Genomic DNA, 144,179 nt, shown 5'->3' on the forward strand with positions numbered 1-144,179 from the left:
GTCACAGATTTCAAAATACAAGTACCAAGTTAACCGAAAAGTTCTCAATATTCTTTCATGAAACAATAGATAAAATTCGTTCCTAATTTCCCGATTCTATATCTACTGACTTGTCAGAAGAAAACCCTTTCGCTGGTTCATCACTCACAAACTTTTCTCCTGCTTCTAATCCGGAACTGAATGATTCGATAAGTAAATCTTCATCTTCTTTATGCAGCCTTGATCCAATACCGGAGGTTGGATGGCCGAATGGTTAGCACGCGTGCACTGTATAATACGGTCTGTCATTGAGTCAACTGGCGGGGTTTCGATTCCCCGGTTGTACGTGACAAGGAGTAGGGTCGCCTATCCAATCTCGTGGGTTTTCTCCGGGTCCTCGGGTTTCTTCCCACTGCTAAAGACCCTTACGCGCAAGCGAATTGTTGAAATAAAATGGAACCATGTGTTAGTCCCGAAATGACCGGAAAACACCATGTTATACTGAATACCAGAAAACACCGGAAAAACACTAAATACAAGAAAACACACTAAATACAGGAAAACACCCTAAATAGGTAACTCGGAGCCTGGTCCTCTGGAAAACACAGGGAAAACCTAATCCTAACCCTAACCCACTGCTGGTCCTCTGGAAAACACGGGAAAAACCTAACCCTAACTCCCCGCAAACAGAGGACCAGACTCTGAGTTATCTATTTAGGGTGTTTTCCGGTATTTAGGGTGTTTTCCGGTATTTAGTGTGTTTTCCGGTATTTAGTGTTGTCCGGTGTTTTGCCACTCTGCCCATTAATGTCAGATTTCGATGGACGTTTTTTTAGATGACGTTTTCATAGTCTGGACGTACACACTAGACGAATTTTGGACGTTTTTCAACATTCTGAACAATCATCATCCATCTGTCAAATTAACCGCAAATGTAAGTCATAACAGCATAGATTTTCTTGACACCACCGTTTTTAAAAGTAACAACACCAATAACACTGGCCAACTGGAAACTAAATACCACGCTTTGGAATTCCGCAAGGGTCGGTTCTTGGTCGTCTTCTATATTCATTGTCTACACAACACGAATTGGCGATATCATATCATCCGAAAACATGGAATTAACTTTTTATCATTATGCCGACGACACACAACTATATCTTGCTTTGAAACCATCGGGTGACTCCACCGGAATCTGTAAACCTGAGGCTTGTATAGATGACATTAAAAATTGGATGAATCGTAATTTCCTAAAATTAAATGATGATAAGACAGAGGTCATCTTGATCAGCAAAAAAATTTTCTCAATCCGTTAAAAAGTCAACAATAACATCTTCTCAATCAGTTAACAATCTTGGAGTTTACTTTGATCAAGATCTTGAAATGCAAAGTTACATCTCGACTATTTGCAAGTCATTAAATTTCCATCTATACAATATTGGTAGACGTCGACCATCTATAACGTCAGATATCACTAAAGTGTTAACTAACGCTTTTGTTCTCTCCAAATTAGATTACTGCAATTCACTTCTATACCAATTACTAGCATCAGATATAAACAGACTCCAGAAAATTCAGAACAAAGCTGCGCGTATCGTCTCTCTAACTAAACAATCTGAACACATTACTCCAATTCTTCAAAACATTCCTTGGCTACCAGTTTATCAACGAATACATTTTAAGATGGCGTTTAACTTTTAATTGTTTAAATTTAATAATATCTGCTCCCCACAGTATAAACCATGTAGAACTGCGCTCTGCTGATAAAAAGGTACTTCATGTTCCTACAGTAAAATCAAAAACTGGTGAACGGGCCTTTGTTTACGCCTCTGCTAACGTGGGAATGAATTACCTAGTCATGTAAAAAAAACTCTACTCATGTTGCTGTTTTTAAAAATAATCTTAAAACTGAACTTTTTAAATGTGCTTTTAAACTAGGAGCATGTTAACATTTTAATGCTTTAGAACTATTGTTTTACATTGTATGTATTGTGATTGTGAAGAGCGCTCTGGAGCAGCTTGTTTACTGGAGCACTCAGCGCTATATAAATTGATTATTATTATTATAAGCGCTATACAGAATTACTTCATTTAGCTTATGAATATGAGCACTACATGTTTCAGTTTTTGAATTATTATATCTACAGGCAATCTATTAGCAGATTGACCGAAAGTGATCTTTCATTGCATTGTGAATTGACGGCGCCTGCAGATAAACATAAACAGACTGATCATGTTGCTAGAATGAGCTACTTGAAGTTAGCTTGTCGTTCGTAATTCGTTGTTCGTTATGCGTTGTTGTTCCCAAGACTTTGAAGAGTTACAAAAAAATTAGGCTCATAAAAACCCAACCCCTGGCGTATTCCCTATAAAAACGCCTTTATTTTATTACTAATTCCTACTTGTCTGCGATATCACTTCGGTGGAAGCTTGTTAGAATCTCTTCTTTGATTGGCATTTAGTAATTGAACATATTAACACAAGGTACAATTTTATGGATACACAATTACTGAGTTCGATACTAAGCTACGTTTGCTTAATAAAGACAAGAGTATCCTCGTCGAAACGTCGCTTAGTATCAAACTCAGTAGTTGGGTATCCATAAAATTGTACCCTGTGTTGTTAGAATCTATTTCCCAAGACTCTAATTTGAAGTGTTATAAACCAACTATCGATGACTGATAGGTAGTGGCGCGGGACCTATAGTTTGGGAGGGTTGGCCGACTTGAAATTCTAGATGGGGAAAACCCTTACCACCTATCTCGCTTGGAAATTGCTGTGTCCTAGGGTCATTTTAAAGTATTTCTGCGGGAATATACCTACTGGATACCTTTTGAATAGTGAGGCAGTAGGTTGACGATTATCCCGGAAAGTAATTGCCGCCGATTGCAAACTTTCAACTGTGAGCTGGTGAATCTAAAGGTGTCATTTGACCAGTGATGAATGAGTACATACGTCAATATCATCGCACATAAAGTTTGGGCTAGCTGAATATATCTTTTGCCTACCAAAAGGGGTCTAAGAACGCAAACTAGCCCATCGGCTTCCCGCACCACTGAAGGTAAATTCTGCGCGTGACATATTGTTTTCAATATTTGTCCCTTGACCACTAACATTGGGAGCCTATATTTTATATAATAAATAATTAATTGTGAGACGGTCTTGTATTTAGTTTCGTCTCGTATCTTGTGCTAATATTTCATAGAAAAAACACATATTAGATACAAGGAAATACTAAATTTTCAAATGTGAAACAGTCTCTAAACATTTGTACTCAATTTCCCCTAGCAGCTGATAGTGCTAATATTTTATATAATAAGCACATATTAGATACCAACAAATATTCAATATCCAAATGTGAAATAGTCTCTTAATATCGTTGGTTTGTACTCAATATCTCCTAAAAGGGATTTAAATGATGAAAGCATGGGCACTGGAATTCTAAATGGTGTGAGATAAACAGATGTCAGACAACAAATTATTGTGTTATAAAGTAAGCCATGATCATGAAGTTTTGAATATTCTGAATATTCCCTAGTAAGCTGTGTAGATTTATAGCTGTGTAATGGAAACGATTATTGTCAGACGTGATTAACTTACAATACACTAATTAATGACGTACTTCACTTTTTTATAAACATTGTAAAAACAAATCAATTAACAATAACTCTTAAGATGACACAGAATTCAAAGTTAAAACATGTCAACTGACCATATATAACGAGAAGAAATATTGAATTGTATCACTGTGTAGATATCACTATTGGAAGCAGAACCGAAACAACCCTGTTATCCTTCCGCCTAAAAATCATGAATATTTACCAAAACCTAGCAGAAAATGTTAATTCAAACCCTCTTCGTCCATTCTAGACCAAAAAATCAACACAAATGGGCATGCAAAAGGGGAGAAAAGAGAGAGAGAGAGAGAGAGAGAGAGAGAGAATTGCTAAAAATAGACGATGGTGAAATTTAATGGTGGTCTGCCTCCATACACAGATTTTTGCGGTCCACCATAAAATTTATACATCTGGTTTCCTTCAATAAGATCCCACAGCATAGCTTGAGAATCTTATAAAATATAAGAATAAACAGAAACAGTTTGAAACAGGATTTAGCTAACCCAGAAGATTAACTAGTAATAATCGGGTGTCGCGATATGTTGAGTTTTACCCAACATTATAGAGCTAATATTTTATAATAAACACATATTAGATACAAGCAAATACTGATTGTTTAATCGTGACACTAAATACTGGTTATCTTGTCTTCAGTTTCGCAAGTCACATTACAACGCTAACATTTTATAAAATAAACACATATTAGATACAGGCAAATACTGAATATTTAATAGTTACACCAAATCTAGTTATTGGTGATGTAATCAGTCTCCCATAGCAACTTATAGTGCTAATATTTATATAATAAGCACATATTAGCTACCAGCAAATACTGAACATTTAATAGTGATACCAAATGTAGTTATTGATGATCTTGTAATCAGCCTCCCATAGCATCTTATTGTGTTAATATTTTACATATAAAAAACAGATTACATACCAGCAAATATTGAATATTTAATCGTGACACCCAATCCAAATATTAGGGATCTTTATTCAGTTACACCTAGTATCTTATAGTGCTAATATTGTACATGTATATAATACTTAATACTTAAACTTAATATTTAAGGGTGAAACCAAATCTGATATTGCTGATCTTGTAATCAGTTTCCCCTAGCATCTTATAGTGAATACTTAATTATGAAACTTATAGTGCTAATATTTTTTATAATAAGCACAAATTAGATAAAAGCAAATACTGAATATTTAATCGTGACGCCAAATCTAGATATCCACGATCTCGTAATCCCCTAGCATCTTATAGTGCTAATATTTTATATAATAAGCGCATATTAGATACCAGCAAATATTGAATACTTAATCTTGACACCCAATCTAAATACTGATGATTTTGTGTTCAGTTTCTCCGAGCATCTTATAGTGCTAATATTTTATATAAAAAGCGCACATTAGATACCAGAAAATACAGAATATTTAATCTTGACACCAAATCTAGATACTGATGATATTTTGTTCAGTTTCTCCTAGCATCTTATAGTGCTAATATTTTATATAATGTGCACAAATTAGATGTCAGCAAGTACTGAATATTTAACCATCGCAGCCAAATCTAGATATTGATGAACTTGTAATCAGTTTCCCCTAGCATCTTATAGTGCTAATACTTTATATAATAAGCACATAGTAGATACCAGCAAATATTGAATATTCAATCGTGACGCCAAATATAGGTATTGACGGTCTTGTATTCAGTTTCTCCTAGCATCTTAGAATGCTATAATTTTATATATTAAATACCAGCAAATACTGAATATTTAATCGTGACACCAAATATAGATACTGATGATCTTGTAATCAGTTTCCCCTAGCATCTTATAGTGCTAATTCTTTATTATATACTATTCAAAAAAAGTAGGGGATATTTGATTTTGGGGGCATAATACTAAAATATGCAAATGACTACGAAAAAAGTCACTATAGAACCTAACAGAAGAAACATTTCCAGTTACATGTGACGCCCAAACGCACCAATAGCTACCGCATAGAATGCAGGTGATGCTTGGGATCATCATGGGGGTCCAACCCAAGATTTGCACGACTCTGACTTTGAATGTTACAGTCATTGTGGCATTGAATTCCAGGGTGGAAACATCAGTTTAATTGTTTTAGTGACCAGAAAACAAATTTTGATATGCGTCGGCTTACCCAAAATGAAAGGTTACGTGCCCTTGGCATGCTACAGATCGGCACAACACAGGCGGTTGTGGCGCGGACGATGAATGTTTCTCAGTCTGTCATAAGCAGGCTATGGTCCAGATACCGTGATACACAATCTGTACAGGACAGACCACGCTCAGGTCGACCAAGGGCGACAACTGAAGCCCAGGATCGATTTATCCGTACCTTGGCCTTGAGAAATCGTGTCATCACAGCAAATCAGATCAGCGCTCGTCTTCAAACAGACACTGGTGTGAGAGTGAGTGGCCAGACGATTCGGAATCGACTGCATAGGGGTCACCTTCGCGCCCGACGTCCTCGCGTGATCCCTTGTTTGAGAGATCGTCACATTCAGGCAAGACGTCGTTGGTGTAGGGATCGTCAACACTGGGATAATCGACGCTGGAGCAATGTGATGTTTTCAGATGAGTCAAGGTTCACTGTTGATTTTTTGGACAGACGTAGGAGGGTGTGGCGTCGTCGAAACGAGCGCTTCCAAGACGTTAACGTCATCAGACATGATCGATTTGGGGGTGGTTCTGTTATGGTGTGGGGAGGCATCACTGTTGCTGGAAGAACGGCTTTACATGTTGTTGCAGGGCGTGTTACAGGCCAGTACTACCGGGACAACATCTTGGCAGTCCATGTTGTGCCGTTCGCACGACGTCATGGCCGCCGTTTCATCTTCCAGGATGACAACGCAAGATGTCACAGGGCCAGGATCGTTACAGGTTACCTCCAACAACAGAACATCACCACATTACCTTGGCCAGCACTGAGTCCCGACCTCTCCCCCATCGAGCATGTCTGGGACATGCTTGGACAGAGGTTACGTCAACGTCAACAACGTCCTGCCAATGTCCAAGAACTTGCTGCTGCGTTGCAACAGGAATGGGACAATCTGGACCAAAATGACCTTAGACGTCTCATTAGGAGTATGCCACGTCGGATCAATGCTTGTTTGGCAAACAGAGGAGGATTTACCCGTTACTGACTTGGTTGTGATGCTGTGGTAACTTTGCTGTTTGACCCCGGGTATCATTTTACCCTTATAATGGTCAGTCTGTGCCTTACTTAGTCTAACGATCATTTGGAATAAATCGATGAATGTGAACTTCATTTCATTTTGTCATTTGTTTCTTCGTCAGTTTCATTAGGTGACTTTAATAACACTTAAAAATCAAATATCCCCTACTTTTTTTGAATAGTATATAATAAGCACGTATTAGATATCAGAAAATATTGAATAATTAATCTTGACACCCAATCTAGATACTGATGATCTTTTGTTCAGTTTTTCCTAGCATCTTATAGTGCTAATATTTTATATAATATGCACAAATTAGATGCCAACAAGTACTGAATATTTAACAATGACAGCTAAATCTAGATATTGGTGAAATTGTATTCATTTTCCACCGAACATCTTCAAGAAATATTATAGAAGATTAGATAAAGAACTGACAGTTCTCACTATAATGGTTACAAACTAGATAATGTAAAGAGATTGTGCTGAAAATTTCAGTCAAATTGCTTGACTCTAACCCGAAAAAAACTTATTTTCAAATCGTTGTAGTCTCGATTGTCATACCAGCAAATACTGAATACTTAATCTCAGACACCAACTCTAAAATCTAAATACTGGTGAATTTGTGTTCTGTTTCTTCGATAATCTTATAGTGCTGTTTTATACAAAAAGCACATATTAGATACCAGAAGATGCAGAATATTTAATCGGGACACCGAATCTAGTTATTGATGATCTTGTTATCAGTTTCCCCTAGCATCTTTTAGTGCTAATAGTTTATATGCTTAACTCATGTTAAATACCAACAAATACTAAATATTTAATCGTGACACCAAATATGTGATATTAGCGGTCTTGTATTCAGTTTCTCCTAGCATCTTATAATACTATAATTTTATATATTAAATACCAGCAAATATTGAATATTTAATCGTGACACCAAATATAGATATTGATGATCTTGTAATCAGTTTCCCCTAGCATCTTATAGTGCTAACGCTTTATAGAATAAGCACGTATTAGATACCAGAAAATATTGAATACTTAATCTTGACACACAATCTAAATACTGACGATCTTGTGTTTAGTTTCTACTGGCATCTTATAGTGCTAATATTTTATATAATAAGCGCATATTAGATACCAGCAAATACTGAATACTTAATCTTGACAGCCAAATCTATATACTGATGATCTTGTAATCAGTTTCCCCTAGCATCTTATAGTGCTAATATTTTATATAATGAGCACATCTTAGATACCAGTAAATATTGAAAACTTAATCTTGACACCAAATCTAGATACTGATGATATTTTGTTCAGTTTCTCCTAGCATCTTATAGTGCTAATATTTTATATAATGTGCACAAATTGGATATCAGCAAGTACTGAATATTTAACCATCGCAGCCAAATCTAGATATTGATGATCTTGTGTTCAGTTTCTCCTAGAATCTTATAGTGCTAATACTTTATATAATAAGCACGTATTAGATACCAGAAAATATTGAATACTTAATCTTGACACCCAATCTAAATACTGACGATCTTGTGTTCAGTTTCTCCTAGCATCTTATAGTGCTAATATTTTATATAATAAGCACTTATTAGATACCAACAAATATTGAATATTTATAATCTTGACACCAAATCTAGATATTGATGATGTTGTAATCAGTTTCCCGTAGCATCTTAAAGTGCTAATAGTTTATGTAAAAAGAACATTTTAGATACCGGCAATTCTTAACATTCAAATACTCACCACTTATATATTAGTCATCTCATTGTTTATATTTCTTTTAAGGATACATACAGTGTTTATAGTAGTGAAGTATGTCATTAATGAGTGCATTGTAAGTCAACCACGTCTGTCATTTTATTTATTTATTTATTTTTTAAAATTCCTAATCAATACAACACTTTATGTGGAAAATATCCAAATGTTTATTATCATATCTGAAATCCAATCCTTGATGAATATAATGTAAAATACCAAAACATGGACGAAAGTATTAGTCCTTCTTCAAACTGTTATAAACCCAAATTCAATGTGCAGTATTGGGGCGTGTTCGATTTACGTGTACGTGAGCGCCACGAGTACGGATATCTAGATATCCACTTTTATTATACCTCGTAGAGCTATCTTAAAGGCCAGCTTTTTATGTACACGAATATCGCGGGCATAAGGTTGCTGTTTTTGTTTATTGCACATTTAACGTCCAATATATTCCGCAATAGCCTTTAAGTAGCCATCGCACGAGATATTGTCTACACATAAAATACCCGCATAGCCTATTCTGCTGGCCATTTGCTTTCGCGCCTATCTCCAAGTCAAATTGGGATCCTGTCGAAGATTACTAATTAGAGTCGTCTTCAACATAAAAAAAGTAGCAATGGTTAATAATTTGCTAATCCAAATCCATGCAACCATTGCTTCATGAATAGTCTACACTTGCTCTTCTGACTCCCGCTCTGCAAATTAGTTAGTTACAGGATAAAAAGACCACTACATACTTTTCCAATAATGTTTTCTTTTTTGCAAGATTTTTCTCTCATTTTGATCGTTAATTAAAAGAATGCCATGCATGGATTACTTTATCAGAGTAACCATCAGGGGCGCCGGTTAATGATAGACATTGGAGAACACCACCATGACCAAATATTAATTCTGGTTTCAGTTCATCAACTATGATCTAACCTTCGAGATCCTGCAAGTTTCAATATTTTAACAATTTTAATACAAATGAATAAAACATAGGTACTAATACAAGCAAACGTATAGCAGTCATGTTGTTAATCCATTTTTAGTATTAGGTTTAAAGCAGAATAATGACAAAGCAACTGAAAAACAGTTAGGGCCAGACAATTCAAGGGAGATAACTACAATGAACATACACAGATTTTGACGCTTGCACTTGTATCCTTTTGGACTCACGGTCCATTATAAAATTTATACATATGGATTCCTTCAATAAGATCCCACAACATAGTTTGAGAATCCTATAAAATATAAGAATAAACAGAAACAGTTTGAAACAGGATTTAGCTAACCCAGAAGATTAACTAGTAATAATCGGGTGTCGCGATTAAATGTTGAGGTATTGGTGATGTGATCAGTCTCCCATAGCATCTTATTGTGCTAATATTTTATATAAAAAAACACATTACATACCAGCAAATATTGAATATTTAATCGTGACACCCAATCCAAATATTATGGATATTTATTCAGTTCCCCCTAGCATTTTATAATAACCTCATATTAGATACCAGCAAATATTGAATATTTAATCGTGACACACAATCCAAATATTAGGGACCTTTATTCAGTTACCCTTAGAATCTTATAGTGCTAATATTTTACATAATAAGCTCATATTAGATATCAGCAAATAATGAATATTTAATCGTGACACCCAATCAGAATATTAGTGATCCTGTATTCAGTTTCCCTTGGCATCTTATAGTGCTAATATTGTATATAATACTTAATACTTTATATTTAAGCGTGAAACCAAATCTGATATTGATGATCTTTGTAATAAGTTTCCCAAATCTAGATATTGATTTATATTTTATATAATAAACGCATAATATTAGATACCAGCAAATACAAAAAATTTAATCGTGACACCAAATATCAATATTGATGATCTTGTAATCGGTTTCCCCTAGCATCTTATAGTGAATACTTAATTATGAAACTTATAGTGCTAATAAAGCACTCATTAGCACACATTAGATACCAGCAAATACTGAATATTTAATCGTGACGCCAAATCTAGATACTGTTGAACTTCCATTCAGTTCCCCCTAGAATCTTATAGTGCTAATATTTTATATAATAAGCACATACCAGATACCAGCAAATACTGAATATTTATTCGTGATGATCTTGTATTCAGTTTTCCCTAGCATCTTATAGTGCTAATATTTTATATAATAAGTGCATATTAGATACCAGCAAATATTGAATGCTTAATCTTGACACCCAAACTAAATACTGATGATTTTGTGTTCAGTTTCTCCGAGCATCTTATAGTGCTAATATTTGATATAATCAGCACATATTAGATACCAGAAAATACAGAATATTTAATCGTGACACCGAATCTAGATATTGATGATCTTGTACTGATTTTCCCCTAGCATCTTATAGTGCTAATATTTTATATAATAAGCACGTATTAGATACCAGCAAATATTGAATACTTAGTCTTGATACCCAATCTAAATACTAATGATTTTGTGTTCAGTTTATCCTAGCATCTTATAGAGCTAATACTTTATGTAATAAGCACATAGTAGATACCAGCAAATACTGAATATCCAATTGTGACACCAAATATTGAATGCTTAATCTTGACACCCAAACTAAATACTAATGATTTTGTGTTCAATTTCTCCGAGCATCTTATAGTACTAATATTTGATATAATCAGCACATGTTAGATACCAGAAAATACAGAATATTTAATCGTGACACCGAATCTAGATATTGATGATCTTGTAATCAGTTTCCCCTAGCATCTTATGGTGCTAATATTTTATATAATAAGCACGTATTGGATACCAGCAAATATTGAATACTTAATCTTGATACCCAATCTAAATACTGATGATTGTGTGTTCAGTTTCTCCTAGCATCTTATAGTGCTAATACTTTATGTAATAAGCACATAGTAGATACCAGCAAATACTAAATATCCAATCGTGACACCAAATATAGATATTGACTGTCTTGTATTAAGTTTCTCCAAACATTTTATAATGCTATAACTTTATATATTAAATACCAGCAAATACTGACTGTTTAATCACCAAATATAGATACTGATGATCTTGTAATCAGTTTCCTCTAGCATCTTATAGTGCTATATTTTATATAATAAGCACGTATTAGATACAAGCAAATATTGAATACTTAATCTTGACACCCAATCTAGATACTGGTGATCTTTTGTTCAGTTTCTCCTAGCATCTGATAGTGCTAATACTTTATATAATAAGCACATAGTAGATACCAGCAAATACTGAATATTCGCAAATATCGAATATTTAATCTTGACACCAAATCTAGATATTTATGATGTAATCAGTTTCCCATAGCATCTTATAGTGCTAATAGTTAATGTAATAAGCACATATTAGATACCAACAATTCTTAACAATAAAATACTTACCACTTATATCACATTGTTGATATTTCTGTTAAGGATACACAGATAGTTATATCTGGTAACACGATATGGAATGGAAGTTGTCAATATATGTTCTCCTTATATATGGTAACCTGATGTTTTAACGTCGAATTCTATGGCATCTTAAGAGTTATTGTTAATTGATTTGTTTTTACAGTGTTTATAGTAGTGAAGTATGTCATTAATTAGTGGATTGTAAGTTAAACACGTCTGTCATTTTATTTATTTATTTTTTTTTATCAAAATTCCCAATTAATACACTGTTTTGTGGCAAATATCCAAATGTTTATTATCATATTTTACTTTATTATTTTTGATGGTTTGCATAAATCATGCTATTAACAACTTGAAACACCATGTTATCAGTAAACACGCCGATTCATAATAATGATTAAACAAGGAGATTTTCACCAATCAGTTAACTAGCTAATTTAATTACAAGAGTGTAGAGAGATGTAGAGTGATTAAGAGTGATTTACTTGACTGACTAATTGTAAGACCAATTACGCAAGCGTCAACGCCAGAAGTCTTATAAAACAGCATAATTTCTATCTGGGATATCTGTTCATAATATCATATTGGATGCTAAATTTGTAATAAACAACATCTGCGATACCACCTAACAGCAAAAGTTTAGCACATTTCTTGTAAGAAATTATATGGAAGAGACTAAACTTCAATATAGCCTCCAAAACGTGCACTCGCCTCTTCTTAAAGAATATATCATATAACATTTATGAAGCCGTTTCCAAATAATATCAGAATAAATGGATAACAATGCAGGGAACTATTAGCACTATAAGATGCTATGGGAAACTGATTACAAGATCACCAATATCTAGATTAAATATTCAATATTTGCTGGTATCTAATATGTGCTTATTATATACAATATTAGCACTATAAGATGCTAGGGGAAACCTGATTACAAGATCATCAATATCTATTTTGTTGTCACGATTAAATATTCAGTATTTGGTGCTATCATCTAATACGCGCTTTTTATATAAAATATTAGCCCTATAAGATGCTAGGAGAAACTGAACACAAGATCGTCAGTATTTAGATTAGGTGTCAAGATTAAGTTTTCAATATTTTCTGGTATCTAATACATGCTTATTATATACGTTATAGCACTGACAGATGCTAGGGGAAACCGATAATAGGCCCATCAATATCAATATTTGATGTCGCGATTAAATATTCAGTAGCGGTAACAATGACAATCGAGACTACTGCGATTTTAAAATAAAATTTTCTCGGCTTAAGAGTAAGTCAATTTGACTGAAACTTTCAGCATATTCCCATATTCCCTTCTCCCCATGGTGAGAACTGGCAGTTCTTTATCAATCTTCTATAATGTATTTTTAAGATGTTAGGCAAAACCGAATACAATATCATCAATATTTAGATTTTCCTGTCATGGTCAAATATTCGGTACTTGCTGGCTCCTATTATGTGCATATTATATAAAATATGAGCACTATAAGATGCTAGGGGAAACTGGTTACAAAAGCTTCAATATCTAGATTTGGTGTCACGATTAAATATTCAGTATTTGCTGGTATCTAATATGCGCTTATTTCTTAAAATATTAGCACTAAAAGATGCCAGGGGAAACTGGTAACAAAAGCTTAAATATCTAGATTTGGTGCATCACGATTAAACATGCAGTATTTGCTGGTATCTAATATGCGCTTATTATATAAACTATTAGCACTATAAGATGCCAGGGGAAACTGGTAACAAAAGCTTCAATATCTAGATTTGGTGTCAAGATTAAATATGCAGTATTTGCTGGTATCTAATATGCGCTTATTACATAAAATATTAGCATTATATAAAATATTAGCACTATAAGATGCCAGGGGAAACTGGTAACAAAAGCTTCAATATCTACATTTGGTGTCACGATTAAATTTTCAGTATTTGCTGGTATCTAATATGCGCTTATTATATAAAATATTAGCACTATAAGATGCCAGGGGAAACTGGTAACAAAAGCTTCAATATCTAGATTTGGTGTCACGATTAAATATGCAGTATTTGCTGGTATCTAATATGCGCTTATTACATAAAATATTAGCACTATAAGATGCTAGGGGAAACTGGTTACACAAGCTTCAATATCTAGATTTGATGTCACGATTAAATTTTCAGTATTTGCTGGTATTTAATATGCGCTTATTATATAAAATATTAGCACTATAAGATGCTAGGGAAACTGATTACAAAAGCTTCAATATCTAGATTTGGTGTGACGATTAAATTTTCAGTATTTGCTGGTATCTAATATGCGCTTATTATATAAAATATTAGCATTATATAAAATATTAGCACTATAAGATGTCAGGGGAAACTGGTAACAAAAGCTTCAATATCTAGATTTGGTGTCACGATTAAATTATCAGTATTTACTGGTATCTAATATGCGCTTATTATATAAAATATTAGCACTATAAGATGCCAGGGGAAACTGGTTACAAAAGCTTCAATATCTAGATTTAGTGTCACGATTAAATATGCAGTATTTGCTGGTATCTAATATGCGCTTATTACATAAAATATTAGCACTATAAGATGCCAGGGGAAACTGGTTACAAAAGCTTCAATATCTAGATTTAATGTCACGATTAAATTTTCAGTATTTGCTGGTATCTAATATGCGCTTATTATATAAAATAGTAGCACTATAAGATGCAAGGGGAAACTGATTACAAAAGCTTCAATATCTAGATTTGGTGTGACGATTAAATTTTCAGTATTTGCTGGTATCTAATATGCGCTTATTATATAAAATATTAGCATTATATAAAATATTAGCACTATAAGATGCCAGGGGAAACTGGTAACAAAAGCTTCAATATCTAGATTTGGTGTCACAATTAAATTATCAGTATTTGCTGGTATCTAATATGCGCTTATCATATAAAATATTAGCACTATAAGATGCCAGGGGGAACTGGAAACAAAAGCTTCAATATCTAGATTTGGTGTCACGATTAAATATGCAGTATTTTCTGGTATCTAATATGCGCTTATTACATAAAATATTAGCACTATAAGATGCCAGGGGAAACTGGTTACAAAAGCTTCAATATCTAGATTTAATGTCACGATTAAATTTTCAGTATTTGCTGGTATCTAATATGCGCTTATTATATAAAATATTAGCACTATAAGATGCTAGGGGAAACTGGTTACAAAAGCTTCAATATCTAGATTTGGTGTGACGATTAAATTTTCAGTATTTGCTGGTATCTAATATGCGCTTATTGTATAAAATATTAGCACTATAAGATGCCAGGGGAAACTGGTTACAAAAGCTTCAATATCTAGATTTGGTGTCACGATTAAATTTTCAGTATTTGCTGGTATCTAATATGCGCTTATTATATAAACTATTAGCACTATAAGATGCCAGGGGAAACTGGTAACAAAAGCTTCAATATCTAGATTTGGTGTCAAGATTAAATATGCAGTATTTGCTGGTATCTAATATGCGCTTATTACATAAAATATTAGCATTATATAAAATATTAGCACTATAAGATGCCAGGGGAAACTGGTAACAAAAGCTTCAATATCTAGATTTGGTGTCACGATTAAATTTTCAGTATTTGCTGGTATCTAATATGCGCTTATTCTATAAAATATTAGCACTATAAGATGCCAGGGGAAACTGGTAACAAAAGCTTCAATATCTAGATTTAGTGTCACGATTAAATATGCAGTATTTGCTGGTATCTAATATGCGCTTATTACATAAAATATTAGCACTATAAGATGCCAGGGGAAACTGGTTACAAAAGCTTCAATATCTAGATTTAATGTCACGATTAAATTTTCAGTATTTGCTGGTATCTAATATGCGCTTATTATATAAAATATTAGCACTATAAGATGCTAGGGGAAACTGATTACAAAAGCTTCAATATCTAGATTTGGTGTGACGATTAAATTTTCAGTATTTGCTGGTATCTAATATGCGCATATTATATAAAATATTAGCATTATATAAAATATTAGCATTATATAAAATATTAGCATTATATAAAATATTAGCACTATAAGATGCCAGGGGAAACTGGTAACAAAAGCTTCAATATCTAGATTTGGTGTCACGATTAAATTATCAGTATTTGCTGGTATCTAATATGCGCTTATCATATAAAATATTAGCACTATAAGATGCCAGGGGGAACTGGAAACAAAAGCTTCAATATCTAGATTTGGTGTCACAATTAAATATGCAGTATTTTCTGGTATCTAATATGCGCTTATTACATAAAATATTAGCACTATAAGATGCTAGTGGAAACTGGTTACAAAAGCTTCAATATCTAGATTTGGTGTGACGATTAAATTTTCAGTATTTGCTGGTATCTAATATGTGCTAATTATATAAAATATTAGCACTATAAGATGCCAGGGGAAACTGGTTACAAAAGCTTCAATATCTAGATTTGGTGTCACGATTAAATTTTCAATATTTGCTGGTATCTAATATGCGCTTATTATATAAACTATTAGCACTATAAGATGCCAGGGGAAACTGGTAACAAAAGCTTCAATATCTAGATTTGGTGTCAAGATTAAATATGCAGTATTTGCTGGTATCTAATATGCGCTTATTACATAAAATATTAGCATTATATAAAATATTAGCACTATAAGATGCCAGGGGAAACTGGTAACAAAAGCTTCAATATCTAGATTTGGTGTCACGATTAAATTTTCAGTATTTGCTGGTATCTAATATGCGCTTATTATATAAAATATTAGCACTATAAGATGCCAGGGGAAACTGGTAACAAAAGCTTCAATATCTAGATTTAGTGTCACGATTAAATATGCAGTATTTGCTGGTATCTAATATGCGCTTATTACATAAAATATTAGCACTATAAGATGCCAGGGAAAACTGGTTACAAAAGCTTCAATATCTAGATTTAATGTCACGATTAAATTTTCAGTATTTGCTGGTATCTAATATGCGCTTATTATATAAAATATTAGCACTATAAGATGCTAGGGGAAACTGATTACAAAAGCTTCAATATCTAGATTTGGTGTGACGATTAAATTTTCAGTATTTGCTGGTATCTAATATGCGCTTATTATATAAAATATTAGCATTATATAAAATATTAGCACTATAAGATGCCAGGGGAAACTGGTAACAAAAGCTTCAATATCTAGATTTGGTGTCACGATTAAATTATCAGTATTTGCTGGTATCTAATATGCGCTTATCATATAAAATATTAGCACTATAAGATGCCAGGGGGAACTGGAAACAAAAGCTTCAATATCTAGATTTGGTGTCACGATTAAATATGCAGTATTTTCTGGTATCTAATATGCGCTTATTACATAAAATATTAGCACTATAAGATGCCAGGGAAAACTGGTTACAAAAGCTTCAATATCTAGATTTAATGTCACGATTAAATTTTCAGTATTTGCTGGTATCTAATATGCGCTGATTATATAAACTATTAGCACTATAAGATGCCAGGGGAAACTGGTAACAAAAGCTTCAATATCTAGATTTGGTGTCAAGATTAAATATGCAGTATTTGCTGGTATCTAATATGCGCTTATTACATAAAATATTAGCATTATATAAAATATTAGCACTATAAGATGCCAGGGGAAACTGGTAACAAACGCTTCAATATCTAGATTTGGTGTCACGATTAAATTTTCAGTATTTGCTGGTATCTAATATGCGCTTATTCTATAAAATATTAGCACTATAAGATGCCAGGGGAAACTGGTAACAAAAGCTTCAATATCTAGATTTAGTGTCACGATTAAATATGCAGTATTTGCTGGTATCTAATATGCGCTTATTACATAAAATATTAGCACTATAAGATGCCAGGGGAAACTGGTTACAAAAGCTTCAATATCTAGATTTAATGTCACGATTAAATTTTCAGTATTTGCTGGTATCTAATATGCGCTTATTATATAAAATATTAGCACTATAAGATGCTAGGGGAAACTGATTACAAAAGCTTCAATATCTAGATTTGGTGTGACGATTAAATTTTCAGTATTTGCTGGTATCTAATATGCGCTTATTATATAAAATATTAGCATTATATAAAATATTAGCATTATATAAAATATTAGCACTATAAGATGCCAGGGGAAACTGGTAACAAAAGCTTCAATATCTAGATTTGGTGTCACGATTAAATTATCAGTATTTGCTGGTATCTAATATGCGCTTATCATATAAAATATTAGCACTATAAGATGCCAGGGGGAACTGGAAACAAAAGCTTCAATATCTAGATTTGGTGTCACAATTAAATATGCAGTATTTTCTGGTATCTAATATGCGCCTATTACATAAAATATTAGCACTATAAGATGCTAGTGGAAACTGGTTACAAAAGCTTCAATATCTAGATTTGGTGTGACGATTAAATTTTCAGTATTTGCTGGTATATAATATGCGCTTATTATATAAAATATTAGCACTATAAGCACTGATTACAAAAGCTTCAATATCTAGATTTGGTGGGACGATTAAATTTTCAGTATTTGCTGGTATCTAATATGCGCTTATTATATAAAATATTAGCACTATAAGATGCCAAGGGAAACTGATTACAAAAGCTTCAATATCTAGATTTGGTGTGAATATTAAATATTCGGTATTTGCTGGTATCTAATATGTGCTTATTATATAAAATATTAGCACTATAAGATGCTAGGAGAAACTGATCACAAGATCATCAGTATTAATATTGGGTGCCAAGATGCTAAGAGAAATGAAACACAAGATCATCAGTATTTAGATTCGTTAAGATTAAGTATTCAATATCTAATGGTAACTAAATACGCTTATTTTATAAATATTAGCAGTTTAAGATGCTGGGGAAAACTGATTAGAAGATCATCAATATCTATATTTGCTGTCATGATTAAATATTCAGTATTTGCTGGTATCTAATACGCGCTTATTATATAAAACATTAGCACTATAAGATGTTTGTAGAAACTGAACACGAGATCGTCAGTATTTAGATCGGGTGTCAAGATTAAGTATTCCAGATTTCCTGGTATCTAATACGTGCTTATTAAATTGTAGTTTAGTCTCTTTCATATAATTTCTTACAGGAAGTGTGCTAAACTTTTGCTATTGGGTGTTGTCGCAGATGTTGCTTGTTACAAATTTAGCGTCCAATATGATATTATGAACAGATATCCCAGATAGAAATTATGCTGTTTTACAAGACTTCTGGCGTTGACGCTTGTGCAATTGGTCTTACAATTAATCGGTCAAGCTAATCACTTTAAAACGTATGATTTACACTCTTGTAATTAAATTAGCTGGTTAACTGATTAGTGACAATCTCCTTGTTTAATCATATTATGAATGGGCGTGTTTACTGATAACATGGTGTTTCAAATTGTAAATAACATGATTTATGCAAACCATCAAAAATAATGAAGTAAAATATGATAATAAACATTTGGATATTTACTACAAAACAGTGTATTAATTGGGAATTTAAAAAAAAAAAATAAATAAAACGACAGACGTGGTTGACTTACAATCCACTAATTAATGACACACTTCACTACTATAAACACTGTAAAAACAAATCAATTAACAATAACTCTTAAGATGCCATAGAATTCGACGTTAAAACATCAGGTTACCATATATAAGGAGAACATCTATTGACAACGGCCATTCCATATCGTGTTACTAGATATAACTACGTAAAAGAAATATCTACAATGAAATGACTAATATAAAAGTGGTAAGTATTTGAATGTTAAGAATTGCCGGTATCTAATATGTGCTTATTACATAAACTATTAGCACTATAAGATGCTATGGGAAACTGATTACAAGATCACCAATATCAAGATTAAATATTCAATATTTGCTGGTATCTAATATGTGCTTATTATATACAATATTAGCACTATAAGATGCTAGGGGAAACCTGATTATAAGATCATCAATATCTAGATTTTTTGTCAAGATTAAATATTCAGTATTTGGCGCTATCTTCTAATACGCGCTTTTTATATAAAATATAAGCCCTATAAGATGCTAGGAGAAACTGAACACAAGATCGTCAGTATTTAGATTGGGTGTCAAGATTAAGTTTTCAATATTTTCTGGTATCTAATACATGCTTATTATATACGTTATAGCACTGACAGATGCTATAGGGGAAACTGATTACAAGCCCATCAATATCAATATTTGATGTCGCGATTAAATATTCAGTAGCGGTAACAATGACAATCGAGACTACTGCGATTTTAAAATAAGATTTTCTCGGCTTAAGAGTAAGGCAATTTGACTGAAACTTTGCATATTATATAAAATATTAGCACTATAAGATGCCAGGGGAAACTGATTTGGTGTCACGATTAAACATGCAGTACTTGCTGGTATCTAATGTGCGCTTATTATATAAAATATTAGCACTATAAGATGCTAGGGGAAACTGGTTACAAAAGCTTCAATATCTAGATTTGGTGTCACGATTAAATATTCAGTATTTGCTGGTATCTAATATGCGCTTATTTCTTAAAATATTAGCACTGTAAGATGCCAGGGGAAACTGGTAACAAAAGCTTCAATATCTAGATTTGGTGTCACGATTAAACATGCAGTATTTGCTGGTATCTAATATGAGCTTATTATATAAAATATTAGCACTATAAGATGCCAGGAGAAACTGGTTACAAAAGCTTCAATATCTAGATTTGGTGTCACGATTAAATTTTCAGTATTTGCTGGTATCTAATATGCGCTTATTATATAAACTATTAGCACTATAAGATGCCAGGGGAAACTGGTAACAAAAGCTTCAATATCTAGATTTGGTGTCAAGATTAAATATGCAGTATTTGTTGGTATCTAATATGCGCTTATTACATAAAATATTAGCACTATAAGATGCCAGGGGAAACTGATAACAAAAGCTTCAATATCTACATTTGGTGTCACGATTAAATTTTCAGTATTTGCTTGTATCTAATATGGGCTTATTATATAAAATATTAGCACTATAAGATGCCAGGGGAAACTGGTTACAAAAGCTTCAATATCTAGATTTGGTGTCACGATTAAATTTTCAGTATTTGCTGGTATCTAATATGCGCTTATTATATAAACTATTAGCACTATAAGATGCCAGGGGAAACTGGTAACAAAAGCTTCAATATCTAGATTTGGTGTCAAGATTAAATATGCAGTATTTGTTGGTATCTAATATGCGCTTATTACATAAAATATTAGCACTATAAGATGCCAGGGGAAACTGATAACAAAAGCTTCAATATCTACATTTGGTGTCACGATTAAATTTTCAGTATTTGCTGGTATCTAATATGGGCTTATTATATAAAATATTAGCACTATAAGATGCCAGGGGAAACTGGTAACAAAAGCTTCAATATCTAGATTTGGTGTCACGATTAAATATGCAGTATTTGCTAGTATCTAATATGCGCTTATTATATAAAATATTAGCACTATAAGATGCCAGGGGAAACTGGTAACAAAAGCTTCAATATCTAGATTTGGTGTCACGATTAAATATGCAGTATTTGCTAGTATCTAATATGCGCTTATTACATAAAATATTAGCACTATAAGATGCTAGGGGAAACTAGTTACAAAAGCTTCAATATCTAGATTTGGTGTCACGATTAAATTTTCAGTATTTGCTGGTATCTAATACGCGCTTATTATATAAAATATTAGCACTTTAAGATGCTAGGAGAAACTGAACACAAGATCATCAGTATTAATATTGGGTGCCAAGAAATAAAACACAAGATCATCAGTATTTAATTCGTTGTTAAGATTAATTTTTGTATTCAATATCTAATGGTAACTATTTGGTGTCACGATTAAATATTCAGTATTTGCTGGTATCTAATACGCGCTTATTATATAAAATATTAGCACTATAAGATGCTAGGGGAAACTGAACACAAGATAATCAGTATTTAGATCGGGTGTCAAGATTAAGTGTTCCACATTTCCTGGTATCTAATACGTGCTTATTATATATAATATGAGCACTATAAGATGCTAGGGGAAACTGATTACAAGATCATCAATATATAGATTTGGTGTCACGATTAGATATTCAGTATTTGCTGGTTTCTAATATGTGCTGATTATATAAAATATTAGCGCTAAAAGATGCTAGTGGAGACAGAATATTTTTTGTATTTGCTGGTATCTAATATGTGATTTTATATAAAACATTAACCATATTATGCAAGAGGTAAATCTGCCTATTGCAGGTCTTTTTTAGGGCTGAAATGTTCTATAAATTATTAATTAGACATTTATCAACATGAAAAGACTATAATCAACTCTCGATGCCATGTTATGTGTCCGATTTCATTGGATTTGAATCTGATCTGCTGTTCAACGCCCGTTGAAGATTAAATGCAAAAATGGATAATCGAGACTTTGTAAATTATCGTGAGACAGGTAAAAATGACATTCGAATCTAGAGTGATTTTAAAATAAGATATTCTCGGCTTATAGTAAAGCAATTTGACTGAAATTTTCAGCAAATTCCCTTTACATTATCTAGTTTTTAACTATTATAGTGAGAATTGCCAGCACTTTTTCTAATCGTCCATAATATATCTTTAAGATATCAATATCTATATTTGGGTGCCATGGTTAAGTATTTGCTGGCATCTAATTTGTGCATATTATATAAAATATTAGCACTATAAGATGCTAAGAGATACTGAACAAAAGACCATCACTATCTAAATTGGGTGTCAAGATTAAGTATTCAGTATTTGCTGGTATTTGATGCGTGGTATTATATCAAATATTAGCACTATAAGATGCTAGGGGGAAACTCAACGCAAGATCATCACATTGTGTGTCTGATTAAATATTTAGTATCTACAGGTATCTATATAATATGTCCTTATTATATAACATATTAGCACTATATGATGCTGGGTGAAACTATATATAAGATCATCACTATTTAAATTTTGTGTCATAATTAATTATTCATTATTTGCATGTATCTAATATGTGCTTATTATAGAAATATTACCACTATAAGAAAATCTGTATTTGGTGGTATCTAGTACCTGTTTATCATAAGACTGAATACTTGTTTATTACTATTTAGGGTCTTGTGTTATCAAAGAAAATATTAGCACAATATATAAGACCTGTATTTGTTGGTATCTTATAGTGATTATTATAGAAAGAATTATTACTATAAGTTGAGATCAGTTATCATCATTATTCATCGTGCTTTTCTGGTATTTTAGAAAAATAATTGTTATAATATAAAGACAAATTGTGTGTGTGAGTGGTATGTGACCAAACCCACCCATTAAAAGAGTGTAGGATGACTAGTAAAAACCTGAATACTAGATCACTAATACTTAAAAGAATTAAATTTCAGTATTATATTTTCTGCTAAGTAATACTAGCAAAGTATGTCAGTAGGTACTGATTTCTAAAGGTAACACAATTTCAAGTTTGTGATATTAAAATTTGTAGTTTTAAAGCTAGTGTAAAGAGAAATACTTCTCATGCTTTTTGGCAATGCTGGTTAGCCTTCAGTTACAACGACCATGATGGTAAGCCCCTTTTCAAACTTGTATGTTACAAAAGTATATTATTGTCTTTGTATATCGAGGTAAACAGCACATAACATGGAAGAGAATCAAAATAATTAATAGTACGGTTTTAAAAAAAAACTAACATCTTTATTTAAAATAAACAAATAAATAATAAATTCATACATTAATAACTGGATTTAATCTCCCCTTACCCCCTCTCTCTCTGAGCAATAATCAAAATTCTTTATAGTAAAAAAATTTCAATGTATTGCATAGTAAATAGTTTGTATTCTATAAAAATATCTATTAGCTGAATAATCCTTTGTAAAGTATACATACAAGTGAGAGTTACCATATAAACAATGTCTATGAAAATAAATCATGGCAGGAAGATATAATTCACTTTAATATTTTCTCTCTACCATCTGATTTCATCTCATTCATTTCTTATCAATATATTTGTATAAAATATATATAAATTACATCAAGTTTAAAACACCAACTTCTATTCACAGTGCACACTCATTCTCACTAATCGGTTAAAGTCCCTCTTAACCTTGTATGGATTTAAAATACCATGGATTTAAAAGACCGGGATTGTTGTAGTTCAGTACATCTATTATCACAAGTTCAAAAGAAATTTTTAATCACTGAAGTGACTAGTTTCACCCAAGTAGGGACATGACGATCTCTTCTTTTCCACAAATCTTCTTTTACAGGGTTGGATGATTGGTAAAGTCGAACATGCTCCTGAAAAATATTGTGTGTGGATCAACAAAAGAAAATACAAATAATCTTTATTAAAAATAACCTATGTTAAATGACTACTATTCACTCAACATCTCCGAACAATTTGTGTTTTATAAAAGCTGATCAATAAATAGGTCAGAAATGTTCAGACCAATCGATTAGGGAGTAAAGTATACCATACAATAAATAAAATATGAATTTAATTTGCAAAGTTTCTGTGAATTATCAAACTGTACCACAGTCCAGAGGGTGATATCGCAGACAAGTTGTCTTATTTTCATTATTATTATCTTAGTGCACGCGCAGGGGTCTTTCCTGTGGGAGGAAACCGGAGTAACTAGAGATCTAGACCACTAGGCCATCCCAATCCCCCAAATTTTGAAGTGCAAGTCCTGGCTTTAACATAATGTGGTTGTGATATAATTTACCTGTCGTAACTGTTCTTGAAGTCTTGTATTATCTGTAACAATAGCTGTTTGACATTCTAAATCTCTATAAACTGATCGATAACCTGTAAAATTATACAGAAATAATACAACAGTTAATTAAGTTCTATAAAAACAGATGTTTTTGGCTAATTTTAAGGTTCTCTTGAACCTCTTCAGGCCATATTAATATAATATATAAATATAAATATATATTACATTTACCAGAAAAAGGATGAATTCGGGCTTAAATTCCTAGTTTTAATGGTGTCTGAATGCATAGTTTAATTGTGCCTGCTTGCTGCCAGTCCTCCCAAAGAGTTTAATTCAATCCTCTGATTTGACTTCATTTTGGTTTGGCTTAAAACCTATTGAACACAGTTCAACACACTTATTTCACCACCCTCTATTTCTATGGAAAATTGTGACTTCCTGTAGAATATTTCAACAGTAATTGATGCTCATGTGTCAGAGATCAAAACACTTATTATTGTCTTTCGGGTGCTAAACAGATTTTCATCAAAATCTGAGATAGTTGGGTTAAATTTGTTCATTTTATTGGGTGATTCTCAGAATGACCCTTATATACATATATATCCTCGTCTTAATATATGAATGGACACCAACATTTTCTTCAACTTACCAAAATTAGGTGAGCCAACAAGGGTTAAAGATGGCAGTGCCTGGTTAGGTAAATAATACCATAAACCTTTGACATGGAATGTCCAGTCCTGACGATAATATTCACACATCTGTATTCGTTGTGTTTGACCATATTTCATTAACTGATTATAAAACTGTTTAGCTATATGTATATAGGCTGCTGGTATAGATCCTGCTATACCCTTTGCTCCATAAAAACCATTTACCTAAAATTATAATTATAGACATTCAGTCAAATAGTACACCATTCGGAAATAATCGTGTTTGACACCTAAAGTGGAAGACAACTCGAAAGGGCCTTAACTTTTCCTTCTTGCATACAAGAGATGAAGATTTTAAAAATGACAAAAACAGTATTTTATCACAGTTATCAGAAGGTACTTATATTTTAAAATTCTCTTCCGCTAACACTGATATTTCTTTTATTACAAAAGATTTAATACATCAACAACATAAAGATGAGATAGTAATTTTTATAAACCAACACATAGTTTGGGTGTATATAGTCCTCCCCCCCTGTGCGGCCATCAACAATGTCTTGTTAACGCTACAAGAGATTTTGACAGATTTTTTCTCTCCAAACTTGGTATGATGATTGCAAACCTTGAGTGAAAGATCACTATCGATTTTCAGCATTCTACGACATTTTGAATTACTGCCCTTGTTGTTTTGACATTGCATTTTCTCTTTAGCACGATTGAGGATAGAGTTTGGGAAGGATTTTTTTCAAATTTGGTGACATGGTTGCAAAACAACCTGAAGAGGATGATTCCTTTAGATTTTCCGTGGACTATAATATTTTGTTCCTGAGTTATTCCCCCTGTCATTTCGACAGTAAAATTTATTGTTTACCCGATAGAGGCTTGAGTTTTTGAAGAAATTTCCTCATACTTGGTATGAAGCATAGGCACCATAAGAAGATGATCACTATCAATTTTTCAGTGTTCCCCCATTTTCTGTTTTGGAGTAACTGCACTTGTCATTTTGACATCGCAATTCCTCGTTAAAGCGATAAGGGCTAGAGTTTTTTACAAACGTTTTTTCAGATTTGGTGAGAAGCATTGGGATCGTGAGAAGACGAACCTGTATCAATTTTCAGCGCTCTACAAGATTTTGTTCCAGATTGATTCCCCCTGTGGTTTCCAACAGGAAACTTTCTTGTTAACATGATAGAGGCTAAAATATGTGAAGGGTTTTCTTGAAACTTGGTATGAAGCATAGGCACCATAAGGTGATCCCTATCAATTTTCAGCGTTCCCCTATTTTCCGTTTTGGAGTTACTGCCCTTCTCGTTATGACATCGCAATATCTTGTTAATGCGATAAGGTCTAGAGTTTTTGACAAATTTTTTTCAAATTTGGTGTGAAGCATTGGTCTTTCCTGAGTTATCCACCCTTTTACGAAAACCTTGTTAATATGATAGAGCTTACAGTTTATAACAGATCTTTTTTCAAATTTGATTTGAAGAGTTCGGGTAATGAGATGACAAACCCTATCGATTCTCAGCAATCTGCAGTCTTCTGTTCCAGGATATATATACGCTACAGTTTTTAGGGGCTTTTTTTTAAAATTTTGTATTTAGCATTGGGATCATGAGAGGACGAATAAATTTGATATTCACCATGCATAACCTCTCTCCGAAATCTTGTTAACACGATAGAGTCTACAGTTTATAAAGAGCTGGGTTCATAAGAAGATGAACCCTATTGATATTCATCACTCTGTGAACCACTGGAATCAGAAAGGTTGAACTCTGTTCATTTCTAACAATCTAGGACTTTTGGTTCTAGATATAAGCAGTTGAGACATAGCTTCTGCTTTCTTGCTTTAAGTAGCTATCCTTATTAAAAATATTTCTCTTTACTCACCTCAGGAGATGCCATAAGTATTTTATATCTGGCAAAAGATTGTTGAAGTATAACCCGGAGATAATGATCAGTTAAATTAAAATACCCTGATGCCAGTAATATCTCATCACCTACAGCTGCTTCTCTTAACAACGATAATGTTGCATATTCATCAAATATAATACCAAAAGGTCCCATTTGTATTAAAGGATATACCCAAGTATCATGGGGTTTATCTTGAGTTCTATTAGTATTAATACTGTTTCCATTTTTAGTGTAACTGGAATGTCTTGGTAAACTTATATATTTCCTTTGTTTAGTGTGTCTTTTGAATATCCGAGCTGGACTGAATGACACATCCTCTGCTGGAAGTTTTTGATTTTCTAAGATTTTTAAAATTTGTTCTTTGGCTTCACTTTTGAACATCACTTCATTGTCTGAAATACATATCAATCTAATCAGACATATTCATAAATTATGCAGGAATATATCTATCCAACTTTTCAAAACATCAAAGAATTTTGATTTTATCTAAATTACATATACATGTACTATATAAATATTTAGAAAATAAAACATTCAATAACAATACCTGAAGCCCCTCAATTACCCCACAATAGCTCTATGTTACAAAAACCACCAAAAAATATTCAATTATAAAAAAATAAATATATATAAATAATGGATTATGCCCACACCAAGCAACAACTAACTAGATCCACACAAGACAAACAAGTGGACATGACAAAAAATGAGGACACTGTAAGAATATTATCAAATCATTGGAATGGATCCCAAGGTCAGTTATAAGTGTCCACGTCACTGTCCTGATTTGTAATGATACAGACTTTACTTAATGTAACAATGCACCATTAATGTTTGTCACTAAAATATCATGGCTCAATCCATGCTAATATGTACTCAAGATTGATTATTTAATATTTAAGTAAGAAAACAACTATCAAAATACAAACACTAGATACTGTCCCAGCAAGTTGGATTCAATTGGATTTAAAACAGGCCTATCAATCATTAAATTTTCTTGGAAAACAAAATGGCGCCAGGCTTATTGTATATAGATTTATGAAATTTCAATTCGACACATCTTTGTAAATACTAAATGGAAATGAACAATTATTGGACTGATATTCCTATTAGAGATCCATCCATAACAGTATTATAATTAGCTTAAAATGATGCATCAGGACTTTAATTTGCAAGCAATTTTTAATAAAACAATATGAAGCAAATAATAAAACTATAATAAATAAAAGTGTATACCTTTAAACGGATGTAGAGACCAGTTTGGATGAAGTGTGACCGAGTTGTCTGGTTTTAACTGGAAAGAAAACTTGGATACTGTCTGTATCATTTTATCAAAAAAATCGGCTAAGTCTCCACATTCATTAAATAATATATATCTATCTTGTCTATTAACAAAATAATTATCACTTAAATTAGCTCTGGAAAAAAAAGAAAAATTCTTCATCAAACTAATAATAATTGGGTCAATTTGTCAACTGTGACACATAGAAAAGAAGAGAAATCAATGTGGAACACTTGCACATATTTAATACAATCTAAATTGCAAAAAAAAAATTGGCAATTGGGTCCATATAAGACTTGAGTAAATGTCAATCAAACATTTTACTATAGTACTCTATTGAACTTTGAAAAAAATTTGTAAAATGGACCCTTGCACATTTGAATATGAACATTAGAAAACACAGTATTGCACATAGACCTTAAAATGTAGCTTGTGATTGCCATGATTACTTAGGGGATACTCGAAGTAATGGTCCGGAAATATATTCTCTCCATCCAAAAAATATTGAAAAAGCGAATTTCGGGCTACAAATGGACCCTTGCACATTTGAATATGAACATCAGAAAACACAGTATTGCACATAGACCTTAAAATGTAGCTTGTGATTGCCATGATTACTTAGGGGATACTCGAAGGAATGGTCTGGAAATATTATCTCTTCATCCAAAAAATATTGAAAAAGCAAATTTCAGCTACAACGCATGCGTCGAGGGAATTAAAAAATACCATGACAATTGAAAGATATATTTATTGTGTTCAATTTTGTCACTATTCTACTCCCACTACCTAGCTCTTTTGTTGGGACTGAGTGAACTGTGACAAGACTGAATTCTGTCACTCGATTGCAAGTTTGTCAATTCTGAACATTCCAGACTGACAATCCAGCATCCTCATAGAGTAATTTCACTGTTATAATCAAAAGTGTATTAACTTAATTGTCAAAGTGGTGATAATTTCCTAGTTCAACCTAGTTACCTCCCTTCAATACGTTGGAACAAAGCTATTTTCAAACATACCCACTAATCATAACACTATCATCACAGATATAAGCTTTAATATGTGTTAAACCAATAGTTTCATTAAATCTTTCTGGGACTATCTTCTTTAATAAACCTCTCAAGTCTGGTGTGTGATATAAAGCAATCTGAACATTTCCACCATATTCACATAACAATGGTTGTAACATAGTTCTTGAACTTTTATCTTTTCCTCTTGATCCTCTGGTATAGTCTATCAAAACACGAACTTTGAAGTTACCATTACCTTCTTTGGCAGCATTGGCACATGCTTCCTGTAAACAATCAACCTGAAAAGAGAACAATTTAAAATAAAGGGTCAAGTCATCCTAAATAAGTTCATCAATCCTAAAAATAAATATGTGATCAAGGTTAGAAATATTTTCTAGCAATTTTAATAGAGAGAGAGAGAGAGAGAGAAATGGGGTTTACATTCACTCAACACAAACTAGGTCATTTCGGGACTAAGGTATGGTTCAATTTTATTTCAATAATTCGCTTGTGCATAGGGGTCTTTAGCAGTGGGAGGAAACCGGAGTACCCAGAGAAAACCCACAGGGTTGTACAGGCGACCCTACTCCTTGTCACTTGCAAGCGGTGAATCGCAACCATGCTACTTGACTCAATGACAGGTCTTCTGATTCAACGTGCACACGTTAACCATTCGGCCACCCTGTGACACTACAGTTTTATTAAATATATGAATTAACTCTTGACTTCCATGTTGTACTCTGAAATATTTCGCTGGTATAACTATATTTATACATGATTATAATATCCATAATACAAAGGTTAAATACAGGAAACAACAACATCTATGATAGTACATTAGGAGTTGTTATAATATCAACAGTTTGAGTTTAACAAGCCTAGAACTCGGCCCTATCGGCTGAAACACTACATTGTTTCTATCTCAGCCTCGAACCAGAGGCTGAGAGTACGTTCTTTTAAGAATACTAATTGATGTCTATTTCCCAGCCTCTCAGCCGAGGAGGCTGTGGGAAGATCCTTCCGAGAATACTAAATGATGTCTGAAGGTAAATTTAACCTCACTCTTTCTTATATAGAAAGTATAGATGTGTCAGTTATTAGGGTGGTAGAATTACCATTTTGGGTAAGTGTTTCGTATGGGCACCATTTTACGTCAACATTATTCTATTTGATTGCACTAATCTGTGCACGAGATGACTGGATGATAATAGTCTACTTTCAGCAATTGATGGTGGCAGGAACTGTCTGTGAGTTAGTCTAAGAAAGTTGAATCTTGCAAAATACCTACTTAGCCCATTTCTCGTTGTCACCCATTTGTATAACCACTTCAATAAACATAGCACCTTTCATAGAACTAAAATAACCCTGTAGTATTAGTATTACAACCAAAAACCCCAATTTTAATAGACTCAGTTAAATTTTAACTACAAGGGTTGTCTTCATATTGCATAGTTTATTTGTATGACAAATTAGGTGAAGGGTTGGATAGATGAGCAGTTAGAATTTGATCCTCACTCTAGTGGTCTGTCAAAGCTATGGCCTTGAATAAGACATTATATCCCTGTCTATCCAAATGTAATTTGGTATCAGTAATAAAAGTTTATAAAAGATAAGAATCTCGTTAGTATGACATTGCTCTGTGTTGTTTGACCATGATTATAAAATGAAACTTGCAGAAGAACTAAAAAGCCAATTACCCTAATTGTTCACAGAGCTTCACAAAGAAGGCCAACCAAAAGTTGAGATTTTGACGGAGTGTGTCTATTTTCATCGTCCAGTTAAATCTGTTGGAAGCCAAAGGTGAATTCTATTCAGTTTGTTAAAACAAAGGATACACATAACATGACAGTTCATGTTTTGATCTCTAAAATTTTGGATAGTTGATTTAAATGTATTAAAGGATGATAAAACTATTTTAATATGGCAATCTTTATGGATAGCCTCATTAATCACACAGTTAGTTTTTTTCTGCAATATTCTGCTATTCTCTAGTAATGTCATAAATGTAGCAGCGATGGTCACTTTTACGTTTTATTCAAGAGAAGATTAGTATCTACAATTTATCATTTTCAAAAGCATAAGTGAATAGGATGCAGTAATAAGCAAAAATGCTTATATAAAACTGTTTCCGTATTTTACTGATTAATTTGTTACACTGTAGCCTAATGAATTGGTTGTTAATTTTTCATAATTTGTGACCGGAATCATTAGTCTGTCCAGCAGTATTGAGTGGGATCGGGTCTAATCAAATGAAACACTGATAGGAGTATGCTGAACTAGCACAGATACTTGCATTACTATTTTATTTATTTATATTTGCAAATAACTTCAGTCACTTTTTATCATCATCATGTATGGTGTGCTTGTTTTTTTTATAAAAATATAGAAATTTACCAATTCATCTTCTAAACTTCCTGTTCCTAAATAAAGCGAGGCTAGTATTACTCTCTTTTTAGCCTTTTTGATCTTCAACTGAAAAAATAAAAGACAAGAAAATTTAACTGTTGAATAATTAAACATACATTATACAAGAGCTAAATCTGCCTATTTATTTATTAATAAATTAGACATTAACTTATCAAGACCACAATCAACTTTCGATGCCATCGTTAGCCTGTGATATTTAGTGGATTTGAATACGTTTTGTTGTGGATGAAATAACCGTAAAAATGGACAATCATGACTTTGTTTATCATAGTAACAACGGTAGCGAGTAATAATGATTGAGACTACCCTAAAATTTAATTGCTAATATCTAGGTTCAAAGTGCTGCAATTTGACTGAAATTTTCAGCATATTCTATTTTCACTATCTATATTTTAAAGGGACAATAACACTCTTGCTGGCTTGAAAGCTCCAGAAAATAAATAATATCTCTATCTAAGTACTAGATGTTTAAGTGTCCTACCTGTTGTGTAAATTATCCATTACATCCTATTTTACTTGTCCAGAGGGTTCGAAAATATTTTTAAATCAAAGTTTCATTTGAAAAGGTTTACGTTAGACGTTTCAAACCATTATGTTCAATTTTTCAAAATTTTTAAATAAGGTATGTTAAGATGAAATTTGTATCATCAATTAATTGAAATATTCTAAATAGTACAATTTGTTGACCAGAATAAAGATTGGGACATATCATTCAGTTACAACAAGAGTGGTATTGAGCCTTTAACTATTTTAGCGAGAACAGTCAGCTCTTTATCTAATCTTACCTAATGCCCCTTTAATATGAAATGAGTATAAATAATTGAAATAATTGACATAATTTGATAAAATTTGATAATTCATACCCAGATATCATGCGAAAGGACGGTTAAGCCAGAAAGAAGGATATGTTATTTTCAATTAAAAATGCATTATGTAAGAGATAAATTTGCCTATGGCAGGTCTTTTTATTCAAGCTTCGAATGAATACAATATGATGGTGGAATAGTGAAATGAAATTTCTTTAAAATTAAAATGACATTCACCCGTGAGTGAAACTGGTGGAACAAAATCAATCAAAGAAGCATGAAACTAAAAATATTTTTGTTAATTAGAGATAACCTTCATGATTTTTCAAATATTGCATAGATTTCAATTTAAAAATGATATTCACCCTATGACATAAGTGAAATAAGGGCATGAATAAAAGAAGCATGAAATTGAAACATAATTATGTTAAGTCCATAAAATTGACACGGCACATATATTTCTAATTAAGTCACATTACTTTGAATAAAATTATGTACATTTTAACAATGATTCAATAGATAATTAGAACTAGCAATTTAGATAAAATTGACACAGCACATATATTTCTAATTAAAAGACATTACTTTACATGAAATTATGTATATTTCAATAATGAATTCAATAGATAATCAGAACTAGCAATCTTCCCAAAATACCATAAGTAAGACATCATTCAGATATTTATACTACGAATTAAAAGATATTAAATGTGAAAAGCAAATACATATAAAGTAAGCTAACATCCTCTCTGATTAAAATTAAAGCAATCTGATTAAGATACAGTCGCCTATTTTGTTTTGTTTTTTACTCCAGTAATTATCACAAATAATTGAAATAAGTTTCTTTGTCTCACAAACTTAAAATTAAATACTATGCATATTAATTTTAAGTCCGACGAGATGGAAGGGGCTCATGAGTGTGGGATGAAACCACCACAAGCACTGATAACAGATCTTCTACAGGACCTGCTACCACAGTTTTTTAACTTTTTTTTAAAACATCTTTCTTAATATTACCTTGAGAACTTCAAAATATTGTGTGGGTTCTGTTAATACTAACACTTTGTCGCCATGAACCGGATAACATGGTCCAAATTTATTTAACCAACTAAAATGGTCATAATTAGTATGTGTTGCTGTTATCTCTGAGATCTTCCTTCCTTGGAGTGGTGCCTTGTTCACTGTCTTTTTAGGGCCTGATGACCTGTAAATTAAAAAGATTAAATGTTTAATTCAGTTTTCAATGCATAAGGCAATTTTGGACTACAAGCCTTAACTGTCCTACGGGTGTAAGTAACACATATTATCAACCATAATAATATTATTGATTAGTACAGAACTATGCATGGAATGATTTAAATTACCAGGTTTACTCATTAAGTTTGGTGGTCCGAAATGGGAGAGAGTCGCTGATCTCTCCTATAGAGGGGGTCAGGGGAGGTCGGTTTCGGGGATCTCTCACTAAAAAATTCTGTGCAATTTCATGCATTCCAAGTTGTTCTTAACTTCTTAGGCTCTAAGGTGGGTGGCCCGGGGTGGGGATGGCCGAATGGTTAGCATGTGCGCGCTGTATCATAAGCGTAAGGTCTCTCATTGAGTCAACTGGTGTGGTTTCGATTCCCCGGTTGTTCGTGACAAGGAGTAGGGTCACATGGCCAACCTTGTGGGTTTTTCTCTGGGTCCTCCTGTTTCCTCCCACTGCTAAACCTATATAACCATGCTTCATTTTACATTATTCACTGTCAGCTTGAGACAGCACTCGGTCTCGGCAAACTGAGATTTGTAAATTGTAAACATGATGGTATAACTGTCTACTACTGAATATATTTTATCAGACTTCGACATGGTAAGGTCAATGATATAAGCAAGCCAGTCAAAGATAAATAAATAAAAGCTGAAGAATGTTTACCAAAATGCAACCCTTGTTTGCCTTGGAAAAGTTTTCCCAAGCAGACGAATCCTCAACATGTCCACCATCTTCCACCTTCCGGTACGGTAAATTATAAATCCAATAGATAAAGCCACGACGATTATAGGGGCAGGAACATATGTCAGTCAATTTGATTGACAGTTCTATGCACGGCCCTGACATTACGTATATCAGAGGCTATACTCAGATATTTGACTAAATAGGCCTATTACCATGGATCACCTTATATATAGACCCAGAGCTTCGATATAAATCAATGTAGGCCTACAGGATCAAAATTTCTTTAAATAGTTAACTAATTGAAAGTTGATTAGCAATAGTATCCGATGAATAAACCTTAAACCATGCATGGACCTATGTATTATAATTAAGGTCCATGCTTAAACCTCTTTTTATTCGTTTAAAAGAATTCAGGGACAACATAGGTCTTAATAATCATTCGGATGGTACTGAAACCCTAGGTGTAAAAGATCCCTTGGCAGTTCGAATTTGAAAAGATTAAGAGTAGGCCGTAGCGCCGCTGTCCAAAATTTCCCTCATGGCACACTGTATGGCGTTTGCCCCGCACCGTCTTCATTAGCCCAGTAGGCTAATCTATTTTCTAAGTACTTAAATGGTACGCCTATTCCTTATGATTCAAAGATTTTGTAGTATATTTTTAAATTAATTTCCATAAAAAAGGCATTTGAGTTTGAGAGATAAGACAAGGACGTATCTATCGGTCTCGTTTTAAAACTTGTGTCTTTTTCTTATGATTCAAGTATTTTGGAGTATTTTTTTTTTTTTTTTTTTTTTGAGTGATTTAGAATATGGTCTTATATATCAAGAAATATAGTGACCTAATCATTGCCTATTACCACCACATATTGAACTCTATCGGCTTTGTTTGATAGTAAGCCTTGTTCCTTATGATTCAAAGATCTTCTAGAATTTCTTCAATTAATTTCCTAAAGATAATGATATTCGAGTGATTTTATTATATAAATTAAGAATACAATCCTATAAACAGGGGAAACTCATCATAGGCTTTCCACATATAGAACCCAATGGGTACCAATTCAAAAAGCTTCAACACATTCAAAATGCGGCAGTGCGTTTAAGATCTCTTTCACGACGTCATTGCAATCCTACAGGAACTCCACTGGTTACCATTGAGGCTCGGGTATATAGTGAAACGAAATGAAATGGGCTTTAACGGACAGCGGCACTACGGCCTACTCTTAAATCGAATTCCAACTGCCAATCAATCTTTTACATCCACCTCGGTTTTTCGTCCTATCAGAACGTCTAGTTATACTTGCCGGGTTCTCCGTCCTGACAAAGAGAAGCCACACCGGAAAATTCTGTTGAACTTTCTCGGTCAACACCGGGACGAACCCGCGACCTCCAGACTATAACTAGTTTCTTTAGGAACGGCCTCTGATCGGACGCTGTCCGCTAGGCGAATCTACTCCTTGTCACGTACAACCGGGGATTCGAAACCACGCCAGTTGACTCAATGACAGACTTTATGATACAGCACGCACGTGCTAACCATTCAGCCATCCAACCCCCCGATTCGAGTTTGAAGTGGTGATGTCATAAAACTTGTCCGACCTCAACCGTCGCGAACAGAAATGAAATGAAATGAAATGAAATGGGGTTTAACGTCCTACTGTTTTGCTCCGAACTGGGCTAATGAAGACGGGCATACGCCATACAGTGTGCTATGAGGGTAATTTTGCCCGGACAGCGGCACTACGGCCTACTCTTATATCGAATTCCAACTGTCAAGGGATCTTTTACGTGCACGCCAATGTGTACACTGGACCTCGGTTTTTCGTCTCATCCGAATGACTAGACAGCTGTCCTTGTCAGGCCCTCCGTCCTGCATCACTGACAAGGGGGAACCACGCCGGAAAATCTGGATGAACTTTCTCGGCCAATGCAGGGATCGAACACCCGACCTCCAGGCTAGCGAGCCAGCGCCTTACCCACTTAGCCACCGTGATCCCCCGTCGCGAACAGCATACCATCTTCATTGAGAATAATTGACAATTTGAACCCTTTGGATTTGTAGGCGTAAGTTTTAGTTGTTAGTTTCATTTACAATTTTTAATAATTTTAAAAATATACAACGGTTTTAGCTATAGTTGCTTTAAAAATGTTTTAATATTTTTATGGTAAATTTGTAAAGTTTAAAATTGAACTATATATGTTTGTATGTACTGGTTAGAGAATTTGTTTTAATGTGAATCGCTTTATCAAAAATAAATCATTATTATTATTATTAATCTTTTCATAATGACATTATTAGAGTGATTTTACTACATGACTGTATATTATTATAAATTAAGAATTTCATCATAGAAATACGGAAATCTGCTTGACCTCAAAAAGTGGGAATGGCCAAGACAATAAAAGGGTGGGGCTTAAATCTTGTACGCCTCTTAGAATTTTCGGGCACGATCGTAAATTTCCGTAATTGTACGTACACTTCCGGAACTAAAACGGAAGTCGCGTTGAATTACGATGATCAGATTATCCAGTCATAATTTTTCTATTTATTTTTTTCATTGAGTGAAGTGTCTGGATAATAAAATTCTCGCGCGTACATGACAACCCGTCATGGCAACAAACATAATCGACTTACAGCCATACTATAAAACTTTCGGCAGAAGACGGCCTTCCAAAAACCTTGGCCTGAAGGCGTAAAAATGTATCTGTAGCAATCGAAGGTGTAAAATCTTCCATTCGATGCTGCAGAACACGTTTGTATATATAATATAGTATTGTATTCACTACTACTGAAGACTTATTTGTGATTAGTTTGGCTAGCAAACGAAGTCAACATGGCAAGCGATTTGGAAATATCCGACACCCGTGTGTTATTTGTAGCAGACTATGTCTTAAAGACATTAAAAATCAAACCAGATAAATGGTCAAAGATGTATAGTGTTGATGAAACAAAGCAAATGTTTTTGGACTACTTTGAGAAACCAGACCTCATTTCTCTGGTTGTTATTTTAACTCCTGCTGGAGGTTTGACAGTTCAATTTGAATGGCCAAATAATCCAAAAGGAAAGGCATGTTATTTTGTGAAAAGATCCAGGGATCCAATTCAAAAAGACACTAATTTAAGGGTTGCTTTATTGTATGGTGATCTAGCATATTCACCGTTAGACCAGTTATCTGCATTTGTGGATGAGGTAGGTATTCATTCTTTTGTCATTTTACTCAGGAGTGGCTGTAATTAGCCTAGTGACAGTGTTACTAGTGTAATCATATAATATAAACTTTGAATGTTAACATAAAAACTGTCCCAAAAACCAATGAAGAAGTTAAAACTAAAAGCTAATCTTCACAAATCTAGCAACTATAAGCTATTGCCTTGGGTTTTTTTTAACAAATATCTTTCTTTTTTTTTGACCAGCTACATACTAGCTTGTCATTAGCAATATTATTAACATTGACTGAATGGTTATATTATAATTATGTGTGGTGTATTCATTAATTAATGAAGTCAGATAATGTTTTCAGCTCAACTTGTTTTAGAATTGATTAGATTGTTAAAGAGATTTACCAGCTGATTAAGAAAAGAATTGATCATAATGAGATAAAAAGATTACTAGATTAATCAACATTTTATTCTTTATTATTAATACAGCACGTACAAACCATGTTAGCCAACAGACAATTTAGTCATGGATAATTGATTTATAAACAAATTTAATTAATTCTGTAAGCTTATGTGCACACTTAACTTGAGCTTTGATATATTGTAAGTAAAGATGTATTTTGATTTTTTTCTTTTAGGTATTGGTACCACTCTTGTCCAATGACCGAAATCATGATCACTGGCCAAAGGTTGTGTCAACTGATGTCACAAAACATGTACATAGTCTAAAGAGCAATGTCTTTGTAGTGTCTGGTCAAGCTAAGGGTAAAACTCTACTGCCATTACCGGTTGGTGCTGAAAGAGTTGAAAGCATAGCTCCTCAAGATGACAAGTAAGTATGCTTTATGAGGTAAAGATAGATTTTAGTACTGTAGTGATGGAAAAGAAACCTGAAAGAATGTGTGAAAGTTTAAACATCAATCAAGTAATAATACATCTACTACTGGTCATTGTAAATTTTATATATTTTTTTATTGCAGGGGAGAATCATTTGATAGAACTTTAATTCATGCTATTGAGTCAGTAATCATTGAATGGACCCATCAGATCCGTGATGTCTTAAAGAGAGATTCAGCTCAACCTCTCCTCGAGGGCCTCAATCCTACACCCTTTGTAGAAATTAAGTTTTGGGAAAATAAAGCCCAAAATCTTGAATGCATTTACGAACAGGTAAACCATGAAAGTTTTGAATCAAACACATTTATTTCTATGAAAATGAAATCTTGCCTTATCTTATGTTTTGAGACTACCAATTTAGAAAACTAAGATCACAGGAATTATTTTCCTTCAGTGAAACAAATTCTCACCGAAAAAGATTTTAATAAATTTATTTTATTTTTTCAGCTGAGAGATCCAAAGGTTAGGAAAATGGCTGAGCTTTTAGAAAGAACAAACAGCAGTTATTTCCCATCATTTAAAAATATTTTTAGAGATGTAGTAGCTGGTAGGTTGAAATTATTTGCTTTTGTACAGCTTGCACCAAAATGATCCTAACACAACTTCCTTAGTTAAGGGGTTTCATAAAGTGTGCCTGTTTTTTAAACTTTTTGCTGTCACATTCCTGAATACAAATATTGCTTTTAGTTTTAAAAAACCTTTCAACCAAAATGTGGAAGATATTTCTTATCAAGTTTAACTTTCATATAAGTTTAAATTTCCATCATTGACAAAATGATACCATAATTTTGTTGTTTGAGATTGATCAACATACTTTACTTTTGTTTCCTGAATATTAATTTTTTTAATTTTCTTTGTTTTAATTATTACAGCCTTGACTGAGGCCCAAGACATCAATATGTATCTTAAGCCCTTACGACATTATCTTGAAGATTTAGAACAGGCTGAATTTGATGAATGTATACCTCTGTTATCGCCTACTATCTACACTGTTTGTCAAGTCTGGACCCACTCTAATTATTACAGTACTCCAGGCAGAGTCATTGTCTTATTACAAGAAATCTGTAATATGATTATTAATATGGTACGCTAAATCTAATTTACCTTTACACCAACATAATTATGTTTCCCCTGTTTAACTGGGGAAATGACACATGTTGCTTTAAGCAGTTGACTAGTCAATTAGTGAACATAGGTTTTGTATTTCTTAATCTTAATTATGTTTTTACCCCTCAAAACATTGATAATAAATTTCATTATTTCTTTGTAGGCTGTAGCTTTCTTGGATCCAACTGAAATATTCAAAGGAGAAGTAGAAGAAACAATAGATAAAGTACAGAAAGCCTGTGAAGTGTTGAAAGCTTTTAAAGATACCTATGAGGACCACAAGGGAAAACTCAAATCTTACTATGATGAAGGTGTTGAACCAAAGGAATGGGAATTCGATCCACAACTTGTTTTTGCTAGATACGATAAATTCAAACAGCGTGTTGAAACAGTCAGGGTAAGTAAAAGACCTCATGCACTTTTCTTCTGAAGATTAGATTTGACGATTATTAGATTTCAAGGCAACTGTCTTTAATTTTTTCAAGAGGGAGATAATCAAGTAGGAGTATTTACATCATTTTGCACATTTACTAATAGCTATGTATTGGTGGCTATTCTTCGATTTTGAAAATGGTTAAAGTTAAAGGTGTCATTTTGTATTATTATTAGTAATTTGACATCACACCTGTTAAATATAATGCAGCATTTTATGTAAAATTTGACAAAAATGATGTGTCAGGGGAGATAATTCATTTGAAATAAAATGTGCCCCAACTTTAAATTAAATTTTAAGTCTTTATTTTTCAGGAATTGATGGAAACTGCATTGGAATTTATAAAGTTGGAAAAAGTTGAACTTGGAGGAATTAAAGGAAAATGTTTGAGTGGCCAAGTCATGTCCATTTTTGAAGAATTTAATGAAATCTTCCGAGTTTTCTCAGAGAGAGGTTATGATTGTTTGGATCCAAGTAGTGATGTAAGTTTTGATTAATCAAATTGATTTTTTTTTTTTTATATATATGTAATATTAAACAAAGTTGTGGATTAGTAAGCTTATACTTTTCGGGCTTTTTTTTTCACAGGAATTTTTAGACGATTATCAGAACTTTTTAGAGAAGATAGGTGATATTGATAGAAGACTTGCTACAATTATATGCCAGGGTTTTGATGACTGCTCAGGGTTGGAATCTATTTTTAAGGTAAAACTTTTAAACAAAATAACTTTGATAAATTGTCTTGAGATCAAACATGCAACAATATCTTCGCAGATTTAATCTTTTGACGACCTTCATTAAACAGGGAAATATTTTGTTTACTTTAGTTAAAATTATTTAAAGTTGAAGAATAAATGAAATGGGGTTTAACATCCTACTTTTTTTGCTCCATCCGGGATAATGAAAACAGAATTTGAATCCGATGAAATTTGAAATTAAACCGAAGCTTGTATTTTACTTGCAGCTGATTGACATAATGAATACACTGTTAGACAGACCACTAATCAAACAAGACTTTGAAGCCAAATATCCAGTAGTAGTAGTGAATATGAACCATGAACTAGATGAAGCCAAGAATATTTATGATTTACAATTGGCTAAAAAGAAAGAAACTGGAAAAGCGCCTATTCACAAGAACATGCCAAGTGTTACTGGAAGTTTAAGATGGTCGAAAGAATTAAATGAGAGAATTACAATACACATGGGAAACTTTAAACATATAGAACATCCGTTAGTATAATTTAGTTATATCGTAATCTACAAGGATTTCATATTGTATAAATATCAAATGTAGACATTTCAAGAAAGTTTTTGCAGTTAAAAAATTTCATTCTGAAAATGGGGGAAGCAATTGTTATCTTTTCTTGCTTGATCATTCATAGCTTGATCCTTCTTTTTTTAAAGAAAAGTTACAAAGAGGGAGAGGTTAGATAGCAGCCCTACTCTGTGTCATCGGCCATCTTGGTAACATAAAAACCCAAAATGGATTTCTATAACCCACTGCTGAACACAATGATCCATTTATATACTGGACGAATATTTGAATTGATGTCAACTAAATGTTATATATTTTGTAGTTGTATGGAAACTGAAGAAGCACATCTTGTATTTACCAAATATGAACAAATGATGAAACTATTAGCACTGTGGGATCAACAAGAGTATAAAGAATGGACAGCGGGTGTTGATGATGCATGTTCGTTTAATTTATCACAACCATTGGTTACGCGAAATGGAGAAACCAAACTTATTTCTGTTAACTTTGATAGACAGGTATAGTGAAACTGTTTTATGCAAGCTAGATTCCGAGGCAGTGTTTAATGCAAGTCTTAATGGAAGAAATTCTTGAGTTTCAACTTTCCTGTGTGGATCATATAATGCTTTTATTGGATTTGTGTAGTCTATGTATGTTCCTTTCATTTCATATTTTGATAAAGAATTCGTTTTCTTTTCTAGTTGGTGGCTGTGTTACGTGAAGTGAAATATTTAGAAATCCGTTCTGAAGAAGAAGTGCCAGGAAGTGCCAATGCTGTGTATGCTAGAAATGATGAATTTAGAAAATATTTAGCTAATTTAGACTTAACTGTACAGTGGTACAATAAAGTACGAAATACAATATTAGAAGTCGAATATCCGTTAATAGAAAGTCAATTACAAGATATAGATGTACAGTTAGAAAAAGCAGAAACATCATTAAATTGGAACAGTCAAGGTTGGTTGAAAAGTTACATTATTGTTATAGTTAAATGACAATAATTCCATATTTTTTAGTAACAGTGTCAAAATTAAATGTTGCTCGATCTTGAAAGTTGAGAAACGTAAATTTCTCCTTATGACAAATTGAGTATAAAAAAACCCAAGGATTTGCTCTGTGATAATTGACAAAAATCTGGGGTTTTTTTTATGTATCGGTTCTTTTGTAGAGAATGTATTAATGAATTATTGTTTGTTTATACAGGCGTGTGGGAATACATTGATGAAACAAGAGAGAGGGTACATAATCTGGAAACGCGCGTACAGAAAGCTAAGAATAACGTAGAAGAAATACAAAAGATTATGACAACGTGGTCTAAGGTTTCACTATTTGAAAGAAAAGAAGATAAACACGATAGTTTATTACATTTAGATGACCGTCAAGATCGTCTTAATAAACGATACAATGAGATTAAACAAGCTGGTGAAAAGATCCACACACTACTCAAGGTATTCAATTAGTTTTACTTACTATATTCATTCATGTTTTTATTTGTCCAATTTCAATATTCTCCTGTTAGTTATTTTAAATACAGTTTTATAATGACATTGAAATTTAACAATTGTGCTACCCTGAAATGTACACTATGGTTTAATAAGTTTTTATATATTCTTGAATGCCCAAGTGAGACAAAGTCACACAAATTAAAAAATTTTATAATTGTTAAAAGATTATTTCACAAAATGGATTAAATATCAATGTAAAACCAGCAAAACTTAGGCTTGTTTATTCAAAAATCAATTTTGATATGATTGATATTAAAAGATTTTTTTCTGTATTTTTAGGAAAATCTGGAATATTTTAAAGCAGATGCCAACTCTGATATTTGGAAAGCATATGTTGATTATGTTGATGAAATGATTGTTGATGGTTACTTTAATACGATTCACTGTAGTTTACAGTTTCTCTTGGACAATACGTCTTCTAATAAAAATTCTGATCCCTTGTTCGAAGCACGATTAGAACTGCAGGTACCAGACATGGTGTTCTTACCATCTCTAGAATACGGAGTGGCAGATGGATTCTATGATTTAGTTGATGGTTTAGTCGGTGATATTTATAAACAGTCATCTTTAATACCTCGACTAGCAGCTCACAGTGGTCAGGAACATTATCAGGTAATGATGCTTCTGCAGATATTCTGTCTTTACTTGAATGATTGGTCATTACAAATTTAGTCCTATCAATATCTGATAAGATAATTTGATACAGTTTAATGCCGATATCCTTCATGTTAGGCTCAAAATGCCCCATATAAAGTTCTAACGTGACTTTCCATCAATCAGTTCAATTTTTTTGTTAGCTTTGAAGAAGTTATATCCTAAATTAAAAAGATAGAAATTGTGTACTAATAGTTCAATTATTAATTCCAATCAAATCAATCAGTTTTGTTTCAATTTTTAATTGTCTTTCAGCCTGATTTAGAAGATATGGAAGAATTATCCGAGATGAGACAGGAGATAATGGACAGGGTACAGACCATCATGAACAAGGCGTGCGAATATCGTAATTCATTTGATAACTACGCATATCTCTGGGTTGATGATCGTAATGAGTTTATGAGACAATTCTTGTTATATAATCACGTTTTGACAACAGAAGAGATTGAAGCACATGCTGATGAAGGAGTTCCTGAAAGCCCCCCAACTCTTGCTCAGTTCAAAGAACAGGTATGGTGGTACTCTATGACTAGCTTTAATTTGCTTTAAAAGTTGACCAGTATTGCAGTCAGTCTTGCTGTAGAAATTCAAAAAAAAAAAAATTAAAATTGATGTCTGAATGAAATTAGACAGAAAAAAAGCATTTTTGACCTGTGAAAATTTTAAAAAGCATTAAAGTTATTTGAATGTTTTCTGTTTTAGATTGATACATATGAAAAGATATACGAAGAAGCATTTTTGACATGTGAAAATTTTAAAAAGCATTAAAGTTATTTGAATGTTTTCTGTTTTAGATTGATGCATATGAAAAGATATACGAAGAAGCAGAACATGTTGAAGCCACAAGTTTATTTGATCACTGGTTCCGTGTAGATGCTAAGCCATTTAAACAAGCTCTATTAAACATTATTAAACGATGGAGTTTTATGTTTAAACAACATCTTATTGATCATGTCACCAACAGGTTAGTTAAATCCACTCAGTGGTCATAGGTAGCCATTTTATCCCTGATTTTATTTGCCATTCTAGATGTAATGATTCCATTAATACTTTTGTAACATAGTCTGAACACTTCAGTAGAGTCGGTTAAAGCATTCCCAGCTAAAACATGTCATCCCATAATTGCCAGGAACTTCATGCTCCTGTTCAAATTTTTTGGTCGGCTAAAAAAGTTATGAAGGTTGTTCTTATGATATCAAAGAAATTACAAAATCAAAGTTTGGTCTAGAAAAAGTAGTTCAACGAAAGTAAATTTGTTTCCTTTCTCAGTTTAAATGTGAGATATTTTTTTTCCTAGTTTGAAAGAGTTGGCCGAGTTTATTAAGGTAACAGACGCAGGTGTGACTAGACCACTAGAAGAAGGTGATTATGATGGTCTTGTCGCCATCATGGGTAGTCTTTTCGCTGTTAAAGAACGCCAAGCAACCACTGATGAAATGTTCGAACCATTAAAACAGACGATTGAATTGCTGAAAACTTACGATCAAGAGATGCCTGACGAGGTTCATCTACAACTACAAGAACTGCCAGAACAATGGAACAATACCAAGAAGATTGCTATCACAGTCAAACAGCAGATGGCACCATTACAAGCTAACGAGGTTGCTAATATTAGGAGAAAGAGCGCTTCATTTGATGTGGAACAACACAAATTCCGAGAGAAGTTCAGGTCTATTAAACCTTTCCGATTCGATTGCGAGCAACCTTATGAATATCTTGATAGAGTAAGTTTAAAGATATTCTATTTTATTTTTAGCCTGTTCTGTTATGAATGGAATTAAATTCAAGGTATGTTTATTGATGAAGAGCAGATTTAGAATATTTCTGACAATCACATCTCTCTTTTGGAAATATAACTTTCATATAAACTTTCCTCCAGGTAATTATTATTTTATAAACTAATTGTTTTTCTTTGAATTTTTCAGAATCATGAAGAAATCAGTAAAATGGAGAGAAATATGGCTACTTTAATGGAATCAGCTGGTCTGTTCGAAGTGAATGTACCTGACTTTAAACAATTGAAACAATGTAGAAAGGAGATCAAACTTTTGAAGACATTGTGGGATTATATTATTATTGTTAAAAGTAGTATTGATGATTGGAAAACAACGCCATGGAAAGAGATTAACGTGGAACAGATGGACATGGACTGTAAAAAATTTGCAAAAGATATCCGAATGTTAGACAAGGAAATGCGAGCCTGGGACTCCTACATGGGTGTTGAAAATATGGTGAAAAATATGTTGACATCATTAAGAGCTGTCGGTGAATTGCAAAATCCTGCCATTAGAGAAAGACATTGGCAACAACTTATGGCTGCCACCAAGGTACGTTATGGGAAAATATTTTGTAATAGGAGGAAATAACCTGAAACTTATTGCAAAGTGACAACAGATTTATAGTCGTTGGTACTTAGTTTTTGATAGACTCAAATTATTTTCAAACATAAAAATACAAACAATATAAGGTTAATACCATAACTGCCAATTTTTTTTTTTTCCAAAATAGATTTTAAATTTTTGTTTGCTCTTTCAGGTACGCTTCATGATGGATGATAGTACAACATTATCAGATCTTCTGTCTCTCAATCTACATAACTATGAAGAAGAAGTACGTACTATAGTAGATAAGGCTGTTAAAGAAATGAGTATGGAGAAGGTCCTGAAAGAATTGGACGTCACCTGGTCTACCATGGAATTCGAACATGATAAACATCCTAGAACAGAAATTACAATTCTCAAAACAAGTGAAGAACTTATTGAAACTCTGGAAGACAACCAGGTCAGACATTTTATTAATTCATCTAATGACCTCATATATAGAACTTTATTATGACATCATAGATGATTGGATATTTTCAACTAGGTCTATATGATTAATGATGCAATTTGATAATGAAGCATATTAGTCTCTAAACCAAAATTAGAATTCAAATTCGAGTTTAATTATGTTCCACATATTTTGTGATTTAGGATGTTAAGATTTTTAGTTTATTTTAAATTTCTGTTCCCTTTACTTGCTGAATTTTAAGAATTCAAAATTGCAATTGAATTACTCAAACTGTAATATTTGTATTTTAGGTACAACTGCAAAACATGATGACCTCCAAATACATTGCCCATTTCTTGTCTGAAGTATCAAACTGGCAGAAGAAGCTCTCTACTGCTGATCAAGTTATATCTATCTATATGGAAGTACAGAGAACATGGACCCATTTGGAAAGTATCTTTATCGGTTCCGAAGATATCAGGAATCAGCTACCAGAAGATTCCAAGAGATTTGATAATATCGATAATGATTTTAAGGTGGGTAACATTTAGACAATTTAGAATAGGAATGCATTTTTTTGTCACACAAAATTAATGAAACATCATCCAAAAGCGAAATGTTCTTGGAATACAACAGACATCCTATATTTCTGATTATCGACTGTCCACAATTTGAAAGAAAAATACTATATAGATTTTCTATTTTTTTGTAGGAACTTGTCAAGGAAGTAGAAGTAACCAAAAACTGTGTAGATGCTACAAATAAACCTAATTTATATGAAAGATTAGACACATTACAAGGACAGCTTAGTCTTTGTGAAAAAGCTTTAGCAGAATACCTAGAAACTAAACGTTTAGCCTTCCCCAGATTTTACTTCGTTTCGTCAGCAGATTTGTTAGATATTTTATCTAATGGTAATAATCCACCAGTGGTAAGTCCAGCTGTTATTTTTTATAAATTTTTCTAAATGTCTGACGTATGTTGTTAAGCTTTTATCTGTTTCAAGATTTTTAAAAAAAATATAAACCGGTATACTATATATATTCTTTTACTAATGAATTCTACTTTTTCTTATTGTACAGTGTCAGAGGTCAGAACAGTTGGACTTTTAATCTCATTTCATTTCTGATTTTACTGAATAGTATAAGCTTTTACTTTAATATGCTTCCACATTGTTAATTTATTATTCATGTATTTTAGGTGGCTCGTCATTTAACAAAACTATTTGACAGTTTGGCATCTCTAGAGTTTGAGAAAGATTCAAGTGAAAACCTTTTGAAGTCGGCAACTTGCATGCACAGTAAAGATGGCGAAATGGTGACATTAAATAAACCATGTGATCTAAATGGACAGGTTTGTAAATTAATTTGAAAATATTTGTTTTAATTTTGGGACCAGAAGCTGGGCCTCAGTTGCCAATTTTCTGGTTCTTGGTGGGGCAACACACTTTCAAAAAACATACTTGTTCCTTGGACAATTGTGCATCAATTGAGGCACTTCAATTTTTGGTATGACTTAAGTTTTACATGAATTGCTTGTTCTCAGTTATATCCTTTGTAAACAGCCAAAGCAGTCAAACTGACTGAATGTTCAATGCTCGAGAAAGTGATTATTATTATTAAATGAAAATGTTTTATTTTTTTAAATCAGGTTGAAGCATGGTTGAATCGGTTATTAGAGGCTATGAAGGCTACAGTTTTACATGAATTAAATGAAGCTGTACAAGGTTATGAAGAGAAACCCAGAGATCAATGGTTGTTTGATTATCCAGCTCAAGTTGCTCTGTGTGGTACTCAGATCTGGTGGACAACAGAAGTCAATATTGCGTTTGGTAGATTAGAAGAAGGTTATGAAAATGCCCTAAAAGATTACAATAAAAAACAAGTAAGTGTAGTTTATGATATTGAAGGCAAAAAACAGATTCCAAAAAATAAATATATCTATTGATGTCTATTGTAATGTATTGGGCTGAACAACTAATATTCAAAAGGCAGTATCACTCTTTTCCAATAATTAATGACATTGAAATAAAAATATAGAATTGTTATTTTAATGGAGATTTCTTTGGAATATATTTTTTACCAATTTCTTTTATTTCAGATTACTCAGTTGAATGCTTTGATTACCATGTTAATCGGTAAACTGTCATCTGGCGATCGACAAAAAATCATGACAATATGTACTATTGATGTACATGCTCGTGATGTCGTAGCCAAAATGATTACACAAAAAATAGACAGTTCACAGGCTTTCTTGTGGTTGTCACAGCTTCGACATCGCTGGGATGATAATCAGGTGGATTGCTTCGCCAACATCTGTGACGCTCAATTCAGATACTCACACGAGTATTTGGGTAACACTCCACGATTGGTCATCACACCCCTTACTGACAGGTATGTTCAATATTCATTTGACCATTTCTGTTAAATTATTAATTATGAGCTTAAATGTAAACATTAAGTTTGATTTCGAATTGGAACAAATGAACTGCAAGTACAGTATTTTTTGGTTTACTTATGTATTTCATTCATTTATATGACATTACCTTTTTGTTGGTTTTTCATTCCATCTCTCACTAATTGTTAATTTCTCTTCATCTTTTAATTCCAGATGTTATATTACATTGACCCAGTCTCTACATTTAGTTATGAGTGGAGCTCCTGCTGGCCCGGCTGGTACTGGTAAAACAGAGACTACCAAAGATTTGGGCCGAGCTCTTGGTATTATGGTCTATGTATTCAACTGCTCAGAACAGATGGACTACAAGGTAATGATTCAACATTGAATTTAACATTAAAGGCAATGTATATTGGTGAATACCACAAAGAAATGAAAATAACTATACATTAGTCTTAAAATAACCTAGTTAAATTTTAAGGGGTCATTACATTCAATTCAATTTATTATAAAAAGAATTGAAACCTGGTTGATAAACTGACATTTAAAATATTTAGATAGTGAATCCCTTTAAATTATATAGTGATTCCCTTTAAAGTATTTACTGATTCCCTTTAAAATATTTAGTGATCCCTTTAAAGTATTTAAATAGTGATTCCCTTTAAAGTATTTAAATAGTGATTCCCTTTAAAGTATTTAAATAGTGATCACCTACAAAATAATTAGATAGTAATTCCCTTTAAAATATTTAGGTAGTGATGATTCTCTTTGAAATATTTATTTAGTGATTCCCTTTTACTATATTTAGATGGTGATTCCCTTTAACATATTTATTCATTGATTCCTTTTAAAATATTTAGATGGTGATTCCTCTTAAAGTATTTAGGTAGTGAATGTTAAAAATATTTAGATTTTAAAGTATTTAGGTAGTGATTCTGTTAAAAATATTTAGATTTTAAAGTATTTAGGTAGTGATTCTGTTAAAAATATTTAGATTTTAAAGTATTTAGTGATTATCTCTATTTACCACAAATAAATTTTTCATTTGTTTTATTTTTCAGTCCATTGGTAACATCTATAAAGGTTTAGCTCAGTCTGGATCTTGGGGTTGTTTTGATGAATTTAATCGTATTTCTGTGGAAGTGTTATCTGTAGTTGCTGTACAGGTGAAATGTATCCAAGATGCTATCAGAGATAAAAAAGACATCTTTAATTTCCTTGGTGAGGTGATCCGCATGGTACCTAGCGTTGGCATCTTCATCACTATGAATCCGGGTTATGCTGGTAGAACTGAATTGCCAGAAAATTTGAAAGCACTATTTAGGTAATTATCTTTAAATATTATTTGTTAATTTATAGCTGAAAATACTTTAGCAGGTAATTCAAAAGTATATGTTTGTTTCTCATATTTCAGTAGGAAATGAGTTAAATACATGTATCTGAAAAGTTAAAAGATGTATGTTTCTGTGGAAAATGTAACTACTAATTTTTTTTCCTCTCTGAAATAATATTTCAAAATATATATTTTTCTGTTTTATTTCAGACCATGTGCTATGGTTGTTCCTGATTTTGAACTGATTTGTGAAATTATGTTGGTAGCTGAAGGTTTCTTAGAAGCCAGACTATTAGCTCGTAAATTTATTACACTTTATAGTTTGTGTAAAGAATTACTGTCAAAACAGGTAAAGCTTCTTGTCAAGTATTTGTCATCATTTAGAAATATTTTGGCTATAAAATGTCTTTTAATTGACATACAATATTCTCAACTTATTGTCTATAAATATAAAGTCTATATTTGTATTTTGTGTTGTTTTATAGGATCATTATGATTGGGGTTTAAGAGCTATTAAATCCGTATTGGTAGTAGCTGGTTCGTTAAAGAGAAGTGACCCAGGAAGACCAGAAGATCAGGTAGGTTCTTGATTCATGGAATGTAATGCAACCAATAATTATAGATCAAAGGGTTATATTCTTGTGATAAATTAACATTTACACCTGAATGCAACTACAAATATCCATTAACTGTCTGATATAGAAAGAATGAAATTTACATCATAGTTAGATATAAAATCGTAGAAAGACTGAACATATAATCTATGGCACCATAATAGTATATTTAGTACCGTATTAAGAATTTTTATGGAATGTGTAAGATTATAAATTCTAAAAATATTCCTTAACTGTCTATGATATAGAAAGAATGAAATTTAAAAGGTATGATATGAATGTATTAAATGCATATGTAGTTAGATATAAAAATTTAGAAAAGAGTGAACATATAATCTGTGATACAGTAATAGTATTAAGAATTTTTGTAGAATGTGTAAGATTATAAACTCTAGCTCTGTCTCTGCTCTAGAGAAAAGATGAGTTTGATTGTAAAACTAGATATTAGTATTGAATGTATAACTATTTATAATCGTTATTAAGGAACGCATCAATCAGGTAAGATAGTTGTAACACAAAATACAACGCATGGTCAGATGTACGAGATCTTCACGATTACTATATGATTTTACAAAAAATAGAAGTTAGCAATAAGCAATCACGTTTATGATGTAAAATATTTGTAGCATGTCTGTTTCACAATGATGCATTAAAATAGGAATCTGTTTCATAAATAAGAATATATAAATGTCTGTTTTTCTTGCATGATTAATTTTTCTCATTTTTTTAAAATCCTGAAGAAACAATGCTAAATTGTATAAATTTATGTACCATTAGTTTTAAAGTTTTTGTTGGTATCAAGGGTTTTACAATTCACCAGTGAATTACTCCAATATTAAAGTTCTCATAATTTGATTCTACTACCTTTGATTCAGCTGCAAAATGTGTGCAATTCAATAAATCTTTTTATTTAAATATAAATTTTTGTTTTTAACAGGTATTGATGAGAGCCTTGAGAGATTTCAACATCCCCAAAATTGTAGCAGATGACATGCCCATTTTTATGGGTCTGATCTGTGATCTGTTCCCTGCATTAGATGTACCCCGTAAACGTAATCTAGAATTTGAAGCCCTGATTAAACAAGCCACATTGGATCAGAAACTACAACCAGAAGATAACTTTATCCTAAAGGTTTGTACTCATTAAAAAACTTCAGTAGTTTTCAATAGTGGCTCTTTGATTTAATTTTATTTTCCCAGTCAGAAGACCTCATCCTTCCATATCCAATAAAATTTCTATCTAAATAGATTATGGAACCTACCTGAACCTCTTGCTTATTCGTTTCTTGCTAGATTCACAGTGGGCTTTGATTTTTGACATTCATTTAAAAATTTTAATTTAAAATTGTATTTTAAATTAATATCGATATTTGATTTTACAGGTCGTGCAGCTTCAGGAATTGTTTGAAGTACGACATTCTGTGTTTTTATTGGGTAACACAGGTACCGGCAAAAGTGGAGTATGGAACACACTTATTAAAACTTATCGTAACCAAGGCAAGAAACCTATGGCTGTCGACCTTGACCCTAAAGCTGTCACCAATGATGAATTGTTTGGAGTTATTAATCCTGCAACTAGAGAATGGAAAGATGGTAAGCTTTTTAAGAATATTTGAAAAAGTATATTTAATTAAATTTCTAGAGTATATATTTCCCTGCTTTATATATACATGGTTTTCTATTTAAATGATTAACTTCAATCGAATCAAGTTCTGATCATATAAACCAACCACTTCAATCCTTATAATAATTGCAAATAAACTTCTATATATTATATTTTAAAAATGAATCCGCAATTTCTTAATTGTTTTTATTTTTTGCAGGATTATTCTCAGTTGTAATGAGAGATTTGGCTAATATGACAGGTGATGCACCAAAATGGATTGTACTGGATGGAGATATTGATCCCATGTGGATTGAATCTCTAAATACTGTCATGGATGATAATAAAGTTTTAACATTAGCCAGTAATGAACGTATCCCCCTCACACCATCCATGAGACTTCTGTTTGAAATCAGCCATCTGAAAACTGCTACACCTGCCACTGTATCCAGAGCTGGTATTCTCTTTGTGAATCCTCAAGATTTGGGATGGAATCCGTATGTATTGTCTATAGATATTGATGATTAATTGTATGGAAATTGATATATCTATGCAAAGTTTAAAAAGTTATCTTTTAATGTCTATATTATGTTTCACCCTTGGTAAAGACTCTACCTCATAATAAACTTACACTGTCTGTTGTCAATTGTCTTCACTTGAGAACTCACATGATGTTAGTTGATCAGCATTTTATTCCAACATTGACGATGTTTATGGTATTTCTGCAACTTGCAATCGATTCATTTAGTTGAAAATAATGTGTCAAGGGAGATAACCTCTAAGCGGATGTATCACCCTCTCAGACCTTTCTTGGCTCCTTTTTAATTTGAACTTGTTCTTCATTCTGTTGATTTTCCTAATTGTTACTTGAATATAATTTAATACATTCTTATTATTTCAGATATGTTCAGAGTTGGATTGATACTCGTGAAGTACAATCAGAACGAGCCAATCTTCTTATTCTATTTGATAAATATGTACCAACGTGCCTGGATGTTTTACGTCATCGATTTAAAAAGATTACACCTATTGCCGAGATCTGCCACATACAGATGTTATGTCATCTATTAGAATGTTTGTTAACACCAGAGAATACACCACCAGACTGTGCTAAAGAACTATACGAATTATACTTTGTCTTTGCCTCTGTGTGGGCTTTTGGTGGTGTCATGTTCCAAGATCAGGTAATTGGGATTTGTAGATCAGAAGTTTTGAGATATTGCTGGTTCGATTTATGATTATTGACAAATAAACTTCCTGCTTGCTGTTTGGATTTTGCTGCAAGAGATTATTTAATATTTTAGTCTCTTAATTTACATCTCATCACAATTTTATTTGAAGAGAATCTGAGAATGATGTCTTGGAATTACAGTTTACCCAATTTGAAAAATTCATTTAAACTATATGAATTTGATACGATCTCTTGAAGTAATACACATATTATTTTTTGATTGTTGCCTCAATTTCCATATTTTTGTATAAACCTATTTCAGTTGGCTGATCACAGAGTAGAATTTACAAAATGGTGGACAACAGATTTTAAAACTATTAAATTCCCACATCAAGGAACAGTATTTGATTATTATATAGATTCAGAAACAAAGAAATTTGAATTGTGGACGAAACGAGTTCAACCTTTTGAATTAGATCCCGATATTCCATTACAGGTTGGTTTACGCTTAGTTTTTATCTTTGAATACAGTAAACTATTCATTTTTACAAGATGTATATTATTTTATATGTGGCTCAAAATTAGAATAGTTTTTATCTTTTGAATACAGTAAACTATTACTTTTATTCAATATTAAATTATGTGATGTATGGCTCAAAATCAGAATAGATTTTTGATGTGGATTTCTTATTTATTAAATAAACATTAATTTTTTTTAGGCTGCTATGGTCCACACAGCAGAAACAACTCGTGTTAAATATTTCTTGGACATGCTGGTTGAGAAACGACGACCTGTTATGTTGGTTGGTAATGCTGGTACAGGTAAAACAGTACTGATGGCAGATAAACTGCTCAACTTATCCGAAGATTATATGGTAGCTAATGTACCTTTCAACTTCTATACAACATCTGAAATGTTACAAAGAATTCTGGAGAAACCATTAGAGAAAAAAGCTGGTCGTAACTATGGTCCACCCGGTACAAGACGCCTTATCTACTTTGTTGATGATATGAACATGCCAGAGGTAAATAAAATTTGAATTACTGATATTTTTGTCAAAAGGATGAAAACATCTTTTAGTACAGTACAATGTAAATTTATGATTGGTAGGGTCTTGAATTTATCCAATTTGAATACATTCTTGGTGTAGATAATTTGAAACTAGTTAAATGCTTTAAGTTTTACAAAAGTTTTGGCAGTGAGATAGAAATTTAATTTTAAAATCTATAAATTCTTAAATGCTTTAAAGCGATAATGTATCTATGCAAGCCAGAATAAGTTTTGATCATTTATCCGCCTTTAATGAGAGAAACTGTTGAATTGTAACAGGAGGTTAAGATCTGGTCCTTGGAATAATCTTTCTTAATGTCCATTTATCTCTCTATAACATCATTAGAATTTTCAAACATTGTACTTAAGAAATATGGAGTTTTGTAAGATTCTATAAGTTTGTAGATTGACCATAATTAATAACAAATTGTTACTTTTACTAATTCACTTGGAAAATATATCTTTTTTTGATAATGTTGATTATTTTGTGGTATGATTATTTCAGGTTGATAAATATTTCACAGTACAACCTCACACAATGATTCGTCAACATATAGATCATGGTCATTGGTATGATAGAACTAAACTCACACTTAAAGAAATACATAATACACAGTATGTGGCTTGTATGAACCCCACTGCTGGTAGTTTTACCATCGATCCACGTCTGCAAGTAAGTAATAAAATTAACTCAGCACCAAGTCTATATCAGTAAGTTATCCACATAAAAAATTTATTATTTAAATGTTTAAGGAAAAAAAAGTTTAAGGAAAAACAAGTAAAAGCTTACAATGGATAGATAGTAACCGAGCTTGACGTCATCACCTCCATCTGTGATGTCATATCAAAGTCTGTCAATCGATGCATAATTATCCAAGGATAATCGTATTTAAATTGGGGAAGCCTTTTTTTTTTGAAGAGCATCGCTCCCAAAAACAACAAAATCAGTGGCAGTTGAGGCCCAGTTCCTGTTTCGAAAATAGTGAATCACTAATAATATCACAGAAAACTAATTGCATGTAACTAGTCAGTAAGGTATTTCAAAAACAATTGAATCATTTCAAAATGAAGTGTAATTAGATTTTGTAATTATTTTTTTCAGCGTCACTTCTGTGTTTTTGCTATGAGTTTCCCTAACCACGATGCTCTGAAGACCATTTATACTAGTATCTTGTCTCAGCATCTGGCCTTAAATAATTTTGTTCCTGCTGTCCAGAAATTTACAGAACCAATAGTTAACGGTGCTCTAACTCTACATAGTAAAGTTACAACAACTTTCTTACCAACTGCCATCAAATTCCATTATATTTTCAACTTAAGAGATTTATCCAACATTTTCCAGGTATCGTATATATAGTTTATCAATAGATCTTTATTAATTACATCAAATCTGCTGCAAAAATACATCAGATGAGCTGAAAGATGCATTATGTAAGAGCTGAATCTGCCTAATGCAGATCTTTCTTTCTGCCTCATGCCAAGCTCATAATCAATGCTCTAGAACATCTGATGCTTTTGATTTTCAACAGATTTAAACATGATTGTTAGTTAATGATTTAATTAAAAATGGATAATCGAGACTTTGTTAATTATTGCAACAACGGTAGCAATTACAGTCGAGACTACACTGTTTTTCTAACGGCATTAAATCTGCTCAGAATGAAGTAATTTGACTGAAATATTGAAATATTCAACATTCCCTTTTCTATATCTATTTTTATATAACTATTATGACGAAAACTGTCAGCACATTATCTAAATCTTACATAATGGATTAATGCATCTTTAATTGAGCCAAAGTCTGGCGTGCCATTGAAATATTTTAGACCAATTTAATTTGTTGGCTGCTTCAGAAAAGATTAATTGTTTTGAGAGCATGCATTTCATTCACAATTTTTTAAATTTGTTTTTCAGGGTATATTGTTTTCTCTCAGTGATTGTGCTAAGACACCTGTAGATCTTGTTCGACTTTGGGCTCATGAAGCAACAAGAGTTTATCATGACAAACTAACAGATTTAAAAGATATTGAATTGTTTGAAAAAGTACAAAAGGATGTTGTGAAAAAAGTCTTTGAGGTAAGATCATAATTTTTGGTTGTCATATGCTATATATGATTATATAATTTTTGGATGTTATGCTATGGGATTGAAAATTTGAAAGATACTCTATTCAGACTATTGGTTAAGAATAGATATTGTCAAACAAATAAATGTTTTTGACTACCATTCTAACGATTTCTATTTTTATATGTGATTATATAATACTTGGTTGTCATGCTATGGGATGATATAATTTATATTTGAAAATTTTAAAGATATTCTATTCAGACTATTCATTAAGAATGTTGTTTTTTTTTTTGACTACCATTCTAACGATTTTTATTTTTCAATGTTTTGTAGGATATTGATGATACCGTCGTCTTCCAGCAACCCAATTTGTTTTGTCATTTTGCTCTTGGTATTGGAGAACCCAAGTATTTACCAGTTCCAGGCTGGACTGAACTCAATAAAATTTTAGTAGAAGCTCTAGACAATTACAATGAGTTGAATGCTGCTATGAATCTTGTGCTGTTTGAAGATGCTATGATGCATGTTTGTCGTATCAATCGTATTTTAGAATCTCCACGGGGTAATGCCTTATTAATTGGTGTTGGTGGTAGCGGTAAACAGAGTTTATCGCGTCTCTCTGCCTTTATCAGTAGTTTAGATGTATTCCAGATAACTCTCCGTAAAGGATACAGTATTGCTGATCTCAAAACAGATATCGCCACACTTTATAAAAAAACGGGAATCAAGGGTGTTGGTACCATGTTCTTAATGACTGATGCTCAAGTTCCAGATGAACGTTTCCTTGTATTAATCAATGATTTACTGGCCTCCGGTGAAATTCCAGATCTTTTTGCTGATGATGAAATAGAAGAGGTCATCAGCGGTGTGCGTAATGAAGTAAAAGGTCAAGGGTTAGAAGACACAAGAGAAAATTGTTGGAGATATTTTATTGATAAAGTGCGAAAAACATTAAAAGTCGTGCTGTGTTTCTCCCCAGTTGGTGCCACATTACGTGTTAGAAGTAGAAAATTCCCTGCTATAACAAACTGTACAGCCATTGATTGGTTCCATGAATGGCCTGAAGAAGCCTTGTGTTCTGTCAGTGCCAGATTCTTAGAAGATATAGAATTATTACAAGTAAGTCTTGCTGTATATATGCGTATTCTGTAAAGTGTTTTCTTCACGATTTTTGTTGTCACATGCTGGAAAGGTGTGGGTTTTAATCGTAGAATACTTTGATGAACTTTGGATTGCAATGAGTCAATGACAGTCACTAACAAAACGCTACATTCTTACAACTGAATATTGGGAAGAATTCTGGTATGCTTTCATACAAGTTTGGTCTGTAGTGATGATCAACATGAATATTAAACTGAAAACAATTAATTTTCTGTAGACATATTTTTGTTCTGTATATTCTAAGTCATTAGTGTGTAGGTTTTGCTTTTATAATCTAGCTACGCTCAATTATATTATGCTACAATCTACACAATCAGTTTATAAACTAAGAATTTGTTTACTAATTTTACCCATACCTAATGGCTAAATGAATTAACCTCCTGCTATGTTGAATTACACATGAAATCAACAACAAAATCTAAACTTTGGTACCCTATATGTATTTTGCTTTCTTATACTGATTTTATATAACCTTTTTTTTTATTATTTAAAGACTAATACCAAAGCTGCTATTGCCAAGTTCATGGCTTATGTTCAGAAATCTGTCAATGATATAAGTCAACTTTACTTAACTAATGAAAGGCGTTATAACTACACAACACCAAAAAGTTTTCTGGAACTCATCAATCTTTACCAGAATTTACTGAATATAAAAAACAAAGAACTACAAGCAAAAATTATACGATTGGAGAATGGTTTAGAAAAGTTGAGAAGTACAGCCTCTCAGGTATGTTATTTACATAAATGAACAAAAAAATGTTAACTTTTTTTGAGAATGAGAAAATAAAAATCAGACTTGAACCCTGTCATTATTCAAGCAATGGAGTTTGATAAAATAGATAAGCTTACAAAATTTATCTATTTGAAATTAAAAGTTTCACATTCGGTTTCCCTTTGTAAAGAAAATTAGTTTGAATTTCAACAGATAAATTTATGTGTCGAATCGAATGTTTCAGAAACATTAATTAGAAGTTTAAATTTATTTGGTATTCACATACATGAAGACATACTATACAATGTTGCTGCGTTCCATTATTAACTCTAAGTGAGAAAGACTTCAATTGCTTTAATTGTATGGATAGCCTATTTAGCTTCAATTGTATGGATAAACCATATCTACTAAACTATTACATTCAACTGAAAAATGTTCATAAAAATATTTAAAATATGACAGCCATATAAAATAGATTGTATTTGATTCATTTCTCATATTTCAATGCAAAATGGATACCTGTTAAGTATTACATACAATTCTATAGGTTGATGACTTGAAATCCAAATTGGCTTCTCAAGAAGTAGAATTAGCCCAGAAAAATGAAGATGCCAACAAATTGATTCAAGTTGTGGGTGCAGAAACTGAAAAAGTAACAAAGGAAAAAGCCATTGCTGATGAAGAGGAACAGAAAGTTTCTAAGATTACAGTTGAGGTCGAGAAGAAAGCTGCTGATTGTGAGAGGGATTTGGCGAAGGCTGAGCCAGCTTTATTAGCTGCTAAAGAGGCTTTGAATACATTGAACAAGGTTTGTTTTAACGTTATAATAGAAGTAATTTCAAATTGATCAAAAAATCTGGACAACTATCCTGAGCTCTGTGATACTATTTTGAAAGAAATCCAAGATTTCATTTTCCATGTAGGTTGGTGAATGGTTACCAAATTAGCAATATTTTGATTTGAAGCTCTCCAACAAGGTTCTGTGAATTTTTGCTTTTTATTAAACCCCCTTTAAAGTTGAGATATCAAAGATCGTTTTATAAACAGTTTTAAAATGATTTTTATATAAGATTTTCTCTTTACTATTATATTTTTGTCTTTACAGAACAACTTAACGGAGTTGAAATCTTTTGGTACACCTCCAACTGCTGTCACAAATGTAACTGCTGCCTGCATGTGTTTGTTAGCACCTGGTGGAAAGGTTCCTAAAGACAAGAGTTGGAAGTCTGCAAAAAGCTCAATCATGAATAAGATTGATGCATTTTTGGATAATCTTATTAATTATGATAAAGATAACATCCCCGATGCTTCATTAAAAGCTGTACAGCCATACCTCAACGATCCTGAATTTGAACCTGACTTCATCAAATCGAAATCCCTTGCTGCTGGTGGACTGTGTGCCTGGGTTGTGAATATTGTTATGTACTATAATGTCTTCTGTACTGTAGAACCGAAAAGATTGGCTCTTAAAGCTGCCAATGATGAATTGTCTGCTGCCAGAGAAAAGTTACGTGTCATCAAGGCTAAGGTAGCCGAATTGGAGGCAACATTAGCCTCGTGTCAAGCAGAGTTTGAAAGAGCTACTTCCGAAAAACTCAGATGTCAACAGGAAGCAGAAAGCACTGCTAAAACAATTGAGTTGGCTAATCGTCTTGTTGGTGGTTTAGCGTCTGAGAATGTAAGATGGGCAGAGGCTATTAATGGTTATCGCGAACAGGAGAAGAGTTTACCTGGTGATGTTCTCATTACAACTGCTTTCATATCATACGTAGGTTGCTTTACTAAGTCGTACCGTTTGGATTTGATGGACAACTACTGGCTACCGTATTTGAAAGACAAATCTGACACCATACTTGTATCAGAAGGTTTTGATCCGCTCTCACTGCTGATTGATGATGCCCTTATTGCTACATGGAATAACGAAGGTCTACCTGGTGACAGAATGTCAACCGAGAACGCAACAGTATTAACTAGTTGTCAACGCTGGCCTCTTATGATTGATCCACAATTACAAGGTATTAAATGGATTAAGAAAAAATATGGTGCTGATTTGAAAATTATCCGTCTCGGAGCTAAAGGTTACTTGGAAGCTATTGAGAGAGCCGTGACAAATGGTGATGTGGTTCTTATTGAAAATATTGGTGAGAGTATCGATCCTGTACTTGATCCATTGTTAGGAAGAAATACCATCAAGAAGGGTCGAGCTATTAAAATGGGAGACAAGGAAGTGGAGTATCATAAAGACTTTAAGCTTATTTTACAAACCAAATTAGCTAACCCTCACTACAAACCAGAAATGCAGGCTCAGACAACTCTGATTAACTTCACTGTAACAAGAGATGGTTTAGAAGAACAGTTGTTAGGAGCTGTTGTCAGTAAAGAAAGACCCGATCTTGAGAAATTGAAAATGGATTTAACACATCAACAGAATGAATTTAAGATTACACTGAAAGAGCTTGAAGACAACCTTCTGGCTCGGTTATCAGCTGCAGAGGGAAATTTCCTTGGAGATTATGCCCTCGTTGAGAATTTAGAAACCACAAAAAGAACAGCAGCTGAAATTGAGGTGAAGGCTGCCGAAGCCAAGAAAACTGAATTCGAAATTAACAAAGCTCGTGAAGATTATCGTCCAGCTGCATCTCGAGCTTCCTTACTATACTTTATTATGAATGATTTACTTAAGATTAATTTGATGTACCAATTTTCATTGAAGGTAAGTTATATATAAACACCATGTGTATAATATGTGACTTTATAATTAGTAGAACATAATTTAATGAATCCAGTTTTGTTTAAAGAGTTCTGTTCACTTACAATACACAGTGAATTTGATATAAATTACATTATCAAGAGTAGTACTAGAATTTAACTTTTTAAAAACAAGTGTCGTGTAAAGAGATCATTTCTGGATTATTTTTTTTTTTTTTTTTTTCTTCAGGCTTTTAGCGTAGTATTTGACAAGGCTATTGATAAGGCCGAGCCAGCTGAAGATGTCAAACAGCGTGTGATAAACCTTATCGATTGTATAACCTTCTCAGTATCCACCTACACTACAAGAGGATTGTTTGAGAAGGATAAACTTATCTTTTCTACGCAAATGGCTTTCCAGATTCTTCTCATGACTAATGAGATTAATCCTGTAGAGCTTGATTTCTTGTTACGTTTCCCAGCTCAACAAAATGTCACCACACCAGTAGATTTCCTCAACAGTAACTCGTGGGGAGGAATAAAGGTAAAACATTGATAATTATTGTTTAAAGATTAACTCTCTATCATGCGGAATAAAGTAACTCTCTATCATGCGGAATAAAGTAATTCGATTGAATTCTGTTACTTTTGTAATTGAAAAAACAAAATTGGCGTTACTTTTTCAAATGGACCAAAAATTTGGGGGGGTACATTTGTAATTCCCCCCAAAAAAATTGGGAGGTACTTGTGTAATTGATTTAATATAATTTGGGGTATTTTGGTAATTGAAAGAATATAATTTTGGGTACTGGTGGCGGTACTATTGTAATTGAAAAGATATAATTTTCCTAGAAACTTGCTAACAAAACATTTTTATACACATTAGTAGATTACAAAAGCAATCTTATCCTTTCATGGGGAAAGGCCAACAAGTTTTCAACCAATAACTTATTTAAGTCAAATTAAGAACTTGTGGGCCTTAATATATCTGAATCGGTCTAGTTTTAATTCTTCAGTAATATTTTTTTTAGGCATTAGCTTCTATGGAAGAATTCCGTAATTTAGATAGAGATATTGAAGGATCAGCTAAAAGATGGAAGAAGTTCGTAGAAAGTGAATGTCCAGAGAAAGAAAAATTCCCTCAAGAATGGAAAAACAAAACATCACTTCAGAAACTATGCATGATGAGAGCTTTACGTCCTGACAGAATGACCTATGCCATAAGGTATAATTTAAATTTAAACTTGGTAATTTATAATTTTATTTTGGCATTTTTACAAGAAGTTACTTAAAGAAAGCATTTCTGGTAATTTTTTCTTTTTTTTTACATTTCATACATATTATGTTTATGTCATTTATGACCTTTTCTCTCCCAAAACGTGTACTTAATACAGCTTATATCCAATCTTTCAGGAACTTTATTGAAGAAAGAATGGGAACAAAATATGTAGAAGGCCGAGCTGTTGAATTCAGTAAGTCCTTCGAAGAATCAGGACCCGCTACACCAGTCTTCTTTATTCTATCACCTGGTGTTGACCCACTGAAAGATGTAGAAGCTATCGGTAAAAGACTCGGATTTACAGAAGATAACAAAAACTTCCACAATATATCTCTTGGACAAGGTCAGGAAATTGTAGCAGAACAAGCAATGGACATTGCAGCTAAAGATGGACATTGGGTCATTTTACAGAATATTCATCTTGTAAGTAAATGGTTATCAACTTTAGAGAAGAAACTAGAAGAATACAGTGAAGTAGGACATGATGATTATCGTGTATTTATTAGTGCTGAACCTGCTTCATCAAACGAGTATCACATTATACCTCAGGGTATCCTGGAACCAGCTGTCAAGATTACCAACGAGCCCCCGACTGGTATGTTTGCCAATCTACATAAAGCCCTTGATAACTTCACTCAGGATACACTCGAGATGTGCGCAAGGGAGACAGAATTTAAGAGTATTCTTTTTGCACTGTGTTACTTCCATGCTGTGGTGTGTGAAAGACGTAAGTTTGGACCTCAAGGATGGAATCGTGTGTACCCCTACAATACTGGTGATCTGACCATCAGTGTTAATGTACTGTATAACTATCTAGAAGCTAATGCTAAAGTACCATGGGAAGATTTGAGATATCTATTTGGAGAGATTATGTATGGAGGTCACATCACTGATGATTGGGATAGAAGACTATGCAAGACATATCTTGAAGTCTACATGCATCCGGAAATGGTAAGATTATTTCAAATAAAAAAAATTGAATTTCCAACAAGTATCCAAAGGATATGGATGATATACATGCCTTGAAATAAGGCACCTATCATAGATATTGACAGGTACAATCTTTCTGGTAACTGTCAATTTGTCTGGTACTGATTTGTCCCTTTTCTGTGTTTTTATCAATACCTTTAATACCTGTCTGGCATTATGTCAGGTACTCTAGTTCTGTAGTACCTGGCATTTTACCAGGTATCACTAAAACTGTTATATCCGGGCCTGATCCTATTTAAGATTTGTCTTGAAAATCTTTGTGATATTTTAGATGAAATAAATGAACATGTAACATTTATTAATAGTAAGAATAGGAATGATAAATCTCAAAGCCTTATTTTACACTGAACTAGCTTTAAACGATTACCTAAATTAATAGAAATCGTTTGTTTCACAATATCAATATCAGCAGTTAAAGATGTTACAAATGTCCCAGTTGGTTTATACTGAGCTTTAATCGATAATCATTTTATATTTCAGTTGGATGGAGAGTTATATTTAGCTCCCGGTTTCCCCATTCCACCAAACTCTGATTACAAAGGCTACCACAGTTACATAGATGAAGTTTTACCCCCAGAGAGTCCTTACTTATATGGTTTACATCCTAATGCTGAGATTGAATTCTTGACAACAACCTCTGATAATTTGTTCCGTACTGTGTTTGAGATGCAGCCACGTGATGCCGGAGCTGGGGCCGGTGCTGGTGTTAGTCGAGAAGAAAAGGTAAATTTGATCTTGCAAATGATTTATTTCACCATTGAAAGGAATAGAAAATTGTTGAGTCTGAATTCATATCCATGAAATCAATTCTACTGCAATTTAATTGCAGGCTTGTGCATTTTCCAATGTCAACATTATTTGTAGGAAGACTGACTAACTATAGCTTGCCCAATCACTAATAATCACCTTAATTTAGCAAAAAGGGTTCTGTTCCTTCATATATAATGAAAGTAGATTTTACGATTGAATTATTTTACCAAGTGAATAATTTTTATTTCAATTATCAGGTAAAGGGACTGTTAGATGAAATTGTTGAGAAACTTCCTGAAGAATTCAACATGCTAGAAATTATGGGTAAAGTACCACTAGAAGAAAGAACACCATACATTGTTGTTGCCTTCCAAGAATGTGAAAGAATGAATATGTTGACATCTGAGATTCGCAGATCTTTGAAGGAGTTAGATTTGGGTCTTAAGGTGAGTTGGATTCAGACAATTAATGAAAATAGAAGAAAACTTACCCAGCCTGCTTGTATGGTCATGAGAATAATTAACTCTTTGCTGATGAAGACAATCAGATGATGTCATAGTTAATTGACTTCATAATTCAGTGTCAAAGGTCTTAATGATGTCATAATCTAGTGATGTCATAATTGATGAAGTGTTGACTTTATGTTTCAGTTGGCCATTTGTAAATGAAAATGAAAATAATAGTTAAATACTGTATTTAGATTCTTAATTATGTTTGTATTTACTTGTAGGGTGAATTGACAATTACTGCCGATATGGAAGATTTGAGTAATGCGCTTTTCTTGGATACTATACCAGAAACCTGGAACAAGAAAGCTTATCCATCTTTGTATGGTCTTGGAGCCTGGTATGCTGATTTACTACAAAGAGTCAAAGAACTTGAAACCTGGACCTCTGATTTCCAACTTCCTGCAGCCGTATGGCTGGGAGGTTTCTTTAATCCACAGTCCTTCCTGACAGCTATCATGCAGCAGATGGCACGTAAGAATGAATGGCCATTGGACAGAATGTGTCTGCAGTGTGATGTAACGAAGAAGACACGAGAAGATATGGCCGGACCTCCCCGTGAAGGAGCTTACGTGCACGGTCTGTACATGGAAGGTGCTAGGTGGGACACACAGACAGGTATGATCAATGAAGCCAGACTTAAAGAGTTGGCTCCACCCATGCCTGTTATGTTTATCAAGGCCATCCCCGTGGACAGACAAGATACAAGAAATGTTTATGAATGCCCTGTATATAAAACAAAGAGCAGAGGTCCTACGTACGTCTGGACCTTCAACCTTAAAACCAAAGAGAAAGCCAGTAGATGGGTTCTCGGTGGTGTTGCTCTCCTATTACAAGTTTAAACATTTTAATCTACTCTATATCATCACATTATTTATATCAAAATCACTTCACATACTGAAAAATTCCACAAATGTACATTACAGAATATTTATTTGTCAGTGCTTAACAATATATTTTTCTAGTATTCTTATCTTATAAGACAATTTTGACAGATCCAGCCAGATATTAAGCAATAATTTTAAGAAACTTACTTCAGCATTGTATTTTCAAAACTTTAATTCAGCATTATTTTACAAAACATAAAAAAAAATTATAAAATGGAATATAAGCTTATAATTATAAGTTTAAATGTACCAGTACTGTATTAAGATTCTTTAAGATAACTCTGACAAATTCAGATATTAAAACATAAATTACATCAGCATTGTATATTTAAAAATTAAATCAGCATTATTTTACAAAATTCTGTTATATTTTTTGAATTTAAGATGTTCAAAGACTTCAGCATTAACACATCAGATTTTATTGTTTGAAAATGAAAAACCTTCCTTTTACTCCCTGTACATTGGTAATATTTATTTTTGAAAGAATATGGTTAAGTTTTGTCACAATACTTTCTGCCATGTTTTCTTATCAGTGTTCCGTCCATAACTGATTTGTTGATTTTTATTTAAATTGTTCATAAATTATTTATAAATTGTATGTAGGAAAATTCAACGCAGTTTGAATAAAATTATTTATTAAATAGTCTTTTTGTTACACCCCCCAACCCCCCCAATCACTAACACTGTGTAACTTTGATATCGTTGACTAAGCAAAAAAATAACTGTTATAAATGAAAATATAGGACACTAATAGATCGAAGTTGTCAGTTTATATACTTAATGTGTATTAGTTAAATTGTTAGTAATCAGGCAGTAGTCATTAGGTAGGTGTTATGTCACCAAGGTGTTCAAACTGTGACTATTGTCCAGGTTTGTGTATTCAATTTGATGGGTGTTATAGCCACACTTTTACACCAGCAGTGACATCTATACTATTCAAAAAAAGTAGGGGATATTTGATTTTGGGGGCATAATACTAAAATATGCAAATGACTACGAAAAAAGTCACTATAGAACCTAACAGAAGAAACATTTCCAGTTACATGTGACGCCCAAACGCACCAATAGCTACCGCATGGAATGCAGGTGATGCTTGGGATCATCATGGGGGTCCAACCCAAGATTTGCACGACTCTGACTTTGAATGTTACAGTCATTGTGGCATTGAATTCCAGGGTGGAAACATCAGTTTAATTGTTTTAGTGACCAGAAAACAAATTTTGATATGCGTCGGCTTACCCAAAATGAAAGGTTACATGCCCTTGGCATGCTACAGATCGGCACAACACAGGCGGTTGTGGCGCGGACGATGAATGTTTCTCAGTCTGTCATAAGCAGGCTATGGTCCAGATACCGTGATACACAATCTGTACAGGACAGACCACGCTCAGGTCTGATGTTTTCAGATGAGTCAAGGTTCACTGTTGATTTTTTGGACAGACGTAGGAGGGTGTGGCGTCGTCGAAACGAGCGCTTCCAAGACGTTAACGTCATCAGACATGATCGATTTGGGGGTGGTTCTGTTATGGTGTGGGGAGGCATCACTGTTGCTGGAAGAACGGCTTTACATGTTGTTGCAGGGCGTGTTACAGGCCAGTACTACCGGGACAACATCTTGGCAGTCCATGTTGTGCCGTTCGCACGACGTCATGGCCGCCGTTTCATCTTCCAGGATGACAACGCAAGATGTCACAGGGCCAGGATCGTTACAGGTTACCTCCAACAACAGAACATCACCACATTACCTTGGCCAGCACTGAGTCCCGACCTCCCCCCCATCGAGCATGTCTGGGACATGCTTGGACAGAGGTTACGTCAACGTCAACAACGTCCTGCCAATGTCCAAGAACTTGCTGCTGCGTTGCAACAGGAATGGGACAACCTGGACCAAAATGACCTTAGACGTCTCATTAGGAGTATGCCACGTCGGATCAATGCTTGTTTGGCAAACAGAGGAGGATTTACCCGTTACTGACTTGGTTGTGATGCTGTGGTAACTTTGCTGTTTGACCCCGGGTATCATTTTACCCTTATAATGGTCAGTCTGTGCCTTACTTAGTCTAACGATCATTTGGAATAAATCGATGAATGTGAACTTCATTTCATTTTGTCATTTGTTTCTTCGTCAGTTTCATTAGGTGACTTTAATAACATTTAAAAGTCAAATATCCCCTACTTTTTTTGAATAGTATATAACAGCTAGTTACACACCTGCTAATTAATGACAACTGCATAATTTCTAACCACTTTAAATACATACTAAACATATTACAGCTAGTCCGTGGCGCCGCCAGCCGCCGGTGGTTGGAGGGGCAAAGTCCAAGGTTAAGGGGGAAAAGGCACAAGCTTGTACTACGGGTAGGGGGGCCTCCCCCAGAAATTTTAGAAAACAGAAGCACTGGTCGTTGAGATAAAGTGTCAAACGACCGAACCTCGACGAAGCCCACTCACGAGTGCCAAATAGGGAATCCTTAAAGAGGGTATGTGGTATTTAGAAAAATAGACTGTCGGAAATGCTGTCTGACAGTATTTAGCAGCGATTGTCAGATACCATCTGTCGCCTGATCACTATAGTCTATCCGACCCCAGAGAGAAAAGTGTCAATTAATGAACGGACTTGCGAACCTCAACGAAGCCCCCGAAAAATTGAAAAGTATACTGCCAGAAATGCAGTATGGCAGTATTTCAGGCACTGATCATCGAGATAGAGCTTACCAGATACTGCCTGTCGCCAAATGGCTAGTTTATCCGACCGGAGAGGAAAGTGTCAAACGGAGTGAGTGAATCAAAGTGAATGAATATTTTCGCCACGATATTTTGTGAAATAGACTACCGGAAATGCAGCCGGGCAGTATTTCAGAAATAGAGCTGACCACATACTGTTCTTCGCTAAACCACCAGCTTATCCGAACAGAGGGGGAAATGTCAAACGAACAGTGTAAGTGAATGCATATTCTCGCCGCTTTGACCCAAAAACTTTGAGGATCGTAAAAGCATGGGCATGGATTTAGTGTGTGTGTGTGTGGGGGGGCTTAGTATCGGAAGGGGGGACGAATAGGTCTGTGCCCCCCCCCCCATGATTTTGATAGCCAGGACAGATTTTCAGGTTTATATCCACATGATGGTGAGCTTGTTTCTACGTATCTGGAACTGAATCGGGACTTGGAACAAGAATTGCCATTCTTCAAGCGCCAGTTTTTGGCCAAATCTATTTCGCTAGTGCACGAAGCGTTCCTCATGTCACCTGAAGTGAGGCAAATGTTCCCTTCTGTCGAAGCTCTTCTCATCTCACACTGCTGAACCCTGCTAGTTCAGCACTCTGCACCGTATCAAAACTTGGCTACGCAACTCCATGACGCAAAACCGACTGAACCACTTGATGCCTATGGCGTGTGCGGTGCATAATGACCCCCTTCATGTCGCCAAGATATCCAAAGAGAACAGTCCTGATTGTAGAACGATTGTCTTTGGACCATTCACTTAACTTCATGAACAATTAATATTTATGCAGCTTTGATGTAGGTGGTCAATTTTTTGCATATTGTCAACATATTACCCCCAGTTCCAGCCTTCATCGAAATAACACTGGTACAGTAAACTGTTCGTAATCATTTATTTCGTTTGGTAATGAAATGTTCCAGATTCCAGGGTTCGTCCGTTCCCCCCCCCCCCCCAAAAGTTGTGACAAATCCACGCCCTTGGTAAAAAGCACTTCTCAAGTGGTTCACGTGTTATTGTTTATAGTAGGTCTACAGCAGGATGGGCTTGGTAAGAAATCACTCTACAACATGCAAGTCTATGACTGAGTGGGAATGTGGGATTTAATCACCGTAGAAGGTATTGATTACCGAAACGTATCGCAAATACTTTTTTTTTCTCAAAAATTATTGGGTGTGGGGGGGGGGGGGAAACCAGATTTATTAGGGGGCAAAAGCGCCCCCTCCCCCCCCCAAAGCCACCACTTGAGCTAGTGACACTTAATGATAACTAAGCCAAAGCATTAATTTATTGGAAACGAGAAAACCCACGAGGTTGGGCAGGCGACCCTACTCCTTGTCACGTAACCACGCCAGTTGACTCAATGACAGACCTTATGATACAGCACGCACATGCTAACCCTTCGGCCATCCAACCCACCTAGAAAGATGGAAGATCAAATTTAATAAAAAAAAAATTATGAAGAACATTTTGCAAATTTGCAAAGTATTATAATTTTTTTATTTGAGGACTGAGGCTGGGAGGAAACTTTTGTATTTTATCTCCAAGCTTTAAAGGACAAGAGAAAACAATGTTCATAGAAATAATAACTTTATTCCAGTCTGTAAAGACCTAGGTTATAGGTGATATGTAAAATAACATGGGGTGTAATGGAAAGGCTGGTGGTAATACATGTATCACAGGGGCTTGACACATTAGATATTTGGTCTTGGTTCATGAAATCCTCTTTAATGAGTTAGTCAACTTCTTTTAAATTTAGATTTCCTGCACTAGCTACACCATTAGACATACAGTAGTAGGGCGGGGAAAAGTCCCCCACCCAACACACAATCTTAACTCCTTAAGTCAGTCTTCAAAAGCTACTGCATCAAGCCCCTGTAGGTAATACTAGGTATTTTCTATCACAGCAAAACCAGGCTAATAATAACTATACCATAAGTTACATCCTATTATTCATTAACATCATCCTTTAACAAAATAAATACTAATTTCTTCCATTCCCCTTAATATAGTTAATCATTGGCAATAATAATTCGATATATAATTATCTGCTATGATTGCCATTCATTATTGCCTAGACAATCAACCATGGTTCTTATATTAACCATTTTTAATTTACAGAATACATGTACAGTTTTACTTTGCATCACATTTGTTCATGAAATATACCTTAACTGGAGCAAGTTATTTAGGCCTTAGAAGAAACAATGCTATTTTATTTAATTGCTCAATTTTATTACTATGGAATTCGCCTGACAATGCCTTTATAGAGAGTACATATAATACAGATGTAATTTGTAGAAACAAAGAATCAATAATCTTTAAATTCAACGTTAATAAGGTTCATTGTCTCCTTTAAAATATGGCACATTATCAAGAAGTGGAATATGGCAGTAATAGTTAAGGTTTTATTTTATACCTCAACCCCTAATTATTCTTTGATAATTATTTGTTTTAAAGGGATTAAAACTGCAGGTTATCAGAACACTTTTACTGTCTGGTTGCTGATCACTAACTCCTTTTGTACAGATAATCAGCTGCCTGGATGTAAAAGTATATGAAAATGTTATTTTTTCTATTATAGATGCATTATATAAGAGCTAATTCAGCCAATTGCAGGTCTTTTTTCTGGCTTATATGAATTATTAATTAGACATTTATTCACAAGACAAGCCCATAATAAACTCCCTAGACCATTGAATGGATTAGAGTAGACCCCCAACCCCCCTTATTACTTAATAATTTAATAATAAAATGGATAATCAAGACATTGTTTATTATTGTAGCTCAGAATAAAGTAATTTGACTGAAATTTTCAATAATTTGCAATTCATTATCTTTTTTTTTTAAACTATTATAGCGAGAACTGTCAGCTCTTTATCTAAATGTTACATAATGCATCTTTAATATGGTGAAATGATGTCACTTATCAATGTATAAGAGAAACTTTAAAAAAAAAAAAGAAATATATAATTAAAAGTTATTTCTCACATGGAACTGATATAAATAATAATTTAATCTGTATCTTACCCAACAGATCAGAATATATAAACTGGTAAGATAGGTTCAGTCCACTTTAAACACAAATTGTAAAATATATTATAAATAAGTAGATAATAATATTTTCCATATTGCAATATCAACATTATTATAACTGGCTAAAATTTAGAAACAAGCAGTTTCATCAGCAAACTTTAGTCTCTTAATATACTCAAGACTTTACAATTCAACGGTTGACATGTATACCTTTATCATAACATACATGCATTGGTTGCCAATGAGGCATTATCCCCCTTACCATGGAAATAAAAGTAACAGTCTACAAAAAAACTGTGTTACCATGACCATCATGCACATGTAAAAGAAACCTTGACAGTATGCCCTTCTCTTCATTAGTCCAGTTGGTGCAGAAAGCTAGGACATTAATAAACCACATTTCAATTAATATCACCATGTGATAAATTTGTCGGAAATTCTGCTAAGGAGCTATGCAGGCGAATGACAATCAAATGGCAAATATTATTTCTTACTATCCAGCAAAGATAAATAAAGTGAAATGTGGTTTAACGTCCTAGTTTGCTCCACCGACTGGGTAATTATAATGACGACAGACATATGCCATACAACATGCTATGAGGAGGATTTAGCCTGGGCAGCGGCACTATGACCTACTCTTATTTCGAAATTCGATTGTCTAGGGTTCTTCACTGTTCCAGCCCTCTGTCCAGCACCACTGACAATTGGAAACCACGCGGGAAAATACTGAGGAACTTCTGGTTAATAAAGTGATAACACCTTTTTAATATGTGTAACACACTGGCATGTTATTACATGACAGGACTGTCAAACTTTGAATTGAAGAGTCTTGTGTGTATAGGAGTTTATATATAAATATGATGTAAATACATTTAACTGTAAAATTAATAATGTAAAAACCTCTACCTGATTAATGGAATTCGCTAGAAATAATATTGTCTTATGAGATCGTATCTAGCCATAAATAAGGAAGACTTCTTTTTAACATCATAATTTGATCGTGGAGATTCACAAAATCTCATCAACAACAAAAAATTTGATTGATATTTAGAAATGAATAATTAAACAAAAATATTATCAAAACGCTTTTCTTCTTGAAATTTTCAATTAACATTCATATGTATTCTTGGCTTTGATTAAAAATTGATAGTAAATAGGTTTACATTGATTCATATCATTTATCCATGACTGATTGATGAACATATTTATTGTAGAGTTTAATATCTTCAAGTCAATATTATTAGTACCTGATAACTTTATAACAAGCTACAGGAACTATACATAGGTAGACCTCTTTGAGAATGTGAAATGAAAAATAAACTAGAACACTTTAAAGTCAAATTCATCTAGTGTATCTGTTTTACTTAGATCCTTTCTTTTAAAACATGCTGTAAAAAAAACTAAAAGAAGACCTTAATAATAACTGGGTAGATAAAACAGGATTTTTTTGTTTATCAAATACATGTATAGCCTACATAGTATTTTAGTTTGCAAATGAACATTCACTGCTTTTACGATTTTAATCATTAACATATGTAAAGCTTAACAATAACAAACTAGTAGCAATAAGTTGTTTTACTTTTCCAACTCAATCTCTATAAAACATAATATAAGTTAATGGGTTTTTATATATAAATATATAATATATATAAAACAATGTATTTTATATGCCCCACTTTAAATGTTAATTTTACTACACATTCATTAAATTTTTTAATCAAGGTTCTAAAACTAATTTTCAAGATACCCGCTTTGTTTATACACAGTTGTAAACTGTTTAATCAACTCAATTAACAAGAAACCTGTTTAATCAACTCAATTAACAAGAAACCAATGCCCCTCTGCTATGAGCTTACATAAAATACAATCTAAAAATTTCATTCATTATTTAATACCAATTCAAGTAATGATATTAAATAATTTCGTCAAAAAAATGACATATAACCGCTAAAAGACTTTTTCTATGTTTCTATCCGAGGTTCGGAAATTGCACTGTATTGTAATTTATACAACATATTTTTATGATGAGATTCTAAATTTATACTATTTGTTACTAAAACTCTATAATTTTTTTTTTTTTAAAATTAGACATAGATTTAAATGATGAGCTGAACTCTGATGACCTCTATGTCTAATCTAAGACTAGATAAGTTGCAGGAGACAAGTGGATCACAGTTACATGAAGTTTAAAATCAAATGAAACATGCATGATTTACGATATCCTACAAAAATATCATCCAAAATTTCATGTTAATAATAGTATCACCTTATTAGCTGAGGTTCATCTGATTTGATATTATCAGCTGTCATGAAGTTTGGTGGTCAAATAAGAATTGTAAACTTGATATTATTGTAGGTTTGTTCGATACATGTTGTATACCCTTCAGTTGGACATGTGCTTGGTAATAATAATATCACATTTCTCTACATGAATCAAATAACTAAATTCTTTAACAATAATATAGTTCTATCATCATCTTCTGATTCTAAAATACAAAAAAAAGAAAAAAGATATTAAAGATATGAAGCATACCGTAATTACATATATATTCAATCCGCATTACCTACTGCTGAATAGATTCTTTTAAGATTCTTTTCTAACCATTACACTCCAAGACATGACGATTACAATAAATTCTAGTAGATCCATAAAATAACTTAAATTTTCATTTGTCCATTCAAGATCTGTGAAACTACATGTAAAATGTTCACACTGTGACACAGTTGTTATGACAGATAATAATTAATAGCACATTTTTTTTTTTTTTTTTTCAAAAGTATCAAGCAATCAAACTGATATCAACTATAGACTAAGTTTTATCACTCTTTATCAGATAGAATCAAAGTTATTTTGTCCCATGCATCGACCAATGAAATTGCTTAGCTCTACTTAGCTTTAGCTCATAATTTAAATAATCTAATGAACATCTACATCAAGTTTAAACATTCTAGTAAATCTACCTCAATTAAAAGCAGAGTTGTTATGTTCCAAAATCTTGACCAATCAAATTGCTTATTGCTCCTTAGCCTAAGCAGAAAATTCTCACTATCGAACTTAGTCAAGGTAATGATATAATGAATCTACACTCAGAGTTTCATCACTCCCACTTAATTAAAACCAAAGTTATCGTGTCCCGAAGCATCAACCAATCAAATTGCTTATCTCTGCTTACCCTAAGCAGAAAATGCTCATCTTCGAACTCCATCAAAGCATTGACCTAACAAACACCTACACCAAGTTTGAACATTCTAGCTCAATTAGAAGCAGAGTTATTGTGTCCAAAAAAATGTGACGAACAGACAGACAGACAGACGGACAAACCCATTTTAATAGTCCCCTGCTTTCTTCGAAAGGCGGGGGACAAAAAACTTGTATGTTGGTCTCCTGTCCCTGGCAAAGTGAAAGTAGAATATAGTGTACTATATTCTTCACAATCAATTTTCAGTGCAATGCAAAACATATAGAGCTCCTGAATTCCATTTGCTGCTCAGTGTCACTATTGTTTAATGGCACAGACTAACATATACATCAGAAACCAACAAGATACACTATGAACATTAATCTTACAATTACAAAATTTGTAACTTGTATAAAATGTTTTGACAAGATTTTGGTTTTTTAAAAAAAAGAAGTTATGTTGTATTTGATTTTTTCCCAAGATAACTTTATTCACCATCTGAATTTGGGTTCGTAAATAAAGCAATGAAGATTATTACAAAATCCTGTTCATATAAAATAAAGTAAAAAAGAATATATATAGATAAGATGTATTTAATAAATAACCTTAATAAAACAATAACTTACTTTTAAATAATGAAATGAAATGTGGTTTAATGTCCTACTTTTCTGCATCAACTGGGCTAATGAAGATGGGCTATGAGGTCAAATTTGCCAGGTTAGCGGCGCTACAGCCTATTATTATTTCAAATCTTTTGAGAGCACGCAAATTTGTACACAGGGTCCCAGGCTAGACACTGTCCTTGCCAGGCCCTCCGGCACCTCCTGGTTATCGAGCCAGGATCTTACTCACTGAGCCACAATGACTCTCCTTCACTTTTATATAAATTAATTTATGAATATAAAATAAAACGTATTATATAACAAGGATGACACTACAGGGACGATTAAACCAACATTTCAACAAAGATGTGATCTTAGTTTACCAATTCTTGACAACATTATTATCACATTATTTAATAGATAAGTATAAGCTTATATATTTCAGACAAAAATTGGAAGATGGAAATAAATAATTATTACATTAAATAGGACCAGAAGGCAAAGCTCAATTACCTTCAAATAGCTGTGAGTAACATAAAGAGAAATCATGAAAACAGGAACAAAAATAATGAGAACAAGAATAACAGGAACAAATAACAAGAAATGGCAGGACCACATACAATACATAGTGATTGGGACAAGAACAATGAGAAGTGGTGGGAACAAAAGTAATAAAAGATAGGTTGCCAGGCAACGAAACATACGTCCACAGCAGCTAAATCGTCCGAGCGGTCGACAATGGTTGTCACATATTTATTCCTTTGAAGGTAATTGTAGGCCTTTACAAGTAAGTTCCATAGGCCTACAGATCAGATTATAATTTTTGCCGTTTAAGGGTTCACAAGGTTCTACAAATTGAAACAAGAGTCTCAACTCTAGAAGTAATCTACATTGTTTAAATTTGACAGGGTTTTTCGTTTCACAAATTTAAATGATGTATATAAATTTCATACATTTCGGATGATAACTTTCATCAATCGAGCATTAACAAGGTTGAACGAAGTGAAAGAAGGGCAATAACTCTAGAAGTAATAAATGGAAATTGCTGAAATTCAATACGATTCTTCTCTTTACTAATTTAAATGACGCATGTAAATTTCATACAGATCGGCAGATAACTTTTGATGTTAGAGCATTCACAAAGTTCAATAAAGTGAAACAAGGGCCATAACTCTAGACGTAATAAACAGAAATTGCTGAAATTCAATAAGCTTCTTCTTTTCACTTATTTAAATAATGCATATAAATTTCAGAAAGATAGGATGATCACTTTTGGGGTTAGAGCGTTCACAAGGTTAAACAAAGTGAAACAAGGGCCATTTATAACTCTAGAAGTAACAAACGGAAATTGCTGAAACTCAAAAGGGCCATTTATAACTCTAGAAGTAACAAACGGAAATTGCTGAAACTCAAAAGGTTCTTTGTTTCCCTAATTTAAATATTGCATATAAATTTCACAAAGATCGGATGTTAACTTTTGGCATTAGAGCGTTCACAAGGTTCAACAAAGTGAAACAAGGGCCATAACTCTAGACGTTATAAACGGAAATTATTGAAATAAAAAAGGCTTCTTATTTTCACTAATTTAAATAATGCATATAAATTTCAGAAAGATAGGATGATGACTTTTGGGGTTAGAGCATTCACCAGGTTAAACAAAGTGAAACAAGGGCCATAACTCTAGAAGTAATAAACGGAAATTGCTGAAATTCAATAGGCTTCTTCGTTTCCCTAATTTAAATATTGCATATAAATTTCACAAAGATCGGATGTTAATTTTTGGCATTAGAGCGTTCACAAGGTTCAACAAAGTAAAACAGGGGCCACAACTCTAGACGTTATAAACGGAAATTATTGAAATTAAATAGGCTTCTTCATCTCACTAATGTAAACAACATATATCAATTTTAAAACAATTGGATGATAACTTTTGGTGTTAGAGCGTTCACAAGAACGGACGGACCGACGGACGGGTGGGGGCGACGGCAATATACGTCCACATTTCTATGTGGGCGTATAAAAATGACTGAAAAGTGGTGAGAATAAACATACTGGAGTAACAAGATGCAAGTAAAAATAACAAGTTTGTTTCCCACTATTTGATCAAAATCCATTCAATTAATTGTAAAACTGTTAAGATTGCAGTACACCATTTAAATAATTATGTGCAGATGGCCTTGATGTTTCAACTGAATGTCTGAGATATTTATATTTATTTCCAAGTTTGATCAAAATCAATTTAACAAAAGTAAAGTTATTGTATTTCAAAGAATTGAATAAGTGCAGTAGGGCAATAAAATATAAATGCAAAGATGGCATTGATATTTGATCTTAAGTGGGTGACGGTGATATATATTTCAAATTTTACCAAAATCAGTTCATTAGTTTTGTGTTTTACACAATTAACAAATTAGATTGCAGTAGGCTAATTAATAGCAGTGATATTTGCATTAGGTAAGTGAATGTGATCATATAATCAAAGTGTTATCAAAATCTATTCGCTAGAAATAAAGTTACTATGTTTCAAAGAGTATGATGGAAGGATACGATATAATAGCCCTAATAAAGGCAAGGGGCATCAGTGACTGGAACAAAAATTAAAAGAAAAAAATGAAACAAGAAGTGATTTGAACAAAAAACAATGAAATGTACAGTGATAAAATATAATGATAAATTACCGCTGACTACTCTACAAACTGTAAAACAAGAATCTATTGTTAAATTCACTCTTATATCAATTGGATCATACTTTTAGCCTTTTTTTAAAAACTTTTATGTTGTTTACATCACATTTAAAACCGGCGGAATGCAAAAAAAAAAAGGTGACCAATGTAAAATTAAAGCAACCAATATATCATTTAGATCCTTATTGGTTATGCCAGGATGTGAAACTCTTATTTCTTAAAGGACAAACAATTTTACATTCAGGTAAATTTTCAGGAAAGGTGTTGGATTAATGTAATTACGCTATTTACTGGACAACATACAATAAGTTCATGTTTACAGTCGATGATAAAATACAGATGAAGAACATACAACAGTACAATAACATTACGCAGAGACAAAAAATAAAAAAAAACCTTTACCATGTAGTTTCTCGATATTACGAAATTCTACAGAAAAATAAAATGCACACAACTAATAAAAAAAAATGTAAATCTACTATATTTCATTTGTAATATTAAATTAATATATTTACATTTTACATGCAATAATAATCTTAATATTCCAAATAAATTTGTTTTGAATATTTTGTGATGAGCTGGTTAATAATTATGGAAACAACATATAAAATGGTTGTTAATGTTAAACTGTAGTTAAATATTACTACTTCTACTACTACCAAGTATATGTAAAGAATAGTAGGTATATCAAGTTTCTACTGATAAAATATATCTAAAGGTAAATATCTATATGTGTCATGAACGGAACATCAACAGGGGTTTGCCAGCACCCAGCTAACAACCCCATCAGCAGTAAATGATTTCCACTAAGCGACTTTTAAAAAGTCCAATTAAGTTCTAAATATTCCAAGTCAAAATGTGAATAGATTTTAACAATCTTAAAAATGTTTCACTAAAGAATCCCACAAAGCTTTAGAACTTTATGATTTATCCCATTTCTTGTTCACAAGCTATAAAAGACAAAATATATTATCTGCTAAAAACTTGCAAAATTTACGTTTCAAAATATTGGGAATTTTTACTTTTTCCTTATTATGCACTGATGAACAATCATTTTAAGTTTTATAATAATCTACCAAGAACTCTGTTTTGTATTGTGTACACCAAATTTGTACTAAATCAGTTGACCACCCTAACTAAACTCACCAAATTGACCCATCGCATGCACAGCTGTGACACTTGCATGAACTAGTAAATGGTCCTACAATACAGAAATCTATCTCGGGCAGTTTGAGATATGTCTAATGAACTGTAGTTTGTACAGCAGGGATGTACCGTTATTAATATATCACTTTTCTCTAAGTTCCTTAAAGGTACTGGGGTAGTCAATATTTACTACAGGGTTAATAAACAATTCTGACAAGTTGTTAAATCTTTATCAAGAACATCGTCCTTATCACATTCACAAGTTTGAATGTAAATGGGACTGTAACTCTGAGATTTGGGTTTGGAAAATTATAAATTTTACTAATAATTTGAAAGAAAAAAAAAAAACGATTAAGATCGCTGACAGAAATTTCACAAGAAATTGTGATTGAACCAACAAGACGACAGACGGGTGAAATGAATATACATCCACATTAAATATTGGCGTATAAAAAGGGAGAACATAGTTTTTGACCTATTCAATTCTTTACATAAACTAATTAAAACCATGCAAAATTTTGGTATTTCTAACTATTATTTCTCTCCATAAAGCATTAACATATATATATATTAACATCAATGTGTAAAAATTGTTACAAAAATATTTCTAAAATGTTGCCAAAAACCCCATAGACTCTGTGTCATGAAAATCTATGTACGACTTACAATGTCTGTGTATGCAAAACTGTGTATATTTACAAACTATGTTGAGACTTATGGAGAGATGTCTATTACCTAATCACCAAAGTATTAAAAAGCAACACAGAATATAATCCACTCCAAACATGCAATACAACAAAAGGCAGTCATGTGATCACCTGGAAGGACATGGACTGGCACCCGACTGGCCGCTATTATTTGTTCCAATACTTAAAGAAGAAAATCCGCTTTGACATGATTGAAGGCTGGTCATAGAGCCCCTATAAAAAGAGAAAAAAGTTTAACTGTCATATGAGATTAAACCAGCAGTTGCCATGCAAGATACGCCCAGATTTTGCAAGAGATGGACAGATAATGAGCTAAAAATCATACTTTTATACTATTTGCATACAAGGAGCAGCCATTTTGTCAGGCAATTTCGGTTTGATTTTCACGAAATTCGAGCTCGTCAAAATCGGATAAAAACTGTGACTTCTAGAGGGTCCACAACCTTGGTATTACATACTTTTACATAAATTGCGGACAAGGAACGGCAATTTTGTCGGTCAGTTTCTGTCTGATTTTCAAGAAATTCAAACTCAACCATCATTTTGGTGTAACAACAGTGATATATTTAAACGTTTTTTTAAATTGGATAAAAATCATCACCTCTAGACAGACCACAAGCTAAAAACATGATTTTTCATACAATCTGGGGCCATAATCCAGGAAGTTATAGTCCAATATGCGCGAATGTTTTAAGTTGCATCATAATCAGATAAACAGCGGCTGCCAGGCAGGATACGACCACATTTTACAATAGATGGATAGAGAACAAGCTAAAAACAAAAATGATTTTTTGTTCAATGAGGGGCCATAATCCAGAAAGTTATGGTCTGAAATGTGCAAATTATAAAGGGGGTTTGAGATTTTTGGAATATAAAGATATGTTTTAAGTTTCATCAAAATTGGCTAAGAATTGTGACCTCAAGAGGGTCCATAACCTTTGAATTACATACTAAACGGTTTTTAAAATCGAAAAAAAAATGTGACATCTAGAGAATCCACAAGCTAAAAATGTGATTTTTCGACCAATCAGGGACCATGATCTAGTTAGTTACGATCCGATATTGAAAAGAACCAAGATCTTTGGGTTATAAACATGCATTTCAAGTTTCATCAAAATCGGATCAAAATTGTGACCTCTAGAGTGTCCACAAGCAAAAAACACGATTTTTCAGAGGCCATAATCCATGAAGTTATGGACAAACAGGGGCGACGGCATAATACGTCCACATGAAAATGTGGGCGTATTAAAATTGTAACCTCTCGAGTGCCTATAACCTTGGTATTACACACTTTCCCACTAATTGTGTACAAGGACTCAAGGAGTGTCCATTTTGTCAGGCAGTTTCGGTCAAATTCAACCATCATAAGGGGTGTAATCGTGATATATATGAACATTTTTAAAACCTGGTAAAAATTGTGACCTCTCGAGGTTCCAGTAGTTAAATACGCAATTTTTTCGTACAATCAGGGGCCATAATTTATGAAGATACGGTCAGATACATGTCAATATAGAAGAAAGGAACCGTGATTTTGGCGAGATAAACCTATATTTCAAGTTTTGTCAAAATTGGGTAAAAATTGTGACCTGTAGACTGTAGAGTGTCCACAAAAAATTGTGGACGGATGGACATGGGCGACTACAATATACATCCACATGAAAATGTGGGCATATAAAAATTGTCAAAATTTTCAATGATGAAATTTTGTTCTGAAATTGATTTGTCAATACAGGAATAAAGAGATTAAAGATATTTTGAATATTTTTTCAGTTTTTTTTTTAAATTGTGAAAACATTCAGTTTTGAGTTAATTCCACTAAATCAAATGAGTATTGTACTTACCTGAAAGCTTCGGAAGGTAAAAGTTCTGTATAATACATGACTTTTGATTTATGTGAAGTAAGAGGAAAATCGAAAGCAGCTTTTGCTGAATCAAAATATTTCCACTGTAAAATATAACTTCCTGATTGAGATGTAACATGGGAACCCTGAAATATACACGATTCATCATTTACTATAATAATGTGTAATACACTCACACAGCAGCTTTGTCTTAGAAAAAAAAGGAGATTGTAGCCTCTATCATGTTCACAAGCTTTTGAGAAAAGGGCACAGAATGCTGATTATATTAATGGTTTGTTCTCTCATGACCTTAAAAAATCTGTAGACTCTATCACCTACACAAAGTTTTCAGAAATCTAATTGCAGTCTCAATGTTTTCTGAAAGTAGTGATGGTGGGGATGTTGGGGAAGGGGTGGTGTTTGGGAGGGGGAGTATGGCGTCTTAGGGGTAGAGGTAACCCTGGAACGGAAGGTCAAGGAATGCTTCACACCAACTACAAATGTTTAGCCTCTATCAAATCATGTTCACAAAGTTTTCAAACAAGTTCATTTAATTTGGACAAAAACTGAAGACAGCTTTTATAATACATTTTACATAAAATCATGGGCCATAATTCTAAAAATATTCATCTAATTATCCCGAAACAAAATAGACATCACATGACAACTGTGACCTCTACCATGCTAACAAGTAGTTCTCGCAAACAAGGAGCCTAACTCTAAAAATATTAATCCGATTTTCACAAAAAGAAATAGGGATCCCTCTTCTTGTCATTATACAAGTTTCCCAAAAGTCTCAGAAAAATCTGATAAAAACTGTAGCCTCTAGAGCGCTTATCAACAAAGTGTGGTCGGACGGAAAGGGTGATTACAATATTTGACCACATTGAAATCTAAACCATTTTCATATACGTCTTTTCGATTTAAATGATGATCATGCACAAGCTGCCAAAACACAGATTAAATCAGCTTGTTGGGTAATATAAACAGTGTTAAGTAGATACAAGATTCTGAAACAAGATACTACTGGAACCATAAATACCACACAAAATGGTCTAGAAACTACGCTGTGGCAGTGAAAACTTGTTATGCATTTTTTCTTATTACACACACAGGATGTGGTCTTGGTAAATCGCAACTGATGATTAATTTATAATGTTACTTATTTATCAAGAATTCGAGCAAGAGCTAAATCTGCCAATTGCAGGTCTGTCTTTAGGCCTGAATGAAATGTTATCTAAATTATTAATTAGACATTAATTAACTTATCCAGACCACAATCAACTCTCGATGGCATCGCTAGCCTGCGATATTTACTGGATTATGATCCCATTTTCTGCTCGACTTTCATTCATAATTTAATCATGAAATGGATGATCGAGACTATGTTTTTTATCGTACAGACTTTAGTAATGATGAGCTAGGCTAGGCCAAAATTTCAATCTCTTAATTCTTGTTTCATAGTGGATCAATTTGACTGAAATTTTCAGCAAATTGCCTTTACATTATCTAGTTTTTAACTATTATAGTGAGAACTGCCAGCTCTTTATCTTATCTCCCATAATGTATCTTTAAGGAATGAGATTATTCAATGAAAACACAACTCATTTGGTAATAAAGTCTGAATATTCAATAGAAACTGCTATACAAGTGCTGGATAATAACTGTACCTGTACACTATCACCATCTCTACAAATATGTGGAGGTTCAACAATACTTAAATCTACACCAACCACCATAGATTTACTGATATATTGAGATGATCTCAATCCTCCTGTAGCACCACTAACATGATGTTGATGTACTGAGTCAGCTGATTGAGATTGTTTACACCGGAACACAGTAAATGTTATATCACCTTTTAGGATATCAAAATCCCATGTTATCACAGAACCTCTCCGAGGTACTTGTATTAAGACCTAAAATAAATAAATATTAAAATTAGTTTAATTAAAAGACACAGACAAATTCAAATTCAAAAATAAATTTTGAATTATTTTCTTTCCGTGAATTAATTAGCATGCATTATTTTTGACAATGTATCAATATAAAATGGCAAGATGAAATCATTTCTTAAAAATTTTAACTCTTACCAATTACTCATATTAATTACCATAACTAGTTATAGTTATACTGTTAATACTATTCTTAGGGAAAGAAACGCTGACAAAATGAAATCATTTCTCTAAAATTTCAACTCTTGCACTGGCTCAAATGAATATGCTGGAAAGATTACCAATACAATTCTTTGATACAGGAATAATGTTAAAGTCCTACACAACAACTTTTGATTATAACTGCTGAATTGTTTTCTTATGAGTTTGATTTTGTTTTCTGGCACATTCAATTAACTGGCCGTTGCTTACTAACCTCATGTGGAAAATCTTTAACTGCATAAGCTGTAAGATATAAACTGTTTATAGACAATGGTGGATCTTCTGGTGATTTGTCTAATAAATCTTCTTGGTATAAAGATTTAGGTACGAGACCCCCTTCAGGAACACCACACTGTTAATCAATAAAACAAAACTAAAGAACTGAATATACCTGTGACCTCTTTCAAATCAATGAAAACAAATAATGGATATATACATTTGAATGCATTGATCATATCTAATAGGGGCAAAATATCAATAGAAATTAATCTCAATGAGAATTTTATTTTCAATTTAGATCGTATTAAGTATTTCAAATGCACTTTAAAAAGGAAAAAATTATAATTTCTACACATTACATATAGATTTCAAAAATATTTCTTCTCAAATTTGATACTTACGTAACAGTCACCACCTAGGAAGTCTGGTATATATTGCTTGTCTATATATTCTACTAGGCCACCAGGGCCTTGATAATCATTTCCTCCATAAATCATAAACTTATTACGAGTATTTTCATCAATAAATGGACTGACCAGAGTCCATAAAACAGGGAAGACGCGTGGAGCTCGGACTATAAGTAGACAACCCATTGTTTCTGGATAATTTGCTTCAACTATTTCTATAATACGTAACAAAGCTCGTACGCCAGGTCTCCATACATGTCTCATACTTAAACCATCTAAATCGACTATACAGGTACAAGCACTGGAAAAATACAAATGAAAAATAATAGACTAATACAAATACTCTTTATTAAAGATTAAATGTTCCAGAGGGTCAATAAACACATTTCCTATTTCAATTCAACAGAAATAAGGTCAGAAAGATGTTCTTTAAAAAGTTATTTTGACAATTAAAACCAATAACCTAGCAAGACCTTGATGTTCATTTATATAATTTGTTCTTCTGTCAGTGATGTATGTACACTTATAAGACAATACAGATGATTCGTGTTAAAGCAATAGCGAGTAATGGGGAATTATAATAATCATACAGACATTTCTCTGAATTCCAGAACACGATTTGATAAGCTTTTGACCAATATGCTTAACAACTTTTTATTGTGTCTAGTTTGAAACGTTATATTTGCCTTTAAGCCATTAAAGGTACTATTTTCTTACAGGATGAATCATAATAGATAATTCCCCAGAACAGACTATACATCATGGAAATAAAAAAGAGGATTTAGAATGGCATGTAATTTGGAAGAAAGCCTTTTGTTTGTTTTTCAAAAATATATTCGTAAACAATTTGTTTAAATAATTATCCAACCAGGTGAGTTGCAGGCGTCATATGTGTCTGCCTTAAGTACCCAGTTCCCCTAGAATAAATAGTAAGTTTTTAAGTACAAATATATGCTAATCTTCAAATATACTTCAACTTGATACATGAACTGCTCATTTGTAAAGATATACAATATTCTGGAAGAGACATATGTAAAAACTACTTACCTGACAGGATAACCTCGTTTATTTGTTGCACCTTCTGCTCTTCTTAATCCTTCTTCATTCACATATAAAACCTGTGAATTTTTTAAAATATATTTCTTCGGGAAGACATTCATAAAAGTGTCTAGAGATACAAAAGTTCTTGTAATTAAAGTAAAGAATAATCTTAAAAACACAACACAGTTTATATGGAAATACAATCACTGGTTTATAGGCATAGCACGACGTTTCAACAAATATTCTGCGAATACTTGTCGAAAAGTCGTGCTATTTTTATAGGCATAGCACGACGTCGTGCTATGCCTATAAACCAGTGATTGTATTTCGAGATAACGATAAGAGAATACTTGTCGAAACATCGTGCTATGCCTATAAACCAGTGATTGTATTTCCATATAAACTGTGTTGTGTTTTTAATGTGTTCAATCGCTAAATGTCACTCAAGGATTATAAGAATAATCTAATTCCAGCCTGCATTCTTTTGCCCTGTTTCCATCGATGTCGTCATATAAAAGAAGTAAGTCTATAAAACATTTCTATTCAAAATCAAAGTTGACATTAGGCTCAGTAATTATAAAGTACACAGTCCTGATAAATGTTTTTGAACAATAACAATAAACTGACCCATTGTTATCTGGAAATGGAAACTATCCATTTGTCTGCTTAATTTTTAAAGATCTAACTTTCAAGTACATTCTACATGTACAAGAGAAATAAATGACAAGAATTATAATTTATGGGGATGAGAGTGGGAAATAAAAAATCTATGCTTACAGCTGTAGATAGAGACAATTAGTCATCATTTTTAAATGAACCTGTTTTTATACCGCCTTGTGTGATGACAAACAAGAAATATGATACTAATGATGAAGAAAAATAAATAGGGTTAACTTACATGTCTTAGTATTGCTTCTTCTCCTGCTGATTTCATTAAACCTTTAACATCCATCTGACCTAAACGCAGTATATACAATGGTCGCCCCTCTGAAATTTATTCAATAATATAAATAAAGCATGTAAAAAATTGTTCATAAAAAAATAAAACAACTAAAACATGCATCGATAGAGACAACAACAGCATCGCTAACACTGCAATATACGTCCACATTCCCGCTTTGATTGATATGGTACTTTTCAAAATGAATAAAAATCAATAATTGCCATCCTTAAGGTATAAGGAATAAGTATACCAAGTTTCAAGATAATCCATTCAGAATTGTAGCCTTCAGATGCTAAACACAAAAAATGGGCGTAACTCTGCCCCGGGGGGGTCAGGGCATGCAGCTAAAATAATCAATAGTTGTCGTCCTTAGGCTATAAGAAATACATATGCCAAGTTCCGAAATGATCCATTAAGAATTGTGGCCTGTAAACGATAAACACAAAGATTGGGCGTGGCTCTGACCCTAGGGGTTGGTGGGCATGCGCCAAAAACAATAGGGATCCTCCTTAGGGTATAAGGAATAAGTACATGTATGCAAAGTTTAAAGACATTCTATCAAGAATTGTGCCATGTAGGTGACCCACAGACACACACACACAGATGGGTGACGACAATATACGTCCACATTCATCCACATTATGAATCTGGACTATTAAAAAAAACAGTGTAAAAAAAGAGTGTGAAAAGCACTTATAAACCGTTCAGACACTTATTTTTAAACGAATTAATAATAAATCATTTTATTCATGATCATTATTCAGTTAACAGATGGTTGATATAAATGTATACAGAGATAGAGAATGAAGATAATCCAATAATAAGCATCATTCACAATGATTTAATTCTCTATAATATTTATGAAGATTAATGATTAGAAAGAAATAGTTTTGATAATCCTGCCCGCTTGCTCAGCTGATATATTAATGAAGAAGATGACTAAATAGTAGAATTACCTTTATCAGAATAATGCCAACCCCCAGGATAATAAGTCTGCATTACAGATGATGGTTGATATGATTCTAATAACTGATCTATATTATGTAGTTTACGCCAAGCCATTGAATGGACTAACATTTCTCTAGCTTTCTCCACATTAAATTCACGAGCTCTTAAAAATCTTAAAATGTGACCATCTTTTGGTATCTGTTGAAAAATACCAAAACAAATCAGTAAATATATGAGACGAAATGCATAGAGCTGAATGTCCTGCTTACATTAAACTACTGAATTTTGAAAGAAGGCATATTAATTACATTTAAATATAATTTGCATTTAATTTATAAACAAAAACAAAATTTCAACAATAGAAAATCTTCCGGTCTGGAATCAGTCAGATTTTAAAAAAGCCCTTCAAAGATTTTTCATGAAGATCGTAGGTGGAACTGATATCGTCCACAAAGGATGCGCGATGTTGACAATTTTCAATTCTTACTGAATACACCAATAAAAACATTTTCACAGAGAAAAATAAGCCAGCTTGTTCATTTTAGATTTATTTTGCAAAATGGGTTGTGCATCAATATCAGCCTACCAATATCAAATTAATAAATCTGTACTACTACTACGATGTAAATATATTTGCTTTCCTAACCTTTCCTTTGTGTGTTTCTCGTAGACTTTGCCGTAATTGAACCAAACTACTTTCTTCCACCATCGATAAATGTCCAAGAAATCTTTTAATATAATCATCATCTAGTTTACCTTTAGCTTCTGGTATAGCAACTATAACTTCTAGAAATAAATAAATAAAATATTACTCTATATGACATACACACTTTCATATATTCAGATGGTAATAAATGAAATGAAATGGGCCTACTTTTCTGCACCGAATGGGTAAATGAAGATGGGGCAAACACCATCACGGGGCATATACGCCATACAGTGTGCTATGAGGGACATTTTAACCGACAGCGACGCTACGGCCTACTCTTATTTCAAATTCCAACTGTCAAGGGTTCTTTTTTTACGGGCACGCCAATGTGTATGCATTACCTTGGTTATTCGTACCATCCAAACAACGCTAGACACTGTCCTTGTCAGGCCCTCCGTCCTGCACCAATGACAAAAGGTAAATGTACAGGAAAATCCAGAGGAACTTTCACTACTAACACCAGACCAGGAGCAAATCTGAGACCTCCTGGTTAGCAAGCCAGCGTCTTACTTACTTAGCCACCGTGGCTCCCATTCAGATAGTTATAGTAAATGCACTGTAATGTTACAAGGCAAGTATACTACATGTAGGATGGTCCTCATTTTGCAAAATTTTTACAAGTTAGGGGGCTACCCTCAATTTATGTTGGAAATGAAGAAACAAAATAAACAAAATTTAAATAAAAGAATAAAAAAAATGGTGCTACCGTCTATCAAAGTTAGAACAAAATGTGATTTTTTGGCATTTTTTCAATTTATTATTTCTATGGAAAAAAGTTATACATGAAAAGAAATGTGAACAAGATAAAAATAATATTTATAAAGCAACAGATGTGATTCCAGTGTTTTATACAGAGCTTCGAAAATTGGCGAAATAAAGATTTTTTCAAAAAATTGCATCTTTTTCCTAGCCCTTTATTTCTAGCCCTTTTGTTGTGGCTTCCGGTGTACCCATGTGGTCCGTCCTAGGACTGATCTTGTTTAGCTTATACACTAAACCACATGGTCTTATAGACATGATGGATTATTATTTCATCTATACGAGGATGATAAACAATTGTACATTTTCGTTCAAACCCATCAAAAGTGACTTTTAAATTTGAATATTGAAACTTGTATGGCAGACATAAAAATTTGGATGAACAACAATTTTTTTAAACTTAATGCAGATAAAACAGAATATTTGGTTATTGGGTCTTCTTTAAACAGAAAATAGTTAAATGTAAAACTTTGATCTATCGATACAATAGTTAAACTTTGATTTATCAATACAAGCAGTCATTTCTCAGTCAGCCAGAAATACTGAGGTAATTTTTAATTCAAATTATTCTTCAGAATATCACATAAACAATATTTAAGTTATTTTAATTTGAGGTTGCTGCCCAAAAACTGTGGAATAAACTTCCTTATACCATCCGGTTATGTCAGCCAGTTCTCTGTCGTCATTTGAAATTTCTCACAAACCCACTTGTTTAAAAGATGAAATAAGGAAGTTTATCCCATCATGTTGGCCATGTACTTCTGTCATTTAAATTTTCTCTTAAAACCCACTTGTTAAAAGATGGAACAATGAAGTTTATTCCACAGTTTCTCTTAAAACCCACTTATTAAAAGATGGAATAAAGAAGATTATTCCACAGTTTTGGGACAGCAACCTCAAAAACCTTCTCGCTGAAACTGACGAGATTGGCATTTTTCTCATTAAGGAACAAATTATCACTGGAAGACCAAATGTCGATCAATATAGGTGCCAGGTTATTTATAAATTTAACAAGTAGTTGTCATGCAAGATACGCCAACATTTTGCAAGAGATGGACAGAAAACAAGCTCAAAAAAAAGAAGCGATTTTTTATACAATCAGGGGCCATAATCCAGGAAGCTATGGTCAGATATCAATAAATATCAAAAGGAACCAACAAGATCTTTGGGATATAAACATGTTTTAAGTTTCATCAAAATCAGATAAAAAACCGTGACCATGGAGCGGAAATTCAATCTTGACTGTCATTATGGTGTAACAGTGATCTATTCAAATGTTTTTTTAAATTGGATAAAAAATTGTGACCTCTAGGGGGACCACAAGCTAAAAATGTGATATTTCGTTCAATCTGGGTCCATAATCCAGGAAGTTACGACCTCTAAAGGGACCACAAGCTAAAAACGCGATATTTTGTACAATCAGGGGCCATAATCCAGGAATAGGTGCGAATATCGAGATCGGATACAAACTGTGACCTGTAGAGTGTCCACAAACAAAATGTGAATGGACAAACGGACAGGGGCGACGACAATATACAACCACATGAAAATGTGGACGTATAAAAACACAAACACATCATGTATTTCCCAATTTTATTTGTATTTGGATATAAAAGGAGATTCTTTGAGCTTTCAGCCCATTTTCTTTAATTCCTTTTAATAGAGAAATAATAAAAGGGAGCCTACCTTCTGAAGCATCACTACCTCTATGTATAGTAGCAGCTGATGCTCCCAATACAAGACTTGCTTGACTGTGTTGACTAGTTACACTATTAGATCGACTTCGTTGTAAACCACTATCCTGGGATGGTGTATCTTCAATAGGTTGTGTATGTTCTTTCTCAGGTCCCTTCCATGGAGGTATATGAGTTATACCCTCCGTTAACAATTCATTAATATAAAATTCTATCACTTCTTTACCCTATAAAAGATAATTAATATCATATAATTAATTCATGTTGTGCATATTCTTTCTCAGGTCCCTTCCATGGAGGTATATGAGTTATACCCTCCGTTAACAATTCATTAATATAAAATTCTATCACTTCTTTACCCTATAAAAAGATAATTAATATCATATAATTAATTCATGTTTTCATGTCATTTTTTACACACCTCAAACACATATTTCATTAAAAATATGCCAATATTGGTACCTTTAAAAAGCCCAAAAAGGTGTTGCAATATTTTGGACATTCCATGGCATAATCTTGATTTCACTAACAGTATATTTAATTCAATCAAAATGACACTAAATTTGTACAAAATATACATGATTTAATTTTCAAGTGTTATGTAAGCCTACATTCTAAAAAGTACAACATTATTTGTCTTTTCATTTGGGCTAATAGTTGTTTTATATACATCATGTACAATGTACATGTTCCTCACAATGCATGGCATAGTTTCTTTCTTTTAAAACTACTCTCCCAAAACATAAGATAAGTCCTTCATTATGCACAAGCAGGAACCTCAATAAATTAAAAAAATTCCTGTGAAAAATCTTTCTCTTATCAGTGGTGCACGATGGGAGGGCCTTGCAAGGATCTGCATCTAATTATTTGGATTGTACTTAAAGCATGGGCCTGTGTAAAAGAATCTCTAGCAGACAGAAATGAGATGGCACATCTGCTCCAACTGGACTATACTGCACCAAAGAAAAAAGTGGAAACGTCACTGTCTGGACAAAAGTTTCCTCATACAATGTAGTACACTGCATGTCTTATGTCTGTCTAAGACTGGTGCTGAAATAAAGGAAGTTAAGTTGAAAATTCATCCATCACCAAGTTTTGAAAGGGGAAATGCAACTGACGAAATAAAAAGTGCTATGATTTGCAATCTGAAAGTTTTGTTAAGAATTCTTGCCTGAAAAGTGTTCATAAGGATGACACTGGTAATAATGATAGTAGATATCAACTTTAAGTACTACTTAGATAAATATGAATTTATATTATTAATAATTTATTCCTAATTAATTGTAAGTATATCATACCTTTTGTATATTTTGTGTGTATTGTTTCATGGCAATTTTTTCAACTGTACTTTCAAAACCAAAGAAATGTTTAATATCAAGACTGGCATCCTGTTCAAAACATGTCCAGTTTGAATTCTCTGGGTGAACCTGAAAAATAATCAATACAAATTTATCTTGTGTTCATATTTCACACATATAGTTGCTAATGGTACAAATGTAACCAATAAGGCCACAAGTAGCAAAGTTGTCTATGAAGTTGAGTCTATTTACCACCTTTATTAATTACGTTTAAAATATTCCAATCAAGGAGATAAAACAGTAAAATCCAAATCAAGGAAAGAAAAGTGGCAGAACATTGGAAGGAGACTATTCTTATTGTGCAAACTCCAGATCTGTGGCATTTATTCATTTCATGCATTAAATTAAAGGAGCTAAACCTCTTTGATTTAGATGCAGATCAAAATACAGTATTAAATTGGGTTTATTAGTGATGGAGCAAGCTCTATACCATTAAATTTGTTTAGAAAGATTGAATGTAAGTTGGCTTGCAGATACTGGAATATAAATTAAATTTTTTACAGGAGCAGTAATCTTACATGTCCAGGTTTTACAAAAAAACACAGATAGTTCCACTTGACTTGCATGTACATCACAGAATTGTCGGATTGATTTTAAGTTACACATCTTTCTATTTAAGTTACACACCCTTTGAGTAATATAATAACCCCAAATTTCAATAAAGGTTTTCTTCCCAATGGCTACCAAAAATATCATATAACATACAGTAAAAAATCACTGTGGCAAATAGCCTATGAGTTTTGACAATAAACAAACATATTGCTTATTTATATAGCCTAATTATGATACAAAATATAGATTTAAGCCCATGTTTACCAATAACAATTAATATAAACAATTCAATATTGAGTGCATGTCACAGGAATGTTTCAATGATATGTGATAAGATTAAAAATCATATTGTAAACATTTAGTTCATAGTAGCACACTTCAAATAATAGATCTAGGTTATCAATGTGAATACAGGAAGAAATGTCAATAATTTAATATCTATCAACAACTGATATCAATTAAATTTAATACAGTCACTGAAATTCACTTCTGTATGATACTGTAGTGTTTAATGAATATCTCACTTCAAATCAACTGAAACACTACACAACACAATAGATCTATTTAAAGCAGTAATTAGTCTAGGAGAGAAATGAAATGGGGTTAATGTTATACTGTTCTGCTCTGACCAGACTAATGAAGACGGGCATATGCCATACAGAGTACATGTACTATGAGGGAAATTTTGCCTGGACAGCAGCATTACGGCCTACTCTTATATTGAATTCCAACTGTCAAGGATTTTTTTACGTGCATGCCAATGTGTACACAGAACCTTGGTTTTTTGTCCCATCCAAACTACTAGACAGCTGTCCTGTACGGACGGACAGACGGCAACATACAATCACATTTCATTGTGGTTGTTTAACAGGAAGATGAGTAGTGCTTGGGTCCAGTTCTGGGTCCATATTAAAGTATGGACTGTAACTCCTCAAAATGCCTTCATAGCTCTCAATGTATGTATGTAGTAACAAATGACCATAAAGCTTTCATAGGAGAGAGATATCCTCTTTCTTGCTTTAGCTATCCTGACTTATAATTATATTGGTTTCAAGTACTGTAAAGATAGGTTGCCAGGCAACGAAACATACGCCCACAGCAGCTATATCGTCCGGGGAGTCAACAAAAGTTGTCGCATATTTTTAATTTTTCGGTAATGAAACATTTATAATACCCATTAAAATCTGATTAAGAGTAACAACTCATTAAGTAATTATCAGAAAACCAACGCCCACAGCAGCTATATCGTCCGGGGAGTCAACAAGAGTTGTAGAATATTTTTAATTTTTCGGTAATGAAACATTTATAATACCCATTAAAATCTGATTAAGAGTAACAACTCATTAAGTAATTATCAGAAAACCATTAGAATTTGTTTGGTTTTTATAAAGTTCTGCGCCATCCTAATGTTAAGTATACAAAACTTTTAACATCATGGATTTAGCTGTTCAAGTCATAAAGATTCATTGAAAATCAATAAACTTGTTCATCTCAAGACCTTAACTTTAGCCTCTAGAGCATCCACAAGAGTTTTCAAAGTGATCAAGGGCCATAACTCTGGCGGTAATTATCGGAAATCGAGGCTAAAAATCAATATGATTCTTCGTCTCATGACCTTAAACAATGTGTATAAATTTTAAGTCAATCGGATATTAACTTTATCCTATAGAGCATTTACTATATTAAACAAATCCTGTTTCCACAGTGGTATCATTTCGAGGATGCATATAAACATTAACGCCCACATCCAATAGATATCCAGCTGTTGTTTTTTATTGGAAACTTTGTAAATAAAACACCCACTACTTTTTTAGCTAAAAGTTGAACCTGTCATTTAGTTCGGAGATATTGAATAATGATAATATTAATTGTTGATCAAGTTATTATTTCTTTGTGCATCAAAAAAAGCAGTAAATATGTTTATCATATAATTTTCAAAAATGTGTTACAATTGATTGTAATAAACAAAGCAAACAGGTTACAATACTATGAATGGTACTGATACATGTACCTAAGTAGTTGAGATATCACTGAATAAAAAACCTCAAGGGATTTGATGTAATGGGTCAATCTTTCAGTTTATAATGCACACACACTGATCCAACCAATAAAGATCGTACTACAGAATGTAAAATCAATGTTAAAACAACTTACAGGCACAAACAAATAAATAAAATATATTGCACGATATCATTTATATCATAGATGAGCCCATCGACAAATGGTAAAAGTAACCTGATTGTCAATCAGCTATGTTCTCAATCAGCTTGCATTCTTCATTTGCTGAGTGATATTACTGTGAGTGTGAGAGTTAGTGCTATCTATAGTAACACTAAGCCAGTTTCTTTCCTAAGTAAAATGAAAATTATGGGGTACAGTAACAGTCATTTTTAGAAGATGGCTTTTAAAATAAAACCTTTGCAAAATTAGCAGATAGTTATACATGTAGGTTTGTTTGGTTCCCTAAAGTAGTGTGCCAGCAGAGAGGCTACTGTATCATTTGTCTCAGTGGTGTGTGAATAACTTAATCAATGCTGTGAATTGGAACACATAACACTGATAATCCATCTGGTGCATGACACCTGTCACACTCTGTAGCTATAAAACCGATCTAATACATGTACATGTACCATTACAGTTTCTGTATTTTAATTAGGACATTAATTTTGACATCAGTTACTGAGTTAGTGTTCTGTAAACCTAAGTGTAAAAATAAATCTAGGTCAATTGATTTTCAATTACTATATTTACATACGGAACATATTGTCAACAATATACCTAATATCATTAAGTTTAAAAGTCATTGGTGAAATTTATGTAATTATCTAAATACTAGGAATGGGGTGAATTAAAGGTATATAACATGTAACTGATATTATATATAGTCACTGGTTTAACAATTTTGTGATGTAGACAATAGAGAGAAAGAGAGAGAAATGGGGTTTAACGTCCACTCGACACAAACTAGTCATTTCGGGACTAACATATGGTTTAATTGTCTTTCAATAATTCGCTTGCTCGTAGGGGTCTTTAGCAGTGGGAGGAAACCGGAGGACCCGGAGAAAACCCACGAGGTTGGACAGGCGACCCTACTCCTTGTCACACTCACCTACAGGCTTTATTATACAGGGCACACGTGCTAACCATTCGGCCATCCAACCCCCCTGTAGACAATAGGATAGGAATGAATTATAATGAGTCATCATAAACACAATACATGTACATTGTACTTTGCTCATTTTGAGACTAAGTGTACCATACATTTTGAGACTAACATACATTTGAGACTAACATACATTTTGAGACCAACAAATTACTTCTCTGTTCTATGATCATGTGTGCAATGGAAGGAAGAAGAACTTTGTCCGGACAGTGACATTTCCTTCTAGTTCTAGGGTGTTGTGATTATTAAAACCTGATCAAATCATTGTAAATACTCCACAAGAAGCTATTCATTAATCATTTGTGTTTATTTCAGATAAAGTGGTCGTTGATAACATTTTATCAAATTTCATCTTCTTTGCTCGTTTGTCATTATTAAAACCTAATAAATCATTGTATACATGTATATACTCCATAACAAGTTATCCATTAATCAATTTGTGTTAATTTTCAGGTAAATTTGTCTTATTGTATTGAATGTTGTTATTAGCATTAAACTTTATAATCCTTAATTAAATTAGATTCCCTTTAGGTACATGTACAAATGTACATGTAATTAAGGGGGTGTATTCCCAAGACGGCGCCGTTATAGAGCGTGACCAAAATTAATCCTTCCCACGAAGGCACAAATATGGACTTGTTGGCTTTCGTTTGAAGAGAGGAATGTTGTTATTATTGGGACGCAATTAATGGTGTTAAAGATTTCATGAATTTATGTTCACTCTGAATTTTATTCACCAATTGGCAACTAATGATGAAAATCATCAAATCATCCAAGTATTCAATGTGAATCTTAATCACCAATTGGCAACTAATGATGAATATCATCATAACATCCAATAGTGTTCACATATTCGCTCACTCTCTATCAGAGCCAACCAGCGGCTGCCAGGCAGGATACGCCCAAATTTTCAAGAGATGGATAGAGAACAAGCTAACAAGAAAGTGATTTTTCCTACAATCAAGGGCCATAATTCAGGAAATTACAATTCGATATGCGCGAATATCGTAAGGAACTGAGATCTTTGTGTTATAAACTTACATTTCAAGTTTCAACAAAATCGGATAAAAATTGTGACCTCTATAGGGTCCACAACCTTGATATACCATATTTTTACACTATTTGAGAATGAACGGCGGCCATTTAGTCTGTCAATTTTGGGCTGATTTTCACGAAATACGAACTCAGTCGTCTTTAGGGTGTAACGGTGATATAATAATACATTTTTTTAAATCAGATAAAAATGATGACCTCTATAGGGTCCACAAGCTAAAAAAGCGATTTTTCGTACAATCAGGGGCCATAATTCAGGAAGTTACAGTCCGATATGCACAAATATCGAAAGGAACCGAGATCTTTGGGATATAAACTTACATTTTAGGTTTCAACAAAATCGGATAAAAATTGTGACCTCTATAGGGTCCACAACCTTGATATACCACATTTTTACGCTAGTTGAGAATGAACGGCGGCCATTTTGTCTGTCAATTTTGGGCCGATTTTCACGAAATTCGAACTCAGTCGTCCTTAGGGTGTAAAGGTGATATGATAATACAGTTTTTTAAATTGGATAAAAATTATGACTTCTAAGGGTCCACAAGCTAAAAACGCAATTTTTCGTACAATCAGGGGCCATAATTCAGGAAGTTACAGTCCGATATGCGCGAATATCGAAAGGAACCGAGATCTATAGGGTCCACAACCTTGATATACCATATTTTTACGCTATTTGGTCCGATTTTCACGAAATTCAGTTGTCTTTGGGGTATAACGGTGATATAATAATACGTTTTTTTAAATCGGATAAAAATTATGACCTCTATAGGGTCCATAATTCAGGAAGTTACAGTCCGATATGCGCGAATATCGAAAGGAACCGAGATCTATAGGGTCCACAACCTTGATATACCATATTTTTACGCTATTTGAGAACGAAGGGTGGCCATTTTGTCTGTCAGTTTTGGTCTGATTTTCACGAAATTCAGTTGTCTTTGGGGTATAACGATGATATAATAATACGTTTTTTTAAATCGGATAAAAATTATGACCTCTAGAGGGTCCACAAGCTAAAAACGCGATTTTTCGTACAATCAGGGGCCATAATTCAGGAATTTACGTTCCGATATGCGCGAATATCGAAAGGAATCAAGATCTTTGGGTTATAAGCATACATTTTAAGTTTAAACCAAATCGGATAAAAATTGTGACCTCTACAGTGTTCACAAGCTAAAAATGTGATTTTTCGTACAATCAGGGGCCATAATCCATGAAGTTACAGTCCGATACATGCCAATATCGAAAGGAACCAAGATCTTAGGGTGATAAACCTATATTTCAAGTTTCGTTGAAACTGGATAAAAATTATGACCTGTTGACTGTTCACAAACAATTGTGGACGGGCGGACGGACAAACACGACGACAATATACGTCCACATGAAAATGTGGGCGTATAAAAATAACTCAATTGGCCGAAAGCGTAACAAACCAATGGGCGTGGGTGAATATGCTACTCATCAGTGGAACCACTACCACACAGGGGAAAATAGAACCAACAACACACTGGAAGGATGGCATTCAAGGATCAAGAAGCTAGTTGTTTAAGCTTGTCCGATTTTTTTTTTTAAATGATCGCATTTTTACAACAAGAGCAAAATATTAATGAAATTAGAATTGTACAGTATGCCGGGTAATAGGAACTACAGAACCAAGGAAGAGACATAAAAAGATGCTCAAATCCAAAGCCAGCACCCGGAATTAAAACGTAGACACGACGAAGAGGAATTAACTTTAGTCCAGTATTTAGACAGGGTGTTTTATTTGGCGAAATTGAATTAATTTGTTTTTATTTCTTAAAGTCCTATGCCAAACATGTTAAAATGTTAGTTAATTAGTCACATTGGGAATTATGAAAGTGTAAATTCTTATCATAACAATCTATAACTTCATTGTTACATTTTTAATCTCCGAAAGCTGGATTCCTATGAAAGCGACAAAAACGACCTCATTTAATCTGTTACAGTCAATAACTGCGCCTTCTTGGGAATAAACCATTAAGGGGTATCTCTGGTTGATCAGCATTAACTAAGTATTGTTGTGTACATACTGTATATATATATATATTGTTTTGTCATATTTTCATATTCTATCATTGCTTGATAATGACTAGAGAAGCCTAGTCGAAACGTCGCTCAGTAATTTAAGCAGGGATTGTATTCCATAGAATTGTGACCTGTATACTCCAGTTCAATTACTAAATGTCATTGAAACAATTTATTCTGAAATCAACAGTGCAATCTCAATGTCACCAAAATCGACAATGTCTCTTTAAGTTGCTGGTAATGTTTTTTTTTTTATTTCAACGGTGATTCTTGGCAAATCTGCTATTTTAGGAGCTGAAATTTTCCAGAAACAAATTAAGAGTTAACAAAGTGATCTATTGACAAAATGAATTACAGCCAAATAAATACAAACTATCCCTAACTCAAACAGTTCAATCCACCTTTTAATTTTAAACAATGACTTCTCTAGAAAATTAAACTGTATCATGCATGTATTTGAAAAGATAAGGAGATAAGACAGACACAGAAAACAAACAAAAAATAAATTCATAAACTTGCTGAAAAGATCATATACATGTAAGTTAGGTCCGAGTTGTAATCTAATACCAAGAGAGTTTGTGTTATAGAGGATCTGATACTAGATTTGTTTAACAGGAGATAAATTTGTGTATAAATTAATGCACTTCATGACTATATAATCTAACTTGTAGCTGACACACGGCTTACATTTAGCTAATTAATTAGTAATGATTCATAAGGATAATTCTAAGTACATTCACATGAACTAAATTCATGTATATGATATAATAATATAAAATATCTAGGACTACATGTACATTAAACATTTGCACATGTATATATGCCAAAATTTATACATCAATGATTTCCATCAACAAATGCTTATCAAAATAATATTGTATGCAAGAAATCTATCATAAGGATTAGTATTAGTAGCCCCATTACTTTATTGTACTACAAACTACAAAGCTTAAAGATGCATTATGTAAGAGATAAATCTGCCTATTGTAGGTCTTTATTCTGACTTCAAGTTCAAATGTTATATAAATTCTTACTTAGACATTTATCAACTTCAACATAATCCCTTCTCTGGTAGACCATTTGATGGCTGAGATATTCAGCAGATTAGACAATATTATCCGTTAAATGTTAAAATGAAAATAAAAAATTTGTTTATTATCGCAGAAATGATACTTGACAATCCAGATTATTTTTGCTATTTCTTGTCAAAAATGTAAACATTCATAACATCGCTCAGAACAAAGTAACTGGATAAAAAATTTTAATACATGTATATTCATTTTTCATTATGTATTTTTGAATAGCAATAGATATGACTAAATTTATATCAATTATCTATTTACACATTGTAACATGCTTAAGGGTGAATCTTGCGTTTTGTTTCATCAATTAGACACTGTCAATTGGACAATAACACCCCTCTGTTTTAGTAATTTCTATTAAAATGCTAAAATAGCATGTCATCATTTGCTTGATAAAGACAAGAGTATCCTCGTCGAAACGTCACTCAGTATTAAATTCAGTAATTGTGTATCCATAAAATTGTAGAATGTTACAATGTCGATAAACAATTCCTGTTTCGCATTTAGAGGGGTGTTATTGTGCAATAGACATGTCTTGAGATTTTACATGAGAACCCACGACACTACATGTAACTCATCTTGGGTCCTAATGATCTCAGGACATGTCTATTACACAATAACACTGTTCTAAATGCGAAACAGGAAGTGATTATCTCCTAAATGCATGTTTAAAGAGGCCTTCCCACATACAAACCGGTGATTTGATGATATATTTGGATTAAAACATTTTTAAACTAATTTATCTATTAAATTTAAAATTTTGATTCAAATCGCCCTCAAAACATTTTAAACTGAAGAAAACTACCCGATGCCTCAAGAATCTATTAAATGCATCTTGTTTGTCACATGACTTGATTGAGGTACATGTACACGTAGAATCCATTTCAGTTTGTATTCGTCGTTAGTCTTGGTCTATTTACCCTAAATATCGAAGCCTAAGTAAATTCTTGAATTATCCTTTGCCAGTTTGTTTTTTTCAGTGTTCTCACAACCACTTGCTAGATCAAGAAATAAGAAGGACACCCTAACGTTTTGGTCCAGTGGGCATCCATTTTTCAGGAAATCCAGTATGGTATTTTTCTTGTAAGATGGGGTGTTTCTACTTTCCATATAATACCAAATACCAAATATGTCATACTTTGATTGGAAATAATTAGCCTAAAAATACTTTCTTGGGAATGTATATTTAAAACAGCTAAGTCTCTAACTCAATATCATCCAAAATCTTCAACATTGAAAACACGATTTATTTGTCAAATTAAATCAACATTCATGTTGTGATCTTACCGGAAAAAGATGGGCTTTTGATATCCAATATTTAAGACAAAATAAACATTTTACCATTGGTACACGAATCGTGTACCATAATGCGCTTCAGCCCCAGTTGTATCAAGAGACTCGAGGGACGAGGCTAGACACATTGCACCAAATCAAACGGCGTATGTAGACTGGAATAACCAGACGCTAGAAATTTGCACTCGCTTGAGACTGCTGGCTTATTTCGCCAAACATAACTGATTTGAAATTAGAGTAAAAACCGAAACCATTGAATGTAAATCAGTTTATATACATTCATATTACAGTATTATATGCGTTGCGACCCACTTTTGTCAATTTCTAGGTCCCAAATGTTAGCGATTTAGCTCCTTTAATCCAAATCAATCACACTCATTAGTAACATGATTATTATGTAATAACAATTACATGTTTACTAGTGAAAGTTCATGAAAACTTGGCTTATTTATTCTCTCATACAAGTCTGGCCATAAGCCACCCTTTTTTATTAATCTTTGTAATATACATCCAGTACAAAATTACATATATGACATTATGACAATCTCCAAACATGTACATATTATGTAGAAATCTTTGACTTTCATTATTTGCTGTACATGTAGGTTATCAAGGGTAGTGTTTCATATGTACAGTGATTAACCTGTAGATATCTTGTTATTAAATTACAATATTGATTATTTGCTGCGTAGACTCAAAAACTAATCAAAGAATTTGAAAATCTAAGGCAAAACCAGCCAGATTTAATCTTCTGATTGATACATGTTAAAATAGAACTGAAATAACAGCATGTCCTTTCAAACAGTAACACTATATTTGTATCTTGACTTTTTTCTGGTAACTGTTTAAAAAAAAAAGATTTAAAACAAGTCATTTCAAAACGTGATTGTGAGAAATTGCTTTCTGTTTTATTTGCTAGCTGTTTTCTTGATCAATATACACTGACATTAATCAAACTTTTTACTTTAATGTTAATGGGAAAATGGTGTCATTTCAGACACTACCAATAAATCAGCGTGTTCGTGCAAGAAGGTAGATTGTTTTTTCATAAGTTAATGAATAATGGTACATGTACATGTTTGTATTCAATGTTAATATATAATTAATATGTAGAACACTTTAAAAGGTGCTTTCCGACATACAAACTGCATGATTTAATGATATACATGTACATGTATTTGGACTAAAAATATATTTAAACTAATCAGTATTTTGCTTCAATCCCTCTTAAAACATTTTAATTGGAAGAAAACTATCCCTAGCTGCAAAGTCTATTTTAAGCATCCTTGTTTGTCATGTGACTTGATTGGGGAGAGGGTCCATTTTCAGCTCTTATACAATTTGTCATTACTGGGTCTGGCTGTCCATTTATATCAAATATTGAAGCCTAAGTAAATTCTTCGATTATCCTCCACCAACTTCTATTTCTACCATTTATCACAAAGTCTATTCTATCTATGCCTTCGAAAAAATGTTGACCAAATTTGTTAAGGATATGCCTTCAAGAAATCTAACCTCTATTGTGTTCACCAAAGTCAAGTCTTTCCAAACACATAATCTCTGGAACAGAAAGTCCTACAATGCTGAAAATCGACAAGTGTTTATCCTGTCCAATCCCAATGCTTGAAAAGAAATATAATTCATCCTCTAATAGTCCTAACCCTTCACACCAAATTCTTAAAAATTATGTTTTAATTGTAACCTCTAACACAGGGGGGTAAGAACTATATAAAGCCTTTATCAGGTTCACAAATCAATTGTTGACTTGAGTTTGTAAATGAGCATAACTAGTATGTTTCAACTCTATTATGCAACCTTATGTTTTTACGAATTATAAAATGTTGCTAGTATTAAGTCGATATTTGTAATCAATCCCATTATTTATAGCCCTCTTTGAGAATCATTAAGTGCATTTTTCTGGTAGTTAGTATTGAATTCTCTCTATAGAATAAATTATTGATTGCAACACAAAGAAGAATTATGCATGCAAGCAGCACTGTTACTTGTATGTACCTGTAGGTGCAAGAAGTCTGGTGCTAATCAATTAATTACAAATTATAAATTACAAGCGAGGTATTATATGATGTCCTATTTTATTTGATAGTTCATTTAATGTAATAGTGAGAGAGAGAAATGGAGTATAACATCCACTCAACACAAACTAGGTCATTTTGGGACTAATGCCTCAATTTTATTTCATCTATTCGCTTGTCGTACGGGTCTTTAGCAGTGGGAGGAAACCGGAGGACCCAGAGAAAACCCACAGGGTTAGACAGATTATACTACTCCTTGTCATGTACAAGCGGGGAATCGAAACCATGCCTTTTGACTCAATGACAGACCTTATGATGCCACACGCACGAGTTAAAGGACAATATTGGTGCCAGTCATTATCACGTATGCGATAGAGCTGGTTAAACACATTCCAAATATAATTTTAACACAGAGATCATTGCTACGATAGCTGAGTAATACAGGTTTCCTGAATCGGAAGTGATGAGCGCCAAAGGAAAACACGAGTCATCTCTCTATATAACTGATGTGACGAGTGATAACAGATACACGGCTGGATTTCTGCTCACTAATAATTCCATCAAAGACCAAAAGTTGGTATATGGGACTGTAAGAGGATATCTGACAATTCAATAAAGTAATTGAATGTCATTAGATAAGAGAACACGCGAAAAACAGAAATAGTCTGTACATTCCCTTGTTTATATTCATTCTATACCTTATAAAAACATGGTAATGCATGGACTTTTTCTGTTTTTCTTTCATGTTCACTTATCTAGTGGCAGTCAATTCTTTTTATGAATTGTCAGATATCCTCTCATAATCTCACACAACAACTTTTGGTCTTCGAAGGAATTATTAGTGGGCAGAAATTTGCCGGTATATCCGTTATCATTCGTCACATCAGTCAGTTATATAGAGAGATGACTCGTGTTTTCCTTTGGCATTTGTCACTTCCGATTCAGGAAACCTGTATTACTCAGCTATCGTAGCAATGATCTCTGTGTTAAAATTATATTTGGAATGTGCTTAACCAGCTCGATCACATATGTGATAATGTCTGGCACCAACATTGTTCTTTAACCATTCGGTCAACTCCCCTCGCATAATGTATTAAGCTTATAAGAAACAATGTATCAATACTATTACTATCTTCCAACTTGAACAGGAAAGGAATATAATAGGGTTTAATGTTTTGTCCACACAATATTTTGGCCACCTTCATACCAACATAGGGTAATTGAGATTCTACGCTTATAATTACAGAACATGAACATTGCAAGGGGGGGGGGGGGGGTGCTAAGGCATTTCCAACTCCCAAGGGTTCTTTTAAGTGCATGCAAATTTATGGCAAATGTGTATGATGGTGGACCTTAGGGGTTTTTTTTTATCTCACTGTTAAAGGAATAGACACATCACATCAGCCTCCCTCTCCTGACAAGTGAATACATGGTTTCAAAAATTCTGGGAAATTCTAGTCAAGAATTGACTGCACCAAACTTGATCCGATAAGGATGGTTAATTGTTTATATAAGATAATGAATGGCATAATACATGTAGTTTGAAGAAAAATCAATGATGAGTTAATATGGATACAATGTACACAGATGTAACTGATCACCTAATACATAGCCTTGTCAATTCCTTGATAATGACTAGAGAAGCCTAGTCGAAACGTCGCTCAGTAAAAAGCAGTAATTGTATTCCATAGAATTGTGACCTGTATACAATTCCTTGTTCTAGTATTATTATTATAGACTCTATCGTGATCAGACAGGATATATATTGATGATACTACACACAGTAAATAATGTACATGTATTGTAGTATCATTTCTAACATCATAAGTCAATCAGTACTTGTCCTAAAACACATGCAAATTTCATAACAAAAGAAAACAAAGCAATATTTTATGTACTTTACAAGCCTGTTATACTCTTATATTATGTACATGTTGACAGTTTAAAATAATTTTCAGTAAAGAGTGGATTTTTTTTTTTTTCGTAATTTCTTACTTGCAAGATACATGTATGTGTGCACCGAATTGATGTACAAATGTACCAGTAATTGAAATATTCTTCTAAGTAAAAATTATTAAATCAGCTTGCTTACATGTCTGATAGTGATGATCATGACTGATTGATGTGTTCAAGTGATTATTGACAGAAGATCTATATTAAAACATGTGTACCAGCCACTACCGACACAGTGACTTAACTGAAATACAATTCTAGTTCTAAGTAGAAATTAATAAATAAGCAGGCTTACCTCTATTTCTACTGATAACAAAGATTTATTGGCTTGACAGATGTTTGACATGACAAACATATATTTATCTCTATATTAAACCATATATTCTAATAATACTATTGATCATTGATAGGCAAAGTTAATATTGATGTAAATTGTATTATATAAGAATATTGTCAATGATGTAATTGACATTTGATGTGTCGGATGTAAGCAGATTAATTATCTTCGCAGGCCTTCATGCTGCCTTCAAAGCAGCTAATATTCTTTTTTAACTATCTGTTCCATTTCACAAATTAAATTTTAATACAGAGATTTCTTACCGAGTAATTACAGTGCTCATTTATAATAATTCTGCTGGAAAAACTTTCATTGTACGCTGTGATTTTCAGTGTTCGGTTTCGGCGGTCAAGAGCATTGGTCTGAATAAAATAGACACAATCAACACCAACAATCTGGAAAGTAAAAGTTTTAAAGTCATTTCAGAGCTTGTATTACAGAAACACTCGTCACTCAATGGAAAGAAAGAAATAGGGTTTAAATGGCCTTCTTATCTGAACCAACTCCAATGGGACTAACAAAGATGGGCATTACATATGTACATGTATATTATGTGCAGGGGTGCCAGAACCCAAGTACCAGGGTATACAAATGGTACCCTGCCCTTTTCTGGGGTATAAAGTATACCCATGCCCTAATGATGAAAGTTTTCAACCTTTTGCTCATGATACGAAAATTGTGAATAATCAGGCTTTTGTCTCTTCATTATGAGATATTTTAAAGGGTTCTTTGTTGGAATTTGGAATGCTAGAGGCGCTCTAAACAGCATTCTCGGCATTGACCAATTTCAAAATTTTCTAGAGGCCAGGGGGAGAGAACCCTCTAACCCCCCCCTATATTTTGGTACCCTGACCCTCGCACTGTTTCGGCGCCCCTGATTATGTGCACACCAACATGTACATAGTGTCCTTGCCACGTCCTCCATCCTACACCACTGACATAAGAAAACCATACTGGAAAATCCTGAGGAAATGTCTTAAACAACACCGGGATCGAACCCTAGCCCTCCTGATTGGTGACCCAGCATTTTACTCACTGAGCCACCATGGATCCCATCACTCACTGTTGTCGCTGGACATACTGAAGGCAGGCACTTCTGATTGTTAAATGTTGAACACCCCACTAACAACATTCACAATGGACAGTCATGAAGTAATAATAAATAACATACATACATACATGTACATGTAGTTATCTAAAATCTAACACTAAAATCAAACATAATTTTGAATCATGACACTACCTTTTTAAGAAGATATGGAGCATCAACATTCAAGCGACATTTTCTTTCTATCGTCTCTTCTGCACCATCTTCACTGTGATATTCTGATAATATTTCACTGCCCAGAAAAACAGGAATCATTTTACAGGTTGGAAATCTCTTCTGATATGCCTTAAAAAAAAAAAGAGAAAAAGCATGTTCAGTTTAGCCAATTACATAAAAATCCTCTTTTAAATCTAATTCCTGATTATCCAAAGTCTAAAATTCCACAGGCTTCCAGTTTCATTTCCCAATACATGTAAGCACGGACTTGATCTGTAATTCTAATAGAGTAGTGTATCAATTCTCAATCAAATACATGTACCTCTAACAGTCTTAGTTTTTAACCTACATGTAATTATACATGTACATGTAATTGAGGATGCTTGTGCAATAAGGTGAACAAGTGCCGTTGTTTTTAAAAATAAGATCATTTGATTTTTTTCAAATAAATCCATTTTTAGCAGATTTTCTTAGCAACTTGTTGATCTTTATCATTTTAATCACAGTGTATTTAAATTTTATTGCTTTGGTCTAAAAGTATGCAAAATACTATTTTTGGCAGATTGTGTGAAATGGCACATGTCCACCTTATTGCACTAACATACTCAATTCCAGATGAGGTTAATACCATGTCAACGTTCGAGTTGATACATGTATATCTGTCTCATGCTATCACCAAAATACCAGGCACCAAAGCTATTGGTCATTTTTTAAAAAATGATTATGATTTAGCAGCCTAGTTTATATAAGTAGAAAATGATGATACATGTAGTAGCGTATTTGTATCACATAATAAACTGGGCAGTGTACAAGTACGGTACTCCGAGGGGAAGTTAAAGGAGCTAAATTGCTATTCTTTGGAACCTAGAAATGGACACAAAGGGGTCGCAATACATGTAATATGAATGTACATGTATATAAACTCATTTACATTCAATCGTTTCTGTTTTTACTGCAACTGAATGGTAATCTTCCTGTGTTGGATAATGGCGCTCGAAAGCATTCTGGAATGCAATTCATGTGCCAAGTTTAAAACTTTCATTGTGTCTTAAATATTGGATACCACTACCAGAAGCCCATCTTTTCACGGTAAGGTAACAACATCAATGTTGACTTACAGAAAGTGGCTCTTAAAACGTCTTGAATTCTAGGAATATACGAGAAAATGCAAGATTGTTTTATTGCTCCATATTAGCTGAAAGTGTCAAATCAATTCTGGAAAAGTGAGGGAATTGAAACAATGTTGTGCATTTGATGGCTCTCTTTTGGCTCCATGTCGGGGTTGGTGTACATGTACATTTACATGTCACTGTCAGGGTGGAAGCCTTATGTCATTGTCAGCGCGGGTGCATTATGTCATTGTCAGCGTGTGTGCATTATTTCATTGTCAGCGTGTGTGCATTATGTCATTGTCAGCGTGTGTGCATTATTTCATTGTCAGCGTGTGTGCATTATTTCATTGTCAGTGTGGGTGCATTACATTTCATTGTTAGGGTGGGTGCATTGGTATTATTGTCAGAGTTCGTTATTTACAGTTGTGCATCTACATGTACATGTGATCATCTGTCGTAAAAATGACAATTAAAATATAGATACCGGTGAACTAGTGGACCCGCGAACTAGTAAGCATTCACGCTTTGTTTATTATCAATCATAAAAGTAACAATGACAATCAACGCTACAGACGCTACAGTGTTATTAAAATGAGGCTTTCGCGACTCATAGTGAATTAATTTGACTGAAATTTTCAGCATATTCCCTTTACATTATTTATTTTTTAACTATTATAGCAAGATATTTTGATTTATTTTGGAAAAAAAACTTTATAACAAATATATAATACTGATTAGACAATTCATAATAAAACACTTGACTTATTTTGTATAGGACCAGAACAGTAGGATGTTAAACCCTAAAATAATAAAACAAAGATTGCTGTTTAAGTTATTTCACATGATATATAAATAAATCTGGTATCAATACTTTTAATAAAACAGAATAAATTTATAATAATACAATTAAAAGATGGATACCGTAATCTTGAAGTAATTTGTCATATGCCCGGAACAAATATTTTAGATTTGGTATATTTAATTGGATATGGGGGTTTCAGATATCCAGTCTTCAGTCCTTTTAATCAACTTTTGGTGGAAGAATTACTTTGTTAATATACAGTTAAACTATCAAATAATAAAAAGAGATCAATGGCAAATGATCTATCAAAATTCAACAATGATATTTATAAGTGAAACTATTTGAAGGTAAAAAAGGCAGAGCAAAGCAGAAAAGCAGCATTATAAACTGTGACAGGCAGGACAATTGTGACAGATGGGACACATTTCAAATTCAATTTTCACTTTGATGATTCATGTTATATAATGTAGATCTAATCTAATTATTTGTATATCAGCCATATAAAGGAGGAGATACATTGTACATGTACATGTAGCTACATGTGTTACTATTCAACTTTTAAATTAAATATTACCCAGTTCTGTTAATATCGCACACGTGACAGATGGGACAATAATTTATTGTTACGGTTTTCAGCTTGAAAGATGCCTTAAAGTAGCTTTAACTTGGTATCTTCTACAGTCTTCGACATTGCAAACACGAATTGTTGGTCAGTTTAAATCAAAATTGATGTTGTTACCTTACCATGAAAAGATGGTCTTTTGGTATCCAATATTTAAGACACATTGAAAGTTTCAAACTTGGCACATGAATCGCCTGCCAGAATGCTTCCGAGCGCCATTTAACAAGTATCAGCCACAGTCTTCGACATTTCAAACACGACTTACAAAAGATAAGTTTTTTAATGGAGTAGGTCAATATCCCATAGGTTTCTCCTTAAAAAATAATAGTTTTATGGTTTAGGTTTAATTTTAGTGTTTGTTTTTTTTTATAAACCCGGGATCAGCCATTATGGGGCTACAAAGAGTGTTAAAATGGACACAAAAATTATTTTTGAATTGAAATATATTACAAAAGCCTTTACTGTCCCATGAATGTTTTTGTATTTTAGAGACATTATGTAGGTAGTCTTGCAATATCACAAAAGAAAATTATGGGATACCCAAGGCTTTTGGAGAAAATGACCATTGAAAAAACTCGAAAATTCAATGGTACAATATGTTGAAAAATTAGAGCATTTGAAGGTGGTCACTAAAGAAAGTCTTGATTTTTGCCTGAATCTTACAGAAAGTGGCTCAAGCCAATAGATAGCAATCATATCCGCAACTGTTTCAACTTCTTACTCATATTCAAAGAAAAATTTAATCCACTAAATTCGGCCAAATTCGCAACATTGTTGCTATTCGTCTCACACTTTCCTAAGGGTCAGCAAAGATTCCTCATTCATAGGCCATGCACATGTCATGAGTGCATAGTTTTGAAGCCTTGTAAAACCGCTGACAAAATGGCTACTTCAGCTGTAGCTGTGCCAGGGGTACTGGCAGAGTCCTATTGCTTGAAGGATATAAATACCATTAGGCCCCTACCAATGTACATGTAATAAGAAGACAAGTACTATATGTGCACGCCAATGTGTACACAGGAGCTTATGTTTTTGTCCCATCTACAAGTACATACATAATCATACTGTATTAAGAGGAAGATGGCCGATAACCCGACATTTTAACCCAACAATATGACAATATGAAAATCTTGTATTGTCGGGTTAAAATGCTGTAATGTCGCCTTATGAAGGACGACACCATGACATGATACCAATCAGCCACCATGCTGGCTGGGTTTTTTATAACCATATTTATAGTATTTCTCAGCGGACTAGAAAACGACCGATGAACTGCAGATCGGATTCAAATCTGTCGATTAAGGTCTTGTCATGTTAATAAATGTCTTATTAATAGTTTATACATGTATAACATTTAAAGCCTAAAGAAAGACCTGCAATAGGCAGATTTAGCTCAACCTGATCTACAAGTAACAATTCATGTACGTATCTACTGTCACCACCCTTCCACAAGGATGCATGTAGGTAGTGTAACAACCGTTTCACCTCTGGCTGTTTCATCCCAACCTATTTTTTTATCGGGCCGTTTCATCCCGGGCTGTTTCATCTCCCTTGTTATTATAATTAACTCAGAGTTGTACTTATCGTTAAATAAACTGTTAATAAACACTTACTTATTGTTAAATAAACAATAATGTATGGAATAAATAAGTTTTACTCGTCGTTTTTTGTTGATTACCGATCACCAACGGGATTAGTTCACCGCTGTATATTCGTATTGATTGTTAATTGGTGTTATAATTTTTGATTTTAGGTCAGTTCACCGACGTTTTTGTAGTTAAGTATATTCGCAATTTAGATTAGTTCACCAATGATTTTGTAATAAAGTATATTCGTATTGTTTGTTAGTTTATGATGTCTAACATCATTTATCTTCATAATAAAAAGGTATTTTATAATTACATATTGACAGCTTAATCACTCACCAAAATACATCATGGAGTCTACGTATTACCCAAAATTCAACTAAATTGCGCAGAAGCCCCTTTTAAATAAGACAAATTAGATTGATATTATTTCGAAACCATAATTAATTTTAAAACTAATCGACAATCGTTGATTTAATTTCCGTACACGAAACTCTGTTATAAATTATAAAATAAATCGTAAATTAATGGAACCTGTTGTAAGGTGGCTCTGCATGCTTTCTTTTAACGTTGTTTGGAATGAAACAGCCCGAGATGAACAGGTAGTGGGATGAAACAACCTGCTCCATGTAGGCTATGTAAAGTGAAAATACTTAAAATATTATTTAAAAACAACAGCACTTGTCACCTTATTCCACTAGCATCCTCAATTATTAATTCATTATTATTCAATTTTAGGTTTTACCCATTCATTCAATAGATACTAATTAAATAACATCTCTCTATTAATTAATGCTGCTTCAAAAGTTAAACCCAATAAATTCAAATTCCCATTCACCTCACTTTGAGTAAGAGTAAACAAAAATTTAAATCTAGTTCACACCACCACATTTTAAAAATCGACTACTTTAAAGGTTCTAAAACGTAGGCCTATATATATCTAAATATAAAATAATAGGATAGGCTTACATGTAGGCTACCGACAACAATGCAAGTCAAATTTGACATTCAAATGAAAATCAAGACTTCAACTTGGTTGGATGGATTCTTGAAAAAAATCTGTAATACTTACAGCCATTACAATTTCGAATGGGTATTTATAAACCCTTACGGGCGATTGGTATTTCTGAACCATCCTGCGTCTACGCAAATGCCCAACAAAACAATTAACACCGCTTATTGTTAAATCACAACATCTTGATCATTGACAGTAAAGTCGACATCCGCAACTCACAACTTCTCTGCTTTGCGCATGTCAGATAAACAATACACGATTATCCAGCTCGAATCATTCGTCTTGCTGATCGCGACTCAAAATGCATTCGACACCACCATCGTGTTTTTCTTCAGTCAGAATGCGAGCCCTGTAGTTCAATCGGAAAGTGACAGTGAAATTGATTTGCAGAAAGCAAGTATAATTATTTTTGACAATAATTTGTTCTTGAACTAACTAGTAGTGTGTCACCCATGGGTTTTTCTTATTTTTCTATAGCCTCTATATCAACAACAGTCACATTTACTGACCAACTAGAAATTTACAAAATAGTGAAGACATTTTAACTTCAAGATTTATTTTCACTCGTGAATTCGATAGAGACTATACATATGATGCACTTTTATTTCAATAATTCGCTTGCGCGTAGGGTCTTTAGTAGATAAGAAAACATATCTCTCAAAGCTCCGTGTTTCGAGATAAGAGATGGTGCTATATAGATCCAACTGGCAACCACCATTGCTAATCACATCGGGTAATTTCAAATAAGAAAAAATGACATTTTTTTCTTTAAAACAACTATTGATTATTGTTATATATAACATTTCTGACACATCCAACTACAATTAAGCATATAACCCTACCTGACACGGGCACACATCCCCTCTATTAAATCGAAGCGATAATAGATTGCTCTTCCCGACATTTTAAATTTAACATTTTTACCTCACAAAGGCGGGGTTTCGCGTACTAAAGGCACCCAATCGTGGCTAAAAATAAGCACATCATTTATCCCGTAGATAGGTCAATCCGGAGAACCCGGAGAAAACCCACGAGGTTGGACAGGCGACCCTACTTGTCACGTTGACTCAATGACAGGTCTTTTGATACAACGCACACGCACTAACCATTTGGCCAGTTTTGAATTAAAATAAAATAAAATAAAACCAAGTACGAACAATCCAAACATTGCGACTAGGTCCAGGGTTAGGGGTAAGGTTGGGATTAGCGCAAGCACTGTTTACATGACGAACAATTGAGCTGGTCTTATCATTTAGCACTACCCCGCCCCACACTCATCCCCCTTTGTCGAAAAACCTTTCGAACGCGATAGCTACATTGTGACCTTGACATGGAAAGATATCACGGACACATGACCGGTCCATCTATAGGCTGACTTACCTTGTGTTACTGATTTTACTGATCGGTAGGCTACTTATAAAGGTCAATTAAAGGTAAAACACCATTGTTACCTTTTCATATTCTAACTTTTATGATGTTTAGTGTGATTTGTTCATTATGGCGCCGAGTGCTACTTAGTCATGAGATAGTATACCGAATTTTAATATCGTGTAACGACGACTAGTGTTGCTTAGACTGGAAATCGTATACTCGAATTTTCATTAATATTAACATTCTTAACTTTAGTTTACATCCTATAGACTTTTTTTTCTTTTTTAAAAAAAAAAAAACATGCATGCAATGAACATCAGAGATCGTAGCTTACTATTTATTAGGTACGAGAACGGGTGCCTCTAATTTCACCTAGCAAGCTTAATTTCGTTATTAATACATGTAACATCTTAAATTAAGTTAATTTTGTACCATTGTGACTTATTAAACATACGCAGCCCAATTTAGTGAAAAAACTTTTATTTATCTACAAATATTATATCTACTGAAAGAGAATCGGTTCCAGATGAGTTATTTGCCCCCTGAGTTAGAAATTGGAATCAGACCAGTTATTTGATAATCTAGCCCACGAACATGGACATAACAGACTTTAGGCATGTACTTAGCCATAGTTTGATGTTATTTTTGAAATATTTTCCACGTTACGCCTGTGCATAAGTCCTGTCGTATAACTCGTATCAGGTTAGTACTTTGATTGGCTGTTGTGCACGACATAGAGTTCAATTTCAATAGAGAAAACATGAAAAGCGCAATAGAAACTTCTGTTTTAGTTTTATCGCGCTATATAAATAAAGGATTATTATTATTATAAATATTAGCCCTCCTTCATGGCGTAAAATTTAAAATGCCGGGTAAAAGCCAGCCATTATCGCTTCGATTTAAAAGAGGTGGTTTGTACCCGTGTCGGGATTATAATGCTTAATTGTAGTTGGATGTGACAGAAATGTTATAAATAACAATATTCAATCGTTGTTTCGAAGAAAAAAATTGTCTGGTTTGCTTATTGAAAGCCCGATTTGATCTCCATCGAGTTTTGCAGGGTGGATCTATATAGTACCATCTCTTACAATCTGATTAAAACACAGATCCTATTTCGTTTCGTTTTTTATAGTTCAAAATTTCGTTTTACTTGTCCTCACAATACTAGTATCTGGAAGAGTTGTTTTATAAGCCGCGTTCTGGTTAATGTGAGGGATTAGCCAATGAAACTGTCTGTTACAGCGAGTACTTGGCGTGCGATGCACGGAACTGTGGGTAAAACACTAGAAACGTTAACCCTGGTTGATTAATCCATAGAAATCTATGGATCAATCAATGTCTGACGTCATGGGGTTAAAAGTCGCTCGTATGACATCTGTCGCGACTCCGCACTACAACCGATCAGATCTTCATGTAGGATTAGTACTAAATGATGAGGCCAGCTTAATCTTTCGTCATAAAGGTCACGAGATGTAAACAGGACTAGCGCTAATCCCAGCCCTAACCCTAACTCTGGACCTAGCCTCAATGCTTACCCTAAAACTAACCCCAATCTCGCCAACAAATGACGTGCACTAACCTCATTTACATTTCACCATCGTAGGTCAGTGCTTGTGTGGAGACAAAACCTCTCTCCCAAATACTTAAACCTACCCTACAATCTCGCCAACAATCACATGTCCTAACCCTCATTTACATCTCAGCGACCTTGACAAAAATTGAGCTGGCCTTAACAAATAGATATAGCCCTTCGTGTAGTGTAGGCCATCGAAAGTATAAAAAAAAAACGAAACGAAATATAGATCTGTATTTTAATCTGATTGCATCTCTTATCTCGAAACAACGATGTCTATTTACGAGACAAACGATTCAGCGGTGTGCTAAGCATGGTGATATTAGTATATTCTTTCGTTCAACACAGAGCAAATGAAATGTGGTTTAACGCCCTGTACTCTTCTGCTCCGTCCGGGCAAATGAAGACGGACATATGACATGCAGTATGGGGGAAGGTTTGCTAGGACAGCGGCACCGCGCCCTATTCTTATTTGAAATTCATCTGTCAGGGGTATTTCGTCCCCTGAAAATCTGATAAGTTTGCCAAACCTATACGTTGAAACAAAGAGGTCATCTCCGTACGAAAGATTATTCGCTATAGTACTTAATTTGGTCGCAATCCACTTCTGAAATTATCGCAGAACATTTCATTTTTCAGATGCCAAGTTTTCTTGAAAATCTAAGTGTCCAGACACTGGAAAGGATATTTGGTGTTGTTGTTCTACTGTCTGTATATGTTATATATCAACAGTATGTAATTGTAACAATACTTAGTGTAATAATATTATATATAACTTTATATTATTATAAAAAGAAACAAGAAAAATATATACCATTAACTGGACAAAGTGTCTTAATAACAGGATGTGACACAGGTGAGTACTGGTCCTAACAGCAGATTGTTATATATTTTGTTTCGGAACGGTCTCTGCCCGTTCCTATCCGTCCCTGTTAACAAGTAATATGACATTAAAGGAGCTAAATCTCATTATTTGGTACCTAGAAATGGACACAAGTGGATCGCAATACGAATATATATGAACTGATTTACACTCAATCGTTTCTGTTTTTACTGCAATTTCTAATCAGTTATCTTCGGCGAAATACGCGAAGAGTTCAAATTAAATGGCAGTCTTTGGCGTCTGTTATTCCAGTCTACACCGGTAGATCTAATTATTAAGGCCACCTGAAGGTCACGACATGTAAACAGGGCTAGCGCTAACCCTACCCACAATCCCCGGCAACAGTTACGTGCCCTAACCCTGTTTACATCTCGTGACATTGATAATAAGTCCTGCTTGCAATGAGTAAGACTGGATGATATTGAGTTGGAGACCTGTCGACTTTAATGCAAATACATGTACTGAAATAGCGCAGCTACCCCCACCCCACACCGCCCCTGTTCTATGGCTATTTTGGAGTCTTTGCCTTCTATTTTTCATCGTAACATCGTAATTCGTTCTTGTTCGCTGAAAGGAATCTGACATAAATTTATCATAACTCTATTTTGAAGCAGAATTTTGCGATTCAAAAACAGGACAGAGATACTCTCAAAGTAGATAGTTTTCTGTGTGCAGAATATATCCAATGGACAAAATCGAAATGAATTCCACGTAATTATTTAAAAACATCTATAAAACAATTTACAGGAATTGGCCATAAGTTAGCTGTTCGTCTGGGTAAAAGTGATGTTACTGTTTTTGCTTGTTGTTTATCATCATCCAGTAAAGGTGCTTTAAAGTTGAAATCTGTTGGTAGTAATGTTCATGTTTTATCTATGAACGTTAAATCAGATGAAAGTATCGAGGAATGTCTACAATATGTCAAGGAAAGATGCCAAGACAAAGGTAAGGCTTCCATAACTTTATTATACGCTCGTACTTGGTAGTTAGGCATATAGGCTAGACGTTTTAGTCCTAGTTTGTTTTGATCAGATTTATTAGATGTCGTTTCTTTTGCTACTTTCTGGACACCATTAATTTATAGCGGGCATTGTGTAGGCCTACACTAAGCGATTTATAGTTGTTTTTAAATATTATCCAGGTTTATGGGGTATAGTAAACAATGCCGGGATAGTAAGATGTGGTGATGTAGAATTAACAACAATGTCTGTATATAAAGATGTAGTAGATGTTAATTTATTTGGAATGATTAGAGTTTGTAAAGCGTTTATTCCACTTGTAAGAAAAGCAAAAGGTAAGGGTGTGATTATTTTTTGTGTTAAAATTCATTTATGTTTTCACCGACTGTAGGCTACATTGATCCGTATTATTTCGTACTGACAAAGGTTCTTTTACGTGCAAGTCATTGAGTAGGCTACACGACACCCCGTTTTTCGTCCCATCAGATCGACTATATTTCGTTGTCACTTGGAAGCCAGTGTCTTCATTTACCTGAAAGAATTAAATAACAGACCCAAAGTGCATATCTCACACGTATATATCTGCATCACTGACAAATGTGAATTACGCCAGTCTACACCGGGATCGAACCCGGTACCTCCGAGTACCACCGCGACCCCCATTTGACAGGAAATTTGAAAACTTTTTTCCATTCTCTAAGTTGTGGCAAAGTAGAACATGCCTTTGTTAATATCCAGGTCGAGTTATTAATGTGACAAGTGTCCGAGGCATAATATCTTACCCAGCATTTTCAGCCTACAGCATGTCAAAGTTTGCGGCGGAAGCTTTCTCCGATTCACTCCGAATGGAAATGAGTAGATTTGGAGTAAAAGTGGTTATTGTGGAACCTGGTAATTATGGTGGAGCTACTGGTTTGTGGGACGAAGAAAATGTAACAACATATGTTTTATACATTTTTTTTATATCATTAAAGTTGATGTTGAATGTTAAAGATGCATTATGTAAGGTTTAGATAAAGAGCTGACAGTTCTTGCTATAATTGGTTTAAAAATAGATAATTTGAATGGAATATATTGACAATCTCAGTCAAATTACTTCATTCTGAACGAAGTTTGAAGATGTATCCATTTGCATTGCTTCTGTTGTTACGATAATAACAAAAAAGTCTTGATTATCCATTTCTAAGTTAAATTACTAAATAACGATTGTGTTTCAATCAGTTCAAAATAACAATTATCCGATAATATGAATGTTATATGGGTTAATGATGAACGAATTTGCTGCAAAATACGTACGTTCGAATAACTAGTATGAACAGAAAATTAGCTTCATGAACTTATTACCACTAACAAATTATGTAGGGTACGTTCACATGTCTACATAATATGAATATTACATCGGTTAATGATGAACGTATTGCTGCAAAATAGTATGTTGAGTACGTTTGGATAACCGCGTATGAACTGTAACATTAGCTGGATTTGGAATATTGTCTATGATGCTGTCGTTTTCCGATTCTAACGCTGCACGGTCAATGCATAATTATTTTCATTCATGTTTTATGCATTTTTATGAATAATTCTTATTTTCTCAAAGTCGTAAATATACTATTATTTTTGTTAACCCCCTACACTACGTTCAAAAACAAATATGGATAAATCGGACAATATTTGCATGAAATTGAATAGGGTTTGATTTTTGGATTAACTTTATGAAGGCTATATGAAACTTGTATAGATGGAAGGACGACACTGTGTTTAGATTGGTAGCGAAGTATCCATGCCCTTTATTAACTAAAATCAATTTAGGTTATTTAGGTTACCATTTTTCAGACTCCTATAAATTATGCATTGTGAAATATGTTGGTGCCAGCAGGGAGTCTGTTATTATTCTGTTTAATTTCAGAAAGAGAGAATTTTGAATAGCGTTGATGAAATGAATTCGGAGGCTAGTTTGGAAGTTTTAGATACTTATGGAAACGGTTATCTGAGAAAATTGGCGCAGAATGGCATAGATGGTTGCTCTACAACTTACCCAAACCTTAATCCTGTTACTGACGTTCTTTATAATGCCATCTTTAATTTAAATCCCCAGACAAGATATTTAATAGACGGCAGTAATAAAATCTATGACATCGATTGTGTATGTATATTCTCTGTCGTTAATAATTTCTTTCACTTGATCTGATATGTGTGTTATTGTTTGGGGGGGTTGGATGGCTGAATGGTTAGCGTGCGCGCGCTGTATCATAAAGTCTGTCATTGAGTCGACTGGCGTGGTTTCGAATCCCCAGTTGTACGTGACAAGGAGTAGGGTCGCCTGTCCAACCTCGTGGGTTTTCTCCGGGTCCTCCGGTTTCCTCCCACTGCTAAAGACCCCTACGCGCAAGTGAATTATTGAAATAAAATTAAAACCATATGTTAGTCCCGAAATGACCTAGTTTGTGTCGAGTGGACGTTAAACCCCATTTCTCTCTCTCTGTTATTGTTTGTGGTGTCTTTAGGCAATATTGTGTCATGTCCGTAGGTTTGTCTTGCGTAATTGTTTGTGTGCCGTGCGCCCCCCCCCCCCGCCCACGTTACCACTACACTCACACTTTTCCGAATACCGTGAAACAAAGGGCAGGTATGGTTGAACGTCCCGACACCACAGTGCATCCCATTTTGAAAGTACCATTAGTTGTCTTACGGTCAGGTATGTAATACGTGTTGGGATTATAGTTTCCATGACATCGGATTGTCCACCTATGCTTTTCTTCCTTTTTAACCTTATCCCAAATAGATAATCACCACTACAAGAACAGATTTTTGAAACGGGTTCTCAGTGGTATTTAATTAATATAAAATCAGATTTCTGTTTTGTTTGTTTATTTTTGATAAAAAAAAATGATGCACGGGCTTAGCCCCCCCCCCCCCCAAAAAAAAATCGAATTAGCCCCCCCCCCCCAATATTTCGCCAACAATAATGATTTCTTAGGAGCGTTCTTAGCCGGCCACATCCTCAGCCCCTCCAAAAAATTCCGTAGCCCCACCAAATTTTATGAGCTGGCTATACGGGCCCGATGATGCATCGAACTTTTATGTATTTTTCAAAAATTGTAAATTGTTTGTTACATAATCTATAATGTATGTGGAATACTTATTTTCTTGTTTTATTATTAATTATTAATGTCGTAAATTTGTGATGGGCGGGAAACTTCCGCTGAGAGACACGCTTGGAACTGTCAGTAATTTACACAGACGTCCAAACTGTTAAGCCTTGCTGGCTTCCTATTGATGGTTACGGGCTTAGATAGCAGATTATTACGCCCAGATTGTACGGCAAATATTTCAAGGAAATTTTATTTCATATTTTCAGGTAATGGGACGTCTGCGATCATTTGTTCCTACTTGGATGATGGATTATGTTGTAATGACGTATTATGGGCCACCTAAACCACCAGTAGTCGAACCATAACATGGATTATAGAACACATTCTGAATAAAACTGGAAAGACGAAATTGCTTCTATGTTCCGTATTATCCCCCTTCAACCGACCCGACGAATCGGGCAAAAAGAAATGTCGCAAAATTAACTTTGAACATTTTATATAACACTAAGCGTATAATTTCGTCGTCTTAGACCGTTCGACTGCCGTCCGTTTATAAATTGTTTCTACAGTGGACAGAAGTTTTGATGGAATACACATGGGTTCACTGATTAGTCTTTGACATATTTAGCATTGAAAGAATTGCTACAAATATTTACGAAGTTATTTCCCTCGCTTCAAAACATCATTCACAATTTTGATGAACAAGCAAACAGTAATCAATTTATTTTTTATACAAATTCGATGAAACTTGCAGAATGCGCTTGATTCAGAATTTTCATTGACAATTTTGAAGAAAAACAAGACGGAAGATAGCTGGTTAGTGTACTGTCATCTACTGTCATCTCATTTTAAATAGGAGATTTCAATTTGAAATAACCAATTCCAAAACCCTTATTTCTTAATTTGGTGTTAGCCCCAACTGCTTAAAATCGACCACACAATAAAATATTTCCATAAACAAAAAAAATCCTTCAGGTAACATCCGTACTTTTCTTCGTAAATTCATCTGAATAAATGTTAACAACTCAGTGGTCAGGATATAGAGGGAACCAATCTAATTTTTAGTAGGGATGTGAAAAATTATTTTAGCAATTCGGTATATTTTGATACACGTTGTTTATTATTGTTATTATTGATTCATCTTAGTATCTTGTAAATGCTCCCATTAACCACAAAAAGTCACGGAGGACTTAGCTGCTGTTTCGTTGTTTGGCAACCTATTTTTTATATTCTATTAAAGGAACCTAGTTAATTTTTTCTTTAAGTGCTATTATGTATATTTCAATAAACCATGTGATGGACGAAACGTTATCGCGGAATAGGTCAGCATTTTAAAAATTTAACTTCCTATCTACTATTTGAACTTTTAGAAGATACTTCAATTTTGATTGGCTAAGCACTAAAATCAATCTAATATTATCCAATCAAATTACTAAAATTTGGATTTTTATCTTAGTTAAAATTTCGTGAAACAAGCCCCTGCAGGTATATTGGGTGGCGATGCACTCTTAATAATTCAACTGTACCCTTATGTTAACGTGTGTATTAAGATGTAGACCAGGGTCGTCACCTTGATAATAAAAAGATATGACTTCACCTGATATGTGTATTATAATATTCAAAGGTAAGCCGGGTAGTTATTTCTTTTGAGGGGTGAGGTCATTGTAGCTGTCCCGGTCCGACGAGGGCCCCAAATGACAAAGAGGCCTGGGCACGTCGAAGGAACACTTAATTTTATACAAAAGGAATGAAATGTGGTTTAATGTCTAACTTTAATTCTGCACAGCGGCGGTACGACCTACTCTGAGAAGGGTTCGTTTATTTGCACGCCAAAGTGTACACGGAACCTCGGTTTCGCGTTCCACGCTACCTTATGTTGGTTGATTTTTATACGCCCACATTTTCATGTGGACGTATATTGTCGTCGCCCCTGTCCGTCCGTATGCGGCGGGGGGGGGGAGTCCATCAAATGGGCAAAGGTTCAAATAAGGTCATTTATACTGACAGTAAATGCGCAGCCATTCTTGTATCGTGAAAACATGAGTCTGATTTTGTGCCCATTTGATGGACACCCCCACGCATAGGCGTACGGGCTCGATGACAGTTAGGGGGCAGAACCCGAAATGCCCGAAAAAATTTCGGGTGTACAGGCAGCGGTGCCGATCTTCCTCGAGAGGCGAAGCAGCAGAGCTCCCCTTGTATTGTACCCCCAGCCCCCCCCCCCCCCCCAAGAAAATTTTGAATATTTGACGGCTGCAAACATAATTTCCTGCTATTTCAGCCCGTGAACAAAGCAACTTCAAAGTGGTCTAATATAGCCGACTCGAATTCCAATCAAAAGATCAATCGTTTACAGTCCACGGAGACGGGACCGTTTGGAGAAAATTTTGAAAATTTAACAGCCGCATACGCGTTTTCCTGCTATTCCAGTCTGTGAATACAGCAACTTCAATTTGGTCCAATATAGCCGACCTGGCTGACCCGAATTCCAAACAACCAATCAATCGTCGCGGGGTATGGGGGGCCTCACCCTCGGGGCCTCACCCTCCCGGAGAAAATTTTGAAAATCTAACCACCGCAAATGCGTTTTCTGCTATTCTAGCCCGTGTAAGCAACTCCAAAAGTATCCAATGGTTTTGTAACCGAAATCCCATTCTGAATTCCATCCATCCAATCAGACCGTTGCAGCTGCATTCACAAATAATAATCGATGCTCGAAAAAAGTCGCACAAAGTAGAGTGGCTCCAGACAAAATGTTTTAATCCATAGTCAACTCAGTAGGCCTACAAATTTGTGGTATTCAATTAAAAGAAAAGTAAAATTAGTGTTTTATTAGGGCTCAATGACAGTTAGGGAAGAAAAACTAGAAATGCCCGAAAAAATTTCAGGTTTACAGACAGCGGCGCCGGTTTTTCTTCGAGAGGTGAAGAAGCAGAACTGACCTTGTATGGACCCCCGAAGAGAATTTTGGACTATTTGACGGCCGCAAACGCGTTTTTATGATATTCAAGCCCGCAAAATTAGTATTTTATTGATTTCGGGCACTTTATTTTGCCAAGTAGATGAAATAAAAAAAAAATTTGTTCCCTTTACCCTTCTGCCCGAAATGTCAGCTTGCCCGAAAGTTAGGGGGCAGCTGCCCCCCCCCCCCCCCTGCACCCCTGGCTCGTACGCCTATGCCCCCACGCACTGAGCCTCCTGACTAAGACCTTTCTTAATATTTTAGTATTAAGTCCTTTAGTATGTGACCTTTCTTAATATTTAAGCCATGTTGTTAATGTGACCTTTGTTAATGTTTAGGTAATGTTGTTAATGTGACCCTTGTTAATGTTTAGGTAATGTTGTTAATTTGACCTACGTTAATATTTAGGTCGTGTTGTTCATGTGACCACCTGTCGAGGTATTATAATATCTTACCCAGCATTTTCAGCCTACAGCATGTCTTTCTCCGATTCACTCCGAATGGAAATGAGTAGATTTGGTGTAAAAGTGGTTATTGTGGAACCTGGTAATTATGGTGGAGCTACTGGTTTGTGGGACGAAGAAAATGTAAGAAAAAAAATGATCGATTTGTTATTAAAGGGGGATAACAAGCTAATGACGACTGAGTGCATATTGAGGTGCCGAATAAAACTCTGCAAGAGTCGCAGTCCCTAGATTCTCAGTCCTAAAATAAACCGGACTGCTTTCCCAAGTTTCAAGAAATCCATGGGCATAAACATCCCTTTTTGCAATGAGAAAGATCGACCAATTGATTGTGCGAGTATAATGTGTGTAGTATGGGCTGTACCTAATAATAGATGCACTAGATGGACTTACTGATATTACTGGCATTACTGGTTCTCTCCATTGTGTACTTCCTGGGGTTGACTATTCTTTGATGCAGGATCTGTCACTGCATGTTTCGTCGTGCCAAACCGTTTATATATGACCTTTTCTTGGTCCCTTTTGGATGGCCGAATGGTTAGCACGTGCGCGCTATGTTTGATGCAACTGGCGGGGTTTCGATTTCCCGGTTGTACGTGACAAGGGAATAGAGTCGCCTGTCCACCTCATTCATTTTTTCTCCAGGTCCTCCGGTTTCCTCCAACTACTAAAGACCCCTACGCGCAAGCGAATTATTGAAATAAAATTGAACCATGTGTTAGTCCCGAAATGACCTAGTTTGTGTCGAGTGGATGTTCTCTCTCTCTCTCTCTCTCTCTCTCTCGCATTTTCTGGATTTTTTTCGCTAAACAGACCAGGTGATAAATGTAGACGCTTGAGTGTTTAGAAATTGGCATAAGATACTAAGTTCAAATTGTAAAACCAGTATTATAGTATAATATTAGACAAACCTTTAGTAATTATTTTCCCAAAACAACCTGATTTTGATTAGGTATTACCATAAACTAAGATATAACAAAACTGTATCCTTCAAAATTCTTAAAGGGGTAGACCGATGATTATTAACAAGGTTTTCATAAATCTTAATTATATTGATAAATAATCCCCTCTGTAACACAAGCAAAAGTTTTTGTAAGCGAGAAATTAATTTTTATTAACGTCGGAAGTGATGTAGATCGCTCAACTGAAAAACAGTAGAATCCGTCCTGACAGTCCTAATGCTTCACACCCAATTTGAAAGACAATCAGTTAAAAACTGTAGCATTTTTACAATGTTTATTGGTGGAAAAGGTAGGTGGGGCGTGTAATCTCGGAACAGAAGGTTGTGGAACGCTGAAAATCGATAGGGTTCGTCATCTCATGAACTCAATGCTTTACACCGAAATTTGTTTTAAAAAAACATAGCCTCTATCATGTTCACAAGCCAATTGCTGACGGACGGACCAACGGACTAACAGATTCTACGCCACACTGAAATGTTGGCGTATACAAAAAAGATGGAAACTAAATATCATTTTTAATATATTTAAAATTATAAATTATATATAACAATAAATAACAGAAATAAGATGAAACATTATAGTAGGATTATTTTTTTTTTAAAAAAAAGGATTAATATATTTCAACTTATAAATGTCGTAATTATAAATGACAATAAATTTATAACAGTATAGAAAACAAGTGCAATGTAAAGTGATTCCTCAAAAAATAACATATAGTAAATATAGTATTATAAATAAATACAGATGGGGGCTCCGGCCCTTTTCATTTGCTTATATTTTACTCAATACCTAATACTAAAACGGTGTTTCAGAAATACCCCACCAAGAATACAAAGCATATGAGATAATAAGATAATGAATACAATTTCTGAAGACAAAGAAATGGTTTTAAGATGACACCCCACACCTTAACCTTCAACAGACCACTGGTGTTTGATCTTAAAAGCACATAATGCCAAAAAAAACTCAATTAATGGCGGGACTTTGACGTTTATAGATATATCAATATTGATATCATTATAAAACGACAACATCCTGTCAACGGAGAATTAACAAAAGACATCTGGGATCTTAGGAAAGGTTGACCCAGTAACTCCGAAAGCCATGACGCAAAATCCGTGCTGGTGAGTGTTCACGGGCGAAGAGAACTGAACTACATCTATTTATTTTAAATTTTAAGGAATAGTAATCACTTTCATAGGGAAAGGTGAATGTCTAAATGGTAAAATTCCGTATGTATAGAGATGTTTTGAATTGAATTTTCATCGCCGCCATCTTTGATCGGTAGCGGAGACACCTGATGGGCCTAGTTTAAATACGACTGAATCCACACCGAAAGATTATCTAGCGTTGGTATGTTGATTTTCTTATGTTAAATAACAAGTCTGAGTATATATTTCGCGTGAATTAAGCCGTGAGAATTCTGGAATTTTAGCGAAAATAGAAATGACGCATCGGAACTTTAAAATAGATGCAAATGCGCCGAAAACCACATATTAATGTAACATAAATAATGTTACACAATTGACATGATTCAGGAAAATGTCACTTAACACCTTATCAGATTATGGCTCACAGATGGTCGATACTGGCACTGGTCTGACACGGCCAACAGCCATGTAGAAGTCATTAGTTACTACCCCTGGTCTGAGTTATGATGTAATAAAGGCATCTGCATAATCTCTTCGATGATCCTTTGTCTAGAAATGGATTATAAGCAGAATCAAATTGGGATTATTCAGTCAAGGCGAGAGCGCCAGAGTTAAGACCGGACAGGGGCTATGTAAGTTAGTTGGGAGTTGGCACCCAAGGCTGTCAAGCCAAGCTATTACCATAGTTCCCCCAACACAAGGCTATTACGGAGTCTTAAGTTTGGTACATGATATGTATCTTATGAAGGTTAAACCAGTGTTGTCATCCAGAACAAGATTCAAAGAAACAAAAGTATAACTATAGATTTAATTTCAGTTTTTTAAAACTGTTATTTTAATTTCTAATTATTTATGTTTGGTGAAATACGTTAATAGTCGAAATTGAATGGCAGTTCAATTTAAGGGTTAATCCAGTCATTTTGTTTTCTCTTTTGTTGATCATTGTACTATGTTCATTGTGTCTTACATATTGGAGCCAATATTTTCATGGTAAGATAACATCAATATTGATTGAAATAGACCAATAGTGAATTCTAATACGTGTTTTGAATGTAGAATGCCATGGGTAATACCGATTTTGAGCTACACGCCCTTAAAAGTTAGTTTCGACACTTCAGTTTTAAATTCAAATAGTTGGAATCTACTTTAAAATAGTGCAGTACAGATATAAGCCAGATTAATAGATTGGCAAGTAAACCACATAATTATAATCTGTTTGGTATCGAGGGGAAAAGATAGACGATTAAGAATGTAAGTTGTAGAAATAACGTAAAGTTATATACAATATATTATGTAATAATTAACTTATCACAGAATCTTTGATGTAACAAAAGCATAAATAGAGAAGTATTTTCTAAAGTCAGCTTTTCCAGCCCATGTCAATATATTGGTAGAATATGTTACAAAGATATGCTTTTATTTTTTAAGGGATTTGCAACACTTTTCCACGTGCCTAAAAAATACTTAAAGATGCCTTCCCATGTACAAACTGTGTGATTTGATGATATATTTGGACTAAAAACATATTCAAATTGATTAATCTACTAAAAGTGTCCTGTGCGTGCTCCATGGATGTTTTTCAGGGAATCCAGTATTTTTCTAGTAAGAGTGGGTGTCTTTACTTTCCATATATACCAAAATTATAGGAAGAAAAAAAACCCCGATAAATACTTTTGAGGGAATGTATCTTTAATGTATTTATACTCTAAGCTACCCACTCTCGATTCACCCTATCAAATATCCAGAAGTCTCATCAACATTTTTTGTCTAATCGATGAAGACAAAGTTTGATTGAGAGAACATAGACACAATCTAATTAAATATAGATCTATATTTCGTTTCGTTTTTTATACTTTCGATGGCCTACAACAAGTAAAATCGAAATTTTGAACTATAAAACGAAACGAAATTGGATCTATGTTTTAATCAGATTGACATAGACACGCCAAGATTTTCATATGCTAATTACTACGTGTTTTCAAGCGTGAGGTTAAAACAGAGCGTGACTAAAAAAAATAAATTAAATGTAGCAATTAAAGAGAATGTTTACTTAATGCAGTTTTTAAGACAGATCAGATTTCAAATATTAGAATATTTCTATATCAAAACAGACTGTCTCTTTGAAATGTAAGCAAAACGTATTTAATTTAAACCGCTAACATCTCACGCCTGTCTTAATTATCGATCAGACAAGTAAAAACTGAATCCAACTGATACATAGTATTCTGGCGAACAGTTATTATTTTTTTAGAATCGACAATAATAAGTGAGTTTTTACTGATAAACAATACGTCCCTTAATATTGGTGACAGGCTTTAGACTACGCACCGAGTTACTTCTGGATATCAAATACGGTATGTCATTTTCACCATCCTCACTGCCTTGTGGTTTACGATTATTTTCTTGTGCCAATCTCGCTGCAGTCATTACGTTCGTCATTCTTTGATTACCCTTCATATCTGAAATTTGTATTCATAATAAGTAACCCATATAATCCAACACCAGAATGAAATGAAACATGAAGTTAACACATGAACATGCAGGAAAGTTGTCATTAAAATTATCTCCAAATTGGGGCTAAAATTATTGGTTATATCGGTTATAATAAAGACGATTAGAAAATAGCAAAGTATAGGGTAAATAATCACTTGACGGTGATGTCAACAAACATTATGGGGTTAAGCGTCCTACTTTTCTGCACCAACCGGGATAAAGACGACAGGCATATATCATGCAGTGTGCTACGAGGGAAACTTTGCTTAATTCTTTTACGTGTACATTAACGTTGTTTTCGTCCTCACTTTTTCGTCCCATCCAATACACGCGCGACAAACGAATCTACAAGTATACTTTTGACATAAAAACTTTGTTAGCAATATCAAAAAGTATCAAACTTTTCTAATCATGACGAATTTGAACACATCTTTGCCTACTCCATTAGCAAAGCACATTGGTATCACTAAAACGATATCTGGGAATAACGAAACACGGACACAATACATAGAATAGCTTATGCATATGTATACTTACCCGGTTTTCGTCCAGTAAAAATACCCAGGAATGACTGCCAAACATAAGAAATCAATTCCATGTCTATGTCAGATTCGTTCGGTTCAGAACCCTGGGTCATAGCCATGACATCTAACATGATAGCGAGAAATATAGTTGTAAGTGTAAGTGTTACCATGACAACAAACAGGCAGAAATAGAGAATGGTTATCCACGTGTCCTGTATTTCGGCCCCAGTTTCTTTGAAATCGGGACTTCCTAGGATGGCCATAAATAAAGTCTCCAGACACGTAATAAAGCTGTAATATCGCTCTGATATACTACCAAAACATATAAGTCCCCAGAAACTGAAACTCGTTAGAACTGTGACGATATAAAAGGCCAGACCAGGCAATACTTTAGAACTGTTCTTCAGAACATTGTAAATTTTAGCGGTTCTTCTAGTATATCCAAGTGCTTTAATTAGGCGAACCGTTGCTATGGCTACCAAAAATCCAAGGAAGGCAACAAAAGTTCCATCCCATATAGCCACGTGATAGAAATTAACAAACTCTCGGTTATTATCGCGATATTTCTGTAACGCATCTGCGGTAAATCCTTCACGAACTGCATACAGAGCAATGGCTGCAATAGCTATTCCTATCATTATTAAATCTATGACTTGCCAAAACTGTTTAAAATATCTCAACTTCTGTTTCGCCATTTTGATGATGATAATTATTACGTTGATAACGATATAAACACAAAATGCTAACTCACAGAGGAGGACATAAGCGGCATGTGCACCTTCATGTTGACTTGGTCGGAAAGGGTAGATATTACTAAACGTGATAGTCCCGCCAGTTTCTGGAAATTCTGTCAACATGCTGACGTAAACAAATATATTTTTGTTGACGTTATAAAGTGTATATTCGAAAAATACAGCACGGGTGTTTCTGTCGATCCATTTTGAGTTGAATAATTCCTTGAGTGATTCAAAAGATATAAGCATATTGACGTCCAAATTAGCTATATACCCGCCACCACCGTACACGTTATGCTGACCTGCAATGGGGTAGCCCCAAATATCTAAAGCAGACGTAAACTTATATGCCTCGTAAGTCAAAGCTAGTTTCTCAAAATCGGGACAAGGAGTTGATGTCCAGCCCATACAATATGTATCAGTATCTTCTATTGGTAGTTGGTATCCAAGGATGCATTCAGTGTTACCAACATAAGGTATATCACATGTGGCTGAAATATAATTAAGGACGCCAAGTAAGTTCTGTATCCTGAATTTATATACACAAAGAAAAACGTATCACGACACCCCTATTTGAATATAGTGCTAATGTTTTATCGGATATCTTAGCTACTTTACGTTCTGGATGATATTCAATCTTCGTTAAATGCTTGGAGGAAACACTGGACCAGCCAAGAAAGACAAACTGAAGGTTAAGTATACGATTAAATGTGATTCTGTCGAGTTTAAAAATAGAGGCGGAAAATAAATGAAACTAAGGCCAAGCAACTAGGGCAGGTCAACAGGAAGGCATACAATGTAGTTCATTTCATTTTCTGTTCAAGTTATTCATAGATCCGTCAGAATAGCGAACGCAGTCAATACCTGATGTAGCCTCCGCCACCCTGGAATACCCATTTAACTCTCCTTCTGAATGAGAAGTTGGATCTGAGCCTGCGCTAGTCTGTCCCATTTCTGGCGTAGTGCCTTGGCCTGATCGTCGGATTTTAGCCCAATAATGCCTCAGATGTGCTTAATTGGATGTGATCTAGCGTTGTCGTCTATAAAGATTGACCTTTGTGAGAACAGGATGATTGTCAAAGTGGGGCACACAACTCTGTCATGCTCTCTCTCTTAGGTGCTGTTGGCCATTGAGATTACCTCTAACTATTGTCAGTGGAAGCTTACAGTCATATGAAAGGTAATCCCGTATCATGATAGAATCGCCGCCGAATAGAACCTGCTCTAGGATGTCCCTTTGTGCATTTGTCATGTACCTACGTCGCCATACACGTGCTCTAGTTTATCTTTTATTGCGAACAAGAAAAAGCGACTCTCATCCGACCAGCAAATTTTTCACCATAACGCCATGTTTCAATGATGACGTTCTTGGCACAATGCTAGTCATGCAGATTTGTAGCCACTTGACAACGGATGTCGTCGGACAGGTCTCATAGCGCCATATCCACCCAGAATGGGCAGATTATATGCGAATATTTCTGTGAAATAGGGGGTGTTCAACTAACCATTCCCTTTTCAACGTAGTGCTTGGCGCACAACGATAACGTCGCACGATTCTCAAGAGATGCGTCTTCTTTTGCAGACTTACTGTGAGGTCTATCCAAACGATGATGGTCCTTTACGTCATTGATGTTTTCGAAATAATCGACCCTTCTCCTTGTCCAATACATTCTTGGCTCAATGACAGACATTATGGTCTAAAGCACACACGTTAGACAACTTGACCACTCGACCACCCAACCCCCTTTTAGATTTTCTATTGATGTCAAAGTCCATTCTGTTTCTCAAACTATCTCTAAGTATTGGCGTTTGGAATGCCTAAAAACGAATACCACTTCTCATTTTATTTGTTAGATTTTCGTTTTATATTAGACTTGATGGTATCAGGTTATAGACCTTATACTTTAAAAATATTGTATAAAAACGTTTGCTCAGTAGAAATATTTTACATGTATATGAAAATAAATTCATATTATTGTTTCGAAAGAATGGCGTGATCAAGCCTGATTTTATCAAAATGTGGACAATACAGATTTGCCCAACTGTACGCGAACGTCAAAGGTAGCCACCAACTCCCGGTATTGACGCTGGATTAGATTTATGATAAATATGGTTCTTACTTTTCTTAGTTCTAACTTGTCGTAATCGTGGCGGACCAACTCTAAAATTATTGGTATCATACGAGAAGAGCCGTTGACTAGACACCATTCTATAACCTCGATAATCATCTTCAGTAAACAATGTTGGCAAAACTGTAGAATTCAACCAATCAAAGAAATGGGCAGCTTCGCCGATCTAAAATCAACAGAAAGATATCTCAGATAGTTAGTGTAATTATAATTAATGTAATCGGATAGAAAGGTTAATCATTAACAATCTAGAAATAGTTTACAATGCAATCTGTATCAGAAAACCAAATCATTTTTTTTAAGAAAAAAAAGGGAAAAAAAGGCCACAAATGCTTTTGAGATTTTACAAGTTCATTGGCTCATTGGATGAGAAGCAATCCCGGGTGCAGCGATAATTTTCCGTACCGCACAAGATTATGCGACGCTGTTTGAAACTACATGTATTTCTTAGAGAAACGTAAGCGAATATTGATTCAATTAGAATTAACATTCGGTATAAGAATTTAGAACTACTCACTTTTTCGTATGTTCTGTATGGTTTAGGTGGTTCCATAAAGTTATTTTGTACATATTGATGTAGAAGATAAGATTGTTGATCTCTGTTACTGTATGATATACTAAACAATATCCATAAGAAAACAGAATTAAAACACAACTCTTTAACCGATTGGTTCCTTCTCACATTTCGCACACGTTGAAGTTTCAGCCGTTGAAATTCTTCTTCTGAGTAAGGCATGGCAAATTTTAGTCTTCGCCGACCTGCAGAAATATACAAAATTATGAATGAGAGAATGAAATATGGTTTAACTTCCTAGTTTTATGTACTTACCAGGCTAATGAAGACGGGCATACGCCATACAATGTGCTCAATCTGATTAAAATACAGATCTATATTTCGTTTCGTTTTTTATATGTTTAGTGAGGTAAATCGAAATTTTGAACTATAAAAAACGAAACGAAATAGAATCCGTGTTTTAATCCGATTGACAATGGGAGAAATGTTGCTCAGACAGCAGTTGAATTCCAACTGTCAAGAATTCTTTTACGTGCACGCGGATAAGTACACGGGACCTTGTTTTTTTTGTCCCACCCAAACGACTAGGCGCTGCTCCTACAACGTTATGTAAGGTGAGTGTCTTGATGGAGCTAAGCAGACATAAGCTAATTGACTGGTCGAGACTTTATTACAGAATATTGCTTATTCTAATCTAAGTAGAGTAGAATATTCAAAGTTGGTGTAGATGTCCATTACATGAGCATCAGCTGCTTAAGCCAAGCACACATAAATAAGCAATTTGATTCATGGATGCGTTGGAACGCCATAATTAAGTCTGATTCTAATTGGGTGAGATTGATGTACCTTGGTGTATAGTTTCATTACATTTAGACCTTGACTAAGAATAAGTGAAGTCATAAGTAATTTGATTGCCCAATGACTTAATAATAAAATATAAATGTGCAAGTAATTAATGAATGTAATCTATTTATTCTCTGGGATTAAGGCAGGTGGACACCAGTCTCGCTATTTGCTTCTTATGTCATTAGTTAGATTTTTAGATAGATTGCGTGATGGCTTTATTGTATTAGTAACCCTACTTGATTCTTGGCGTAACGTACCTGCATTTGGTTGTCCTTTCTTGTTGGCCAGCAGCGTTATCTCTTTGAGATCATAGTGAGTAGGACTACTACTTTTAATGGCTTTAAGGAATAGAGAAAATACAACAGCCATAAATACCACCTGTAATAAAAGATTATAATGTTAATAATTCAATACAAGACAGAATTGAGATCAAAACTAACCAGTGGCGTACTGAGTTGTTGGTAGCGGGCGGCCACTGACCCCTATATAAGGGGGGGGGGCATCCAATCAAAGAGTGACATTAAAATAAGTTTTTAAAAAAATGTTAATATATGGCTGTTAATTCTGTCATAGAAGCTGTGCTTGTTAATTTCAATACAAAGGTGTATTTCATCTGTTTTTATTTCATCTCCCTTTCTGATATTTCTCGGTACTAGGCCCTATACATCAGTTTAGGAGTATTTCTCCCGACGTGTCCACGGATAAGTATTCCTACACACTTGAAAAACAATTTACCAATTGTTAGTCCCTGAATAACCCAGTTTGTGTTGAATGGACGTTATAGCTATGTTATCTACAGACACGTAAGCAGTAGCGTCCAATCAGAACTTTGCAACTCGATTATCACAGGTAGACATTTTTGCTTGAAAGCGCGAGACTTGGTATTCGCGACGATCGAGGAATCTGATAGGCTCACAAGCTGGGCTTGTACCCAATCGAAATTAGAGCCGAAATATGCAGGGTATTACCTGAAGGGCTTGATAAGATGTACGTAGTTAAAGCGAGATCAAGCCTTCTATTGAAGATACAACAATGTAGGCCACTAATATTTAGCTTTCTTAATTCCATAAAGATTTTTTTTTTTAAAAAAAAAGAAAAAAAAACATGCTTAGGACGTGACAAATAATTATTGATAAACACACCTTAAATGGATCGACAACCACCATAGACTGGAGAAAAGACAGAAAGAATGACGTCAGCCATTCTTCTGATAAACTCTTGCCCCATTCCATACTGAATAACATTAAGAAGAAAGCTGATACAAAGGCTGCTATAAATATGATAACCCAGGCTATATAGACACAGAAATGTGGCAAAACTCCTTCTTTATCATCAACTATATCTCTTACTACCAGAGCTTCTTCCAGTCTGTTACTGAATTCAATGTGTTCTTTGATCAACTTTGGTACCCAGTTCGGAGGATCTTTTGTAGTTCTCTTATCATTTAGTTTCAACTTGGCTTTTCTGAACAAAAGGATCATTAAGAATACAGGAATGGCCGTTATCAAGACACTGACGAACGATATGTACAACTGATTCAATGAAAATCGAATTGGTCCAAGTTCTATTTGGGATAGCTGTTGACGGTCTTTCTGATCTTTTCCCTCAAAAAACATGGCATTGGCTATCATGGTAAGCATGAGTAAGGCGTAACAGCACCCAATACGCTGTACTCTGTAAAAGTGACTCTTGACGGGTCTCAAAAACACCGACAACCATAAGTGATCATCCGTAACATGGCTTCTAGCGTGTTCATAAAACATAGTTTTAAAGTTATTAAAATTGATTCTTCCACTAACAGGCACCAGTCGTTCAATATGGCCGTCCTCAACAGATAACCAATCAGAACACATAAAATCATATCTGAGAAAAACAAATCAGAAATACACATAAAATAGTAGAATAGAATTAAACTTGGGCAATAAAACAAGGAAATCTATTGTTATGGCTTTTGGCAATCAAACCCCCTTTTTGTGCCTTCAACGTGCCTACATTTATATTTATGCAGTACATAGCGAATCATGACTCACAATAGTATGATACAATGTTTGGGAAATATTCCCCCTTTTCTTTTTTACTGAGTTGCAACCCTAATTATTAGTTTGTTTTACATTTTGAGTGACGTCGGTATCAGTACTATACAGGCCCGGGATTGTACAGCGAAGCGAACGCTTACGTCTAGCCTCCGGATCCATTCACTTGATCTGATAATGTGCGTTTTTTGTTTGTGATGTTTTTATATTGTGTCATGTCTGTAGGTTTGTCTTGTGTCATTGTTTGTGTGTAGTGCAGCCCCCTAGCACTTACTATATGAAGAAAATAACTGATGTATATTTGGTTTAAAGTGGCAAAAAATCTACACAAACCAAAACAGCCTAATATCTAGCTAATATCTAAATCACACAATTCATTACATCTTATATATAATTCATGCTTATAGATACCTAGCATTCACAAAATTGTAACACCGAGGAATATTTGAAGTTGAACGGTTGGCCTATCCGCTGATTTCTACTGTGACAATGATCATTGGATATTTTTGGTTCCTTCAACAATCAGCCAACATCCACCCGCTAGAAAATTTACGCCCCACAATCTAATTCCCGTAGGAACGAGACTATTCTGTATTTATTTGCTTGGGAAGTTCGCAAAGCTATAGAGTTTGCAATTTTTCTTTTTAGACTGAAGCTGGTCCCCGGATATTTTTTGTTTATATCTCTGAATGTCTGTATAGTTGGTCTTGTCTGCAGGTTTGTTTTATCGGTTTTTGTTTTACGTGTAGTGTGGTTATCCTGCACTTACTATCAGAATTGTTTATGGGCTTTTTATCTTTCTTTCATAGCTTGTATATAGTTACTAGCGGTTGATCTGGCGTAGTACGGGTATAGCCACGAACCAGAAGTAACATAACTCCGAAACCGGGAGTGGTGGGCCATCACCACCAGGCCTATGTCACTCTTCGGTTTGAGCTACCCCTCTAACCAAATGTCAGCCTCGGGACAGCCCTAGTGTAGCCGCCAATTCTAAACAAACAGACAGCGAGACAAACAAGCAAACGACAGCCGCAAATATTAGTATAGATTACAAAGTGTGTTAAGGTGTGTGAATTAAAACTGTCTTAATTGGCTGCTTCATATTTAGTATATCAAAATCAATGGATTTAATTGGAAGTGCGTGACCTGTTTTACATTTGAGTATTTTCTTTGGTTTAAATACCTGTCATTTGTTTGAATGTCATGGATTTCGATTCTACTCAGATACCAGGATGCATGTCGACCGTTTCCGGAATTGTCATGCCAAACCCTAAAACACTGAAGAGACCCCAGACTGGTTGGCACTGCCATTAAAAAATGCATTACACTTCCTGCTGAGAATTCCTAAAAATCAACAAGAGAATACATAAGTTAGGTCACAATGGATTCTATATCGATTGTTAACTAACTAGTTTGAATTATTTATGTCCACTAACGTAAGCGAATCTTTTTAAAATGTTCACACGTCTTGAAACCATCCACCATTAGTTAAATAATATGACTTTAGGGACTATACAAATAAATATAATGTAACTGAACAGATCGTTATCAAAAATCTTAAAATTGAAAAAGTATTATAAACAGCACTTTCATCAGTTTTTTTATTCATCAGTAAGAATTTTTAAGGACTTTAATGTCCTTAAAGGAGACTAAAAAATAACTGTTTCACTTTTAAACTTATTTACGCTCTTAGCGCAACGTGCTTTCCAGACCCGAACACATTACCAGTTAAAGTTCAAGACCAGAGGTTATTTGTTGGCGATTAGTTGTGTGGCAAAACTGCAGGCCGACAAATTGTCGGCGATAAAACTCAATAATAATTCGTTTGCACATGGTACGAGCGATCTGTTGAACAACATCGTTATGTAAATAATAAACGATATTAGCTTTTGATAAAACCAAAATGTCATCTTTCGAATAAATAGATATCTCAAATTTTCTACTGTATATTATGCATTAAAAACTGTGCTTACACTATTGCCAACAACAGTATATTCTCCTGGCTGTATTTCTGTGATCTATACGTTATTGCCCTGTAATGGCGTCCAGTAAGGTCGATTGTTTCTAAAAAATGTTTTGATGACAAGATCGCTACATTCGTATTACATCAAAATGGCACCCACCTTTCTGACACCATCTGTTAGGGTACGCACCCCACTGTCATCTCGTTCACCAGAGAGATTAAAACTGATATTAGATGTTGTACCCCCACCACGAACCAGACCAGTATAAACTGTTACTAGATAGAAATAACTGTCATCTTTATAATTATCAGCTAATACGGTTACACCCCACTGCAATAAATATATACATTATTTAATTCAAATGTACTTAAACATCTCTATAAGAAACAGTGTTACTTTTGCGATCAAATCCGATTATAAGAATTTGGTGTATTAGATTAGTTCTTGTGGACAAAATGTGACGTCTAATTTCGAGCAATTTCTAATCGTTTAAGGCGCCGTATCTGCGATGCTTCTATTCATACTATTATAGATTACTGCTACTGCGACTACTAGTACCATACTACGACTTAACGTCCGATTCGACACGAGGTGATATTGCAGAAAATACAGGGGATGGTGTTGTCAAGTGACATGGTTTCCAGTCAAGCTAGTAGGCCTACATGACAAGGAGTAGGTCGCCTTCCCAACCACGTGTTTTGGGTTTTTTTTTTTACGGTGATCTAGTTTTCTCCTATACTTCTAAAGATCTCTATGTGCAAGCGACTTGTTGAAGCAAAACTGCACCATATGTTAGTACCGAAATAACCTAATGCGTGTGCCAAGAGGACATACCGGGTATCTTATGATAATTTGTTTGTTAATAGAAACATATTTTGTTAATATTTGCTTGCTATAACTGATTATATAGTGAATCCGACTTATCGCCATACCAGATTGAATAAATACTTTGGGTACAATTTGTTATACATGTAATTTGTAGAAATAATGAAATAATACTTTACTTTGTAGAAGTGAGTTGAAATAAATTTAAAATGGCTTTAGTCTATTAGATAGAGAAATTAGATTCCGTTAAAAATTTTACAACCAGAACCTGGGTCTTACTTGAAGTTTATCTTGTCTATCCTTCCAATGACCCCAAATTCCAGCCAAAATGGCGATCAATGTAATAATAATAATAACTGCTAAAACTGCTGCCTGAGACTTGATGTCAAACTTGCTAAAGACTGTAGAGAAGTCAATAGAATTCGGTGGTACAAAGAATGAGCTTGCTGTTATTTCTTGATTTGTCGGATTTTGGCATAAACATGCTGTTCTGTTGTTACGAAGATCCATTTCGACCTGGAAACACAAATATTTAATATTTCAGGGGACTTTTAAAACTCACATATAAATTACTAAACTGAATTATACATGGTTTGTTAAAGTCTCTGATTGTTATTTGGGGGATTTTGAATACCGTGCAAACTACGGTATTGTGAATATTGACTCGCTAAAATGACGATCGCCAACTTTAACTGTTAGTTTGTATTATAATTAAGAAATGGTAAGTCTGTGACGTGTACCTCGCAATTACTAGGGTCCCAGTCCTGTTTTACACCATTCCACGAAGCGCAAGAAAACGACAGCAGACGAATCCAGTAAGGCACCTCTAAAGGGTTATCTGAATTGGGATTCCCGCCAAAGCTTGATTGCGTTTGATTGGTTGCTCGTTTCTTCCTGGTCACAGGATCAACTAAAACAGAAAAAAAGTATTTTATATAATTAAGGCTAAAGTCGTGTGTCGTCCGCAGGTTTGTGGTATAGGTTTTTTGTGTGTAGTGTGGTCCTCCTGTAGTTACTATTAGAGAAAGAATAACCATGTAACATGTTTCACGTAAAGATAGGGAGCCGTGGTAGGGCCCTTGCTCGCTAACCAGGATGTTTCCCATGTCTGTGGTGCAGAACAGAAACCCTGGCAAGGAATAGTGTCTACTCGTTGAGATGGTTAAAAAAAATGTCACGTGTACACAGTGGGCGTGCACGTAAAGAAATCCCGAGATTATAAATAAGAGAAAGCCCCAGAGCCGCTATCCGGGTAAAATCGTTAGCCCAGTCGGTGAAGATCAGTAGGACGTTAAACCTCATATCATTTCAAGTAAGGATAGCGTTAATAAAAATAACCTTTCTCTTACCTACCCGTCTTCATTAGCCCAGTTCGGAGCAAAACAGTAGGACGTTAAACCCCATTTCATTTCATTTCATTTCTCTTACCTAGGTACGGACGAAGACCAAGAAAACCTGCTCCTAAGCGTTTAAGTCCACCTGGTTTGATGCACCCATCCAGTTGTTCAACCCAATCATCGATAGTATCACTCAGGTGAGTAAAATCGTATTCAAAATCACTGGGAGGTATCTTGCTTCTCCAGAATGCCTCGTATTTAATCGTTGGTACCGTAGGTCGAATGGACACACAGAGATATTCAAATTTATGACGATAAACAAATCGCCAATAAAACATAAAAGAGGCATCTTCGTCAATAAACTTTGGTGTTTGAACGTAAATAAAGTCGGTATCCTGTGCATACGGGTATCCAGTCCTCGCTCGTACAATCGGTAGCTCAGGCACATTGGCCTTTTTAACCGCTGCGTGGACTACTGGGCTTGTATAAATTGGTGAGTTGGGTCCTTGAATATAGATGCTCTTTTTCAGTAGAACGGCCTAAAAACAGTAACAAAAACCGATCTTTGATTCTATTATATCATACAAATTATATCACAGGAATCGCTGAATTTATCTAATGCAATTACATTTAAAAAATTATGAACTCCCTATTGTAAAGTAATATCACGTATAAGCATGACATGCCCCGTGAACAATAGCTAAATGGATAGATAGTTTAAGGGATGCCTCCACTATATTAATTTCACTATAAAGGAGTTCACTAGAAGGGTTTATCCAAAGGGCAATTTCTTGATGAAATGAAATCGGTAAAATTGATGCCGCTGATCAGAGATTGATCATACGAAATAAAAAGATAGCAACATACCTTTAAATCAGCAGAAGATTTATCTTTAACGTCTTCAGTGATATCTGTAAAATTAAATGTCACGCCCTTCTGATCAGCACCAAGAACTGTATCAATTTTGCCTTTTTGTAAGTCTATAATCTGCTCTATTAAACCTTTTATTAATTCCGTGTTAAAATTTTCATGTTCTGATTTAAATACCGTGTTATCTGCAGTGGCTTTGTTCATAATTGTAAAGGCATTCTCCCAGATGGTTTGACAGGTAGTTATTGTTTCCTGGGCCTACACGAAAGAAAAGAGAAAGGATAAATTCATCACAGTAGAACTGTTTCAGACAATGATCTATTAACTATGTAACGTGTACAACTTTTTAATATAATAACAATAATCAGCTTGACTGCTTTCTTAATTGATCTTAACACTATGATAAGGCCATACTCTCTCGGCGGAAAGTGGTCCTTGTGGAAATATACTGTTATACTGTGCCAATAATCCCAAAAACAATTTCGAATTCATGGCAACAAAACAATACATCAGAGAAAACGCGGGTTTAAGTAGCCGGAGGTCAACATCGAGAACATTATTAGTGAACGTAAGACTAATAATTTTTTAAAAATAAAATAGGGTTTAACGACCCTAATTTTCTTCACCAAGGGGGATAATGAAAACGGACATATTATGCTATTCAGTGTGCCGTGAAGGACATTTTGACCGAATAGCAGTGTTCCCAATTACTTTTTATCGAATTCCAAAGAGTACGGGTAGACTAGATGATTCCGCTCCGTCCGGGAAACCTGACTAAACAATTACAAGCATCGGAATCGAACCAGGGATTTTCTGGTTAGTGAGCCATAGTCATATACGCACAAAGCCACCGTATCTATAACTAACCCAATGAAAATATGTCATACAATGTTAACACAGTGGCCCGATTCTGATCAACAACGAAGCCCAATAATACAGGGATATAACCGGGTCTATAATTTCACCTAAACTAAAGAAAATAAACCGGGAACAAGAGAGCGCCGTTGATATAAATTTCCAGACTTATACTTACGTTTCTTGTCTGCGATCTCACCTCGGTGGAAGCGGACGTTAAATAAAGCTACTTCACACACACACTTACGTTTCTTATGTTACCCGCGGCATTTGCTTTTTTCCGTTGGTTCATGAGTTCTGTAAAATACTGCTGTTCATATGGATTGAATCCATCCCCTTGTGGGTCATATATAACATTAGAATAATCTGTTCCTTGTGGTAAGAATCCTGACATGTCTGGTGATCCTATATCTATGATTTTATCTTGTAGATCACTTATAGCTGTAATAAGAAAAAGCAAACCGGATTACACCAGTGGGTCAAACTTACCCACAACGTTACACAATTTATAGATTCTCTTTACGTTTCCTGCTGAAGTCTGAAGCTGTGGATTTTATTCTAACAATGTGGATTGGTCATTTTGATATTATTGTTTTATTCACTTAGATTTCTGTTTATTTCTAGGACCTTATTCCTTGTTACCACGCCACTCGACCCAATAAGACTCTGTGCTGTAGAGCAAACCCGGCCACGGAATGAAATGTATCATGATAATCCAGATCGGGCTCTCTCAAATTATTAACAATTATTTTGTACATATTTTTATTTCCAGAAATTAAACTTCATCAAATCGGTGCCAACATTTTATATCCTTTAAATAGTAAAAGTTTTTATCATTATTATTATTATTTTATATAAAATAGCCTTTATAGTATAAAACAGTGCATTTTATTAAAGCCTATAGTGACCGATCAATTTAATAAAGCCGAAGACTGACCAGCATATATTCCGATAAAAAAAATAGTTTCGGCAGGAAAGCAAGGCCATCCAATACGAATGATAATGGATTGCAACGTACATTTTGTATGATCCTATGTTCCTGTTCTAATATAGTGTATGGACAACACTACTTAAACCATTTAGGGGAGCTACGGGAACTCACTAACCAAGAGATCCTGGTGTTGACCAAGAAAGTTCCTCGGGATTTTCCATTCTGATTTACCCTTGCATGTGGTGCAGGATGGAGGGCCAGGCGGAGAATATCTTCTAGTCGGATGGAGAGCGGAATAAACGGGGACCCTCTTCTTCATTAGTCCGGTTGGTGCCGAAAAATAGGATGTTAAACTCCATCTCATTTTATTCATCTGGTATGCAATAATATTTTCTATAGTTTTTCTTACCGTTCATTGCTACCATTATGTCTTTAATTGTAACAGCTTCATCTAGTGCTTTAAGCAGGTTATTACTTAGATCAACAGCTGTCTTTGATATGGCCGACTACAAATTAAATTAAAGATAAAAAAAAGTGTTGCCAAATAACGAACATACGCCCACCAGTAGCATTTTAAAGAGTGACTTTCAAATTTGCGGGGCCAGGGGCAATGGCTAGGAATCCCATTAAATCTGAAACTGAAAGACTGACTTGTAAACTTTTGCTAGGTTTCGATGACAGAACATATACTAAACAGCAAAAAAACGTCAGTAGGATTTCAAAATCAGAGAGGCACTTTAATCATATCATTCTAGAAAACGATCTAAGCAATTTTTTGTGAACAGTTTGTTGACACATTAGTGATTAATTCATCACAATTCAAAGACATTACGAGAAGGGTTAGAGTCTATACACAGTCTATACATCAGTATCTGGTCTGTCCACCGCGAGTTTCAATAACAGCAGAGCAGCGTCTGTACATGGAGTGGACCAGACGATTGCTGAATGCCACTGGCACCTCAAACCACACTCTCAGAAAAAGCCTGGTCCAATCTATCGGCTGTGTTTGGTCTTGGTACGACGTTTCATCCCAAAGATGACGTGCGAAATGTGGTATGACGTGGTGTCTGAGAGCTTGGTAGATGTAGCGCACTGCTGTGATGCCGCCTCCTCTCCCTGGACCAAGATTTTGGAACACCACAGGACCCACTCTCTGGTTCAGACCGATTCCACCCCAAACCATTATGCTGGAACCTCCCCATGAGTCTCGTTCCATCACACATTGTTCAGAATAATGCAGGCCACGTTGACGCCATATTCTGGTCCTGCCATCTGCAGTTGATACCCAATACCGAGTCTTATCTTGTGAACAGAACAATTTTCCATTGCCTGTGTCGCTAGTTCTGGTGTTGTTGAGCAAACTGTAAGACGTTCACGTCGATGGCGAGGATCGGTCCACGGTAAGGTCTACGACAATGGATGTTCTCTCTGGTGAGACGTCGGCGCACCGTATCGGTACTGATGGGTCTTCCGTGTGTTCCCACTGCTTGACGTGCTGTCTCCTTTGTCTACAGTCTACCAGTTCGGGGGGGGGGGGGGGCGATCATCCGTGGTGTTGGTGGCTCGATAGCTTTGCTGAAGCCTGAAGATGGTCGGAACATTGACCTGAAAGTGATTGGCAACGGCTTGGCCAGTGTGGCCAGCGTCGAATCTTCCAAGTGCCTGGCTCCTCTGAGCTGTCGTGAGTCGCCGTTGCATGCTACTGGCGTTGTAGTGTGAATGATTCAACCAGGTATGGGGTGCATGTTATAGGGCTGGTCCCGGTGAAGAGCACGTGCAGCATGAGTTACATGAAAATCATGGAGAGCACATTGCCATTTCAGAAGTCAGGTTGCGTTTTTGAGAACATTTCCTGGGTTCAATTCTGTGTTATGGAAGGAGCATTATTGCCCAGGTAGGGTTCTCGTTAAGGACGAGCCGAACAAGTTAAGAAAAACACCCTCAACAACTATGACCTTCCAAACGTTCACATATGTAGACAACTGCCCATGTTTTGTCAGAGAATTTGAATTTCCCAATATTATTGCATTATTCTTGTGAATAAAAACAGTATGTACCATCGATTAATTATCTATAATGTTAGTGTAATTTTTGCAACCGATCTATAACTTCAGTATGGCGGGTGCATAGAGGCCTATGTTTAAAATATTTCAGAATATATAGCAAATATAAATCTCGCACTATCAAATGGACTTTTTAAACATATAGTTTCAAAAAAAAATAAATAAATGAATAAAAAAAATAATAATAATAAAAAAAATCAAATTTAACAATCAATCATTTTACACTGCCATCTTGATACCTCTCCTCTTGGATTAGTTCAGCAATAGTCTCGGTCAGCCAGAGACCTCCTAGCTTTCAACGTACGGAGGGTTTGGGACCGTTGTCAATTGCCCATGCGTAACCGGGAGTTTGGTGTTTTATTTGGTTGATTATCTAGTATTTTTGGCTAAGTCAAGTAAGAGTGTTGGATGGATATTGAACTGGCAATGCAATCAAATGGAGTTTCTAAAATGGCATTCTTAAATTAATTTCATTGGCGTCAACAGCTTGTTTTAGACCTAGTTACCTCCCTTAGACGCTGTTTATGATAATGTAAAAGACCGGATAATCTAGCCATTGGCCTATTATTCTCAAATGTTGACAATGCATCCAGACTAATATTAGTAGAATATTTTTCTGGATGATAGAGACTATTTCAGCGTACATGTTTTGGATTCATTATATTTTGTTAAACTTAAATATTGAGAATTTATATTCGTCTACGGTCATGCTGCATTTGAAGGGGTAATTTTGAAATACTTATTGTATAATTACCTGTGCTGTTTCTGAAATTAATGTTGGGTCGTCTATAGCTGATGT

At 34.1% G+C, this 144,179-nt stretch overlaps 5 protein-coding genes across 5 annotated transcripts; 2 read left to right on the forward strand and 3 right to left on the reverse strand.

Moving 5' to 3' along the window:
• Positions 1–23,736: 23,736 nt before the first annotated feature.
• Positions 23,737–34,864, reverse strand: LOC126810429 (CDP-diacylglycerol--glycerol-3-phosphate 3-phosphatidyltransferase, mitochondrial). Its single transcript, XM_050535492.2, has 9 exons — positions 34,779–34,864; positions 33,887–34,073; positions 32,031–32,108; positions 29,646–29,935; positions 28,584–28,765; positions 27,324–27,739; positions 25,436–25,661; positions 24,796–24,878; positions 23,737–24,367 (listed from the first exon to the last, which is right to left on the reverse strand). The coding sequence occupies exons 1-9, from the start codon at positions 34,844–34,846 to the stop codon at positions 24,248–24,250; spliced, it is 1,650 nt and encodes a 549-aa protein (XP_050391449.1). The 5' UTR covers positions 34,847–34,864; the 3' UTR covers positions 23,737–24,247.
• A 2,565-nt stretch (positions 34,865–37,429) lies between these two features.
• Positions 37,430–66,429, forward strand: LOC126809577 (dynein beta chain, ciliary). Its single transcript, XM_056098633.1, has 46 exons — positions 37,430–37,987; positions 38,595–38,788; positions 38,937–39,126; positions 39,301–39,400; positions 39,726–39,937; positions 40,124–40,357; positions 40,708–40,875; positions 40,982–41,098; positions 41,358–41,623; positions 41,971–42,166; positions 42,350–42,605; positions 42,852–43,096; positions 43,433–43,765; positions 44,063–44,317; positions 44,602–44,771; positions 45,105–45,531; positions 45,733–46,134; positions 46,343–46,588; positions 46,888–47,112; positions 47,289–47,507; positions 47,777–47,929; positions 48,227–48,460; positions 48,677–48,969; positions 49,187–49,343; positions 50,035–50,297; positions 50,517–50,655; positions 50,792–50,884; positions 51,858–52,052; positions 52,303–52,513; positions 52,744–53,020; positions 53,425–53,707; positions 54,017–54,190; positions 54,414–54,719; positions 55,251–55,418; positions 55,848–56,087; positions 56,660–56,821; positions 57,146–57,931; positions 58,467–58,700; positions 59,233–59,493; positions 59,791–61,398; positions 61,624–61,917; positions 62,405–62,598; positions 62,787–63,603; positions 64,123–64,365; positions 64,650–64,838; positions 65,123–66,429. The coding sequence occupies exons 1-46, from the start codon at positions 37,631–37,633 to the stop codon at positions 65,738–65,740; spliced, it is 13,404 nt and encodes a 4,467-aa protein (XP_055954608.1). The 5' UTR covers positions 37,430–37,630; the 3' UTR covers positions 65,741–66,429.
• A 24,391-nt stretch (positions 66,430–90,820) lies between these two features.
• On the reverse strand, positions 90,821–112,067 carry LOC126809576 (SEC14-like protein 5). The gene is made up of 5 exons (XM_050534204.1): positions 111,903–112,067; positions 106,688–106,837; positions 105,708–105,839; positions 91,873–92,001; positions 90,821–90,934 (listed from the first exon to the last, which is right to left on the reverse strand). The coding sequence occupies exons 1-5, from the start codon at positions 111,963–111,965 to the stop codon at positions 90,821–90,823; spliced, it is 588 nt and encodes a 195-aa protein (XP_050390161.1). The 5' UTR covers positions 111,966–112,067.
• A 3,361-nt stretch (positions 112,068–115,428) lies between these two features.
• On the forward strand, positions 115,429–120,513 carry LOC126809575 (retinol dehydrogenase 7). The gene is made up of 6 exons (XM_050534203.2): positions 115,429–115,645; positions 116,420–116,617; positions 116,814–116,966; positions 117,370–117,563; positions 118,538–118,774; positions 119,990–120,513. The coding sequence occupies exons 1-6, from the start codon at positions 115,429–115,431 to the stop codon at positions 120,086–120,088; spliced, it is 1,098 nt and encodes a 365-aa protein (XP_050390160.1). The 3' UTR covers positions 120,089–120,513.
• A 6,973-nt stretch (positions 120,514–127,486) lies between these two features.
• Positions 127,487–137,834, reverse strand: LOC126809570 (polycystic kidney disease protein 1-like 2). Its single transcript, XM_056099090.1, has 10 exons — positions 137,604–137,834; positions 136,659–136,829; positions 135,719–135,879; positions 134,024–134,365; positions 133,645–133,876; positions 132,760–132,880; positions 131,660–131,901; positions 131,134–131,308; positions 128,293–129,504; positions 127,487–127,721 (listed from the first exon to the last, which is right to left on the reverse strand). The coding sequence occupies exons 1-10, from the start codon at positions 137,832–137,834 to the stop codon at positions 127,537–127,539; spliced, it is 3,072 nt and encodes a 1,023-aa protein (XP_055955065.1). The 3' UTR covers positions 127,487–127,536.
• Between the last annotated feature and the right edge of the window lie 6,345 nt (positions 137,835–144,179).

This window comes from Patella vulgata, chromosome 2 (genome assembly GCF_932274485.2).
Source record: "Patella vulgata chromosome 2, xgPatVulg1.2, whole genome shotgun sequence".
Classification (NCBI taxonomy): domain Eukaryota; kingdom Metazoa; phylum Mollusca; class Gastropoda; family Patellidae; genus Patella; species Patella vulgata.

What these genes read in the sequence shown, in the direction of transcription:
- LOC126809570 (XM_056099090.1), bottom strand. Translation starts at nt 137,834, where the DNA reads ATGGATCTTCGTAACAACAGAACAGCATGTTTATGCCAAAATCCGACA. An exon ending in TTGAATCAGTTGTACATATC is followed by an intron (nt 133,877 to 134,023) that starts GTTCGTCAGTGT and finishes CATTGAATTCAG; the next exon opens with TAACAGACTGGAAGAAGCTC. An exon ending in TGGTTGTCGATCCATTTAAG is followed by an intron (nt 132,881 to 133,644) that starts GTGTGTTTATCA and finishes CTTTTATTACAG; the next exon opens with GTGGTATTTATGGCTGTTGT.
- LOC126809575 (XM_050534203.2), top strand. Translation starts at nt 115,429, where the DNA reads ATGCCAAGTTTTCTTGAAAATCTAAGTGTCCAGACACTGGAAAGGATA. An exon ending in AATAACAGGATGTGACACAG is followed by an intron (nt 115,646 to 116,419) that starts GTGAGTACTGGT and finishes AACAATTTACAG; the next exon opens with GAATTGGCCATAAGTTAGCT. An exon ending in AAATCTATGACATCGATTGT is followed by an intron (nt 118,775 to 119,989) that starts GTATGTATATTC and finishes TCATATTTTCAG; the next exon opens with GTAATGGGACGTCTGCGATC.
- LOC126809576 (XM_050534204.1), bottom strand. Translation starts at nt 111,965, where the DNA reads ATGGTTCAGAAATACCAATCGCCCGTAAGGGTTTATAAATACCCATTC. An exon ending in ATGAGCACTGTAATTACTCG is followed by an intron (nt 92,002 to 105,707) that starts GTAAGAAATCTC and finishes ATTATTTTTCAG; the next exon opens with GTTCACCCAGAGAATTCAAA. An exon ending in ACACACAAAATATACAAAAG is followed by an intron (nt 90,935 to 91,872) that starts GTATGATATACT and finishes ATCTTTTTATAG; the next exon opens with GGTAAAGAAGTGATAGAATT.
- LOC126809577 (XM_056098633.1), top strand. Translation starts at nt 37,631, where the DNA reads ATGGCAAGCGATTTGGAAATATCCGACACCCGTGTGTTATTTGTAGCA. An exon ending in CTGTTAACTTTGATAGACAG is followed by an intron (nt 42,167 to 42,349) that starts GTATAGTGAAAC and finishes TTTCTTTTCTAG; the next exon opens with TTGGTGGCTGTGTTACGTGA. An exon ending in GTGGTCAGGAACATTATCAG is followed by an intron (nt 43,766 to 44,062) that starts GTAATGATGCTT and finishes ATTGTCTTTCAG; the next exon opens with CCTGATTTAGAAGATATGGA.
- LOC126810429 (XM_050535492.2), bottom strand. Translation starts at nt 34,846, where the DNA reads ATGGTGGACATGTTGAGGATTCGTCTGCTTGGGAAAACTTTTCCAAGG. An exon ending in GTCTCTACATCCGTTTAAAG is followed by an intron (nt 27,740 to 28,583) that starts GTATACACTTTT and finishes TATGTATTTCAG; the next exon opens with ACAATGAAGTGATGTTCAAA. An exon ending in TACTTATGGCATCTCCTGAG is followed by an intron (nt 25,662 to 27,323) that starts GTGAGTAAAGAG and finishes TTATAATTTTAG; the next exon opens with GTAAATGGTTTTTATGGAGC.